The 144179-nt window shown below is 36.4% G+C and overlaps 1 protein-coding gene and 1 non-coding gene across 3 annotated transcripts; one reads left to right on the plus strand and one right to left on the minus strand.

Moving 5' to 3' along the window:
• Positions 1–473: 473 nt before the first annotated feature.
• On the minus strand, positions 474–120771 carry ARFGEF2 (ADP ribosylation factor guanine nucleotide exchange factor 2). 2 transcript variants are annotated; one of them, XM_007475772.3, is made up of 39 exons: positions 120420–120771; positions 97937–97967; positions 97056–97179; positions 87557–87703; positions 85633–85812; positions 83495–83726; positions 80769–80849; positions 79875–80023; positions 75271–75401; positions 74472–74706; positions 74160–74259; positions 68760–68899; positions 59546–59654; positions 59055–59253; positions 57344–57455; positions 56641–56846; positions 55274–55358; positions 55014–55185; positions 54287–54438; positions 48713–48841; positions 42527–42685; positions 40937–41084; positions 39489–39588; positions 37456–37496; positions 37182–37351; positions 25480–25631; positions 24120–24292; positions 19964–20124; positions 16305–16435; positions 16046–16175; positions 14971–15106; positions 13037–13175; positions 12867–12921; positions 11731–11845; positions 10536–10666; positions 9424–9592; positions 7788–7926; positions 5254–5371; positions 474–4711 (listed from the first exon to the last, which is right to left on the minus strand). In XM_007475772.3, the coding sequence occupies exons 1-39, from the start codon at positions 120538–120540 to the stop codon at positions 4535–4537; spliced, it is 5379 nt and encodes a 1792-aa protein (XP_007475834.1). In that variant the 5' UTR covers positions 120541–120771; the 3' UTR covers positions 474–4534. The 2 variants fall into 2 exon arrangements, with proteins under 2 accessions (XP_007475834.1, XP_007475835.1); XM_007475773.3 differs by having other exon boundaries at positions 83495–83663; positions 120420–120753.
• Positions 83231–83370, plus strand: LOC130456801 (U4 spliceosomal RNA). Its single transcript, XR_008915830.1, has one exon. It is a non-coding gene; the product is annotated as a U4 spliceosomal RNA (small nuclear RNA).
• Positions 120772–144179: the final 23408 nt, after the last annotated feature.

Genomic DNA, 144179 nt, shown 5'->3' on the forward strand with positions numbered 1-144179 from the left:
TTTAAGATGGAAGGCAAGGGTTTAAAAATATATGTCTATATAATATATACAAAGAAGGAGAGAATTTCAGAAGGAAGGAAAGAAATGCAAGACAGATCTGAAAGTAACATATTAAATTAATTTAAATTTTTAAAAAAAGCAAGTTATATGAAATAAGAGATCTGTAGTGTCATATAATCTTTTTACACTTGACTTTGTATATGGAAATACCGATTTTGTTTAAGTTAAAAAAATGTAAAATGCAATTATCATTCATATTCAATAGTTAAAAGGTATGACTGTAATCACTAGAGTATATGATTAGTAATAAAGCAGTATTACTAGTTTTTGTTTTCTCAGTGATAAGTTACTTGCAGTTTATTAAACATTTTTTTATGTCCAGTTTTCCTTTATCCCTTCAGGGAAAATAAAAAATCAAGACTCACAATTTGTAATTACTTTTAATAAAAACAGATTCTCTCACAAACAAGGCATTTAGCAACTTAAAACTTTAATTTATTAATCTTTTTAAAAGAGCTCAGAGGAACCTGAGATCAACTAGCTCAACCTCCTTATTTTTATAGGATAACATGGGGTACAGAGAAGGAAAGTGATCTGCTTAGGATATTGGTAGCCAGGAGCAGCAGTGGCACAAGGTTGATTTTGGGAAAGAAGCGTTGATTCACAAACAAAAAACCAATAGCTAATGTGCTTTAATTACTACATTAAAAAACAACTTCATTTTTAAAACTTTATTGATTTATCACCTGATTAAAGCATGGGATATTTTAACAGTATTATACATAATATTTTTACATAGAAAACTTTACATAGCATTTCATATTATATAATTCTGCTCATTCTTTCAAAAATGTTTACAACCATTGGATAAGGAATGCTTTTCATTAAATTACCAACATTAAATGCACTTAATTATAGCATGTAGATTAAACCAAAGTAGCTATTTAACTAATTTTAAGTAGGTAAAACATACATTTTTGCACATGAAATATATTTGATGCAATATGCAGAGAAAAAAATTTAAAAATCAGAACATTGAGAAAATAATCTTTGATCAGTATTTTACTTTTTTTTTGATCAAGGATATCTAGCCATAGTCATTCTTTAAATGCTCAACTTTTCTGTTTAAACTTCAAAGTTTCTGATGGAAAAACAGATCCGAATTTAAACAACAGCTATCTTAAAACATCAATGGAAAAAATAGCTATTTAGGACCCAGGTTAAATTGAGAACAAATATCCACTTGCATTATAACAATAAACACTAGAAATGAATGAGGTGGACACTCTTGGGATGAAATTTGTCAGAAAGCAATGTTAGCACTTTTCCAGATCATTTTGGAGGCATCATCAAAAGAAATTTTTAAAAATGTTTAGATTATTTTCATTGTGTGCAAATGTAACCTTTCCCCTAAATGTTTTGACCTTTTTTCACCTCTAGAATATAGAATTCATAGTGCATATTCTTTGGTTATGTTAGAGTGCAAGGACAGGAAAGGGAAGATAAAATAGGACATTTTAGCAGAATTAAAAAAATCTGTCTAGAAATATCCAACTTCCCTTCCTAGGTTTGTCAGCATGATGCCTATGGCTACATATTTTCCCACTGCACAGTGAAGAAAAACAGAAGTGGTAAAGAAAGCTTGGCATTTTAAAGAATATCACTGTCTAGAGACACAATCAACATTGAAGTGCTGTGAAAAAGAAAGCTGTGAGCTCTTCATTTTCCTACTCTACAGTTTTACTGAATAGCAATCTTCACCAAAACCAGACACACAAATATCAATTTCATCAAGTTTTGAACAACAGAGGTTATAAAGTCAACTTGTAATGAAGTAATAATCTAAGGAGAAGGATGACTTTACTCCAGACTCAGGCTGTGTTTAATAGTTTACTTACTACTAGAGGCAAAGTGCTCTCTATGGCACTCTTCCAACCCAGCATACTGGAAACTGCTCTAGATGACTTTACACCAAGCTTATCAGAGGTGCACTGCCAGCAAAACAAAAATGTTATGTTCAAAAAAAGGCTTTTTCTTAAAAGGATCTGAAAAAATAAATTCAAGTTTGAATGTTCAAAGGGATAGCCCTGCCACTGCTGTCAAAGACTTCAGAAAAGAAAAATCTTGTATTATTCATGAGTAGGTTTTAAAAAGTAACAAAGGCATAGCTTACAGAATGATGTCCTGGTTCAGCATCATATGACAACAGCAACAGTACTACATTATAAGCAAAGCCCACCTAACATCAGGAATCCCTGGTTGCTGTGGGGTTGACTGCCCATTTATAACCTGGCTTCCATGGAACTAACCGCCTCCTACGCAAGGTAATTTTGCTTAATATTGTGTTTTTCAAGGAATAAACTGAAGGCAATGGAAGCATGTAAGTAATCTGACTGAAAATTCTTCTGGTTCACATTGGGTAGAAACAATGGCACACGAAAAACACACACATAAGAGTCTCCACACAAAGGGGACAGCCACTATGAAGACCAGACTGTACATGGATAGAGATGCTTGGTTTTCCTGGCTATACTAAGTAGAAACAAGTATCAACAGAAATCAATGACATTATATATGTAAGAACCTACAGCACCAGGGAATGAATCTTTGTACTAAATTTGATGTTGCTAGGTAAAGAAGCAATGACTTCAAACATAAATAGGTTAGAGGCTACCTTTAAAAAAATATTTGAATCATGGTAAAATATATTTATTTATTCCTTTCTACTGAATTCAACTTTCTTATGTGCATTTAATAACTTAAAGGCCTCAAACTCCTATTATTTCTTTGGTAATAAAATTAAACTCTTTTTAGGGGACAGGGAGAAAAAAGCCAATATAGAATTCTGCTGGCCAAAACCTGTTGGTCAAGGCTGTAAAAAACATTAGTGAGAACTTTTATTAACAAAAGCACCAGGAATCTTACTCAAAAAAGAACCCTAAATCCATGGGATCTACAAACTGGTTTCCCAAGATATCAACCTCTAAGGCCCCATAAGTTTATATTAACCAAAACTCAACTTAAAGGATCATTGGGTATAGTTAGAAACAGAAATATTTTAATAATTTTGAGTAATACTTTAAAAACAATTCTCAGTGCTGCTAGATGCAGCTCATGAAAGGGCTCAGATTGCACAGAGTAAGGAATTTATTTTCCTTGCCTATAATGCATTAAGCTTGTGACCTTCCCACTATGCAATATGCCAATTATGAGCTTTCAGTCACATTTCTGCAGGCAGACAACTGTTTTAAAACATTAAAAAATTTGCATTTATAGTTCAGGTATACTGCAGTTTACATTATTGCACTGTAAGCAGTGGGATGAGAATTCTAGAAAGCATTCCTTAATGTGTCAACAGGGGTGATGTAACTGCAATGCTCCATATTATGTCTGTTTTCTGGCTGCTTCCACTGATCTCAGGTAGGCTGTCCTACCATCCCGACACCATTTGCTCACTTCAGTTTAAGCACACTGACTTTAGGCAGGAGAAGTCCTAGTATATGCCTGAGGCCTTTCTCCACCAAAGTCATGACTAACAAGCCCTGCAAAGCTGTTATATTAACAATAGGACACACTCTCAGTTCTATAATAAAGATAAAAATGTCTTGATTTTTATTGTTCAAATATAAATTAACTCTGGCTAAATAGACATCTTCACTATTACTTAATATATTATATTTAAGAGGGAATAGATTGGACAATGAATTCTGGAAATGTTTTTTAACTTTCCATATTATACTCTCACTTCAGTTTAAGCAATTTCTTTAAGATGTTTGCCTTCTCTGATGGCTTAGCTCTAAGGTACTTAATAATACACAGGTAGATAGGAGGCATTCACCATAGTCATTGTTATCACCCAACCTTAAATATAGCATGTTGACACTTTTGATAAAAGCTATTGATGAAATACTTGTAAAAATTCTTGGATGGCAAGAGATAAGCTTCCTTTCCCCCTACTTTCTTCAAACTGGGCTAGTAGCTCATCCAAAACTAACACACACCCAATCTGTTCTACCTTAGTGTGCACTCAAAGAACAAAAAAAAATCCAGCCTAGTTTTTAGGTGGCAGTGAGCCATTACAATATATTTTTATTAACATACTCTCTAAACAGCATAAACCTATACAACTATATTCAGTATTTTCAAAGATAGAAATTCTCTTGATAAATCATTTACAACCAATTATGTGAATTAGATAGAAAATGACAGCATCTTTCATTGACAGATTTGACAGACTCCAATCAGCGAATAGGAATAGAATGACAGGGATGAAACAAACAGACTTCAATCTGACAGCATTAACTCAGTATGCAACAATTTAAATAAAATAGTACCAACTCTTAGTTAAGCTACTTTTATGAGATGCTTTTTGTTGGCCAGAGTAGGATGGTTACTTTTCCAAACCACAGTGTGAAATGCAAAATGCTGCTTCCTTGGTTTTCACAGTAAAGCACCAATGAGCATTTCTCCCCTTGTGAACAGAGTTGTTACCAAAGCTTGGCAGAGGGTCAGCAATGACTAATCTTGCTGGGAGCTACCAGGCTGGTACCTGTGTCCCTGTTAGCTGTAATGGCTCTTTTGGAATCCATATTTTGTACACGGCACCTATACGAAGAAAAAACTTCCGCAGAACAGCTCGAAGCTCAGGGATCAAGTCAAACTGCATAATTTCACACAGATATGGGTAATACATGGAAGCATGTGCTTTAAACTGGAAAGGAAAAAACACTTGTGACTCACACAAAACTAGATGAGGAACTCATCATTTACAGTTACAGATACTATCATTTTCTTTTCCTAGCATTCATTGATAATGTTTTCAGTAAGTATTTGATGATATAATCATTCACTAGAATCTGCATTCAACTTGAGATCTAATTCTTCATAAATATGTCAGACAACTTTATCTTCATGGAGAAACTGCTTTTATTATTGGTATTTTTTTGCAGGCCATTCTAATTTTCTTTTTAAAAAACCCAACAAATTATTTTAAAAGGAATTCAAACATTTCTTGGCCTATAATACTCAAGTATTTCAACAGTTTTAGTGTTGGATTCTAGTGTCCTTTTATAGAATATAAGTTAAAAAAAAATCAAACCAATTTTATAGCTTATATTCTTCCCAAGTCAATGGGTATTGTTTAAGTTGTAATTAAAACCCAACTCCAAATTTTAAATATTCAGGTATGGGGTAAGGTAAGTAAAACACAATGCTCAGACTTAACGACAAAATAAAATACATAGGAATATTTACCTTTTCATCACTTATTTTGAGCGTTTTGGTTAGGAGTAACAATAACAGGCTTGTCCAAGCCTCTCGATGGCTTTCTGAATTCACGGTAATAAAATAACCCAAAGCTTCACTACAAACACTAAGGGGAAAAATCAGAGAGGAAGACACTTATATACAAATTCATTCATTCAATAAACAGTAATCAAATGTTTACTAATATCAGTCAACTGTTCTGTTCTCTCTCAAATACATTTCCTACATTCTGACTTGGTTTGCACATTATTCCCTAAGTTTAGATCCTTTCTTCCTTTGATCCCACCTGCTAATATATCTCCTTTAAGACAGAATTCAAATATCTCCTTTTCGAAAGAAAACTTTTTTTCAGATCTTCCTTATTTTGCACCTATTTCTTAGAACTTTGTCCCCTTCTTACATATATCTCAGAGGTAATTTGAATTACAGACACTGGGATATATGTTATTTTCTCCTCTGGAAGAAGAAACTCCTGGAGTGCAGGACCTATATGTTATCTGTCTCTAAAGACCCTGCATAGTGTACAATACTGATACTCTGTAGTATACTATCGATTGAATGATGGGAATATGAAAATATAAATAAATAAAATAACTATTCTTGCCCTCAGGGAGCCTGAGATCCAGTATGGGACATAAGACATAAAACATAGATAAGTGATATATAAAATAGAATGTGATGATAAATAACTCACATATATGTCGTATTTTAAGGTTTACAAAGCACTTTCCTTACAACTGCCTTGATACATTTTTAGGGCAGGGATTCCCTATTTTGTGGAAGATGAAATAGACACAAAAAAATTATTCCCCACCCCCCAAAGTTACTGTTTTAGAAAGTTTCAGAGATTAGATCTGAACCCCAATCTCACATGGTTAAGTGTTCTGAGAAAAAATGAAGTTATTGCTTGTCTATGGTTACAGGACACTGTTCATTCATGCAACAAGCATTTAATGAGTATTTCCAGTACTATGGTAGCAAAGGAGCATAACACACAATGGCCCCTGGAAAGACAAGATCTCTACATATAAAACAGAGAGGGGAAAACTAACTGCAAGATAACATTTAAATGTACAGTGTACATAGTACACACAACAAATAACCATATAAAACAACTACACAAATTGGAAAAAGAATTATATAGAAAACCCACTTTTCCAGGTGAGTTTATTATCTACAATTTCCCCCACCACTGCTTTTCTTTCTTTAGTCTTACACTTCTTTTGTTTTCTGTCACAGAAAATGCTTTAATACCTTCTTTTTTTAAAAAAATCCTTACCTTCTGTCTTAGAATCAACCCAAAGTATTGGTTCCAAAGGAGAAAAGTAAAGTATAAGCAATTGGGATTAATAACTTGCCCAGGGTCCCACAACTAGGCATTATCTAAGGCTGCATTGAACACCAGACAACCTATCTCCAGGCCTAGCTCTCTTGTCCACTGAGCCACCTAAGCTGCCCCTGGGTTTTAATATCTTCTTAAGAGAGGCTATTAAATTTCCTTCTTTGGAGATTTCTTCAAAATAACCACCTTTCAAGTACATTTTAATATCTGAAGCACAAGTCTGATATTTTAAGATCCTTTTTTAGGCCCTAAGTCTAATAAAAAGGCTTTATAAATAATAAAAAAAATCAAGCAAGACTTGAGAATATTTTAGTATAAAATAATTGTAGAAAAAACACTATACGTGAGTCAAAAGGTCTAGTGATGTCTCACCCCTTACCTTTACCTGTAAGACCTTGAAAAATATACTGAACATCTGAAGCTCAGTTTCCCATTCTGTAAAATGGGGATAATCATGCTTGTTATTGTTACTCTGTTTCACAGGGCTGTTTCAAAAAAATCTCTATAAATTTTAAAATGCTACAAAAACATACATAGGCATTATTATATCAGAAAATGCCACATAATGGTAGACAAAATAATTTCACATCCGTAAAGTCCTTTTTGAAAATTCTTAAGTTTTCAAATTTTTATCCACATTATTTCTTCTTACAACCACCTGGTGAGGCAGGTAGGGCAAGTCCTAACATGGAACTTTCTAAGACCTAGAAGGTATCCTAAGTTTAAAGTCCTCAATCTCCTGAAATGAGATGCTAAAGAGGTCTATGCCAAGGACACAGAATTAGTAGGTTGTGGAACAAACAATTCTAGGCGCAAATTCCCCCCCTCCCCCCCAAGCATGTGATACTATGTCTCTACTTTATAACCCTTTATAACCATTATCATCCCCATTTTACTGATTAGTAAAATGACTCAAAAGTTTAGGGACTAGGCAAGATTAAATGGCAAGCTAATATGTAGCCATATATTGATTATAGAAAGACCAGGGCATTTCCCCCATATTAGACTTTCTTCCAATTTTAATTCCATTTTGTAACATATAATTAATATTAATTACCCAAAAATTTCTTTAATAAATACTTTCCAATTTCCATCCCCATTAGATAAGGGAAGTCTACATTACCTTCATTTTGTTTGGGGGAAAAAACAAAACAAAACAAAATGAAACAAGCCATCATACCTTAAAAGTCGATGCTGTATCTCCTCCCAAGAATCTTTGCGGTTTTCATCAATGTACATTCGGAAGAGAATTCTTAAACAACATGCCAAACTGCTGGTTTCTTGTTTTAAAAGATTGGGCTTAGATTTGCCTTTAAATCCTAAAAGTAATTAACCCAAGATCAATACTTTTGGAATAATTCTTAAAAACAGTTTGGAAGAAACATCAGAAAGTTTGGAAGAAACATCAGAACTTTGGCACAGTAATTTCTTTTGGAAGTGATAAAAATGCTTATACAGGGTATAGCTAGATGGCTCAGTGGATTGAGCGTGAGGCCTAGATAGAAGGTTCCGGGTTCAAATTTGACCACAGACATTTCCTAGCTGTGTGACCCTGGGCAAGTTACTTAATCCCCAATGCTTAGCCCTTACACTTCTGCCTTGGAACTATCTCTGGTGTTCCACCAAGAAACTCTTATGCCAGGGATCTGCTGGAGGAGGCATGTGTAAAAGTCAGATTAGGGCCCCTTTTCTATCTCTGTCTCTCATTTTCTACCTATCCAAGTAATACTAATACATTTTATTAAAATCTAAGAACCAGACTCCTATTTTAATCTAAGAGAACCAATACATAATATTGGTTCTAAGATTGGAAGGTAAGGGTTAAAAAAAAAAAGCCTATACATTTTCCTACATTCATGTTTAAAGCACACTTGAGATAATTCCATTTAGTGCCAAAATAAGAAAAAATGTCTCATAGCATGAGAGGAATCACTTATTTTCTTCTTAAATATAACTCTTTATGATCCTACTGCAGATTTATATTTTAGAGGATTTTTTAGTTTTTATCTGTGATTTCATTGGTATTGGGAATTTTTGCTAATAATACAGATTGGCAGCTCACCATCTTGGAAAGCTGCCCAGAACTCTGAGAGAAGTCACTTGCCCAGGGTCACAGAGTCATTGGGTGCCAGAAGCAGGGCTTGGGCCCGAGTCATCCTGACACTGGCCACTTTCCTGCAATGCCTGGTACACAGTCCTCTATAAGAAAATTAATTTAATGAAGCAACCAAAATGTGTGAATGTTTAGGAAGCTTCATGACAAATTAAAGGGACTAACCAGATGAAACGTACAGCTGAACTATGCAAACTATTGACACCAATATTTTCAGTCATGGTTTACTTTATATGATTAGAAGATGAAAATTTGGGGGAATTTAAAAAATGGGGAAGGGTTTCTGAAAAAAAAGGAAATATGGGAGAAACTTAAATATAAGATACTTTTAAAAGTATCTTTTGATACTTGATAGAAATGAATTTGCTTTGTTAGTAAGAATAGAGAACTGAAAAAAACCAAACCCATAAAATTCAGATACCTCCTGCTATATTCACACAATTTTCTAATTTGTGAGGAGAAAAAACAAAAATTTTCAATTTTTCCTTGGCCCTTCACATATCCTCACATGCAACCCTTTTTCACAGAACAATTTTAAATTGATATTATTTGAATTTGACTTCCATCCTCTAAAGCATTTTTTCAAGTATGAAATCATATTTTTCTGGCTATAGTACAAAATATAAAATACTTTCTCCTTAATACCTTAGGTGACTGCTCAAATTGTCTCATTCTGACTTGGTAAAATTCTATTTGTACTTACCTGCTCTCCAAAGGACTGTTCGCTGTTCATAATTTGAGTTAAAGGCCTTTGAGAATGAATGAGACTCTTGCAAACAGTCTAGTAATTTAAAAAGATGTTGTGAAGACATGTATTTATACATTCCTTGATCCTCTGTGTCTATATGAATATCGGCATCCAGTGTATCTCTCTAGGAAGGAAGAATAGGCAAAATTGAAGGAAATCATAGGCAGGAAGACAATTTAGATCAAGTAGTTTTTGCTTATTAACAAGTAAGGAGGCTATGATGTGATCCTAGAGGGAATATACCTGGCACTATGGAAAGTACTGCCTTTTGGTGGGGAGGAATCTGGATCCTCAGTGACATATCTGCAGTCAACTACTTGTTGTTTAAACACAGTGAAATATAATACCTGGCATTCATATGATACTTAATGGCTTACAGAGTGCTTGAGAATATGTCATTTTATTTGATTTTTCAGAGGTCTCTGACTATTGTATGAATTACTTATATGTTAAAGGCAACAAAACCTGGTTCAAGAAAGCAAAGTGATTTTCTCAACTACACAGTCAGACCATGAATCCAGGTCTTCCGACAATGTTTGTTACATTCTATAGCTGGCCTCCATTTTCCCCTATTTTAAGGCTTCTGGTTGAGAATGTTGCTTAGTAATTTCCTCAGATGGCCCCCATCCTTAATTTTTCATATTAGTTTTCTCTGACTGTACTGCAATCTCATGCCTTAGCTCTGCCTGTTCTTTATAATGCTCTGAGTCTTCCTTTCTTCAAATGCTCAATTCCCACCTGTCCCCTTTCCAAGTCTAATTCAGTACCACTTCCTCTAGGAAGACTTTCTAGTTACACCGACTTTCCCTTCATAACTAATGCAGTCCTCTTTTTGCTCTAATGCACTTAGGGAGGAGGGTGTATTCTAAACACCTGGGTTGGACTCATTCTCCTATTAGAACAAATTCCCTGAAAGCAGGGTTAATTTCTTATGTAAATCTTATAGGCTTTCAATGATAAGCAAAGTACACTGCACCATAGAGAGCTCTACTAAATGTTATATTACCAACAAAATTAGGGGGGATTTGGGTGGACAGGATGCACTGCCCCAAACAGAAGACCTTTACCTGAGCTGCCACCATGTGCTCTGCATCCTCTTTTTTGCTAGTTGCTGGATAGAACACTATGTTGTCAATGGTCTGAATCAATTCCAGCTGAACCACACACTTGATCAGGAGGCTAGCAAACAGCTTCTGGTCTATGTGGACAAAGCAAATTAAAAGCCAAAATAAACCCAGGGAGTTATAGCAGTGATAAAGATGATGAAATGTTAACTAAATCTAGGCACACTACATTGGAAATGACAATGAAAATGCAGATTTAGAAGTTAAATGAATTTCAAAACTGGTGTAAAGGTGACTGGATTCTCACCAAAAGAAGCTAGTCAGCATGGAATCAGAAAAGCTTACTTGTGAAAAAATGAGAAGCCAAGGAAATTAGTAGAAAGTGACTCCTACTCATGGTTTTGATCATCTTATTCATTACATTTAAGGACTCCAAGATTGCCATAAGTACTCCAGTTACAAGTAAGCTGCCTATCACCTAGCTCACACTCATTCAGAAGGCTCTGTGAAGAGCAACCTACTCATAAGCCATCTCATCTGTCAAAGCCTTTCTGATCTTTCCCCAGCCTCTCTTAATCTATTCTCTGCACATGGCACAATCTAATTTACAGAATAACTATCTACTACCTATCATTCCTGAAATGAACTATACAGTATTTAAAAGCCGGAACCCTGTCCGTTGTAATCTCTGATTCTCTACCACTTATGATTTGAACATATGTGTGATTTCAAAAGCTAGGGAAAAATTCTTAAAGAAATAATTCTGATTTTAAAAATTAGCTGTCCTGTGCTTTAAGAAAAATTAAAGGCATATGCCTGGCTCCTATCAAAAGAGGAAAAATCCCTGTCTTCAAAAGATATCCCATCTTGTATCTTCATTTATACTGAAATGTTCTAATACCAGGTCTCTTCTATGGTCCCATTCTTCAAGTTCAAATGAGAAGCTTTCTGTGAAACTGATTCCTCCTTTATCTGATCATAAAATATTGTCTTCCACCTATGCAATGGTTTTATTCTGTTTATATTATATTTATCTCATTTTTCTGCTCAAGAAATCGTATCATTGTATCTTTTCCCCAAGTATTTAGCATATGGTACAAAACACTTAAATACTTTAAAATTAATCAATCCTAAAAGGTCTGAGAATAATTTTTGATGATGATGATGATGACAAAAATATCAAAAAAACTAGTCTTACTTGTATATGGTCTACCTTTCCAGCTGTCATCAGTTGGGTTAGAAATCTGGCTCTGACCTCTCTCAGAGGGATTTTTATCTATACTGCTTAAAGACTGGCGGTCCAGATCGAGATCCTACAAAGTTTTTCAGAAAATAAAGAGTACTTACTAAGTATTTTCTTTAAAAAAAATTTTCCCCAATCACATGTAAAAACAATTTTTAACATTCATTTACAAAATTTTGAGTTCCAAATTTCCTCCTCCTTCTCCCTCTTCCCTGAGAAGATAAGCAATTTAATATAGTTTATAAGCACTTTATTTTTGAAGTAATATTTTATTTACATAATACACAAAGGTCATTTCACAACATTAATTTGGCACAGCTTGCATTTAGTTTTCCCACTAGTTTCAATAATCAACCCTGCTTACTCACTGCAGTGATCTTAAAAGACATTATGTTTGAGAGGTGAAGAGTTTGAATTATTTTTGCTTGTACTAAAATTTCAATGCATTGTATAGCCTAATTTTTCTTTGTGAATAAAAAACATTTAATTGAGACTGTTTAATTCTTCTTTGCCTCTTGTTTTTGGCACTAGTCATTTCTTATGCACTCCCCATCTGCAGCACTGATTCCATTCTAACAAATGAAAACAGTTAAATAATATTTCCCACCTCATCATTGATAGGAAAGGATCAAGATTTGTTCCTCAGAGTTCAGCTTTCTTTCTTTCATTCTTTTAATTTACATTATTATGGTCCTTGTGTATATTATTTTTGTTGAGCTTAATCCACTGTTCATTAATTCCCACAAATCTTCCCATGTTTCTATGTAGACCTCTGATTTGTTATTTCTTACAGCATGATGTTATTCAATAAAACCTATATACTACATTTAGCCAACCCCTCAATCTATGGGCAGGCATCCCCTTGGTTTTGAGATGGAATTTGAACCTAGGTCTTTTATATCCAAATCCTGTACTTTTCCTATTACATTATTCTTTCCTTCACTTATAATCATTTGAAATAGCAATACTGCAACTTATAACCTATTTGTAACCCACAGATTAGAGACTTAAAAACTCTGTGGGCAGACAACTTTAAAAAAGACATAGGGCCACCCTACAACCTGCAAAAAGCAAAAACTAAATAACATTACCAAGTGTTTTTCTGATGTATCGTCCTCCATTCCAGCAGGCTTCCAAGTCAGCAAACTAAAGCAAGGGAAGAGATGAGGGAGAGAAATATTTAAATGGAAAAAGCAGCCAGAACAACTAAGAGGATTGAATGATGGGTAAAGTGCACATTAATCACTGCATTAAAACTTACATGTGTGGAATAGTTGTTTTGAAAATGTCCAGCATACAATTACAAGTTTCATCCCAAACATCAGGGCTGAATTTCTCACCATTTGATATTACCAAATTTTCTAAACAATTTGTTCCAGATCGGGCCAGCTGCTCATTATCTATAAAATGAGATAACATCTGTCAACAGACCTTTCCAACTTTACTATGCCAGTTCTGTTGTTCTTGTGCCACAACGTGGGAATAAGAACATGCAATTGGTAGATGTGCTCCCTGCAAACCTTCAAATAAGCAGTGCTGTCATATAGATGGTCTAACATTCCCAGTTAAGTAAGGGAAGAGCTAAGAAGAGTCAGTTACTTGAGTCACCCAGAGGTACTTTGCCAACTGTATAAGCTCAACTTCCTCCATGGAGTGTTCTCTCATCTGAGAAGATGAAAATTATGTTTTCACATAGGTTTCATATTCTTCTTCTTCCCTCACTATTCTTGTTTATGTGGTAGAGAGAGTCAAATATCTTACCATTATTCACCATTGTGGATGGTTACTTAGATATTTGAGGAATGTTAAAATGCAGATGAAAGATAAACATTAGGGAAAATTCAGGCAATGTTTTAATATTATATAAAATCATTACAACTGAATTCTAGTTATTTAAAATACTGGAGATAAAAAGTTAGGGTAGAATTTGTATTATCATCACTGTTGAATCTGTTACCTTCTATATTAGGATGGATATTAGCAGAAGAATGGTATGGGCGAGGCAATGAGGGTTAAGTGATTTGCCCAAGGTCAAACAGCTAAGTGTATTAAATTTGAACCCAGGTTCTCCCATTTCAAGGCCTACTTCTTTATCCATGGATCCACCTAGCTGTCCTATTTCGTATTATTGATAAATTCTGAATACAATAGCCCACCTCAGCTATTCCTGGCTCTTTAAATTTTTGTTAGCTTTTTCAAAATTCTTTTGCTATTCATGAGTCTTCAATGCATATTATCAAGCCATATTATCACAGTGTTACGAGGAAGCTAGGTACCAGGAATGTGTCAACATGTTTGATATGCCATTATGGGATTGGGACAAAAACAGTTAAGCACCAAAGCTTTTCAAGAATAGTACAGGGACAGCTAGGTAGCACAGCGGATAGAGTGCCAGGCCAGGAGTTGGGTGGACCTGGGTTCAAATCTGGCCTCAGACTTCTCTGTTGTGTGACCTGGACAAGTCACGGAACCTGGTTTGCCTAGCCCTTGCCCTTCTACCTTAGAATTGTTACTAAGACAGGAGGAAACGGTTAAAAGAACAACAACAGTGTCAAAAAAGCACCTTCTTATATTTCCCAGGAATTCAGAGCTGCCAAGTGAGAAGCCAATAGTGAAAGCAGAGAGAAGTCAAGGTCACATATAAGAGCGGCTCCAATTTAGGACTCTTTTGCATGGTGACCTTATGTTTCTTAAGCACAGGGTGAGTCATTTATGAGGGGTTGGATGTATAGAGGCACAGCACACCTATAAGTGGGATGGAAGGGACTTTATAGGTCAAAAAAACCTAGGGTCTCTCTGCAAATCTTTCTAATGCTTCCAAGGAGAGGTCAGAAAAAACACTTCCAATGACCAAGAAATCACATACATTTCTAAGGCAACCTGTTTCACTGTCAGTGAGCTAAAATTGCAAGAAAGTATTCTCTACTTCAAGACCCAGAAGAATAAGTCTAATTCCTCTTTCACATGAACTCCTTTTAGCAGTGACTGTGTTGACATACATATTAAGTCCTTGTAACAAAATAAGAAATACCTTTTTGGGAAGGAGAAAGATTCTATTTTTGCAGTCCATACAATTAAATATACTATGCTGGCTATTAAGGTCTTTAAAAAAAAAACACACCAAGACATTTTTAGCATCTATCTATCAACCAGTGACATACCCAGAAAAACACTGCATATAAATTTGAAGAGTACCTTGTTTTACACACCAGTGTAACTGTGCAAATACATCAGAAAGCAGGACTTCATTTAAAGCTTCATAAAACTGTGTGAACACATCACAGATAGCATAAAGTGCATGATTGCAAGTTGTGGTCATCCATTCTGATTTCTGGAAGAAACACAGAAATTAAACAGCTTCCTAACCATTTCCATTTAAAAAATCTTCAGTAATCAAACAATATTAGGCCCACAGCAATAAATGAAGCATTAAAAGCCCCCTTTTAAAACACAGATTAAAACACTACAGAGGAAGCTATTATGGTTGGGGATAGCATATAAAAACATTTCTAGGTGCCAGATCAGTAGCAAATAGAGAATCTAATAGAGCATATCAATAATGATTGTAGAGGAGACAATATGATATGAAAAAATGCATAAGATTTGGTATTGGAAATTAGCTCAAGTTTTGATATTACCCCTTACTAAGCACTTCTATGAACATGGATATATAACTTACCAACTTTGGGCTTCAGTATCCTACTCTCTACAAGGGGTATCATAACTGTACTGTCCTTTTCATAGGGATGCCGCAAAGATGAAATAAGATAACCTAAGCAAAATGCTGTGTAAAACACTAAGAGCTACTAGACTATACATTCATATAGGTGTTATGGAATGGGATTGTGGCTTACCTAAATGCTCTTGCCTTCCCCAAAGAACAGTGCTCCATATATCAAGCTGAAGTGTAATAAATATTTCTGTTGAATTAAATGTCAGCTATTATCTCACTATTCAACTTTCTGTGTGGTCATGTTTATATACCAGAACATGATGGTCATAATGAACAGCATCTTTTCTGAGTTAACTGTATTTTTGATGTGGAGCCAAATGATCAAAGTGATTTTAATTTTTTCTGGAAGGATAGGGAGATCTTCTAGATTTTGACTAACTTACACTGGTTAAACCTTAAAAGAACTTTGTAAATTTGACTTCTTATTAAAGAGTAATTCTTAGCATCTCAAAGTATTATTGAAATAGAACATTTTGTTAGGATTCAAAGTATCAAGTAAATAAGACTAAAAAAAAGTTCTTTAAGCACTCAACTTACCTCTGACTGCTGCTCAGGGAGTTTCATGTTGTCAAAAATTCTAAACACAATTCTGAATAGATCTTGCCACCAATGCTTTTCAAAAGTGTGACCATAGCTCTTCATTATCTCAAACATTACTGTTAGTCCTCTGCAAAGAACAAAGGTAGAGAGTAGAATGCAGTGTGAAAAAGGGAAGATTTGTCAGCTTTAGCAGCTGATAAAAATATAAGTTCAGTTAACAGAATGCAACAATTGAATGCATCTTTCATATAATTACCTTGTCCGAACATCTAACTTGCACCTATTAATAATGCAAGAGAGTTCAAACAGGATAGGGAACCAGCCTCGAACCCAGACTCTGTCTCCAGGAGCTACATTCATATCATCACTTGTGTATTCTTGAAGCACCTAAAATAAAAACCAAACCTAAGATATTGAGACCTACTATATAACAAAATGTGTGTTGGAAAAGAGATAATATCACTATACATTTTTCTCTCTTCAAACACCTGGTAATTCTTTCTACCTTCTTCTGGCCCAGATAACCTCTTTCCACATGGAGCAAGCATATAGATAACTGCCAACTCACAATTCAGTGCCGTGTCACACCAGTCAGTTCCTATGGGCTAATTTTTAAAATGTAGTGGGAAACCTGGGAATGGGAGCAGATCACTAAAGCCCCTTGAATGGTTAAAGTTGGAAAATCAGATTTTCCCATGAATTTAGAAACACAGTAGAGGTAATAGCATTTTGGAATACATGAATGGATAGTACAAGTGCACATGCATTTCAAGAAGACAGCAACATCAAACTTCACTTGAGCTAACAAAAGGCTTCTTTCTCTAACCAATTCAGTTAAATGCCTCTTCATACCTCACTAGGTCCTCAAATTGCATCACCTCCAAGAACCTCAAATGATCAATCCCAATCTCTGACCACAACTTGGCCACCTATCCTAGCCTACTGTTTGCCCTCACCTTGAACACTGATCTCTGGATCCCTCCTCCAGTTCACCTCCCTCCCTGACATCATCTGCATCCTTTCTGCAGTTACATTGGTATGTAAAACAAGCAACTCTTCAAATTTATATGCAGTGCTTTTCTGGGTAGGTCACTGGTTGATAGGTAGATGCCAACAATGACTGAGCATAATTTTTTTTTTCTTTTCTAAAACCTTACTCTCCGTCTTAGTATTGATTCTAAGGCAGAAGAGTGGTAAGGGCAAGGCAATGGGGATCATTTGACTTGCCCACGGTCACGCAGCTAGGAAATGTCTGAGGCCAAATTTGAACCCAGGACCTCCCATCTCTGGGCCTGGCTCTCAATCCACTGAGTGACCCAGCTGCCCCCGAGTGTAATTTTTTAGACCTAAATTCCATCATATCTTGTCTATCTGAACTCTTCATAACAAACATTCTAGTCTTGTCCAGATGACAACTTATCTCCTCTCGAATGAAGAATCTCATTTCTCTACCTTTACCACATCTCCCTATCTAATTATAAATAAGATCACGTTTCCTTAATATTAAACAAGCTTTTCACTGCCCTACTGCTTCTATTACTGCATTATTTCACCTTTCTTTCTCCCCTTCAAGGCTTAACTTGAAAAAAAAGTCTCCATCTAATTTTTACGTCCTCATCACCCACTCTTTCCCCAAATTCTTGAAATCTAACTTTCCTTCTCATCATCTTACTGAAAATTACCCTCTTAAACATCCCGGCTGATTTTCTAATAAATTCAATTGTCTTTTTTCATCCTTTATTCTTCTCTACATTCAGAAGTATTTTACTATATTGGTTATTCCCTTCTCTTTCCATGGCATCAGATAAACCAATCCAAGTCCTTATTAAATGCCTCATTTTATGAAAGGTATGGTGCTAGACCCTGAGGACATAAGAACAAAATGAAGACCAGCATAATTTCTAGTAGCTTACATTATGTTGGGGGAGAGAAGGGAGACAACATATAAATGCCTAAGTATATATAAGCTAATTTAAGACAGAAGGAGAAAGCACTAATAGCTAAGAAAATCAGGAAAGGCTTCCTGTAGAAAAGTGCCTATGAGTTGAACTTTAACTAAAATGAGGGATTCTTTTCTCCTATTTTAACAACTTCTTTTCTTCACTGGCTCCTCATTTTCTTACCTGGAAAGGTGACTGTACTATTCTTGGCCCTCTTCTCATTTTATCCTTTGGATATTGCATTTGTTGCCAAGAGGAAATATGGCATAATGGGGAGAATGCTGGTCTTCAGAGTCAAGATGATCTGTGTTCCAATCCTGTCTCAAGCATTTATTAGCTCTGGGACTAAAGGTAAATTAACTTCACTGCTCTTGGCTATAGTTTATTTTTAACTTATCTCTAAAAAGAGGGAGTAGGATTTGATGATCTCTAAGGTGTCTTCTAGCTCTAAATCTATGTATGATGCTTTGACTAAAATAAACACTTATATACAGATGACCCCTAAATTAAAAAAAAAATTATAAAAAAGAACATCACTGATTCATTTCTATTTTAAAATGATAGATTCCTCACTCCTTTGCAGAAAAGTACATAGGAAGATATTCCATGGGCATGTAATATTGAATATAATAAGTAGACTTTTTTGATATGTTGATTGGTTTTGTGGAATATCCCCCCCCCCCACCCCGTAAAATTCTTTGTTATAAGAAATGGCTCTTTGAGGGATGAAGGGGAGAGAAAAGGAAGTATATACAGGGAAGTTTAGGAAATGTAAAAACAAAAGAAATCAACAAAAATATTTTTTAAAAAGATAATTAAGGTAAAATGCAAATTGATACGTGTATTGTTAGAGCTGGGAAGGATCTTGGAAAATCTAATTCAAAAACTTCATTTTCTAGGTGAGGAAACTGAAGCCCACAGAAGTTAAGTGACTTGACACAAGAATGGTTCTCAAATCTATCTCTTCCCCACACTCTCTGATCCACATCCCTAACTGCCCTAGCTATTGACATTCTTCCTTTTCTTCAAGGTTTGATTCAGGTGGCCCTTTTCTTTTATGAAATAATCTCTATACCCCTAGATCTGAAAGTAATTTCTTCCTTAACGTTTTTTTAGCATTTCATTTTGAACTCTTGCTTGTCCTTTATTTAAAAGATTTAATCTTTTATTAATAATTGGCCTACATGTCTTATTACCTACTAGACTGTGTAAGCTCCTTGAGGGTGAAGGTATTGCCACTTTTACCTTTTTATCCCAAATGTCTAGGCAGTAGGAGGTTAATACATATTTTGAATTAATTTTGCATATTATTATATGGAAAAAATCAGGCTTTCCTTTCCTCTTCTGATGCAAGACAATTATGTACTCCTGTACAAGCCATACTTTCCCCTGCCCTAGGCACCACTCTAAGATTTCATAGAAGGATCTGATCTGCACAGAGAGTATTTTCTAGTTTGTAATTTGCTTTCTAATTAATTAGAGAACAAATCTTTAATGCTAATAAAAAGTGGGCATTTTTAGATTTATTAGCCATAGAATTTTGGTTGTTTTGATTTTATCTACATTTAGTGCCACAGCACTTCCTGAATGGGTGGCTTACTTCTATCTGAAGTGGATATAGTATCTGCATAATTTATTTCCAAATAAACACCTAAGGGGCAGTTAGATGGCACAGTAGATAATAGGGTGCCAAGCCTGGAGGAGGGAGGGTCTGGGTGCAAATCTAACCCCAGAGAGTTCCTACCTGTGTGATCCTGGACAAGTTACTTAACCCCAACTGCCTTGCCCTTGCTCCTAGAGTTGTTACTAGGACAGAAGGTAAGGGTTTATTAAAAAACAACAACAAAAAACCTAGTTCAGAGTGAAAAACAGATATCCAAACTACAACAGATACAGCAGTTGACAATAATTATTTTTCCTAATTAAGTAACATCCCCTCCTCAACCACTACTTAACTAAGGGAAAACAAACCTACCCGGGGCCTTTCAGAAACATATTTCCCACAGTAGCGAATCAGTCGAATTGCTTCCATGCTGGTGTCAGGAAAGGAAGCATTGCAGGCAAACTCAGATAAGCACTTCACAGCATCTTGAAAGGAGTCTATTGCAGCAGGAAAATGGTGCTGAAAGATAGTTGCTGGGGAAACATGAATTATATCATCATTTTAAAGTGTTTGTTAGGAGGATAAGACAGTAAAAGTATTACCAAATTTAAGAGAAACATGCCAGTGATTTTCTCCAGAACATTTGCTTTTATAAATAAAGTGATTCCTGAATAAATTACACCTCAGAATAAATTGGTTCAAATTACTTCCAAGAATATCGTAAAGGCACAAATAGTCAAGGATGACAACACTACTCGAATATACATGAATTATACATGAAGTTAAGCCAGTTTAGAATACAGGGAAAATGAGTGAATTATAGAACTAGAAAATTGAATATCTAAATGATATTACTTCCCAGTGTAGTTTATTGGAAAGTAAAACAAAAAATTCCAAAAAATTGGAAAGTTCTATTTAGAACTGAGTTCTAAATGCTGGGTCTGTCACTTAGAACATTTAGAGTTCACTAAGAGAGTCCAATCCTCTTCACTTTAAAAAAGAGAAAAATGAGATTCAATGAAAGAGGAATTAAGGGAAAGATTCAAATCCAGGTCTTTGACTCCAAATACAATACTCCAGCACACTAGTGTGAAGATTGGATTTAGCTATCTCCTGATTGTAACAATGAAGATACTTAGCTCTTTCTTTATTGTGAAGATTAAATTGTAGTCCCTTGATTGTAACAATAAAGGTATTTAGCTCTTCCTTTATTGGGAAGACTGAATTGTAATTCACAATCCATTTTTAGATTTTAATCTACAAAAAGGTGGTAACTCAGTATTTTAAGCAGATCTACCCATTTTAAATCTCTCTCTCTCTCCTTTTCTCTTTTCCTTAACATCTTCCCTCTATTGTAAATAAACTACCATAAATTCCATTTACTTAGTAATTCATTTTGGGATTTAGAAATTAAATCCCTGGCGACCACTACTTTAAATATTCATTGTCCAACCACAATTAAATTTAACACTATCATATACACACTCACTAGCTATATGAACATGGGCAAGACCATTAACTTCTCAGTTAGCTTGCTGAAGGCTCACCTGTAAATGGGGATAATACCTACAAAACCTATCTCTCAGGCTTGGTAAGAGATTCAAATAAGATAATGTGTTGAAGTTCTTTGTGAACTTTGAAATGTTAGATGCCAGTTAACAGAATTACAAATTACCTGCTTTCTCTAAGTCTCAGTTTCCTCATCTGTAAAATAGAGATAATATAGCTAATTAACTTCCTTCACTTTAAAGGACTCTAAAATGATAGATAGGCAGGAAACTGCTTCATAAACTGTCAAGCTCTACACCAATCTAGCAAGCAAAGCTTTAAGCACCTACAGAGAATTAGGCACAATGCAAGACACTTCGGATATAAATACAAAGATGAAATAGTCCTTGCCCTCAAAAAGCTTACGTTCTTAATAGGGAGACTCAAAATGTTCAAAGTTAATTAAATCTAAAATATATACAAAATAAAGACACAGTGATTTGTCAAAGCATCAAAAAGAGGGAGAATCAAGGGACTTCTAGAAGGATATGATACCAACTGAACTCTGAAGAGAGCTAGGCTCTAAAACAGGCTGTGTAAGAGTAGAGAGTTGAAAAATAGAACTATGATAGCAAGTAGGAAAAATGGAACTATGATAGCAAGTAGGAGATTTTATGTGAGAGTAAACAATGGATAGATTATGGCCAAATTGTAAAGAACTTTTAGATGAGTCTATCATTTTTCCATAGACAATAGTCATGGACATTTCTATGTAAACATGAGCCATTATAAGAAAAATAGTTCTACTTCTCCACCTAATTTCAACTCCACAGAACAAGATACTCCCTGGTGTCCCTGCTGACTCCCCTACTCCCACTTTCCTGCCCCCTTTTAGGTGTTGTCTCCCCCTTTAGACTGTAAGCTCCCTAGATGGCAAGCACTGTTTTTCTTTGATTAATCGTGTTCGTAGCTCTCACCACAATGTCTGGCACATTATAGGTAAAAAATGTTTATGGAATTGAATTGAAAATAAATGATATCTTTTTTGTAAGTAAATGATGTAAAAATGTCTATTTCACCCATATGTAATGACAATCATTCCAAATTTGCTATGTCAAAGGGGGATAAAGAAAAGGCTTTTGTTTTTTTAATTTTCCAAATACCACAAATTCTAAGAGAAATCTCTCCAAGTTAAGATGGTTGACACTTTCACAAATTCTAGTACAATTTTGGGCCTTCTAGTGACTCAGATAAGGAGGTTAAAATACAGTGAGATGGGGAAGATAGGTGGCTCAGTTGATTGAGAGTCAGGCCTAGAGATGGGAAGTCTTTGGTTCAAATCTGGCCTCAGTTACTTCCTAGCTGTGTGACCCTGCGCAAGTCACTTAACCTGTACTGCATAGCCCTTACTGTTCTTCGGCCTTGGAACTAAAACACAGTATTGATTCTAAGATGTGTGATTTTAAATTTCCTCCATCTTGCTTGGTCTAGTACCCAAAAATGTCCACACCCACACTACATGATCATGTGCTAGTTAATGACAAATCAGAAATAACTAACTGCCCCCCTGGGTTGTCGTAAGCCAAGCTTGAGCCATCATTGGCACGTGTGAGGCACAGGAAGTGAGGTAGAGAACAGCCTCTGGAGTTCGCTCACTTCCTGTGGACAGGGCTAGATGCCAGTTGGATTCTGGAGCTCAGGCTGGGTGGAGGCCTGCAGACAGCTTCCTTCAAATTGGTCACGTGAGTGAAAAGGACTGACTCCCTTCCTTGCCTTGGCCCTCCAAGGCCTAAAACTCCCTCTGGCTCTGCCAGGAGGTTGAGTTAACCTCTTCCTTCTCTCCCTCTTATAATTTCTTACTCCCGTTGTAATTAAATTACCATAAAACTCCATACTGACTTGAGTGTTTCATTTTAGGAATTTCATTAGTGAATTCCTTGGTGACCTTAAATTAATATATATCAGTCTTTAAAAGTGATTTCCATATCACAGATGGAAGGTAACAGTTTTTTAAAAAAATGCAATATGAGTTGTAAATGATAAAATAAAAATCCCTTTACCAACAACAAGAAATTAACAGAATTCAATTTCTAGTTAAATAGGATATAAAATATTAGTCTCATCTGCTTCCACAGTCACCACTCCAAGTTATGCCAGTATATATGCCCTAAAGTCATCAGCCAGTATACTGGGCCCTGCAATGGGGCTGCTGAAGAAGAGGAAGAGAGACCAAAGAAACATAAGAGAAAATTTAAGGAGGAGGAGGAGGAGAGGAAAGAGGGGGAAGGCCACAGATATGATCCTGTTCTCAGCACCAGAGCATGGCAGACTGGTCGCTCATTTTCATCAAGAGCCCTCAGTCTCCTATTCTCTTGCCCCACTTGCCAGCATGCACAATATCTCCCAACATTTGTTAAACAGCACTGAACGATATTAGTGTGGGGAAAAAGGTCAGAGTAGCATTCAGGTTGCTAACTCTTTATATGACTTTAAGTAGATCATGTACTCATTTAGACTCATTTTTTTTCATATATACAGCTGACCCAAAGTTAAAAGACTAAATAAATAAATAATCTTAATAAGTCCAGCTTTAACAGTCTAGAAAGTCGGATTGGAAGTCAACTTCTACTTTTACATATCTTAAAAGCAATTGCATTTTTATAGAGCTTTGAGGTTTATGAAATGTTTTCCTTAGAACTATTTCATGAGGTATTATGAAGGTGTCTTAAGTATTAATATCCCATTTTAGAGATGAAGAAATTGAGACTCAAGATTTAAACACAGTTCTCCTGATTCCACATCCACATGGTTCTTTTACTAAAATGTGTTGTCTTTCCACTTCTCAAAAACAAAAATCCCACCCCAACTTTTGAACTAAAAGCATCTAATGAATAAGGACACCTTAAGAATTGAAACCATCCTTTGTAATTTAACTCTAAATGGATTTCTCTGGGCATGAATTTTATAAAGCAAATGGATTTTGTGAAAGCATTATATAAAATGTTACATGTCATATTTGTGAAATTTAATTACTACTTACTGACTATATGGCCTGTTGTTTGGAACGCCAGTTCCACAATATTCCCATCATGATCTGAAGCTGCCTGGTGGAACACGGCAAAGATATTCTTCCAACCTGAGCGAATGTTAGCAGCTTGGGAGTTTACCATCTGAGTTATGCAGCGGATGACCATGTCTCGAATAGTAGGTGATCTTAAGAAAAAGGGATAGCTATATCATCTGTTCTTCAGTATATAGGAAAGAGAATTTAACATACCTAGTAACTTAGAATGAATATTCCTTAGAGTTACCTTAAAGTCATTAAAGCACAGTATGTCCCAACTTCATTTCTTTCCATGTACTTTACTTATCAAGCTCAACTGGACTACTGTTTATTCCTACTACTCCCTCAAACATGAACTGTCCTCTTCCCTGTTTGCTATGCCCAAAATGTCTTTATATTTTCATCTGTTGAATTCCCTGTCTGCCCTTTAAACCCCGATTCTGTTACCTCATCAGTTCGTGTCCATATTCCTCCTATACTTGTAACCTTTGTGAAAGTAAGGGGCCATATTTTAGATAACTTTTTATCTCCTCTAGTATCTATAAGTAACATTTTAAAAACTTACATTTAAATATTAAATGTCTACATAGGAGGCATTTAGAAAATCCCTGGAAATATACCAAATCCTCTAAAGCTCTGTTCCCCATCCAAATCATCCCAGTTCTATTCCAAATCCTGTGTAAGATCAGGTGGCCTCAAGTCCCAAAGCATGTGTGCTGACGACATTCAATTATAGTCAACAGAACTACTGACAATAATAAGAAGAAACCTTGGTTTATGTGTCTTAAAAAAATCTGCTTTGAATAAATTGGTTAACGAACATATCACAGTATTCATCGGAGTCAATCTCCCTGTTTTTGCAATGGTTATTTATACATCTGAGAAAGGGGGTAGGGATACAGGGGCTGTCTGGCAGGATGGAAGGGACCAGCTTCTGTCCTTAATTCACAATGACCTAGGTATTGTTGTAGATAATTAGTGATTAGTAGAAAATGTATGTTTGTCTCTGGTATCACTTTAGCATTGGAATAGAATGAATTTGTAGGTAGGGACTCTATCTAAACTTGATTTGGCCAGTCTATTCTTTATTTGTCACAATGTAGGGGGTTAGCTTAGGAGGAGGGTGGCATAGTGGATTCAGTAGACCTGGAAGTCCCAGCTCTGCCACTATCACATGAAATAATCCTCAGTAAATTATGTCCCATCTCTGGGCCTCAGTTTCCTCTTCTGTGAAATGAGGGAATGGACAGGACAATCTTTTATATTTCATGCCACTCTAACAATCAAAATATTGTGGTTTGATAGTAGTGCTTTGTTGTGGGAAGGAATCACACACCTGTTTTTCTTCATAATGTGCTCAAAAGGTCTCAGAAAATCCTTCTGGAATCGGAAATTGGCTAACTCTCCCTTCTCAAGAAACTTCATGGACAGCTGCCTCAGTGAATCAACAGCAAAAATGGCCACATCTTCATTAGGGTTACATCCAACCTAATAATGAAGAGAAGGTGTGGGGAAAATATATAAAGCTTGTAAGAGTAAAAATATCAGCTAACATTAATATGAAGATTCCCTAAGGTCCTTTCCAGCTCTGAAAGTCTACAAATCTTTCAGAGACTAGAGGGCCCTAAGATTTAAAGATTTGTTTTCAAATTTGCCCACATGATAGGCAAGATCTAACTTTTATAACTGAGCACCAGCAACTCAAAGAAATATAATACACACTGTATATCTTGCTTGTCATACTGTTAAGACATTTATTTTGGCCATAGCTCAATTTGGTTTTTGGTTTGAGCTCACAGACCAACTACATTTTTCTAGATTATATTAAAGCATTAAAATGTATACTATAGCAATTTAACTATAGTGAAATGCATAACATAATGATAATTAGCATTTATAAAGTAATTTAGGATTATAAATCCCTTAATCCATAAATTGTTTCATTTGATCCTCACAATAACCTATGGTAGGTACTATTACTATCCCTACTTTATAGAGGAGGAAACTGAGGAAAATGAGACTGAGAGAAATTAAGTGACATGGTCACATAGCAAATAAGTGTCTGAGGTAGGATGCAAACTCAGGTCTTCCTGAGTCCAAGTCCAACATTCTATCTACCGTACCACCAAGCTACCTCCAATAATGCATATTTGGTGCTTAAATATGCAGGAAAATGTGGATTACTGTAAATGAGTGTTAAAGCTATAGAAACAGGGAAATTATCTACGGCGATTAATTAGTTCATCAACAAATAAAACATCGAGTATAAGAGTGTTAGTTCTATACAAACAATGGTATAACATAGTTGGGCAATAATATGGTAAATGAAGTTAAAGCAGACCTTCTGTGATATTAGGCAAGGACTGGCCTGCTCTAATTCACAAAGTACGGAAACTGATTTCCACAAATTGCCAGGTTAAATGAAGGCCCTCGATGTAAACAATCAAGTTTTCCATAGCATTTTGCTTAAGAGCATTGATTAGGTGGAACTGGGAGTTCAAAATTAAGATGACAGGGATGACAAGCTCACATTATACATTCTAGTCTGACTTTTAAGCTTATTGTTAAGGGCCACATGGATAAATGTAGATCAGTCATCTACCACGTAAAGTAACTGAAGAAGAAAGAAAATGCAACAGATAATAAAAAAAATGGAGAACTAGACAAATAATGTGAATATATTGTGAAAAAAAATGATTAGAATGATTTATGGTTTCCAGTTACAAGAAATTATGAATACTTTTTTTTAGAATAAAATTTTATGGATAGTGCTTATTCTCTTATAGCAAGCATGTCTTACAACAAAGAATAAAATGGACAAGTTTAGCAAAACTCAGCAATATAACAGAGAGACATATGTCTTTACCTGCAGTGTACCACTGTACCACCTGCAGCCACAGGAAGCTCTCTGCAAAAAAGGGAGGGAGTTGTCTCCTGACAGTTACTCTATGGGGTCAGGGTTGACTATTGAATTTCATGGCATTAAGGGTTTTTTTGGGCTATTGTTGCACTTCTAATACAAATGCAAAGGCACCATGAATACTGTTTTCCTGGTTATGAGGCTTTTTGGGGGTACTATGATTTTTTTTTTTTAGATGTTCGATGTAGGAATGTAGCTTGACTGAATTTTATTTTTTTGAAAATTTTATTTAATTAGATGATTTAGAATATTTTTCATGGTTACAAGACTCATGTTCTTTCCCTCTCTTTCTTCCACCCCTTTCCTGTATGTGACATGCAATTCCATTGGGTTTAACATGTGTCATTGATCAAGATCTATTTCTATATTATTGATATTTGCACTAGGATGTTCATTTAGAGTCTACATCACCAGTCATATCCCCATCAACCCATGTGATTAAGTAGTTGTTTTTCTTCTGTGCTTTTTTTACCCATAGTTCTTCCTCTAGATGTGGATAGTATTCTTTCTCATAAGTCTTTAAGAATTGTCCTGGATCACTGCATTGATGCTAATGGAAAAGTCCATTACATCTGACTGTGCCACAGGGTATCAGTCTCTGTGTACACTGTTCTCCTGGTTCTGTTCCTCTCACTCTGCATCAATTCCTGGAGGTCTTTCAAGTTCCCATGGAATTCCTCCAGTTTATTATTCCATTGAGCACAGTAGTGTTCTATCACCAACATGTACCACAACTTGTTCAGCCATTCTCCAATTGAAGGGCATCCCTTCATTTTCCAATTTTTTTTTTGCCACCACAAAGAGCGCAGCTAGGAATATTCTTGTACAAGTTTTTTTTCCTTATTATCTCTTTTGGGTACAAACCCAGCAGTGCTATGGCTGGATCAAAGGGCAGAGAATCTTTTCATGCCCTTTAGGCATAGTTCCAGGTATTGTAACTTCTTAACAGTGTCTATCACCTAATAAGTGCTTAATAAATGCTTGCTGATTATTAGATTTATTCTAGATCAGTTCATGTCATTTGATGCTTCTCTGTAACTATCATATCTGTTTCTTTTTCCTTTTTTAAATGTACTCTCTGTTTTAGAATGGATATTGAATATTCGCAACAAGGAAGAAGAGAGATAAAGGCTAGGCAATTGGGGTTAAATGACAGGCCCAAGATCACACAGCTAGGAAGAATTTGAGGCCACATTTGAACCCAGGACTTCCTATCTCTAGGCATTACTCTCTATCTAGCCACCTAGCTGCCTCATCATATTTGATTCTTATAGAAGAGTAATAATCAATTACGTTCACGTGCTACAACTCGGTTAGCTGTCCCTCCATCAATAAGCAAGCACTTCTGGTTTTTAGTTCTTTGCTATGAGAAAAGTGCTATTATAAACATGTTGGGATATGTTAAGTTGTTCTTTTTAATTACTGAATTCCTTAACATATATTCTTAGCAGTGGAATCTCTTCAACAAAGGATACAAACACTTTTGGGTAACTTTCCCCTATAATTCCAAATTGTTTTCCAACATGGCCAAGCTGATTCTCAGTGACACCAGGTTCATTTAGTGACCTTGTCTTTTTATCACTAATTCTATTTTTTGGCATCTGTGGATATGAGGTCGAACATCAGAGTTGTTTTTGACTTGCATTATCTTATTATTAGGGGCATGGAACATTTTTTTTCTCTTTAATATTTTGCTATTCTTTAAGAACTGTTTTGATCACATCCTTTAACAAATTAGATTAACTTTTAGGGAAGAAATGGAAGGATGGTTTGTTTCTTTCTTCCTTACCTGAAACCTTAAAAAAAAAACAAAAAAAACACACCCCTCTCATCTAAGGGCAGCTAAGGTAGCACAGTGGATAGAACACTAGACCTGTAATTTGGAGGACCTGGGTTCAAATCTAGCCTCAGATACTTTTCAGCTATGTGACTCTGGGCAAGTCACTTAATCCCATTTGTTTAACCCTGTGGTGGTGAACCTATTGCATGCATGTTGTAAAATTGAGATTTGAACTCTGGACTTCAATCCCCACAAGCCCTTGCTCCACTTCCCCAAAATGCTTTGTAATCTCACGGAATTCTGAGGTGGGAGAGATCGAGAAGGTACTTAAGCTGATTGCAAAGGCTTTTGAAGGTCTCTTTTTGGACTTCTGTATCGAAGCAGAGGCGTCTCTTCCATGATGTGAGATTACCTTGTCTAGGCCACTCTGGCCTAGGCACGTGTTTCTTATCCTGTCTTTTCTTTAATCCTTAATCTTCAATAACCCTCTAAAAATATAATACTCCTTGCAGAGAGAAACTGATTTATACCTGCCTCAGTCTCCCCTAAATTTTAATCTTTACAATGTCTGGGGGGGGAAGGGGTTTTGTGGGATTGCAGGGGGGCACTTGGAGCCATCTGTGGGTACATGTACACAGAGTTCAACACAGTTAATTACTAGAAAGCCAGAAGGACATGCGGCCAGGCTGCTCCCCTACCCCTCTCCACACAGGCCTCAGGACATTTTCACATAAGCTACCCCTCTAAAAGGTTTATCATCACTGATATAACCCTTACCCTTCTATGTTAGAATTGTTACTAAGGCAGAAAGAATTAAGAAAAAATCCAAAAACCATAACAGAGTTAATTTGGAAGAACAAAGGATCAAGGATATCCAGGGAAATAATGAAAAAAAATACAAAGGAAGGGGGCCTTGCAGTCCCAGATCTCAAACTATATTATAAAGCAGGGGTCATCAAAATGATTTGGTACTGGTTAAGAGACAGAAAGGAGGATCAGTGGAACAGACTTGGGGTAAGTGACCTCAGCAAGACAGTCTATGACAAATCCAAAGACCCCAGCTATTGGGACAAAAATCCACTATTTGATAAAAACTGCTAGGAAAATTGGAAGACAGTGTGGGAGAGATTAGATTTACACCAAGATAAACTCAGAATGGGTGAATGACTTGGACATAAAGAAGGAAACTATAATTAGGTGAACACAGAATAGTATACATGTCAGACCTTTGGGAAAGGAAAGATTTTAAAACCAAGCAAGACTTAGAAAGAGTCACAAAATGTAAAATCAATAATTTTGATGACATCAAATTAAAAAGTTTTTGTACAAACAAAACCAATGTAACCAAAATTAGAAGGGAAGCAATTGGAAAACAATCTTCATAACAAAAACCTCTGACAAAGGTCTAACTACTCAAATTCATAAAGAGCTAAATCAATTGTACCAAAAAATCAAGCCATTCTCCAATTGATAAATGGGCAAGGGACATAAATAGGCAGTTTTCAGTCAAAGAAATCAAAACTATTAATAAGCACATGAAAAAGTGTTCCAAATCTCTCATAATCAGAGAGATGCAAATCAAAACAACTCTGAGGTATCACCTCACACCTAGCAGATTGGCTAACATGACAGCAAAGGAAAGTAATGAATGTTGGAGGGGATGTGGCAAAGTTGGGACATTAATTCATTGCTGGTGGAGTTGTGAATTGTTCCAACCATTCTGGAGGGCAATTTGGAACTATGCCCAAAGGGCGATAAAAGACTGACTACCCTTTGACCCAGCCATAGCACTGCTGGGTTTGTATCCCAAAAAGATAATAAGGAAGAAGACTTGTACAAGAATATTCATAGCTGCGCTCTTAGTGGTGGCCAAAAATTGGGAAATGAGGGGATGCCCTTCGATTGGGGAATGGCTGAACAAATTGTGGTATATGTTGGGGATGGAATACTATTGTGCTAAAAGGAATAATAAAGTGGAGGAATTCCATGGAGACTGGAACAACCTCCAGGAAGTGATGCAGAGCAAAAGGAGCAGAACCAGGAGAACATTGTACACAGAGACTGATACACTGTGGTACAATCGAATGTAATGGACTTTTCCATTAGTGTCAATGCAATGTCCCTAAATAATCTGCAAGGATCAAGGAGAAAAAACACTACTCACAAGCAGAGGACAAACGGTGGGAGTAAAAACACCAAGGAAAGGCAACAGCTTGACTACAGTGGTGGAGGGGATATGATTGAGGAGAGACTCTAAATCAGAGGTTCTCAACCTCTCAATTTGTAGCAATGAGAATACATGATGCATATATGGTATTTACATTCCGAATCATAACTGTAGCAAAATTACAGTTTTGAAGTAGCCACCAAAATAATTTTTTGTTTTGGGGTCACTGCAACATGAGGAACTGTATTGCGGGGTCACGGCATTAGAAAGGTTGAGAATCACTGCTCTAAATGAACACCCTAATGCAAATACCAATAACATGGAAATGAGTTCGGATCAAGGACACATGTGATACCCAGAGGAATCACGCATTGCCAATGGAAGGGGTGGGGGGGTGGGGGGTGGGGGGAGGAAAAGAAAATGAACTTTGTTTCTAATGAATAATGTTTGAAAATTACTAAATAAAATAATGTTTAAAAGGAAACAAAAAAGAAAAAGAAAAACTTCAAAACAACTTTTACCTATAACCTTTAAAACACTTGGTACCAATTTTCTAACAGAAGAAAAACAAGGGCTAGGTGATCAGAGTTAAGTGACTTGCCCAAGGTCCCCCAACTCTGAAGTATTAGAGGACATATTTGAACTCAGCTCCGCCAAATTCCAGGCCTGGTGCTCTATCCACTGTGCTACCTAGCTGCCCTGAGGATAGTTTCAAAGACTCAGCAAAGAGTCAACCTTGATATTCCATGAAGAAAAAAAGGCTGCAACAGCAAATGAACTGATGGGACCAGTCAATCTTTTTGGTTCTGTAGATCTGTAGATTTGGATCTGTAGATCTGTAGATATGCCATTGCATATTAGTCAAACAACTGAAATATTTCTTTCTTCTAGATAAGGAATGAATCATCTGGCCTCAACAATGTCTGATAAACAACTGTCTTGGCAGACTATATAATTATTGCCTGTGTTAGATGGCTTTTAATGAAAAATATTAGGTAGCTTTCTCATTGCACGTTAAAGTTTGCAACCTGTTTTATAGATGTAATCTCATTTGATCTTCATAACAACCCTGGGAGGGAGGTGCTATGATTATCTTCATTCTTAAAGATGAGAATCAGGCTGCAAAAGGCAATGTCTTGCATGGTCACACAGCTAGTCTGAGGCAGAATTTGAATTTAGTTCTTGATTTCTAGTCTGAGAGCCAATTATTCCCTTTGGGGAAGATGTTATTTGAATAATTGGGTCTTTATTCCAATTAAGATAATATACACTTCAGATATGAATTCCAATCTAAAGAATCATTTCTCAAATATTCTCCCCTCCTCCACATTATTTATATTGTTTCCATAGCTGCCAGAGAAAAGATGGAAACACTGAATGATTGCAATTACACTTTAAAAATAAAAAATATGTTTGTATCTTTATGAATTGCACTCCCCTCAAACATAAACACTTATATAGAAAACCATTTCAAGCACCCAGATGGAAAGATTGGTTTTAACAAAAGACTTGAAATTATCAGTTTATTTTTAAGCCAGAAAGTAGACAACCAAATATTTTTATATAGGACAGGGCACATGTATGGAAAAATTGATGAAGTTATGGATATTCTCTATCCCACTGAAGCACTTAACATATGTAGAAATTTAATGATTTTTTAAGAGCAACAAAGAATGGCCTTTTTGTTTTTGAGTTAAAGAACTACTTCTTTCCAAATTAAAATACTGAATAAAAAAATCTTCAGTTTAAATGTCTTTTTGAGTCTTGCCCTCTTTCTAATCTTTTTAAATTTTGAATTTGATTGTTTTTGTTGTTGTTGTTTTTAAATCCTTAATTTCTGTCCTAGTAAATAGCTCTAAGACAGAAGGGCAAGGGATAGACAAACAGGGTTAAGTGGCTTGCCCAGGATCACACAACTAGGAAAGTGTATTTGACCAGATTTGAATCCAGGACATTCCAATTTCAAGTCTGGCACTCTATCCACTATGCCACCTAGCTGCTCCCAACCCCTTAATATGCTTCCTTTTCAAGACTCTAATCCTTAAGTATAGCAAATAATACTATACAATAATCTGACCTATCAGATATGAGCTTGGAAGGTTTATAAAACTGGTAAAGGAAACACTTTCTAAAAATGAGCCCATACCAATTACTCTTATTTCCCTCACTACATTTCTTTTGTGAGGCCAGCTCTTTTTCAAGTAATGCCATATAGCTCTGGACCAATTATCTTTCAAGTTCTTGACTCTATTCAACAAGTATGTAACTCTTCACTATTAATTTTTTGCCTATTTGGTTCTAAAGCATACATTTCCAGGCTCTTGGTTCATTTGGACCTTGTTCTAGTTTGTTTTTTGACTATTCCAGTTCACCAATCATTTTAAGGAAAAATACGTTGAATGTTTGGTACCCCACCATTGTTGGACTCTCTTAGGCAACTCAACTAACTTGAGGTAGAAGACACTTGAGCAATAACCTCTTTCATTTCCTATTCCTTGGTTGCCAGTCTCATCACATGATTATTTTCTCTTTGATGGAAACTTGCTATTGTTGTTTAGTTCTTCTTCAGACTCTCAGGTCAGTCATCTCATTAGTGTTTAAGTCTATCTTCTTGTTCTCCAAAGGTTACATGTAGGCTTCATGCTGCTTTCACTTTAAGATAAATTATCTCTACCATAACTTTGGATTTTGATTCACTCAGGTGAGCTTTTTTTGGCAAGAGTGATTTCATCCATCATTTTGCTGTTTCTAGACCAAAACACTGTTTGTCATCAGTTTGTTAGATAGACTGAGATGCCCATTTCCCTCAACAACTGAATGACACATTATTTATATATATATGGGTTAGGGTGATTTCACTAATCCAACTATGCTTTTGGGCCTCTAGGCCCTCCTATGGCTCCTTCTCCCACCACAGTGTAAAGGTTCTCCTTTTTATTTGTAGGTTTCACTACTATAAAATGAAGCTGGAGGAAGAAATTCTCTTAGACAATTAATCATTCAATCAATTAATTATTCATTCATTTATTTATTTTTAGTGCAAAGCAGTGTGGGACAAAGAAAAAAATACTGACTTTGGAGTCAAATATCACTTCTGATGCCTATTACTACTTGTGTGACCTCAAAAAGGTCACATAAACTTGCTAGGCTTCAGTTTCCTCAACTATAAACTGAGGGAAATAGACTCTGAGGTCTCTTTCAGCTTTAGACTATGTTTCTTATGCTTCTCTAAGATTCTGACACTATGATTATAGCATAGGTTCAGAAAGTCTGAAGTAACAAGAAAGGATTATTAGTAAGAAAGACATTAACAATGATACATCAGAGTGAAAGGAGCAGAACCAGGAGAACATTGTAAACAGAGACTGAAACATTGTGAGACGATCATATGTAACTGACTTTGCTACTGATAGCAATGCAATGACCCAGGACTTATGAGAGAGAATGCTATCCACATTAAGAAAAAGAACTGTGGGAGTAGGAACAGAGAAGGAAAACACGATTTTTCACTTGTTTATATGGATATAGGATGTGAGATTTTGGTTTTTAAAAGATTATTACAAAAATGAATAATATGGAAAGAGGTATTGAGTGATAATACATGTATAATCCAGTGGAATTGCTTATCAGCTCTGGGGGAGGGGGGGGGAGAAGGAGGAAATAACATGAATCATGTAACCATGGAAAAATATATAAAGAAAGAAAAATTTAAAAACAAAACACCCAAAGACACAGGTAATGATACCTCAATTTCAGGTGCAAAATTCTAAATAGAAAAGACAATAGTTACTTCTAATAAAACATTACTTATAGTAATCTTATAATGTATGTTTGATTCATTAAAATCTCCAAAATTTCCTTCATGGGAATTGATTCTAATCATGCCTCCCTCCTCTTTTAGATGAGAAGGGATTTTTTTTTTTGAACCTAAGCATAACACTTTACATTTATTCCTATAAAATTTTGTCTCTACACAAGTAAAACCCAGTGGAATTGCTCATTGACCACAGGAGGGGGATGGAAGGAGGGGAGGGAAAGAACATGAATCATGTAATCATGGAAAAATATTCTAAATTAATTAAATCAATAAACTTAAAATTTTGTCTCTAAAGAATTAAAAATGGTTATTACCTAGAGGACAATCAATTGAGAGGCACAGGGTATGTAAAAGCAGATTGCAATTTCAATAACAAACCAAAAAGAAGAACCTTAGGAAAGGATATCATCAATGAAATGCATTTTCAATAAAGATAGGCTGATGATATGGTAAGAGGGAGGGATGACTGATGGACAGCTAATTTGCCATACTGGCACCATTGCGGTATAATGAGAAAATAAGAAAGCTCCTTCTTCCTCCTCTCCCCCCATTATGCCAGGTAGTCCTACTGTATTAAACAGTTTTAAAATGTAGACAAGACCGACTCAGGATAGACAATTTTGGATGAATTATAAACTATAACCTAGAAAGAAACATCTATAACTATTAGTTGTTTGGGTTCCAGTTTAAAAAAGATGTATCTAAATAAATATAATATTGTGTTGGCTTACTAGTCAACAGAGTGAGTTTTGAATCCTTTTTTATTCAATATGTTATTTTTTCCAGAGCTATCTTAATGTGGATTCCTGGGAAACTCACTTTATATACTTCCTATAAAGACAGATGGCTGCCAATCTCTACTGTTTCCTCATCTCAGAGCCAGGGTTCTAAAACCTTTCTCTCCATCTAACTCTTTGGCAGTGGTTCCAAAGAACCACTAAACTCTCTGATCTGGGTGGCACAATAGAAGTCCTAGATCTAGAACTTTTTTGTTTTTTTTAAACCTTTACCTTCTCATCTAGTAAGAATTCCAAGACTGAAATAAAAGAACCAGGTAAACAGGGCTAAATGACTTGTCCAGGGTCATAGAAATAGGAAGTGGCTAAGATCAAATTTGAACCCAGATCCTCCAGACTTCAGGCTTGGTGCTTTATCCACTGTACTACTCAGTTGCCCAGTAAGTGTTTTATATATCGTCATATGTGTACATATTGTTTTCTCTATTAGAATGTGAATTGCTCAAAGGCAGATATTTTCACATTTCATTCATATCCTCACTGCTTAGCATACCACCTCACATATAGGAAGCACTGAATAAATGCTTGTTGATTCACTAAGTTGACTACTTAATCCCAGGAGCAGACCCAGAAGCAATAGAGGGAAGCTGGAGAGGGACAGATTATAGGTAAACATAACAAAAATTAACCAAAAATAGACCATGCTGCTTTTGTGGGGAGTAAGCTTCCCCCAAACTGAAGGTCTTTGAGCAGTAGGTCAAGGACACTGAAGAGAGAATTTTTGTTCAGAATAGATATTCTCAGATACTATGATTCTGAGAAAAAAGAAACAAAGACACAGGTTTTAAAGGGGAATTGCCACCAAATTAACCTAATAACAGATACAGGATGACCTGGAGGTAGTGTAATCATTTATCTGATAAATGAATTGCTTCAAAGAAGTTGGAAGGAGTGGATATATTTAACAAAGGAAGTAGTGACAGGACTTAGTGATGGATGGAGATCAAGGAGATCAAGGGGAATCAAAGATTTCAAAATCAGGACAAACTGGGGAAAACTGGCAGTACCATAGGCCCAGCCATTATTATGAACATCAATATATAACATAAACTAAAAGAGAAGTAGCATCGTATTGTAAATAGAAAGCCAGTCTTAGAGGGAGAAAAATCTGGGTTCCAGTCTTATTCCAAACACAAATTGGTTGTGTAACCATGGACAGATGATCTAACCTCTCAGTGCCTCAGGTAACTTTCTCAAATTAAGTAAAATGTGAACTGCTAATCTACTCAGAAAAGGAAGTATCCATTCAAGAATTTCCTACATATAAAATGGTAGCTCTGCCCCTACTGCACCCCCCCCCCCCCGATTAATATATCATATCCAGTGCTTGCTCTCTCTTGTGCTCTCTCACTTGGATTCCAGATTTAAAAGAAAAAGTTTCTTGTAATATTTTTGACACAACTTGAAACAAAGTTATTCAAATGAATGGGTTATTATTGCTAGGAACCTGCTAATTAATAACTGTACAAAAATGTGTATTAAATATGCCTAAAAGACATTGGTATTCAAAATGGTATTCAAGATAGTCAGGGGGTATTTTTAGGTTAGAAAATTTACCTTATTAAAGTGGTCTCCAATCACTTGCCATATCCGTGACCATTGCAATCTAATTCTATTCATATTGTAGTATGAAATTTCTACAATCTTCTGCAAGCTGAACATGCGTGGATGATGTGGTGAAGCCAGTTCATCCATAGAAACAGCACAGAGCCAGCGGACAAAATCAACTATATGCAAATATTATCCAGAAATAAATAATCAAGTTAGCACTTTTCAGCTATTTTGAAACTCAAAGCAACTGCAAATTTCCAAAGAAGTTAAACATACATACCTATTGCATTTCCATCCAGTCTAGTAGATCCAGTAAATATTCTGTGGAGCCAATGAAACATAAAATAAAATTTTATTTTTATAACTTAAGGTGTTTTTAAAAAATACAATTTGGAAAGAACGGGCTTAGAATTGCTCAAGTTTATAACTACCCTAACAATGAAATCATAATGTACGACAGATATAAAGTAGAAAGATGATTAAGTAAGCTAGAAGTAGGTATGCTTATAGCAGAAATAACAGCAAACTATTTAGGAGAAAGGGAAAAAGGCAGGCAAAGTGAGAAATGAAAGATTCTAATCTCCTTGCCTGTAAATGAAAGGAGAAAATCAAAACTCTAGAAGAAGAATAAATAGTACTAAGAATAATAGGGGGCTAAAAAAAACAACAAAATAAAATATAATAAAAGGGAAAAAGAGTTTCAAAAGATAACTTGTAATTAATATTAATTAGGCTTTGGCATTCAATATAGAATAGTGGATAAGATCAAGACAATCAAAGAAAGCCAATGAAGAGTAGAATACTTGGTGGCATTCTAAAATCAATACCGAATCTACTCTACAAGTACACGCTAGGAAATTTACCAAGTGGGTATATGGTACTTCTGATTTATCTATTTTTTGCATGTCAACTCTTGAGGATAATAGAAAGAAGGATGGATTTAGAGTCAGATGGCCTGGGTTCAAATCCTACCTCCATTACTTATTACCTTTAAGAACTTGGGGGAGTCAATTACCCATTTAAGGCCTCAGTTTCCACATTTGTAAAATTATGAGGTTAGAGTAAATCATCTTTAAAGATCTTTCAAGCTTTAAATGCGAAATCCCTATAAGTCAAATTATCAGAATTATCAGATTTTAGACTTAGCTTTGACAAAGGACCTTAGAATTAATTTAGTTCAAGAATTCTTAACTTTTTGTTATGTTACATACCTCTTTTGGCAAAAGGGAATCCTTCCTGGAATAATATTTTAAATGCATAAGATGTGTGTATAAATATATGTATTTATGTATAAACACATATGTATACATACATATATACACATACATACATATACACCCACCCAAAAGAGAACAAAAGTGAATGAAAGTGAAGATGTAATTTTTTTCTCATCAAAGTCTATAGACTCCCTGAAATCTACACCCAGATTAAGAACTTAAATCAAAAATCCTTATTTTAAAAATGAGGAAACAAAATAAATATTTTTAGTTTGGAAGAAAAAATAAGAAACTCATTTTGACACTATCATCTCCTGATCATCCATCCATCTAGTTGGGTATGCCTTAGGTACCTGTCCTTATCAATTGAAAATAGATTGTTCAGGTGATGTGTGAGGTAATATTAGATGAATTGTAAGTGGCTTTCTGATGCTGATGCTGTACACTCAAGAAGGTACAGCAGAAAGACCACTGGCCATGGGAGTCAGAAGATCTGGGCACAAATCAGAGCCATAGAGAACTTTGGGACCACAAACAAAAGAGAAACATTGGGAAAGAGAGCTTGTAAAGTGAAAAGAGTCACAGGAATAGAGTGTTACTATATGTTTGTGCTAAGGAAATATGAACTAGTTTTATTAGTAGCTTAAGAAATACAGGTTAGCAGAGGCAATGTGGAATAGTGAGAAGAATACTGAGACTTTGGAGTCTGGGTAGAACTGAGTTTGAATTCTGCCTGTGATCTATACTTTGTGAGGACCAGAAAGTCCCTAAATCTCTCTGAAAATCAAATCTAAGATGGAGAAAGTATACTTGTAGAATGTACTTTACAAAATTATCATGAAGTTAAAAAGAAATACTGTATGTGAAGCATAGATAGTATTATTATTAAATCAACTTTTAAAGAGTCAATATATTTCAAGAACAAATGTAGAATTTGAGGGTCATCCATTGAATATGTTTTAATTTCCAGATCTTGGAATATAGCTACTTGGAACTCTTTCCCAAAAGAGCCTCGAAAACATTCTTCCTTGGGGGATTTTCATAGAAAAAAATCCTAAATTATCTTTCAGACCTCACCAGAAAATGAAACTATTACCTGTCCACAGCCACGACCACACTCTGAGAGCTTGTCTCACCAACTGATTCCTGAATGCTGGCCATCTGCCTTTTATCCACTCCACCACCAACTAAGTTACCTAAAACACGAGATATATATATCTATATATCTATTATATATTGTACATATATGTATATATATATGTATAAACATTTTATGTGAGATAAGTTACTATCTTCATGATTTTGTGCTAAGGATTATGTAAACTTATTTTAATAACAATCAGAGAAAATTATCATTTGGCTAGGGAAAAACTGCAAACTCCATCCCCCAAATCAATGCATTTCATAGGCAATGTAGAGAATTTTAAAATAGATCATTGTTTTAATTCAAAAGGGAAGCAACATGGAAAAGTGGATAAAGAGATGGCCTCAGAGCCTGGAAAACCTGGGGTTGAATTCCATTTCTGAGCATGCTTGCTCTGTAACCCAGGTGAAGTCACCTAGCCACTAGGTTACTCCCTAAGAATTAGAGAAGGTGTCAACCTGCCTTGGTAGAAGGAGTTTCCTTAATAGGACAGAACAGGTTCAGGCCCTATCTCCTTAGTTCAAAATACATGAATCTTTAGAATAGGAGACTCCTGTTGCTCTAATCTCAGAGCCTAGAAATATGTGCTAACATCAATTTGGGGATCATCATCATCATTAGTGATGGGTTCTTCTGAACAGTCCTTCTACCCTTTTTCATGCTATTCAATTCTGGTCTATTGCATTTGATGATTCTGATTCCTCTGGGGGTGGGGTGGGGGAGTATCTCAGGTATGCTATAGGTTATCTCCTTAAGAATGAAAAGATGGGAGTGTAGTGCATACTCTATGATCCTCCCTTTCACTCTGATCAGTTCACCTCATTCTCTGATTATGCACATCCCTGATCATGTCTTCATGAAAAAGTAGAGGGGGCTTGTTATAATAATTGGTTATCATTAAAAGTTCTAACTTCCTAGTCTATGTACTCTACTTCACACACAAAAAAGCTAAACTCCTTCCTTTATTCTAATTGCAGAAGTACTAACTGCCAAAAAAGACAATTGGACTTAACCAATACAAATCTTCAAATTACCAAAGCAAAAAGACAAATAGTTAAGAACTCACAAATCAAAGTATCAATAAATATGAATCATTATTAGAAAAACATGCCATCTTTGGCCCTTCTCAGGTAAAAATTTAAAGGATTTCTAACACCCAATGCTACACATTTTGAGTCATGAAGAAAACAGTTTTTCCCAATTTAACTGACAGCACAAAATACCTTAGTCTGCTGATTACTAAAGGATAAACATTTGCTCAACAGTTAACCATGATCAAAAAAGCTGAAGCAGCACTTTCTTTTCTACTGGTAAACAATATGACAACACTGGAATGAAAATGTTTTGTTTTGATATGTTGAAAAGCCACCCACATAAGTTGTCACACTCATTCATGTTACCTAATCCCAGGCCCATGAACTCTTCTCCTGCAGAAGTGTAGCCCTTCAGGTTACTTTCTTTTTCACGCCCAGATCCAGACAAGTATCGAGTCTTTACCCCAGTTCCTATCAGCTGGGCAAGTTCCAGTTGGCTAATACATTTCAAGATCTACACAAAATAAGGAAACAGATGAGAGTTAAGAGTTGTAATTCTAAAGTTTGAAAAGAAGTCCTTTTATTCTTCAATGAAGTCTTTAAACCATTTTCTAATTTCCCTTTTCAGATAGAAATAAATCTAATTTCTTGGGACCATTTACCTAAAGGATAGAATGACCTGAAGATAGTTATCCAAACAATGTTACCAGAATGATGAGGCAGCAGTGGTGCAGGGTAAAGGGACGGAAATTGAAGTTGAAGATCTACACTGGAATTCTGTCTCCAACATTAACTGTCTATGTATCTGTGGACAAACCATTTAATTTCTCTGTGCCATAGTTACATGTTCTAAAAGGAGAAATAATAATTCCACTAACCCTAAAGCAGTATATTAACAAATGTTTACTTTGTGTCAGCTACATGCCAGTCTGTGTTTGGACACAGGGGTATAAAGACAAAACTCACAGTATCTTTAATTTTACTGGGGGGCAGTTAGGGGAGGGAGGGTATTATTAAGAGTAGCAATCAACAACAGCTCACATTTACATAGCATCATTTAGTTATAAGGCAATTAAGTACATCGGGTGAATCTTAAAAAATCTTGAGGGAGGTAGAATACATTTTCATTATTCTTCTTTTACAGGTGAAGGTCCAGAGACTTGCCTAACATTCTCCAGAGCTAGTAAGTGCCTGAGCCTCAAGCTTGGATCCTTTCATTCAAATGCTGACTTAGATATAATGCAATTACAATAGTACAGTAAAGGACTATGCCAATGGAGCTTTAGAACAGGCTCTGCCATTTGTAGACAGTAGAGAAGCTTCAGGGAGTTCAGAGACAAATTTAAAAGTAGTTCATGCTAGGTGGTATGATGAGTTCCTGGTCTGAGGTCAGGAAGACTCATCTTCCCTGAATTCAAATTTGTCCTCAGACACTTATTAGCTATGTGACACTGGACAAGTCACTTAAACGCATTGGCCACAGTTTCCTCATCTGTTAAATGACCTAGAGAAGCAAATGGCAAACAACTCTAGTATTTTTGCGAGGAAAACTCTAAAAGGGGTCATGAAGTCAGACACGATTGAAATGACTCTACAACAGGTCCATGCAATAAATTAAGGCAATGAAATCAACTCACTATATAGAAAATATCAGATAACCTGATGCCCACCAGGTCACATGCCTGTGACATTTAAAAGACCAGCATGCAAGTTTCTAGTTCACTTCTTCAAGGAAAAGTTCAGAAAAGGGCACCTATACTCAACACATTCAGGATTTCATGAGAGACTACAAATTAGCTTGGGAAATGGTACTTTTAAAGTATCGACATGAAGGTACTCAGTATTCCTAAAAACAAAACAAAAAAAAAATAGACCAAAAATAGTTTTAAGTCTATTGAAATACTTGGAAATGTCAGAAGGTATTCTATAATGCCAAATGGATTTGAAGAGCCTCACCTCATGCCAAGAGTTTCCAAGGTAGTTGCCATCAGTATGAGCCACTGTAATCAGTGTCTTTATGGTATCAATGTTTTTCTGTTTCATCTCTGTAATACTGGAACTAGCAGTCAAGAGGGAGAACCGAGCAAGAGCTTGTACATAGGCATCTCGTTCCAGCTAAAATGGAGAAAAGGGAAAAGATAATCAACCCTCAATCACTCAGTAAATCAACAAATATTTAAGCACTGACCAAGTTCTAAACTCTGGAGATACTAAGAGGTAAGACAATCCCTTCCCTCAAGGAGCTCATATTCTAATAAGGAAAATAAAATGCAAATATATACATATAAGATATATACAGTGTAAACACAAGTTAAACTCAGAGGAAAGGCAATAGCTGGGGGGTGGGGAGTGGATAAAGGCTCCTGATGAAGGTGGGACTGGAGCTGAGTCTTGGAGAAAACCAGGGAAGCTGAAGCCAGAGATGAGGAAGAATATTCCAGGAAAGGCAGTCAGCCAGCCTGCACAAATACACAATTAAGATATGGAGTGATGTGTGAAGAGCTTCAAGTAGGCCCATCTCACTGGATAGTAAAGTATAGGAAAGGACGTAAAATGTAGGAAAACTGGAAAGTTAGGAACAAGCCAGGTTATAAAATGTCAAATAAATGACTTTGTATTTGATCTTGGAGGCAAAAAAAGAGCCACTGGAATGTTGTTGTTGTTGTTGTAGTAGTAGTAGTAGTAGTAGTAGTAGTAGTAGTAGTAGTAGTAGTAGTAGTAGTAGTAGTAGTAGTAGTGTCGTTGTCGTCTCTCGGTAATCGAGGATGACGATTGTCTTTGTGTGCTTTCATCTGTGATACAGATGAATGTGCACAAAAACACTTGTGCGTGAAGGAGATTTAAGTGGAAAAGTCGATGCACAGAGACAGTCCCACTCTCTCAGCATTGGAAGCCTGGGTCCATTGGCACAAAAAATTGTTACACCTGGAGACTTCCTCAGCTGCATTAGATGGCTGTGTTGTCTTTTGTGCTCCAACACGCCCTAAGCACTCCACAGTGCTTTGCTGCGTCGCCATCTCAGCCATTGAACCTTCTTATTGGTTTCTTCCGTCTGTTCGTACAAAGCAGTCTTCACATGCTGGGTGAGCAAAGCCTTAGTTCACCAGGGGTCGACGACCCGATGGCTACCCTCACAAGGTTTAGCCGGCCTGTCGAAGCCTTTGCCCGGGGTGTGGCGCTGCCGCATGCCAGCAGCTACTGGGAGCCACAAGTGAGAGCTGGGTGTCAGGTGAGGGTCAGAGTTTGGTTTGTATTTCTAGTACTGAACTGTTACTGATCATTCCCTCATTACACAAATATTAAGGGCGGAGGTCCAGAGAGGCAAGGCTACACAGGTGATAAGGGAAGAGCCAGAATTCAAATCTGTTTTATGTCTCCAAGTTCAGAGCTCTTTTCATTGTATGATGCCTCATCTCTTCCAGTTTGTCAGTATCTTGGCAAAAAATGGTAAATGGACGGTAGTCACACATCACCTTGTGTTGTTAGTTATCTTCTTAAGTGTATGAGGAATTTGAGAATTGAATGCTGTCCTGGAATTTGTAATTCAGAGAGACAAGCATTCCCTCACTCGCCTTAAAGTGGTTTGGAATATCATGATCTGTGAGTCAGAGGCAACATGAGACAGGTCAGGAGTTTTGTACAGTGACCTAGGCAGATTGTGAGAAATCAGACTAAGAGGACACAAAACTGAATAAGCCAAGAAAGAAACAGTGGCACAGGTAAAGGAGAAACAAAAAGAATAGCTTCACCATGACAGAAAAAGATGAGATCAAGGTGGGTTATCAAGTCTCTATAGGCATTCCAAAACAGAGGGTTTGAACTAAATCTAGGGTTGTATTAACTTCTTCAAGAACTGAAGAGAAGTTTCCAAATGGCTTACTGTCCCCTCAATGCTCCTTCATAGCTTGTCCAGTAAAAGGCACTGTATTATACTTGACTGATTAATTTTTTTTTCTTACACATTCCCTGTCTTCTTGTTCATTCATTTTTCAATTGTGTCCCACTCTTTGTATCCCCATTTTGAGTTTTCTTGATAAAGATACTGGAGTGGTTTGCCACTTTCTTCTCCAGCTCATTTTAAAGATGAGGAAACTGAAGTAACCAGGGTTAAATGACTTATCTAGGGTCATAGCTTGGAAGTGTCTTGAGTCCAGATTTGAACCCAGAACTTTCTGTCTTTTGACTTGACTCTGTTCAGTCAACCATGTAGTTGCTCCTCTTTTTTTTTCCAAATGAATTTTCCTATCATTTTATCAAGTACTATAAAGTATCTACTTGGTAATTTGATTAGTATAACATAAAACTATAAATTAACTTTGGAAGTATTATAATTTTTATTAAGTTGGTGTGATCTAGCCATGAACACTGAATATTCAGTTATCAGCTATGTAAGTTGTTCTTTATTTCTTTAAGGAACATCTCATAATTGAATCTATACATGTCATGTTCTTGAGTCGGTCGATTTTCAGATATTTTATATATTTTCATGTTGATTCACTTAGATTCCCCAAGCATAACATCATATTGTTAGCAAATAGCAATAGTTTCATTTCCTCTTTATTTATCTTTGTCTTCCTTCCTTCCTTTCACCTTATTGCTGTTGATAGTGTTTCTAGAACCATATCAAATAATGATAGGAAGAATACTTCCATCTTGTATTTATTAGAAAAAGTTCTAGTATATCCCCATTGCTTATGATGCTTGCTTTTGGTTTTAGATAGATGCTCTCTAGATGCTCTCCCCAATATATAGCCCCTCCATGCCTAAATTCTATAAGATTTAAATTTTTTTTTAAATTTGATTAATTTATAGCATTTTTCCAGGATTACAAAAATCATGTTCTTTCCCATCCCTTCCCCCAACCCCCTCCTATAGCCGACACACAATTCCACTGGGTTTTACATGTGTCTTTGGTCAAGACCTATTCCATATTATTGATATTTGCACTAGGGTGATCATTTAGGGTTTATCACCCCAATCATATCCCCATAGACATATGTGATCAAGCAGTTGTTTTTCTTCTGTGTTTCTACTCCCACAGATTTTCCTCTGAATGTAGATAGTGTTTATAGGATTTTTTAAACATAACAGATTGCTAAACTTTGTCAAGGTTTTTCCATATCTATTGAGATGATCATTTTGAGGGGGAATGTTTTTGTTTTTAATATAATTATGTTGATTGTTTTCCTAGTGTTGAATCATTCTTAGATCCCTGGTATAAATTCCACTTGGTCATAATGAATGATTACTTGGATAAATTGCTGAAGTCTGAAAGAATTTAAAAAAAAATTTTTTTTTGTGTTAGAATTCATTAATGATAGTGGCTTTCCTTCTGTGTTTCATATTTCCCTGGTTTAGGCATTAGGATTATATTTGTCTCATAAAAGTTCTAGTTGGGTTTTTCTTTCTCACTTTCTGAGAAAAATCAGCAAAATATTGATATTGACTGTTCTTTAAAAATTTGATAGAATTAATCCATTAAGACAAGAATATTTTGCTTTGGCAGTTTTCTTTACAGCTGATTCTGTTTCTTTTTCTGAGATTGGGTTATTTAAGATCTTGTTTTGACTTTCTTTTATATATATACATATACATATACATACATACATATATATATACATATACACATATATATATACACACACACACACACACACACACACACACACATATATATATATACACATACATACATACATACATACATACCCTTACCTTCCATCTTAGAATCAATACTGTGTATTGGTTCTAAGGCAGAAGAGTGGTAAGGGCTAGGCAATGGGGGTCAAGTGACTTGCCCAGGGTCACACAGCTAGGAAGTGTCTGAGGCCAGATTTGAACCCAGGACCTCCCATCTCTGAGCCTGGCTCTCAATCCACTGAGGCACCCAGCTGCCCCCTTGTTTGGGCTTTCTGATAGTTTTGACATTTTATATTTTTGAAGGCATTATAGGGAAACCACATGGTCAGACTTGAGGCAGGCAGACCAAGCTATGGGTTACTGAATAAGTTGAGGCAAGAAGTGACAAGGGCTATGGTATATGAGGCTGGTAGCTGTACATGAGTGGGGAGAAGGAAACGTATATGAGAGATGAAGTGAAGGAACAAAGACAAGATCTCCCAACAACCCGTATAACTAGGTATGAATGAGAGTAAAGAGAGGAGGATGACACTGAGAGTAAAAGCCTGGGGGACTGGGAAGAAGGTGGTACTCTTGTATATTGAAATATTAGGGAAAATGAAGGATTTTAGGGAAAAGTTTATGAGTTTGGAATTGAAGGGGCTAGGTCTGAATAATGGATGGACTAGTCATTTTCCTGTGTGATCTTGGATAATATCTGAACCTCAGGAAAAAGCACTAGGTAAACCTATAATCCTCTTCCAGTTCTAATTACTATTGAGTCTAAAATTGATTTCTTATGTAGGAGCATAATGGTGTTTTATATTGCATTATAAATCATCAATACAGAAATGGGAAAAACAATAAGTCAATTAGCTATATCTCCTTATTTTACAGATGAGGAAATGAAGGCTCCCAGAAACTAAGTGACACGGTCATAGTAATAAAGGGATTGAATGGCAAGTTGAGATTCTTCTGACTTCAAAAATAATTCTCTTTTATCAGCACCAAAAGACCTCCTTATTCTGTGCCTTCCATCCAAGGCAAAGAATTATAAGCAGAAAGCAAATAAAGGTACATGACTTGGGGGGAAAGTAGGGGAGGAAGAGAAGGGAAGAATCAATTTCAGAACTTGAAATGGGAAGGGATTTTATAGATCATCTAAATCCAGCTGCATCATTATAGAAGTGAAGTTACCGAGTCTAGTTATTTGTTTTTTTTCTTTCTTTGTTTTTAAATCCTTATCTTTTGTCTTAGAATGCAGAAGGGTCACACAGGTAGATATAAGGTCAATTTTGAAACGAGGTCCTCCCGACTCCAGGTCTGGTGCTCTGTCTGCTAAGTCACCTAGCTGCCCCAGGCCAGGATATCTAAAGTGCCTTGTACAAGGTCAGAAGAAGTGCCAGTATCTTAACTCACAGTCCAGTGCTCTCTAGCCAGGTGGCACCATAGTGGACAGAGCTCTGGGTAGCTTTGAGCTCAGTCCCAGGGATTCTTATTCTTGCTTGTGTCCTGAATCCCTTTGGCGGCCTAGTGGAACCTAGGGATCTTTCTCAGAATTGTTTTTAAATGCATCAAGCAAAATACAAAGGATTATTAAAGAAACCAATGATATTATAAAAAAAAATTTTTTTTAATTCACATGGTCTCGGGTTAAGAACCATTATTCTGGTAGAAGATAACCTCAGTTTTTTCAATAGTAAAATGGGGATAATAGCACTTAGATGCCAAAGTTGCTGTAAGGATAGAGTAAGAGAACTATAAAATCCTTTGCAATCCTTAAAGTGCAATATAAATGTTAGTTATTATTATTACTGCTACTACAAAACCAAACTTGTTAATGTGTTATTCTGGGTTGGTCATTTTTTCTTGATTATCAACTGAGTCCAAAGTACTCACATTTTCTACATGAAGAAATGGAACCTCAAAGAGGTTAAGTGAGTTGAGCAGGTTACACAGCATTTTTAGTGACAGAATTAGGCACTGAAACAGACTTTCTGGTCCTAAGTTGGTATCTATATTCTAGTAGGAGATTTTGGAAGTTGCCATTTTTTAAGCCTAAAGGTGTAAGTCTGTAACAGTCCAATTTTAGCCATCGTGGCAAGCTAGCAGAGGATGGGAACATTTTCAAACTATACCATACCAATAATAAGCCAAATTCCTGTCATTCAATATTATTGATTTCTTTTGTAATCCTCTGTATTTTACTTGATGCATTTAAAAACATTATTGTCAGAAAGATCTCTAGGCTCCACAGACCACTACAGGTGTTTACAACATAAGCAAGGATAAAAATCTTTGCACTAGAGTATAGTTAGCTATGAAATTACTGCATAATTATGTATGAGTCAATTACAACTGTGAACACATAAAAACAGGACAGTCTATGACTCTCAAGGGTCACTGCTAAAATTGCTAAGGTAATGAGATCATTACAAAAGTTATTTTACAAAATTTCTAAGATTGCAAGTTCCCAGATATGAAGTCCAGAGTCTCTCAAGCCTCTGAGACAGACACACTTACCTGCATTCCAAAGATACAGGCTATCCGGATGGCACATCTTATCCCTTCCAAGCACAGAGAAGCCACTTCAGTCTCATCACAGTTTTGAAGCCCAATGCTGTAAGCGGCCAACAGAGGGGTCCACACCAGCTGGCAAAAAGAAAAAGGTTAACTTTTAAAATAATTTCAACCACTTAACACTAGAAATTACCCACCTCTTTTTTTTTAAATAATAAAGGAAAACAATTAAGTAAAAACATTTTACACCAAGACCATTCTGATGTTGAATAAAATATATTGCCCTAGTAGATTCCTATCCCTTTGCTGGGAGGAAGATTATATTTCATTATATATTCTCGAGGTCCACTAATGTTTTTTTAAAATTACTTCAATTTTGCTTCCTTTTAGTGACACCCCCCCCCTTCCCCCCGCCATTACATTGTTTGTAGTCCCTGTGTGTACTGTTCCTTTGGTTTGGGAGACTTCTTCCTTGCCCTCTCTATTATGACATGGAGTAATATCATCAGCTCCCATGAATTCAATAATAATGATCAATTACTCAAATATTATGTTGGTGATTCTCAGATCTGCTTGTCAAACTCTACTCATATCTGACCTCTAGTCTTACATTTTAAACCTGATTGTCCCAGAGACATGATGTCTAAAACCTTCTCCTCTGATACGGACATCACTCTGACTCCATCACTTCATTTCTCATTTCTGGCCTATTGCAATAGCCTTTGGATTAGGAATAGTGTCTCAGCTCTTTCTCTACCCCTGTCAACTGTCAAATTAATCTTCCTCAAGCACAGATTTGATCATGTCATGTCCCTATTCAATAAACTCCAGTAACTTCCTATTACTTTTATTTTTTTTTAAATGTTTTTAATTCAGTGTTATTTCATTTTGAATTTCAAATTCTCCTATCTCCCGACCATCCCTATCCATTGAGAAGACAAGGAAAACAAAACCCATTACAAATATGTGTGGCTATGCAAAATGAATTCCTGCATTAGCCAAGTTTAAAAAAAAAAAGTTAAAGAGAAAAATATATGCCTTGACGTGCAACCTTGGTTCTTTGGAATTTTAGAGGGTGACTGTTTTGACAATTATTAAGACTTGCACAGCTGATTATCTTTATAATATTGCTATTATTGTATAACTTGTTTTCCTGGGTCCATTCATTTCACTTTCCTTCAGTTCATATAAGCTTTCCTAGGTTTTTCTGAAATCATCCCCTTGATCATTTCTTATAACACACTAGTATTTAATCACATTTATATACCACAATTTGTTCATTTTCCAATTAATGGGCATCCCCTCAGTTTTCCATTTCTTGACACCACAAGAAGAGCTTCTATAAATATTTTGATACTTATGAGTGTTTTTCCTTTTTATTTGATCTTTTATGCAGTGCTTTTTTTAGCATCATTCCAATACTGCATTAGTATGCCTATTTTCCTATGCCATTTTTATTTGTCATTTTTCTTTGCTGTCATCTCAGCCAATTTGAGGTATGTGAAGTAGTAACTCAAGAATTGTTTTACTTTGAATTTTTCTGATTTTATTAGTGACTCGAAGAACTTTTTCTTCTGTTGATGGGTGGGATTTCTTTGTTTTCTCTAGAACTTCCTGTTCATATAACTTGAGCATTTATCAGTTAAGGAATAGCTCTTATTCTTATAAGTTTGGCTCAGTTCTCAATTTACAGTCATCCCTTGCTATGTCACGGTTCACTTATTGCAGCTTCACTGTATCACTGTATTTTAAAAAAATCTAATTCTGTATCATGTAATTTTCACTATATCACTGGATGTTGCAGATGAATACCATACTGTAAACAATGGGAAACAATGGGAAGTCACTAACACTTGCTCAAGTTTGCCAATGTGGCACACTGTGTACTGGCTGATGGAAATAAAAGGTGACCAACCTCAGAGCTGTGTTCTGTATCCTGGGTGCTGATTGACTCAGTGACTATATTTCGGAGATTTTCACCTATCACAGGGGTCTCTGGAACATAACTCCTGTGATAGGTGAGGGATCACTGTATTTGCAATATGAAGTTTTTATCAAAGAAACTTGAGGCAGATCCCCACCCCCTTCATATCTTTTATTTTGGCTGCAATGGTTTTGTTTATACAAAACCCAATAATTTTATATAATCAAAATAATCCATCTTACCTCCCATGAATTTATCTTGTTTGGTTATAAACATTTTCCCTATACAAAGATGAGACTGACTCCTTTAGTACTCCACTAACCTGCTTACAACATCACCCTTGATGTCTATCATGCGTCCTATTTTAAGCTTGTCTTGTAACACAGGGTGGGATGGCAGGTTAGTTTCTGACCTATGCCTCTACTTATGCTTTCAATTTTTTTCTTTTCTTATTACAATAATTAGCATCTCTAGTACAATATAGAATAATAATGATGATAATGGACAGCCTTCTTTTCTTCTTATTCCCATTACATATAATGCTTTTTTAATTTTTTGGTAGTAGATATATATTAATTAGAATTTTAAGAAAAGATCCATTTATAATGTTTAGTATTTAAAAAAATTAAAAATTGCATTTTGTCAAGTTTTTTTGCAATCTACTGAAATAATTATGATTTTAATTTTTGTTAATATGATTAATTATGATTGTGATTTCCTAATATTGAACCAGTTCTGTAGTATTCCTGTTAAAATTCCAACCTGATCAGAATGTATGATTTTTGTGATATATTGGTGTAATTTCTTTGTTGCTGGTATTTTATTTAAAATTAGGGAAACTGGTCTATAGTTTTCCTTCTGTTTTGGCTCTACGGTTTAGGTATAAAGATCTTATTTATGTCATGGAAGGACACCCAAGATTTCTTCTTTATTTTTTCAAACCATTTATATAGCATTGGAATGAATTGTTTTTTAAATGTGGGTAGAATTTACTTGTAAATCTACCTGGTCCTGGGTTTTTAATCTTTGGAAGTTCATATGGCTTTTTCAATTTCTTTTTCTAAGCCAGGATTATTTAAGAATTCTATTTTCTCTTCAATTAGTCTGGGTAATTTTTATTTTTTAAAATTCTTAACCATTTCTTTTAGATAAGTGACATTAAACTCAAAACAGAAACAGATACTTTTGGACCACATATTGACTCAGAAAAACACAATGAGCATTATCTATGATGTACTCTTTTTATTTGTTTTGTTAAAACTGTTCCTAATTACATTTTCATCTGGTTCACACTGGGTATTTGATACTTCTGCTTTAGATCATGAATTTTAATGGCATATAGTTGGGCAAAATTGCCTAACAATGCTTTTATTTTTCTTGCTTTGTGGTAAAATGCCCTTTTTTCCAGGCAGTTTGGTGTTTTATTTTTGAGGTCAAAATAGTCAATGGCTTGTTTATTTAATTTTTAAAAACCAGATCCTATTTTTATTAATATAATGGTTTACTTCTGAATTTGTTAATCTCCCTCCTTTGATTATCAAGGATTTCTATTTTGGTATTTAATTGGGGTTTTTTAATTTGTTAGGTTTTCTAGTTATTTTAGTCACGTGTCTAATTCATAGGTCTGCTCTTTCTCTCATACTAATATACTTGTTTAAAGAAAAGTTTTTCCTTAAGTATTGCTTTGGCTACGTATAATGAATTTGGTATGTTGTCTCATTGTTATTATCTTTAAAAAATTACTGATTAAAAAAAATGATTTGTTCTTCAACCCTCTTTAGGATTAAGTCATTTAGTTTCCAATTAAATTTTGATCTATGCTTCAAAGGCACTTTACTGCTTAATAGAGAGCCTTGTGCATACCAGGTGCTTAATAAATATCTATTGATGGAACATCATTTTTATTGCACCATGGTTAGAAAAAGAAGCATTTAATGTTTCTGTTTTTCTTCATTTGTTTGCAAGGTTATTTTCATTTTATTTAATTGATTAATTTAGAGCATTTTCCCAGGATTACAAAAATCATGTTCTTTCCCTCCCCTCCCCCCAACCTGCTCCCATATCCAATGCATAATTCCACTGGGTTTTACATATGTCTTTGGTCAAGATCTATTTCCATGTTATTGATATTTGCAAGGTTTTTATGATCTAATCTATAATCAATTTTGTTGAATATACTATACACTGTTGAGGAAACAGATACACATACCCTTCTATTCCTACTTAATATTTCCCAGTCTGTCTATATCTACTTTTGTAAAATTCTAATCACAGTTATATTTCCAGAATTTGTCTCTGTGGTCAACTCAAAACCACTCCTGTATACACTGGATCTACAACCTAGAAAAAAGTTAACAGGCAACACAGCTCTTAGATAGCACCTGTTCCTGATCCCAACACCTGTTCAGAGGTTCTCTGGAATCTCTTTCTGCCCTGGTGCATCCTGCCCTGATGTTCTTAGTGTCCATTCTGTCCCCGGGCACTAGAATGCTCCCTATCTCTGCCATGTCATGCAAAGCTACTGGCTAGGCTCCATCACAACTGTCAGCAAATCTCTTTATCTGTTTTCTAAGACACCCTAGGCTAAAAAAACCTGATTTGTAGTGACTTTCCCTTGGTTTTCCTGATCAGAATTTGGTCTGGTGCCTTTTTAGGTTGTTTTGACAAAGGTGTACTAAGTGAGCAGAGCAAAATTTCTTCCTCTTATTCTACCATCTTGATTCTATCCATTTCCTATTACTTTTAGAATCAAATATAAAATCTTCTCTTTGTCATTTAAAGACTTTTTTCCTACTTTTCCAGTTTTCCTACACTTTACTCCCCCCTCCATTGATTTGACAATCCAGAGACATAATTCTTGCTTTTTCCTGAATTAAGACTTTTCTTCTTTCAATTCTGAGAATTTCTAGTGGCTGGCCTCCATGACTAAAACCATCTCCCTTCTCATTTCAGTATTAATTGACTTCTTCAAATTTCAGCTAAAGTATTACTTTCTACAACCCTTTTCTAGTCATCTTTAAATCACTGTCTTTCCCACTTGAGATTACCTCCAATTTATCCTATATTTTGTTTGTATTTACTTGATGGCAAGTTGCATCCCCACCTAGACTATGAGCTCCCTGAGAACAACTGAATGTGTTTAAAAATTAACCCTCATTGCCTAACCTTTACCAATCTTTCTGCTGCCTTGGAACCAATACTTAGTACTGATCTAAGACAAGATGTAAGAGCTTTAAAAGAAAAAAAAGAACCCAATGTCTAATACAACAGAAATGAAGAAGGATGAGGAATGAGAAAAGGTCCTAGCTTTTGGCAATTAAGAAGCCAGAGATAACTGGGGAAAGAGAGTTTCAGTTATGTGATAAGGTTGAAAGCCAGACTGCCAAAGACTAAAGAGAGGAGAGGAAGTGGAGGCAATGAATAGATAGCTAGCAGCAGATAAAAAAGCAGTCAATAAAAAATCACTGAATATAAAAGAATTGAAATAAATCAAACCATTTCAGGTACTACATAGAGAAAATTAGAGAGCCTTTTAAGCCTTTCCTCTTTAAGGATCATCATCTTTTTTGTCAATTTTGCCTCTCGCATATCTTTGCTTCTCAATTCCTACATGACATTTGTTCTTTCCTCATTTACCTTCCTAAGGGACTTACCTTGAACATGGGCCTAACATGGTCCAAGTGTGTGGCACTTGTGAAAGGTGCTTTGGCATGACTTACAGCTTCCATCAGAGCTTTAGCAGTTTTAGCCATTTGCTCCATTTCCAAATTGTAAAGTAATCTCCTCTGCTTTTCACTGGCTACATCTGTAAAGATATATAGCAATATGAGATCAATGTGTTCTCCAACTGAAAAATTATCAAAGAATATAAATGGTCAGTTTTCAAAAGAAGAAATTGAAGCTATTAACAAATATGAAAAAACCTGTCCCAATCATTAATATTGTAAAGCGACTTTGAGGTTGTAGTTCAGTTTTCCTCATATAAAATGACACAAAGAAAAGATTTTTTAGAAAATATGGATGTTAATGCACTGTTAGTGGAGTCAGCTATTTGTCCAGGAACAAGAGGTAATAACATGGAACTATTCCCAGACAGTCCCCAAACTGGATACCCTTTAGCCCAGCAATATAACTGCTAGGCATATGCCTCAACAACATGCATATGTTAAAAAAAAATCTAAAGTAGCTCTTTTATAAGCGGAAAAGAAGGGGTTGTTCATCAATTAAGGAAGGACCCAAAAAATTATGGCATATTAATGTAATAGAATATCATTGCAATCTAAGAAATGACAAATGGAAAAATCTACAAGCAGGCATCTATTCATGCATTCTGGCAAAAATCAAAGCTGAATGTGACAAAAAGCTGCTGTTGGGCCTTACTCTGCTTATTGGATTTAGTAGCAATTGTGTGTTCTTTTGTTTCTTTCATAGCAATTTTTTTTCCTTCTATCTCTTCATAAATGGTGGAGAGATATTCCTCTGGCAGATCTTTACTGTCATTGATGCCTCGATTCATTTTAATATATTGTTCTTTTGTCATCTTATTCTTTACCTGCAAAGTTTTAAAAATTACTTAAAAAATTTAACAGTCTAAGAAAAATCATACTCTACAAGATGAAAAAGTTTATCAACTACTTTACCTGAGGACTGTGTAAATCTGTTGTGAGCATAATAATAGAATATGCCAAGACATAAGCAGTGTCAGCACTAGCAAACATGGTTTGCCTAGAAGAAAAGATTAGAGATTTTAATAACAATCATTCATAGCTCTGTGGTTAGGAAGCTATAAACTTCAAACTGGCAGATACTCGCGAGAAATCAGGTTGATTGCTCCATCTAATAGCAAATTAGTCAGAAACTTTAATCTCTCTCCAACATTTTTAACATTTATTAAAGATGCCTGTTCTGTAAGGTGTTGATTAAGTATAAGTATCAAAGACTGGATTTCTTTTTCTGAATAAAACAGTTTATAATTAAACTCCTTAGACTTCCTAATGAATTAAACTATCACACAATCACACTATTCAACAATAAGAATGCAAGGGTAAAATTGAGCTTATTTGAATTAAAAATGCTAACAAAATTCAACTTTCTTACTTGGTTTGAGTCAAGTTCTTTGGAAATAGCAGATGCTATGTATATAAAGTAGAAGGAGAGCAAGAGAGTATGATTTGACATAATTAAGAAAAGTTTTGGTATCTAAAATACTGAGTTTTCAAAGCACCAAATTGATTAGTAAAAGGATCTATTGTATAATTTTAAGTTTGAACAGGCCACAAATTTGCTGATTAAGGTAGGATCTTTCTACCCATATGGGATATGTACTAAAAATGCAGACACATAAACTCTTTGAAGCAAATCAAGATTTCCACTACGTTCAAATGACCAGACTGCTGACTTTGCTGACTAGCCATTTCACAAGAATGGCATTTCCAAATAATCAGCAGGTGATGGTAGCTTAAAATGAAAAAAATTATGTATTTGGCATTATGATGGAAAGAAGCTATCAGAATGTTTCCACTATGCTTTTTCCACAGACTTTACACACATACAGACATTCATGAGACTGTAATACATATCATATACTTAATCTTCCAGGAAATTTGTGGTGAAAAATCATTTTCAAAGTATCCTTGCCTCAGGAATGAATGCCAATGCCCTTTACAACATCATGAAAAATAATCATCTTGTTTCTACTTGAATAGCAATGTTGATGAAGAGATCACTACCTCCCCTAAGGTAGACCTTTCCACTTTTGGAAGGTACTAGTTACTACAAAGTCCTTATGCTGAGCCAAGATCTGTTTCTCATTACTTGCCAATCAGTACATAAAAAGAAAAATAAAAAGTCAAGAGTTACCCAGATAATAATCATGGAGGTAAAAATTTCTCTATTAATACCCATTTCTCCAAATCATTATCCTTTGGAACATATCTAGAAATACTAAATCTATTTCCCCATCAAAACGAAAAATTGCCGCAGAAAGTAGGTAAGTGTTGTTTGTTACCCTTGGTTGCATTCAAGATATCTTGCTGCAAACTTCTCCATTAACCTATCAATCTTCTGAGCTTCACCAGGTAAGCGGAAACCTTCAAGAAATATTCGTAAAGCTGAGACAAAATCCTTTCCACAGAAATCAAGCTGGTCCACGTAGGCATACATCACCTCCTTGTTGAGTCTGGTGCTTTCTCCCAGAAAATCTCCTACCTGGGTCTGAAACAAACATCCCACCAATGGGGACTCAGGAGTGAAATTTCCTTTACCCAAAGGAGAGGATAATTATTGAAAGGTATGCAGTACAGTTGTGAAGTTAGTGCTGACATTCACAACTCCTACTCACACTCAATGTTTGAGGGTCTGGTGTAATAAGTGAGGGACTGAGGTTAGAAAGGGCAATAATAACAGTCAAAGAGGAAGAGTTGATTCAACAGAAAGGAAATACTGATCCAAGAAAATCCAGAATAAAAACTTTGCAGCACAGACTAATTCTAGTTTCTCACAACATGCTCTCATTTTAATAATTCCTCTTCTGTTTGACTCCCACCCCAGGATGGCACCCTCAACAACTGCTCTCATCAGAGAGCTTGTGCTACAAAAGGCATGTATGTACATGGCAATGTTTTAAGCAGGTCTTTGCTGGGCCATTAATATTCTCTGAGCTTTCAGAAATCTCTTTTGTGAGTTTACAAACAGGAAACGTGCAATCTTACAGAATCCAGGCGTTCTTCTTGGTGCAGAAACTGTGCAATATCTTCCACTGGAGTTCCAAGCATGCCCTGCTCCTGTAGGTACTGGATGCCCCGTTTTGGTTTTTTGTTGAACCTATTCATAGAATAAGGTAGCATCAGATGAATTCTGGATCAGGTTGCTTGTTTCTGAGATGTCTGAGAGATGGAAAAGGCAATACCCACTTAGTAGCAAACTGGAAAGTGTGATGGATCAGTTGTCACAAATTGGATATCCCAGACTATGGATAAAAGTCACAGCATCCAGTGTGCTTTTTTTCTGGACTTAAGTTCCTGCCTCTCTTCCTATCGTGCTTCTAATCCCACTAAGAGCAATTTTTCATCTATAATCAAAGTCAAGTTAATTGTGACCTGCCATGCCTCCTTTTATTTTGGTACTTATTGATCTTTCTGGAGGTATCACACCTAAACCTTTATTGTCTAATACCCTCCCACATCTCACAATAGGCAAGGAGGTAGTCTTTGTCAGAGGACAGAATCATATCACTTTAGTCAGCAATAGTCCTGTCTAAGCCACAAAAGAGAGATCATATCTTGTTCAAGAGATGAATACTTTCCAGAGCAAGCAAAAGCTGTTGTGGTTGGGATAATCTAAAGATCTATTTTAATAGACTAGAAATAAAATAAAACACTGGTGTCTAAATTCCTGTAACATACATACAATTCAGGAGAAAAGCTTGTGGGGAAGGGAAAAGTGACACAAAGTTGTGTCAGTAATAGTCAGTATGTGAATAGGCTTTTATGGTGGTATCTAATTTCTAAGAGCTACAATGATAATTACAAATTTCTTATGCCATAAGTATGATTTGAAAGGTATACTGAGTAAAGGTTTTTCCAAGGATGAGTTTGATGGGAGGGAAAAGAATTTAGTCTAAATAAGCTAAATTAAGTGTCTTGGTAGCCTGGATCTTAAAGTACACATTCATACAGACACAAACATAGAATGTCCAAGAAGAATTATAGATCCATTAGGTCCAGAATAGCTTCTCCCCATTTCCATCTCTCAAGATTCTGCTCATTCTTCAGAACCCAGCTCAAATGTCATCTACTCCATGAATCTTTCCCAGAATCCCTGCTAGAACTCGGGAATATCTAAATTCCCCAGGTTCTGTTTCTTTCAGTACTCAGCATATTTTGCCTTATGTCAAACTACTTTCTGCATAGCTTAAGTTTTCCTATTAGAATAGATGATCTCTTCAGGCAGGGATTATGCCTATATTCATTTTTGTATCCTCATCAACACAAAAATGCTTAGAAGATTGTTATTCATATAATAGGAATACACAAAAAATTGCTAAAAAAAATGAACAGTGTGAAATCAGTTTGGAAAATTGGAATATATAAGTTTCAAAATTAGTTCTAGGGGCAGCGAGGAGACCGTAGATAGAGCACCAGGACTGGAGTCAGAAGACCTATGGTCATATATGGCCTCAGATACTTTCTAGCTAGGTGACCCTAGGCAAGTCACTTAACCCCATTTGCCTAGCTCTTGCCTTTTTGTCTTATTCAAGGTCTTAGGACAGGACATAAGGGTTTTTAAAAAAAGGATTTTGCCTTAACTCTTTATATTTTTCACTTCTTTAAGTGTACAACACACATAAGGACTGCTACACTTTTAGACAACAGCAACTTGATGAACCCAAAGGAAGCAAGCATGTCAGGCAGCCATACTCACAGTTCTATTCCATGTTCAATGATTTCCTTTTGTTGCTTGATAACCTCAAACTGCTCAGGATCATCTGGGACAGAGGTCTGGGTAGCAACACTTCCTATCCCAGAGGACACAGTAGAGTCCATAGAGCTTACACTACTCCTCCTCCCAATGTCAAGACCTTTGGGCTCCACCAGGTCCTGATCTGTTGTTCGTTCCTGGCCTGCAAATGAAGAAAAGGGCACAGGCAATGTAAGGGACTAAAAGGATATAAAAAACAATGAAGCAAAGAATGGAGATTTCATTTTTATTTTACTCATTTCCTTCATATTCTACCACATACAATTTGCCAAATTTCAATTATGTTTGAAGCAGAATCTTTTTTAAAACAGCAGAGAGGAGCAATAAACTAAGGTTTCTAATAATTCTATAACTTGTCACAAAAAAAAGTTTCTAGTTCAACTTAAATATTTTATGATGGGCAGTAGAAAGAGAAGCAAAACCAAGATTCTCACCCAGACTTGTTTGATGATTGGGGTTGACATACAGGTCTTTACTCCATTCCACCATGCATTTGAGTATAGATACTAAACATTCGAGACCTTTCTTTCTGAGACTTAATTCCTAAGAGAGAAAAGAGATATAGGATTCATATCCAGGATAAAACCAAGTCAGAAAACGTTATAGAGGTATATAAAGAAATAAAGAGGTCTGCTAATCCAAATGCCTCAGTTTACACAGAAAGAAATGGAGCTCTAGGAAAGATAAATGATGCTGAAGCAGATACTGTTTGGAAAATCTAAGATGACACTGGATATGAATACTTCTATATTCCAAAAAAAGATAAAAAAACAAGGGAAATATTAACTAATGGTATTAGTATTGTGGATTTTTTAAGGAGGAAAGAGCTAAAACTCTTGTAAAGTACTTATTACAAACATCTTAGCAGAAGAATCCTAGAAAGAACTGTAGAAGCTAAAATAATCATCTTGATGGTTTAAAAGTTTCTTGTGGGACACATGTAATACCCAGTGGAATTGAGTGTGGGCTATGGGAACGGTGGAGGTAGGGGAGGGAGGGATAGAATACGATTCTCATAACTAAAGAATAATGTTCTAAATTGACTAAATAAAATTTAAAAAAAAAAGAAAGAAAAAAAGTTTCTTGTGGGGGCAGTTAGGTGGCTCAGTGGATTGATATCCAGGCCCAGAGATGGGAGGTCCTGGATTCAAATCTGGCCTCAGACACTTCCTTGCTGTGTGACCCTTTGCCTAGCCATTACCACTCTTCTACCTTGGAATCAATACATAGTATTGATTCGAAGACTAAAGGTAAGGGTTTAAAAAAAAAAAAGAAGTTTCTTGTGACATATACCACATGTTGGCCTAGGTCAGTGATGGTGAACCTATGGCATATGTGCCAAAGATGGCATGCCCCCCCACCCCCCGTTTGTTACTAGAAAGGCAAAGGGAACTTGGGCAGAGATGCTCCCCTCCCCCTCTCCAAAGTGCCTGAGATTGTTCACATCCCCTGCCCCTCTGATTAGCGGCCAATTTGAGCACACAAAGTGTAAGGTGTACAGTTCACAGGAAACAGAGCTGGAAGGGAGAGGAGCACTTTGGCCACTCCCCTCCTCCTCTCTATATTTGCTGAGAACATTCTTAACTTCACGCCTCCCACCCACCCAGCAGCCCAACGGAAGCTCTTTCTCCCACCCCTGTGTGGGGTAAGAGGAAAGGGGGAACAGCACAAGGTGGCTAAAAGGTTAGCCATCATTGGCCTGGGTTATACTCGTAGGCTTTAAATACCCACAAATATAGTTAAATAGAACTTGTATCATTCTACATTTTTTTTATAAAGAAAAACCAGGAATATTTCCTACAGAAATGAATATTGAATAAGGAGAATTAATCCATGAGGACTGTTTAATAATACATGCCACTAATCCCTACAAGAAGCAATTATGGCAAGATGGCAGCTTAGAGAAAGCTAAAGTTCAGATCTCTGGAAACCCTTCCGACCAAACTCAAACTATATGCTCCTAAGGCACCGAAATTCAAAACAAACAATAGCATAGACCCCGGTAATCCTCCTCCTGGACCTGGACCTGGATCAAAAGGTACGCCGCCCCCCCCCCCCAAGCCAGAACACGAGATCACTCGGACCTAAGGGGTAGGCAGAAGGAAGGTCCCAGGACCCATCCCCCCAACCCAGAGCCCTGAGTCCGAGGCAGCAGAGGGAACCTCAGAGCCTCAGGGCCGGCTATCCTGAAGGCCTCTTCCTGAAAACAACTTGACCCAGTCGAGGGGACACCCAGACAGCAGGGAAACAGAGAGACTGGGGAGCCTGTAACCCACTGACCAGATCCTTCCATCTGAATCTCACCTAAGGTCCCTGCCTCAGGGCATACTCAGTCCGAGGTTAATCCTATCAGGAGCCCTCCCAGCTCCAGGAAGCCACTCCCCCCCCCCCCCCCCCCCGCAGGGTCCTCTGAAACAACAGTAACCCTCAGGACTGGCAAAAGGGCCTCGGGAGCCGGCTATTCTGAAGGCCCCAAAATTCCAAGAAAAACAAGAAGAACGGGGCGACTCTGGACACATTTTATGGAGCAGAGATACAAAATAAAGAGGAGATAGAAGAGGAAACACAAGCAAATGCTCCGAAACCTTCCAAAGGAAATGGAAACTCTCCACAAACCCATGAAGAATTTGAATCTGAAAGGATAAAAAAGATGGAAAACTTCTGGGAGGAAAAGTGGGAAATAATGCAAAAGAAATTCACACATCTACAAAACCAGTTTGACCAAACTGAAAAGGAAAACCAGGCTTTAAAGGTCAGAATTAGGCAACTCGAAGACAAAGAGCAGGTAAAAGAGCAAGAATCAATAAAGCAAAGCCAAAATATCAAGAAATTAGAAGAGAACATAAAATATCTCACTGACAAGGTGACAGACTTGGAAAATAGAGGAAGAAGAGATAATTTAAGAATAATTGGACTTCCAGAAAATCCAGAAATAAACAGCAAACGCGACATCTTAATACAAGATATAATCGAAGAAAATTGCCCAGAGATTCTAGAACAAGGGGGCAATACAGCCACTGACAGAGCTCACAGAACACCCTCTACACTAAATCCCCAAAAGACAACTCCCAGGAATGTAATTGCCAAATTCCAAAGCTCTCAAACAAAAGAAAAAAATCCTACAAGAAGCCAGAAAAATACAATTTAGACATAAAGGAATACCAATCAGGGTCACACAAGACCTTGCAAGTTCCACTCTGAATGATCGTAAGGCATGGAACACGATTTTCAGAAAGGCAAGAGAGCTGGGCCTTCAACCAAGAATCAGCTATCCAGCAAAACTGACTATATACTTCCAAGGGAAAGTATGGAAATTCAACAAAATAGAAGATTTCCAAGTTTTTGCAAAGAAAAGACCAGAACTCTGTGGAAAGTTCAATATCGAAAAACAAAGAGCATGGAATACCTGAAAAGGTAAATATGAAGGAAAGGGAAAAGGAGAAAAATGTTATCTTTTTCTTTTACCCAAACTCTCTTCTATAAGGACTACATTTATATCAATCTATGTATACTAACATGTGGGGAAAATGTAATGTGTAAATAGGGGGAAAAGAAAGACCAAATAGAATAATCTTTCTCACACACAGATTCACACGGGAAGGGGAGGGGAAGAAAACTCCTATAAGAAGGAGAGGAAGAGAGTTTTTACTTAAACCTTACTCTCAGGGAAATCAACCCTGAGAGGGAAGAACATCCAGATCCATTAGGATCGTGAATTCTATCTTACCCAACAAGGGAAGGGAGAAGGAAAAACCAAGGGGCATGGGGGAGGGGGAACACAAAAAAGGGAGGGAAGAAGAGAGGGGAGGGGGAGGGAACAAAAAAGGAGGGACTAGAAAGGGAAACATATCAAGGGAGGGGACAAGGGGGACTGATTTAAAGTAAATCACTGGATTAAAAGGTAGAGCTGAAGAAGAAAGGTTAGAATTAGGGAAGGATATCAAAATGACAGGGAGTCCACCAGTGACAGTCATAACTTTGAACGTGAATGGGATGAACTCACCCATAAAACGTAGATGAATAGCAGAATGGATTAGAATCCAAAACCCTACCATATGTTGTCTTCAAGAAACACACATGAGGCGGGTAGACACACACAAGGTCAGAATTAAAGGTTGGAGTAAGACCTTTTGGGCCTCAACTGACAGAAAGAAGGCAGGAGTTGCAATCATGATATCTGATAAAGCCAAAGCAAAAATAGACCTGATCAAAAGGGATAGGGAAGGTAATTATATTTTGTTAAAAAGGACTTTAGATAATGAGGAAATATCACTAATCAACATGTATGCACCAAATAATATAGCACCCAAATTTTTAATGGAGAAACTAGGAAAATTGAAGGAAGAAACAGACAGTAAAACCATATTAGTGGGAGACTTAAACCAACCATTATCAAATTTAGATAAATCAAATCAAAAAATAAATAAGAAAGAGGTAAAAGAAGTGAATGAAATCTTAGAAAAATCAGAATTAATAGACATATGGAGAAAAATAAATAGGGATAAAAAGGAATACACCTTCTTCTCAGCACCACATGGCACATTCACAAAGATTGACCATACATTAGGTCACAGAAACATGGCACACAAATGCAGAAAAGCAGAAATAATAAATGCAGCCTTTTCAGATCACAAGGCAATAAAAATAATGATCAGTAATGGTACATGGAAACCAAATCAAAAACTAATTGGAAATTAAACAATATGATACTCAAAAATTGTTTAGTTAGAGAAGAAATCATAGAAACAATAATTTCACCGAGGAAAATGACAATGGTGAGACATCCTTTAAAACCTTTTGGGATGCAGCCAAAGCGGTAATCAGAGGTAAATTCATATCCTTGAGTGTATATATTAACAAACTAGGGAGAGCACAGATCAATCAATTGGAAATGCAAATAAAAAACCTCGAAAGCGATCAAATTAAAACCCCCCAGCAGAAAACCAAACTAGAAATCCTAAAAATTAAGGGAGAAATTAATAAAATCGAAAGTGATAGAACTATTGATTTAATAAATAAGACAAGAAGCTGGTACTTTGAAAAAACAAACAAAATAGACAAAGTACTGGTCAATCTAATTAAAAAAAAGAAAGAAGAAAAGCAAATTAACAGCATCAAAGACGAAAAGGGGGACATCACCTCCAATGAAGAGGAAATTAAGGCAATCACTAAAAATTACTTTTCCTAATTATATGGCAATAAATACACCAATTTAGGTGATATGGATGAATATATACAAAAATACAAACTGTCTAGACTAAGAGAAGAAGAAATAGAATTCTAAAATAATCCCATATCAGAAAATGAAATTCAACAGGCCATCAAAGAACTTCCTAAGAAAAAATCCCCAGGGCCTGATGGATTCACCAGTGAATCCTATCAAACATTCAGAGAACAGTTAATCCCAATACTATACAAACTATTTGACATAATAAGCAAAGAGGGAGTTCTACCAAACTCCTTTTATGACACAAACATGGTACTGATTCCAAAACCAGGCAGGTCAAAAACAGAGAAAGAAAACTATAGACCAATCTCCCTAATGAATATAGATGCAAAAATCTTAAATAGGATACTAGCAAAAAGACTCTAGCAAGTGATCAGAAGGGTCATCCACCATGATCAAGTAGGATTTATACCAGGGATGCAGGGCTGGTTCAATATTAAGAAAACCATCCACATAATTGACCACATCAACAAGCAAACCAACAAGAACCACATGATTATCTCTATAGACGCAGAAAAAGCCTTTTATAAAATACAACACCCATTCCTATTAAAAACACTAGAAAGCATAGGAATAGAAGGGTCGTTCCTAAAAATAATAAACATTATATATCTAAAACCATCAGCTAATATCATCTGCAATGGGGATAAACTAGATGCATTCCCAATAAGATCTGGAGTGAAACAAGGATGCCCATTATCACCTCTACTATTTGACATTGTACTAGAAACACTAGCAGTAGCAATTAGAGGAGAAAAAGAAATTGAAGGCATCAAAATAGGCAAGGAGGAGACCAAGTTATCGCTCTTTGCAGATGACATGATGGTCTACTTAAAGAATCCCAGAGATTCAACCAAAAAGCTAATCGAAATAATCAACAACTTTAGCAAAGTTGCAGGATACAAAATAAACCCACATAAGTCATCAGCATTTCTATATATCTCCAACACAGCTCAGCAGCAAAAACTAGAAAGAGAAATCCCATTCAAAATCACCTTAGATAAAATAAAATACCTAGGAATCTATCTCCTGAGACAAACACAGGAACTATATGAACACAACTACAAAACACTCGCCACACAACTAAAATTAGACTTGAGCAATTGGAAAAACATTAACTGCTCATGGATAGGACAAGCCAATATAATAAAAATGACCATCCTACCCAAACTTATTTATCTATTTAGTGCCATACCCATGGAACTCCCAAAATATTTCTTTACTGATTTAGAAAAAACCATAACAAAGTTCATTTGGAATAACAAAAGATCAAGGATATCCAGGGAAATAATGAAAAAAAAACACAAATGATGGGGGCCTTGCAGTCCCACACCTTAAACTATATTACAAAGCAGCAGTCATCAAAACAATTTGGTACTGGGTAAGAGACAGAAAGGAGGATCAGTGGAATAGACTGGGGGCAAGAGACCTCAGCAAGACAGTATACGATAAACCCAAAGATCCCCGCTTTTGGGACAAAAATCCACTATTCGATAAAAACTGCTGGGAAAATTGGAATACAGTGTGGGAGAGATTAGGAATTGATCAACACTTCATACCCTACACCAAGATAAATTCAAAATGGGTGAATGACTTAAACATAAAGAAGGAAACCATAAGTAAATTGGGTAAACACAGAATAGTATACATGTCAGACCTTTGGGAGGGGAAAGACTTTAAAACCAAGCAAGACATAGAAAAAATCACAAAATGTAAAATAAATAATTTTGACTACATCAAATTAAAAAGCTTTTGTACAAACAAAACCAATGTAACTAAAATCAGAAGGGAAACAACAAATTGGGAAAAAAATCTTCATAAAAACCTCTGACAAAGGTTTAATTACTCAAATTTATAAAGAGCTGAATCTATTGTACAAAAATCCAAGCCATTCTCCAATTGATAAATGGGCAAGGGACATGGATAGGCAGTTTTCAGATAAAGAAATCAAAACTATTAACAAGCACATGAAGAACTGTTCTAAATCTCTTATAATCAGAGAGATGCAAATCAAAACAACTCTGAGGTATCACCTCACACCTAGCAGATTGGCTAACATGATAGCAAAGGAAAGTAATGAATGCTGGAGGGGAAGTGGCAAAGTAGGGATATTAATTCATTGCTGGTGGAGTTGTGAACTGATCCAACCATTCTGGAGGGCAATTTGGAAGTATGCCCAAAGGACGATAAAAGAATATCTACCCTTTGATCCAGCCATTGCACTGCTGGGTTTGTACCCCAAAGAGACAATGGACAAAAAGACGTGTACAAAAATATTCATAGCTGCGCTCTTTATGGTGGCCAAAAATTGTAAAATGAGGGGATGCCCTTCAATTGGGGAATGGCTGAACAAATTATGGCATATGTTGGTGATGGAATACTATTATGCAAAAAGGAATAATAAAGTAGAGGAATTCCATGGAGACTGGAACGACCTCCAGGAAGTGATGCAGAGTGAGAGGAACAGAACCAGGAGAACATTGTACACAGAGAATAATATACTGTGGTATAATCGAACATAATGGACTTCTCCATTAGTAGCGGTGTAATATCCCTGAACAATCTGCAGGGATCTAGGAGAAAAAACACTATTCATAAGCAGAGGACAAACTGTGGGAGTAAAAACACCGAGGAAAAGCAACTGCCCAACTACAGCGGTTGAGGGGACATGACAGAGGAGAGACTCTAAACGAACACTCTAATGCAAATACTAACAATATGACAATGGGTTCGAATCAAGAACACGTGTGATACCCAGTGGAATCGCGTCAGCTATGGGGGCTGGGGGGGAGGAAAAGAAAATGATCTTTGTCTTTAATGAATAATGCTTGGAAATTATCAAATAAAATATTAAAAAAAATAAAAATAAAATAAAGTTATAATTAATTTTTAAAAAAGAAGCAATTATGACAGTAAAAATTATAACTGATAAGACTCTGAAAATTGTTTGGTGAGGGATACTAAACTGATGGCCAAAGTACTACACGGTTACATACAAAATGTTAAAATAACTAAAAAAAACCCTCCTTTCTTCCATCTCCTACCACCATGAACTGGGTAGATCAATTATGGAGAGATTATGTAAATACAAGGGCAAAAATTATACATGATATGAAGACATGGATAAATTATGATCTATGACTGGGGAACTGACCACATCAATGAGATCATGGATACCTTTAAATTTGACTAAGTATTTTACTTGATGATAAAAAAGATAGTGTGCATTTCAAGGGCATTCTGCATATATCAAATAAAGTCATTAGGCTGGTTTGAAGCAGTAAACCATCAAACAGTCTGTGATGGACCCATCTTCACTAGCATCTAACAAGGTACACTGTACATAACAGGTTCTAAATGCATGTTTCCTGAGTAAATGATTATACAAGACATCCCAACTGTTATATTCAAATGGAAAACACTGTGAGAGCCCAGACCAAGTGCAGAAAAGAAAAAAAAATGAAGGCATCTTTATTTTAGATGCAAAATTTTGACTATGAGAAATTCATGATCATTATAGCACCTGAATGAGAATGTCCAGCAAAAGTATTCTGAATTCAAAAGTCAACAAAAGGCCAAATTCTGCTAGAGTGCATAAGAAAAAGTGACAAGTGTAAAGTAGTAGGGCTAGGCAATGGGGGTTAAATGACTTGTCCAGGGTCACACAGCTGGGAAGTGGCTAAGGCCAGATTTGAACCTAGGACCTCCCGTCTCTAGGCCTGACTCTCAATCCACTGAGCCACCCAGCTGCCCCCAGAAAGATTTTTTTTTTAATGAAATAGGACTGTCATTATTAAAATAAAAAAACTAACAGGCTAGCAATTTAATTGATGAAGTAGTCAAGGTGCTGATTCCAGTTCTTCTCTCTTGTGAGTACATCCTTTTTCTTATTTTTTGAACTTTTACATGCGAGAGTATGGAAGTAGACAATGACAAACCAGTGTGCCATTAAAAAACAATCAGTTCCCTGGCATTTTTGTCAATTTGTTATAATATGCAAGTTCTTGATGTAAGAGGAAATTTTACAACATATTCAATTTGCATTCAATGGAAGGAATTAAATGCCCAGAAATACATGAAGAAGGATAATAAATTATTTATTATAACAATAAAGATTTTAAATAATAAAAATAAATTAAATGACAATAGTTTAAGTAATAAAGTTCTTTATATTACTGGTTTCTTTTCTTAAAAATAAATTGTTACTGATATATTTTGCTTTTACACTCCTCCAGTTTTCCTTTGAATCCTTCTGCCTCCCCTCTCTAAGAGAACAAACTTCTAATCTAACCTCTCAAACTATCCTGTATGTGTCATGTATTTTAATAATTATGTAAATCTGTGTGCTGTTTAGACTAGAAATGGGGATTTAGAATTTTGTACTATATACTAAATAAGGTAACTCAAAGAAGAGTAATTACCTGCAGAGGTGTCATTCCCAATTCATGTCCACTTCTTCCCTGAGCAATTTTTGACAAATCATTTACGAGGCGTTCAAAAATATTAGCAGCATTCAAATCACAGTCATAGTTGACATAGATATCCACAACACACTGGGCATCTTAAAGGATAAGACATAAAGATTAGGGTTTCTTTTTCCACCCGTTCTCACAATTGGTTTATTTTACTTTCTTCAAATAAATCTGATCTGAATTGGTTCTTGGTGAACCCTTCTTCTTCTTCTTCTTCTTCTACTTTGTTAAAAACCCTTACCTTCTATCTTGGAATCAATATTGTGTATTGGTTCCAAGGCAGAAGAGTGGTATGGGCTAGGCTATGGAAGTTAAGTGACTTGCCCAGAGTCACACGGCTGGGAAGTGTCTGAGGCTGGATTTGAACCTAGGACTCCTGTCTCTAGGCCTGGCTCTCAATCCATTGAGCTATCCAGCTGCCTCCTGAGCCCTTCTTTAGATGACAAAAAAACCCCAAACCACAAGCCAAGGGAGTAAATATTAAACTATTGGTCATGAGAAGAATTCTAGTTTCAATCAGTAAGCATTTCTTTTTTTTCCCGTCAAATTTGTTATTTTTTATTTAACATTTTTCTTTTTAGTTTTGAGTTTCAAATCCTCTCCCTCCCTCTCACACTTACTGAGAGGCAATCAATATGTTATCAATTATATATTTGAAATCATACAAAACAAATTTCCATAATAGCCATGGGGGGAAAAAGGCAAGAATAAAGCGAGAAAGTTGTAATTTGATTTGTACTCTGAGTTCAATAGTTCTCTTTCTTGATATGGATAGCATTTTTTCAGCAGGAAAACTTTGGAATTGTCTGAGATCCTGTATTGATTAGAGTAGCCAAATCTTTCACAATTGTTCGGCATTTTTTGCATATATTGCTGATACTAAACACATATCTCAGTTTTTCTCACTTTACTTTGCATCAGTTGATGTAAGTTTTTTCATTTTTTTCTGAAACCATTCTCACCCCTAGACATTTCCCTATCACAATAGTATTCCATTGCAAATATATACCACAACTTGTTCAGCCATTCCTCAACTTATGAGCATTACCTTGATTTCCAGTTCTTTGTCACCACAAAAATAAATGCTATACTTTTGTACATGTACATCCTTTCCCTTTTTCTTTGAAATCTTTAGGATAAGATCTAGTAATGGTATTGCTGGGTCAAAGTGTATATGCAATTTTAGAGCCCTTTAGGCATAATTCCAAATTGTTTTCCATTATGGTTGGACTAGTTCTCTATTCCACAGTTTATTAGTACATCTATTTTCTCCCTCATCTCCTCCAGCATTTGTCATTTCTAATGGTGTGAGGTAGCACCTCAGAGTTGTTTTAATGTACTTTCCTCTAATCAAGTGATACGGAGAAGTTTTTCGTATGACTATAGATAGCTTTGATTTCTTCTGTAAACTGCCGGTTCATATCCTTTGACAATTTATCAATTGGGAAATGGTTATTTTTTATAATTTTGAATATGTTCTATATTTGTATATTACATAAAGTAGGTCTTTATCAAGAGAAACTTGCTATAAAAATTTTTGATTATTAATCCTTCCTTTTTTACTTTAGCTCAAGCATATTAGATTCTATTCCAGCCCTTTTAACTCTTGAGTATCTGTTTCAAGTGTGTCTCTTTTTAAACAAAATATTGTTGGATTCCAGTTTCTAAATCATTCTGCTATTTGCTTTCATTTTATTTGGGAGTACATCAAATTCACTTTCACAGTTATGATTATAATGTTTTCCCCTCCATCTCATTATCTTCTGTTTCTTCCTTTCTCTCCCTGTTTAATCCTGTTCCTATTCAAATTTTGCTTCTATACACTGCCTTCCTTCACCTGCTCCCTTCTTTATTATTACTCTCCCTTTTCCCTTTCTTATTTCCCTACTGCATAAGTTACATTTCTATATACAAATGAGTGTGCGTGTATAGATAGATAGATAGATAGATAGTCTTCTTTCTTTGAACAAATTCTGAGGAGAGTGAAATTCAATAATTGTATACCACTTCCTTCTCCTTTCCCCTCCATTGTAGAAGCTCTTCCTGGCTTGCTTCTTTTATGTGAGAAATATTTCCCCTTTTTACCTCTCCCAATGTGTTCCTTTTTTGCACCCCTTCATTTTTTGGGGAGACCATTCCAATATAACCAACTCACATGCCTGCCCTCTATCTATATTTGAACTGCTCTAATAATGATAAAAGTTCTTTGGAGCTACATAATCATCTTCCCATATAGGGATGTAAACAGTTTAACTTTACTGAGTCCCTTGATTTACTGTTGCATGTTTATCTATGCTCAAGTCTTGTTTTTGAATGTCAAATTTTCTATTTAGTTCTGGTGCTTTCATGAGGAATATCTTCTCTTTTATTAAATATAACTTTAACACCCTGAAGCATTATACTTAGTGTTGCTGGGTAGATGATTCATGGTTATAATCCTAGCTTCTTTGCCTTCTGGACTATCATAGAACCTTCTGCTCCTTTAACATGGAAGCTACTAAATCTTGTGTGATCCCGACAGTGGGTTCATTATATTGGAATATTTTTTTAATGGCTGTTTTAAATTATTTTCTTCTTGATCGAGGCGCTCTGGAATTTAGCTATAACATTCTTGGGCGTTTTCATTTTGAGATTGTTCAGGAGGTGATGGGTAAATTCTTTCAATTTCTATATTGACTTCTTTATTAAGTTATCAGGACTGTTTTCCTTGATAAATTCTTGAAATGAGATGTCTAGGCTTTTCTTTGATTATGGTTTTCAGATAGTCCAATAATTCTCAAATTATCTCTCCTTGTTCTATTTTCCAAGTCAGTTGTTGTTCAGATGAAATATTTCATATTTTCTTCTATTTTTTCATTCTTTTGACTTTATTGTTTCTTGATGTCCATTTCTAATTTTTAAGAAATTATCTTTAGTGAGATTTTGTACCTCTTTCCATTTAGTCAATTCTTTTTAAGGAGTTCTTTTCTTCAGTGAATGTGTACCTCTTTTACTCTTTCCATTTTCTAAAGCTATTATTTTCTTTAGTATTTTTTGTGTGATTCTTTTAATAAGCTATTAATTCTTTTCCTAATTTTCTTGCATCATTCCCTTTTCTTTTCCCAATTTTTCTTCTATCTCTTTAACTCTTCCAGGAATTCTTGTTGGGTTTTGGTGCAATTAGTATTTTTCTTTGAGGCTTTGATACCTGTTTTCACATTACTGTCTTCTTCTGACTTCATATCTTGATTTTCCCTCTCATCTCAGTATCTTTTTTATGATCAAATTTTTGTGTTTTTTTGCTCATTTTCCCAGCCTGTTTCTTGACTTTGAACATTATGATCAAGTTGAGCTCTACTCACCTCAGGGTGAGGATTCACTGTCTCAAGCTTCAGACTTTTTTTATACCACTGATTTCAAAGCTAATTCTGGGGAAGTCTGAAAGTTTTTGATGCTTCTAAGTTGATGTGATCATTGCTTTCCTGGTCTGCACTCTGGTCTTTACCCCAGGAGGGGGGCTCTTGTTTCTCTGCAACCATATATGCTGGTGATCCTCTCTACTTTGTTGCTGTAACTAGGATCCTTGCTCCCTTGTGATAGACCCCATTGCTCCTCACTGCCTACAACTGAGATTCAGAACTATCTGTGGGCAAAAGCTATGATCAGTATCAACAGCACCAAGTGCTAAAGAAGTGTCTTTTGTCATTTCTTTCTGAGCAGTTGTCTGAAATCTTTACCATTTCTGTGGTGAGAATTCCCAAAGCTGCTGCTGCAGCCATCACATGTGTAGATTCCAGATAGACCTCCACCCTGGTGTTATAGACTTCTCCTATCTACTTTTTAAAGTTTTCAGAAGCCAGAAAAATATCTTACCCAAACTTTTTGTTGACTCAGCTGCTCCAATATTTGATTTGAGACATTATTTTAAAGTTGTTGAGAGGGGATTTCAGAAATTTCAGCTGGATGTCTGCCCCTAAATCCACCATCCTGGCCCAGTCCCTTCAAGAAGCTTTCTAAGTGCCTCTGATATTCCAGGCACTAAACCAGGCACTTGGAATACAAAGACAAAAGCAAAACAAATCCCTGTCTTTAAGGAGCTAACATTCTAAAAGTCAAAACACCAAGGGTATATACTTAAATACAATGTACATATAAAAACAGACAAGAGATAAACTTGAAGACCCTAGCTGCAGTGAGGCCCAGGTTAGGGCTCATACAGAAGATGTTTTAATTTGAGCAAATTCTTGATAGAAATAGGGATTTCAAGAGGAGGAGGAGGAAGGAATTAATCCCAAGGGGAAGAATATTTTTGGTTTATAGGGGATAGATAGTATAAAAGCATATATACATGGAAAGCCATACATGAGAAGCAGGCCAGTATGGCTAGAAGGTAGTATTGTGTGTAGGAAAGTAATGTAAAGGAAAATTAGAAAAAGCAGATTAGGAGGAAAAGGTTGTGAAGAGCTTCAAATGCCAGAGGCATTTAAATTAGACTCTTCTAGTATTAGGGAGTTACCATCATTTGCTAAGTAGGGAGGCAATATATTAGAGACTTGGACTTTAGGAAAAATCATTTTGGTAGCTATGTAGAAAATGTATAATAGTGGGGAGAGAACTGAGGTAATTAGACCAATTAAGAGGCTAATGCAGCAGCCTGGGAAAGGTGACCAAGGACTGAACTAGGATGTTGGCTGTGAGAATAGAGTGAAGGGGATACATGAAACTAGGTGTAGTTATCAAAGCACAAAAAGATTTGGTAATTGACTAGCTAGGTGGAATGAGTGAGAGTGAGGATTCAATTTGGCTCAGAGGTGTATCTGGTGATTGGAATGGAATGATGGTGTTCAATTTGACAGAAATATGAAAGTGCTACTATCTGAATCACAACCTCAATGATTTTAGGCAACTCCTTTAATCTACATAAGCCCCACTTTGCTTATTCATAAAATGGATGAGGAGAAACTGCTTTATTATATCCTTCTGAAAGTGGTGGTTTTAATGAGGTTTTCTTTGTGAAAACTGTTTTATCAAGCCAAGGTGAGTATCTTCCTTAAAACAGAATAAACGTGACACAAATTTAACATAATACAACTCAAAGTTATTTTTGCACTCAAAAAAGCAAGTTCACTTAGAACAAACATTTCCTCAGTTCTCCAACTACACTTTGGACCTCACTAAATCCACCTTACTCTTGATCCACAGTAGCTGAACTGCAGAGTTAAAGATGTGTCATATTTTGCCTCTGCCAAACTGTGATCTCCATAAAGGCAGTGAGCTTTACTGTTCAGTGTAACCCCAGGTCTTAGTACAGAATTCATAGTATTACCAACACAAGATATTTGATAAATGATAGCTGAATGAATGAAATACCTGCACAAATCCTAGTCAGGGTTTGAATAACCATCCATTTGTGCTCAAAAGAACTTGTTGATGTTTCTAAAATGTTCAAGAAAATCTCTTTGAAAAAGACCTGTATGAATGAAAACAAGATGAAAAGCATTTAACAGAGAGATAATATAGTCCAATACTTTGTGTAATTCTACCCCCGAAAAGAATCTTTCTTCTTCTGCAAATGCAAAGCTACTTCCAAGTAGTTCTGATTTTTAAAGCTCTAGTTTTTAATGGTGACATGAGCAATTCAAATGCCATCAACTAATTAAACACAAAATTCAGTGACTGTACCTCAATCTGCATTTTCAAATGTGTCTTAAAGTTTGAAAGAAGAGTGAGAAAAATGGCAAGAGACAGCTCAAAAACATCAGGCACTGAAGAAACTCCGTTTTTGGATAATGCCACACAGAGGTATTGCTTGATTGCATTGATGAACATTTCATGGGTCCTGAAGACAGGACCAGCATTTTGCAACACTGAGAGAAGCAGCTGAAGGGAAACAACTTTTGAACGTAGCTCATGAGATCTGAAGGGGAAAAAAACCCAATATGTCACTTAAAAAAAAATCATTCCTTCTTAATTCCTACTAACAAAAATACTCATCTGCCTACTATATCCCAAGGATATCTTTTTCTGCAACAGCCAGGAGGTCATGTATTGGGCTCTGTCCCTGACTTACAGTGTAACCTTCAAGCATAACCTTCAAGTTAAAGTAGAACTAGACTCGGGTCTAGTTGCCTTCCTATCTACCAGCTAGAAAAATTTAAACGTTTTCTTCCTAATCAGCACAATCAACTTTGCTAAGCACCAGAGGAACCATGGATTAAACATTGCTATGGGAGTTTTCTTTAAAAACTTTTGAGAAAGTTTAGTCTTACTGGCTATAGAAAAGGTTTAGTCTGAGAGTTTAAATATGAAGCCAAAAGGAGATCAATACAATAATTATAAAAAAGTCTATAATATGAGGATTTGGTGCTAAAATTTCTTGCTGTGCAAAATAGAACGATTGTAGCTTAAGAATTTTCCATGTAGATGATGATATATTTTTTCTGAAGAGTGGTAGGGAAGGTATATTCTAATATATTCTTACTTGGGATCTGGGGGTCCTTCACCAAGTGGTTTCATAGAGAGCTTGCAGAGGGATCGGAACACTAGAAAGGCATCTTTCTGCAGAATATGAGAAAACTTAGCGGCCACTTGAGGTCCATGCACATCTGATTCCTAATATTAAAGCCAAAGAAAAAAACAAAAACAATCAAAATGATGGTTTTATGAAAATTATAAAATTAGTAAAAACAAAAAATTTAAAAAGCTGAATATATTACAGACTTTATTTTTTAAAATTTTTATTTATTTTTATGTAATTGATTAATTTTGGAGTATTTTTACAGGATTCCAAAATTCATGTTCTTTCCCTCCTCTCCCTCTACCCCCTCCCATAACCGATGCACAATTCCACTGGGTTTTACATGTATCATTGGTCAAGACCTATTTCTTTATTATTGATATTTGCACTAGGGTGATCCTTTAGAGTCTACATCCCCAATCATATCCCCATTGACCCCTGTGATCAAGTAGGTATTTTTTTTCTTTGTTTCTACTCCCACAGTTCTTTCTCTGGATGTGGATAGTGTTCTTTCTCAAAAGACCCTCAGAATTGCCCTGGATCAATGCACTACTGCTAGTAGAGAAGTCTATTACATTCAATTATACCACAGTCTATCAGTCTCTGTATACAATGTTCTCCTGGTTCTGCTCCTTTCACTCTGCATCAATTACTAGAGGTTGTTCCAGTTCACATGGAATTGCTCCAGTTTATTATTCCTTTGAGCACAATAGTATTCTATCACCAACATTTATCACCAACAACTTATTAAGTCATTCCCCAATCAGAATCAGCCCCTCATTTTCCAATTTTTTACATCCACAAAGAGCACAGCTATGAATATTCTTGTACAAGTCTTTTTCCTTATTATCTCTTTGGGGTACAAATCCAGCATTGCTATGCCTGGATCAAAGGGCAGGCAGTCTTTTAGAGCCTTTTGGGCACAGTTCCAAATTGTTGGATCAATTCACAACTTCACTAGCAATGCATTATTTATTACTTTCCTTTGCTATCATGTTAGCCAATCTGCTAGGTGTGAGGTGGTATCTCAGAGTTGTTTTGATTTGCATTTCTTTTATTATAAGAGATTTAGAACACTTTTTCATGTGTTTATTGATAGTTTTGATTTCTTTATCTGGAAAATTGCCTACTCATGTTCCTTGCCCATTTATCATTTGGGGAATGGCTTGATTTTTTTGTACAATTGATTTAGCTCTTTATAAATTTGAGTAATTAGACCTTTATCAGAGTTTTTCATTATGAAGATTTTCCCTCAATTTGTTGTTTCCCTTCTAATTTTGGTTGCACTGGTTTTGTTTGTACAAGAATTTTTAATTTAATGTAATCAAAATTATTTATTTTACATTTTGTAATTTTTTCTAACTCTTGCTTGGTCTTAAAATCTTTCCTTTCCCAAAGATCTGACAAGTATACTATTCCGTATTCACCTAATTTACTTACAGTTTCCTTCTTTATATTCAAGTCATTCAGCCATTCTGAGTTTATCTCGGTGTAGAGTATGAGATGCTGATCTAAACCTAATCTCGCCCATACTGTTTTCCAATTTTCCCAGCAGTTTTTGTCAAAGAGTGGATTTTTTCCCCAAAAGCTAAGAATATTTGGGTTTATCATTGGTTTGAGATCTGGTACTGCTAGGCCACCTTCCTTCACATTTTTTTTCAATATTTCCCTTGATATTCTTGATTTTTTGTTCTTCCAAATGAACTTTGTTATAATTTTTTCTAATTCAGTAAAAAAGTTTCTTGGTAATTTAATGGGTACGGCACTAAATAAATAAATTAGTTTGAGTAGGATGGTCATTTTTATTGTTAGATGGTCCCACCCATGAGCAATTAATGTTTTTCCAATTATTTAGATCTAGTTTTAATTGTGTGGAAAATGTTTTGTAGTTGTGTTTGAATAGTTTCTGTGTTTGTCTTGGCAGATAGATTCCTAAGTATTTTATATTGTTTAGGGTGATTTTAAATGGAATTTCTCTTTCAAACTCTTGCTGCTGAGATGTGTTGGAAATATATAGAATATAGAGCTGATGACTCATGTGGGTTTATTTTGTAACCTGTAACTTTGCTAAAGTTGTTGATAATTTCCACTAGCTTTTTGGTGGATTCTCTAGGATTCTTTAAGTAGACCATCATATCATCTTCAAAGAGTAATAGCTTAGTCTCCTCATTACCTATTTTAATACCTTTAATTTCTTTTTCTTCTCTAATTGCTACTGCTAGTGTTTCTAGTACAATGTTAAATAATAGAGGTTGGGCATCCTTGTTTTACTCCTGATCTTATTGGGAATGCTTCTAATTTATCCCTATTGCAGATGATACTTGCTGATGGTTTTTAGATATATACTGTTTATTATTCTTAAAAAAGGCCCTTCTATTCCTATATTTTCTAGTGTTTTCAATAGGAATGAGTGTTGTATTTTGTCAAATGCTTTTCCTGCATCTATTGAGTTAATCATGTGATTTTTGTTGGTTTACTTATTGACAGGGTGGATTATGTGGATGGTTTTCCTAATATTAAACCATCCTTGCATTCTTGGTATAAATCCCACCCAATCATAATAACTCTTGTGATAACTTGCTAGAGTCTTTTTGCTAGTATTCTATTTAAATTTTTTGTATCTATGTTCATTAAGGAGATTGGTCTATAGTTTTCTTTCTCTGTTTTTGACCTGCCTGGCTTTGGAATCAGTATCATATTTAAAGACTTTAATTATGCCCATGAACTTGGACTTAAAGAGTGGGAGCAGACAGTAAAAACTATGTTTGATTCAAACACATGAATAGGACTAAATTTATTTGATAAATACCAGCATGATTAATTCAGAAATCAGGCAAGATAAAGCAACACTCCAATGATGTCAGATGTTAGATCCAATGACTGTGTTTTTCAGGCCTTATCTTTCCCTCTTCAACTTTTGACACCATTGACCTTGTCCTTCTTTCTGGATATTTTCTCCTCCCTTGCTTTGTGCTTTTTATTCCCATGTAGCTGACCACTCCTTTCCCTGAGTAATCATTCTCAGAAGCATACAGTTTTCCCCAAGAAACTTTCATGGAATATTTTCTTTCTCACACATTTTCTCCTCTTGTGTTCTCACTGATTTCCATTTATCAATGACCCTCTCCATGCAGTTAACTTTCAAATCCATATAGCCAGCTCAAATCTCTTTCCTGACAATCAATCCCATATCATCTGGCCGGTTGGCCATCCTCACCTGGATAATCCTTGAATATCTCAAATTCAATATGTACAAAACAGAATCATCTTCTCCTTAAAACTGCTTCTCCTTTAAACTTGTCTATTTCTGTTGAGAGCATCCACATTCTTTTGGACATCCAAATTCACAATCTCAGTCATTCTTGAATCTTTCCCCTACCTCACCTTCCACATACTATCTAGCAATTATCAAATCTTACAGATATACTGCCATAATCCCTCTCAAAATCATCCCCTTTTCTCTACTCACACAGCCACTATTCTAGGGTCAAGTCCTCCTCTCTTTCATGTGTACTACTGCAAGAAACTTCTAATGTGTATCTGCTTCTTTTCCATGGCATCACCAATTCAATCTCCTCAGAGGTGTCAAAGGTCACTCTTCTGCTCAAAAATACTTAGTGGCTCTCTGCTGTCTCTAGAATAAAGTACAAATTCCTCAGGGGTCTGGAATTTAAAGGCATTAACAATCTGGTACAGTCTTTCTAAACTTATTTTATATTTTCACTTTCATATATTCTGTTCCCCAAAAAGTTGGTCTACCAGGTATTACCTGAACTTTGCCTTCTACTTTCATACCTTTAAACAGGCTATTTCACACCTGAAATGAGCTCCATCACCTCTGTCTGAGAAAACATAACTCCTGTTAGAGTTAGGTTTAAGCTTAGATGTCACCTCCTAGATAAAACCTACCCTCAAATTCTCAGCAGTTATTATTCTCACCCTCCTCAATTTATTCGGTCTTGACTTATTGCTGCAGGTGTTGTCTACTCCAGTGGTATGTAAAGTCTTTTCTGCAAAGACTTTTCTTTTTTGTTTCCTGGACACTTGGCAACAAAATGTCTTATACAGAGTAGAGACTCTCTCTAGGACCTTAAAAAACAAACTAAATAGGCATTATCTAACTGAAATCCAAAAGGAGCTCAATGTTTACTAACTTCTTTTGATTTCAAATTTTTCTGTACAAAAAAAACCTCACTTGAGTACTTTAAGGATTTCTGTGGCCAATGAAGATACTGCCTTCACCAAGCCAGGATATAATCTCTCCCAGTCTTAAAAGGCTGTTGTTGTGAACAGCTTAAGCTAAAAAACAAAAAAAAATTATCACCTGTTGGTCAAGCAGTTCAACAGGTCTTTAAATTAAAGACATACAGCATTTCTCAGGCCTGCTCTTAATAGTCTTTTCAACTTGATAGGAGCTGTCAAAATTAATCAGTGAAATCTTCAAGATCCTCCTCTTGCAATGTCATGTCAGACAAGGACTTCAAAGGAAGTGGCATTAAAAAGGAAATGCTCAAAAAAATTAAACTTGGCTACACAAAGTAGTTATCACCATATCAATAATCACATACCAGATTATCAGCTGATGATAATGACTGCCTATCATCTGCAATTCCATTGGTTTGGGAGTTTTCATCAATTCCACTAGAAGAAAGGTCCTTGGTCTCCAATTCTCCTAAGACTCTCTCAGGATCCAATATACCATGTTTTCCTGTGGCTTCTTAAAATATGAATACATATCACCATAAAATCAGTACTTTCAATTAAAAAAATTTTTTATCTAAAAAAGGTTTGCTACATAGAATTATTTTAAAGTTAAAAGAAACCAAAAGAAAATTGTCTAGGCTTCTTAATTTACTGGCAAGGAAATCAAATTCTAGAGTACAGTGAATGAGTGACTTACTTCAGATTACATAACAGTAAATTTAGTAATCTAGCTGGGACTAAAGAGCTCCTTTTTCCATAATCTTCTGACTAAATCCACTCCCCACACATATCATTATCAGTGACTAGTACCAGAAAACAGTAAGAACTCTAGAAATGCTGAGATTACAAAGGCACTATACTGTCAGAAATGAAAAGCCTTCTCACAAAAATGACATCTTTTGATATTATTAAAATAAGTGGCGGGGGAGGGGGGGAGGGGAGGAGAGGAAAAGAAAACGATCTTTGTTTCCAGTGAATAATGTATGAAAACGACCAAATAAAATAATATTAAAATTAAAAAAAAAAAAAAATAAGTGGTTGCTAGAAGCCTTATCATATATGTGGTCCTGTCTCAAATGTTAGTGAGAACAAAGTTAATGAATAACAAGTTCACAATTTCAGCTTCTAAGAAAAAGATTATGTAACAAGTGAAAAAAAAAAACAAAACAAAAAATCAATTAAAAACCCACCCACACTAATTTTTAAATATATAGATATATCACGTCTCTATGAGACATTAATTTACTTTTTTTTTTTACCTTTAACAGCAGATGTTACAACATCTTCCAAGATGCCCTTCACCACTTCATGGGCTCCTTCACTTGGAATTTCCTCAGAACCTACATGCCCAAACATTTCCAAGAAAGATACAAGGGGGTGAAAAGGTAAAAAAGATGTTACTGATCCTTTTAAAGAAACTTCTTAGAAGATAAAATGAACAAAGTGCTGCTACAGAGAATACCACTTAAAGAGATGAGAGATTATGAGAAATACCATGGAAGTAGAATCAACTGGACATGGAAATGGACTGGATATAGATAAGGACTCATTTTGGGTGAGAGTGGAGGAATAATATTTCTTTCAACAGAAATAAGGAAGCTTAGAGGAAAGGCAAGTTTAAATGGAAACATGAGGAATTACTTTAGACATGTTGGGTCTGATATGGTAGTAGGAAATCTAAATAAACATGCTATATATATAAGAGCCTATTTCAGGTCCCAGCTGCTATATCATCTCATAGCTGCAAGATACTCCAATAAATAAGGAGCACTTAACAAAAAGTCCTGTTCACTGTATTCCTAGCATAATCTGTTCACTACATTCATAGTATGCTATAGTCTAGAGAATGACTCAAGAGCTAAAATCAGAAACTCAGGCTACAAACTAACTTGTGACACCTGTGTTCTCTTTTAGGGTATGATCATGTTTAGGGTATGATCCATGGAATTTGGGAATGTGTCCCTAATTCAGTCAAAGTCTTGAAGAACTAGCCCACATCTGAGAACATTCCCAAAATCAGCCAAAAGATAAGTCAAACTCATTTCCCCTCTTCCCTTTTTCCCTCCTTCACATCCCATCCATCAAGGACAATGGTCAAAGAATCTAAAGGATGTGGAATTGAAGGTTATTCTTTGTAACCAGGTGAGGAGTCAGAAGGACTGGAGACAAGTAGGAGTTAGGATGGTGAAAAGAAAAGAGTATATCTGTGACTATTTAGTAAGAAATACTAAGGGAAAGAAGGGACAGCTGGGTAGCTCAGTGGATAGGGAGGCAGGCCTAGAAATGGAAGGTCCTAGGTTCAAATCCAACCTCAGACACTTCCTAGCTGTGGGCCCCAGAGTAAGTCACTTAAGCTTCATTGCCTAGCCCTTACTGCTCTTCTTGGAACTGATATTTAGTATCAATTCTAAAATAGCAGGTAAGAGTTTATTTTGTTAAAAATAAATCAACAAAAGAGACTAAAAAAGAACAGGCAGGTAGGAGAATTAGGAGAGAATGTGTTGGGAACAAAAAAACACAACAGGAAGAGGAAGGGGTTAGCAGTATGAGGAATTGCAAAGGAAAGAAGATATATAAGAGGCTGCTTTTCATGTCTTTGAGTTTCTATAAATCATTTCCCTACAAGGCCTCAGGATCCAGGAAATCCAGTACACATTAAATATGAGGATTCTTATACAAAAATGGGGAAACTGGGAAGTCATTTATAAGTAAGCTACTATCTACCCCAACTCCCTAATCCAATTTACAAAAGGCCTTTGTGGACTATAAAAAAAAAAACAAAAAAAAACTATCCATCAATAAATTTCATTTGTATGCCAAAGTTTTGTATGAGTTTTCTTTTTCCCTCCTTAGCATGGATGCTATTTATCACAGAATCACCCCTCTGGAAAGATGCTTGTTACCAAACGTAGGAATTAAAATGGACAGGAGAACTTGATCAATTATTCTATTCACTTTAAGGGAAAAAATCCCATGAACTTGAGAAATACCACTGCTTCAAACTGGTGCCAAGAAAGATAATTCAGATGCCTACTCGGCCACTAGAGATTTGGGATTATAACTCATAAAAGAAATGAGGGTTGTATATATAAAATAAATTTCAAAATCATTAATGCAGAGTCATGGTAGCTAATGATATGATTCAAAGAGAAAAGACCAAGACAGAGAAAAGAGCCAAGGGGATACATATACTTAGGGGGCAGGAGATAAGATGCCTATCCAGCAAAGAAAACTGAGAAGGAAGACCCAGATTGCTAAGAGAATGAGAAGTGAACAGTATCACAAAAGCCAAGGAAACAAGAAGGAGGCATTCAATAGTACTGTAGAGAGATCAGGAAGGAAAGCTAAGAAAAAGTCATTAGATTCAGCATTTAAGAAATCACTATAAACCTTTGAGAATGTCATTTCAGTAGGGAAATTGGAATTGAGAAATAACTACAAGGTTCAATTCAGTCATTCTCTCTATAAAAATCACAGATTCAGCTAAAAAATAATACATTTACCCTCAAATTTGTATAAGCCCTGTGTATTATAATTATTTCTGTATGATATTTATCCTTCCCACTATTAAGAGTATAAGATTCTTAATAAGGATTGTGTCACTCATCTGCACTTGGCATACTAACTCACATATTACAGGTGTTTTATAAATGTTTGCTAAATCAACTGTTTAGGATTTCTCTAACATTTTATGTTCCATAATATTTCCTTATTCCCTTATAGTTTTATGCAGTGGAAGTATCCTAGCCAATGAGATTTATACGAGGTATGATTATTGCTAATTGAAAACACAATATTCCCTTATGCCTCTAATATTCTCTGAAAAAAAGGAAGGATGTTGAGAACAAGGTCCAAAAAGAAAGAGCAATAGTGATAATTCATTTGAATATCAAGGTGTTTTACCCATAATTGTGATATCTTATTTTACCTTCAAATACAAAGTTTCTTATCAACATAATCAGAAAGTAGATAATGTGGGATATACCTGACAAAGAAGGGCCCCCCTCTAGCTGGGCTTCTCCATTTTCCATTCTATCTTCATGAGAGCCTCTCCGCTGGTGTTCCCCATTTAAGTCAGTTTTTTCAGGAGTTGATGATTTGCTTGGTAGTTGGTTATGCTTCAGCCGATTAAACTTTGGAGATCCTGCCACAGCCTGAAGCACAGGAGACTGGGGTTTGGGATGCATTGCTTTTTCTAATTCTCTGGCCTCCTGTAACTAAAAGCCAGTAAGAGCAAAACTCAATCCAGATAATCCCCCACTTCAAAAACCAGTTCAGATGTTATTATGTTAGTAATTTTGGGGGACTCTCACTCCTTAGATGGAGAAATAAGGGTTGAAGGCAGTAAGGAAAGGGTTGATGAAAATGGTTTCCCTCACTACTCCCTCCCAGAGTCCCTGAATTACTTGAGGGAGACAAAATGGAGATCTCCCCTCAGCGAAGGCTTGCCCCTTGGTGGCCATGCTGGCCCTCAAGGGCGGCGTGGAAGTCTTCTCTACAGGGAGAGGAATGTGGGACCTCAATCTGGACATGCGTTGCTTTGGGGCATTCACAAGCCTCCCCCTCGTGTCTTCTTGAAAACTGGCAACAAGATGGAGTCTGCCAATGGCTTACTCCCTACATGTAAATAAACAAGATTGAATTTGCTATCTGATTGCTTATTTGATTTAATTGTTGACTGGGGCAAAGGGTAGAGGTTAGAGGGGTTGTGGGTTGCCCTAAATTGCTTTCTAAATAAAACTAATTACTGAAGTACAGTAATTAAATCAAATAAGCAGTCAGATAGCAAATGCAATCTTGTTTATTTACATCTAGAGAGTAAGCCATTGGCAGACTCCATCTTGTTGCTAGTTTTTAAGAAGACATGAGGGGGAGACTTATGAATGCCCCAAAGCAGCGCATGTCCGGATTGACGTACCACCTACATTCCTCTCCTTGTAGAGACTTCCATGCCACCAAAGGGCAAGCCTTCACTGAAGGGAGATCTCCATTTTGTCACCCTCAAGAAATTCAGGGACTCTGGGAGGGAGTAGTGAGGGAAGCCATTTTCATCAATCCTTTCCTCACTGCCTTCAACCCTTATTTCTCCATCTAAGGAGTGAGAGTCCCCCCAAATTACATGTTATATCATCCTCTCTGAAACCTACACTGACTGACCCACACATGTAGCTTGAAGTACTTTCTTCCTCATCTGAAATCACTATTCTCTATTCTTCTGCATTCATTATAATTTGCATTCCACTGATAGCATGGTTCATAGGAAGATAGTAGGTACTTATATTCAAAAAGAATTAAAGAATTCATGCATGAAATAATGAGAAAAATAGGAAAAGTACATACTTATTAATAATAACAACAAAATGTAAGAGAAAATAAACCTTCCTCAACAGTTCACAGATTTACATTCCTCCAAATAAAATGCACCTGTATTCAAGATTGTGTTCCCAAAGAAAAGCTAGCTAAGAGGAACCTTGGACTCAAATCCAGCCAGAAGATCCCAAACCTTAATTCCACCACTTACTTCATCTTGGAACTTCTCTTATCCTCAGTAAAATGGGGATAACAACTCAGACCCTACTTCTTCACCAAAAAAATTGCAAAGAAAATACTTTGTAAATGTGAATTTACTATTACTAGGACATTAGGGACACACGTTCAAGCCTAAGCTAAAGTCTCTTTTGACTGGTTTCAGCAAAATCAAGAGTTTTACAGAAAGCCTATAAAGGAAGATACTCTCCTCCTATCCAGCCCCCTGTTAAGGTAGGATTTGGGGTAAAGGAAAAACAAGAGGAAAGATTGACAGTAGCATGTGACCAAGGGTCACATGAGCCTGGGGATCTGGGAAGATTCTATGCCCAACAGTTTTGCAAATTGCAAACCTTTTAATCCTTTAACACACCCCTCAACCCTTATATCAGCCCTTATATTTTCCTCACTCCTCATAAAATCTTTGTAATGATAACAGAGATGAGCAAAACAAATCAACACATTAGCCATGTCCAGAAATGTATGGCTAATTCTCCAACTATGTTTTGCCAGGAAAAAGGTACCACTAGAATATACACATGCATGTGCATACCCTACCTATTAGCCCTCAATTATGTAACTGAAATGAAAACATACCGCTTGGTTCTCCATTCGGGTAAAAATGACATTCAACATCTGAGTGAGAGTGGCCTTGGCAGTTGTCTGATTAATGAGATTTTTACTAGCCAGATAAATGTTATAACATGTCCTAACTGTCTGAAGTATTGTTCCTTCATGAATTTCAATGTGTGGAGAAGTCACTGCTGTAAGAAGTGCCTAAAATGGAAAAGAATATTACACACATTTTCTTTTAATTTATACTTTGTGCCATGTACTCAGAGTCTCCCAAAGGTAAAACCATTTTTTTACTATTTTTAATTGTTTAAAGAAAAGCTTAAGAAAAAGATGGTTAAGCAAACTTTAAAAGTACAATATACCAAGAACTATTTTCAATAATATGATCTATTCAGTGATAACATTAAGCCTGCACTCATTAAATCCATTATGCAAAATTCATTTAGAAATATAAATTATATTTTAATTGAACTTAAAAAGATAGCTGAATTTCTGAGTGTTGACATTTATTAACTATATACAACATTAAGTATTAGATAGATCCTCCATCCAGAAGTCCTACACAAATAGGATAGCCTATATCAATAATAAATTAGGTACATTCCAGAGGAAGTTCATTCCCCACTTTTCCACAATTGTTCTTTAGTTTCTTGTTTAAGCTTTAGAGCAGCAGTTTTTAACTATTTGTGGGGGAGGGACTTCTTTGGTAATCTGGGGGAATTTATGTACTCCTCAGAATAATTTTAAATACACAAAATACAAAGGAAACTATACTGAAATGCAATTTTCAAAATATTTTTTAAAAAATTGAAGGTCTGTAAGCTGAGAATACCTGCTTTAAAGGAAACATAACAATTATGGTCTGGTACTAGACCTTTCTTAGAGAACAAAAATTTTCAAGACTTGAAGATATGGAAGCCTAGCATACCAATCCCAGGTCTATCAGTAGTCAACCAAAAGCAGTAAATGTTGCATAAAAAACCATTCTAGCAATAAAAACGGAGGGCAGGAAATTATTGTAAGTGCTCCTTGAGAAACAGTAGTTGAAAAGTCTCTCAAAAAAGTTGGAGTCTATCAAAAGAAAAAGCCAAGAGAAGTTGTCACATAATCCTAAATTCATAGGCCAATTCTAACTTGTACTAGTTGTACTAACTAGAACTAGTGTACTAATAATAAACTATTAAGTTTAAAACAAAACAAGAATTCCCAGATCCACTGTTCTCATTTAAATAAATTACCTTACCATTTGAGTATTTTCCAGTATTTTGCTTTATATTTACCTTTATAACTTAATATTGTACATTATAATTATTCCCATACATATATCTTCCATATATAAGTTCCATGAAGGCTAACATGTTTTATGTACTTTATATCTACTAGTCTAGTTTATTATTCTGCATATAATAGATGTTTAATAAACTTTGTAAATAATGACACATGTAAAACCCAGTAGAACTAATCCGTGGCTACGATATGGAGGTTGGAGGAAGGAAGGGAAAAGAATGTTTCATGTAACCATGGCAAAACATTCTAAATTAACTAATTAAATAAATGAAGGGTTCTGATCAAGGACACAAGTAATACCCAATGAAACTGCGCGTCCACTGTGGGAAGGGTGGGTGGAGGGGAGGGAGAGAAATAATGTGATTATTGTAACCAAGGAATAATGTTCTAAATAAATAAATTCAAATCAAAAAAAATAAATGAAGGAATTAAAAAAAGTGAATAATCAACCTGAATTAAATAAGACACTAAGAAATTGTAATGTTTAACAATTTAATGGGGGCAGTGGTTTAAGTAATACTGAATGCTTCTATTTCAGTTCAGCACCTGATTTACTAACTTTCTTCTAACTAAGCCAACTAAATGGTAAATTAAAAATTCTCTCTCAAAGAAAACAGCATGTTCATTTAAAAAAGTCATACCAAACAAAAAGAAATACCTTAATTATTTGTAATTGTACTCCTTCATCAGTCTGAGGGCCCTGGAAGCAATTGCAAACGGTTTCAACTATCCGGTCAATCAGGCGCTTCCCAGGGGCTCCACTGTCTGGAGCATTACCAGTAATGTGTCCATATGCAATGAGTTTCTAAATGTAAAGAGAATATAATACATAGATATAAATATATATTAAAGAAGTTTCTGCTTTTTTTTTTTAAAGATGCAGTGAAACACAGGAAAGCCAATATTGAAGGTCTTTAAATTTCACTTCTCATAAATCTCCTAAGGAACAAGATTAAAGTCATTACTCCATGAAATTTGGCACCTCAGAGAAGATCAAGTCTGCCCTACTTTTATCTGGATGAGTAGAATCTATTGCCTTGATTGCCAAGGTAATAATGCAGTATATAAACTCATTAAGAAAAATGCTGAAGTTTACATCAGGAAATTATTTGTATAGAAGATGATGTCTTTCAGAAATTGAGTGCTTCTATGTATTGTGAATCTTAAAAACTACTCAGACTGTACCTTAGAAGATTTGGTTAAGCTATTCCCCTATTATAACAGTGGAGATACTTGATCAGGAATGTATTGGGAACTTTTAAAATTACTCCACCCTACTCAGACATTGCCTTAGGGAAAGATAAAGTTGTAAAGTCCTGATTGAACAACGAAAGTCCCCAACTCATACCTTATAGTAAAGCAAGAACCTTAAGCTAGGTGTATTTTTAGATCTAATACAAAAAGGTGTTAAGTACCTGTAAAGGTTAAATTAATCACAAAAAGGTCAAGTAACTTACAAAAGGCAAGCTTAACAAAAAGGTGTGAAGTACTCAGAAGATATAATCTAACCAGAGAAAGTGAGAACCAAAGAAGATGAGAACTAAGAACGGGCAGTCCTGGAAAAAGCATCTACTGTGATTGGTAGAACTGAAAATTTAGGGGAGGGGACATCTCTCTGTCTCTGTCTCTGTCTGTCTCTGTCTCTCTTTCTCTCTTTCCCTTAATTTCTTCTCTCTTTATTAATTAAAATCTCCATAAATCCCCAGCTGACTTGGGTATTTTCATATTTGGGAATTTCCCATGGCAACCACTTATTACTTATTTTAGATTTTAACTAATTATCCTTACAGTTTTGGCATTTACAGTTTAATACTATAATGGCCTAAATTTCTCAATGAAGAACTGGGGAAAAAAAGTCTACTTACTAAGTACCCATTCATGCCTGTAACACTTTTCCATTCCCGATCTGATGAAGGTAAATTTATAACTCTATACAGCACAAGACTGAAGCACCAAATCCAGATATTCAACTACAAAGTACTGACATTTCTTCTTTATGCCCTACCTTTTAAAATAAATATAATTTATTATTTAAATTAATAAATAATAATACATTATTTATAACAATAAATAATTTATTTATAATTTATTAAATTATATATTATATATAAATTATAATAAATCGATAATAATAAATAAAATTTTAATAAATAAAAATACTACCATTTAAGAAACTTCTAGAAAAGATAATAGATTATAAGAAGGGGAAAACAGTAAAAAATAAAACTGCTGGAATAAGCAGTATCTGAGTAAGAGAGGATTCAAACAACATGCTAATCAATAACAAACCACTAGGATTACCACTCCCCCAAAGTACCCATATTTGTTTGTTTTTGGTTTTGTTTTCATAAAGAGAGGGATGATTTTCTAACTCTCTCTGGAGAACAGATTTCTGTTATTGGAGCTTTAGAAAATGAAACTGCACCCTGGGCTTCATTAATAATAACAGTATCCAGAACAAGGAAGGTGATGCCACATCCAACAGTATTATTTGGTTCTGGTCATTGTCTTTTAGAAAGGGAATTTACTAGCTGGAATATATGTAGAAGAAGGTAAAGATGTGTTGGAGCCAAGAAACAATGCTATCCCAAAATCAAAGGATTTGGAGGTGATTAACTTAGTGAAGAGAATATTTAGAAAAGGATATGATAATTATGTCAATATGATTCATTAGACTTGCTTCTAGAAGGCAAGACCAGGACCATAGAGAAGAACTTACAAAGAGGCATGAAAAGGCACTCTTTTCTAGTGAAAAAATGAGAACAAGCCCAAAATGGAATTAACTGCCAGTGGATTGACTCCAGAACATCTGTCACATACAATACACCTCCTTCTTTCTACTCACTCTCATGCTGAGTAGCTCACTGCTGAGTTTTCCAGCAGAGGCTTCATTCTGAATACTTGCCTGACTACTCCCTCATCAGATCCTCACTTATATCCCACTCTTTAATTTTGGGTGTTCCCCTAAGGCTTCCTTGGAACATTTCTATTTCTTTATCTTCACTCTTTCAATTCCCAAGGGTCTAATTAATTATCATCTCTAGAAGGGTCTCATATCTGAGAACTGATTCAAATTTGTGAGACTAAGAATCACTCCTCAATAGTCAAATGAAGAAATAATTTCAAAGGGAGAATGCAAGCCTATCAACCACATGAAAACATATTCTAACTCACTAATAGAAAAATGAAAAATTAAAATGACCACTTCCATGTCTATACTCCAAAGAGATTGAAAAGAAAAAGGACCCATATGTACAAAAATATTTAGAGTGGCTCTTTTAATTTCTTTTTGTAGTGAATAACTGTGAATTTCTTTTTGTAGTGAATAACTGAAAACTTAAGGGAAAGTATGTATTGGTGAATGGTTAAACAAACAGTACTATATGAATGGGATGGAATACACATTTATTGTGCCATAAGATGTGATTAAATGGATAATTTTAGAGGAAACTTGGAAGATCTCTATGATTAATAATTTACACAATGACAAAATCATTGAGAAAAACAACTTGGAAGACTGTAGATGATGATTAATGCAATCATAAACTATGGAGTCCAAAAGACTGAAAATAAATTTTGCAACAAACCTCTGTCAGAAGTGATAGACTTAAAATTCAGAATGAGACATTCATTTCTGAACATAGCCAAAGTGGGAATGTATTTATTGAAACTATGAATGTTACTTGTGAAGAGAAATAAAGATAATAAATGTTTATAAAATTAGAGAAAGAAAAATTTTAAATCATCTCTATATTGATATGAACCTAGTTGCAGTCTCTATTAAATCTCTAAGTCTGATATCATTTATTAACTTTGTATTGGATAGTCTGAACTGAACATCCCATAAGTACATCAAATTTAATATGTGCAAAACAGAATTTCTTTTCTTCAAGTCCTTCTCTCTTCAGAACTTACCTATTTTGGGGGATGGGTGCCTCATTCTACCTTTATTTTTCACAGAACCTGGCTATGATGAGAGGTCTGAGTTTTCTCAGACAAGATCAGCTTTTATAAAGACCAAGCTCCAACCAATTGAAAACATTAACAAATATTGTTGGTGGTAACTTGTCTTCCCACAGTTCTGAGACTAGATTCATTTCCACAGATAGCAAGGTTGTAATAACCCAAAGATTTTCAGAGACAGTATCTCTGTCCTCTGAGCCACAAATACCTTGTCCTCTGAGTGTTATAATTGTGCTGACTTTTTTTACCTCTCCATTCCTGGAGATGAGAGGTTTATAGGTGTTTATAGGTATAGGAATATATTCCACATATATTCCAAATGCATCATCTATCAGCTGTGCTACCTTTTTTCACCTCCCTCACATGCCACCAAGCAGGATTGGTTAGGTAAAGGAGGAGGGTGAAGAAGGGGAAGGGTAGGGAAGAGGGAGAAAAGGGAGGGGTAATCAGGGGCAGGTATACCCTAACTGCCAGTGGCTCCCCTCTTCTGACTCTGGGAAACAGAGAACTCACCTCTTCTCCTCCATCTCTGCCAGAGTCAGGGAAGACTCACCCTGGAGAGAGACAGGAAGGAGAAGGAACAATGACATCACCTAGATCTTACCTAGTTCTGTTGAAAACAGCCTCATTTTTCCAGTCACCCAGGTTCACAACTTTGGTGTAACCCTCAATTCCTTATTCTCATTGACCATACATATCCATTTAATGCTGTCTTCAGAAATGCCAGTTGACTGACTGACTCCAGAACATCTCTCACCTACATCCCCTTCTTTCTAACCCTACTATAAAGCTCTCATTCATTGCCTGGAAAAATGCAATAGGCTCCTAATATATGTCTAATTTCCCCAAATATCCTTTCTCTCCAATGAATCCTCTACACAGCTGCCAAAATGATTTTCCTAAAGCATAGGTGTGACAATATTAAACCTTCCCCTTCGACCAATACCCTTCAGTGGTTCCTAATAACTCCAAAGAGCAAATAAAAAATCCTGAATTCTGCATGTAGAACTGTTTCACAGTCTGACTTAAATCTACTTTTTCAGCCTTATTACAATACCATTACTACCCTTCATGTACACTTTCTGGTAAAAAAAAAAACAAAAAACAACTTCCTGTTCCATGTACACAATTCACCACATTCTGTCTCCATATCTTTGCATGAGTGGAATGCATTTCCTCCTTACCTCCACCTCTTACAATTCCTAGTTTCCATTCAAGGCATAACTGAAAGCCTTGTAAAAAAGCAGTGCTTGCTTCACAGCTAAATGGAGGTAGCCCTTTACACATACAACAGTTAAGATTTTGATCTTATGTCAGCTATATTATTGCAATAAAGTGAAGCATCAATTCCTGTACTTAATCTTCTGGCCCTTCTCTGCTGATACCAGAGAGCAATTGGATATAGGGAAGTGTGAATCTTAAAAACTACTCAGACTGTACCTTAGAAGAGATGGTCTAGCTATTCCCTTATTGTAACAATGGAGATACTTAGTCTAACAAAAATCAGGAATGGGAACTTTTAAAATTACTCCACCCTACTCAAGACAGAGCCTTAGGGAAAAATAAAGTTGTAAACTCCTGATTGAACAATGAAAGTCCCTAACTCATACCTTATAGTAAAGCTAGACCCTTAAGCTAGGTCTATTTTTAGATCTAATACAAAAAGGTGTTAAGTACCTGTAAAGGTTAAATTAATCACAAAAAGGTCAAGTAACTTACAAAAGGCAAGTTTAACAAAGAGGTGTGAAGTACTCAGAAGATATAATCAAACCAGAAAAGATGTGAACTAAAGAGTGGTGAAAACTAAGAATGGGCAGTCCTGGAAAATGTGTCTACTGTGATTGGTGGACGTGAAAGTTTAGGGGAGGTGACATAAGAGAAAATTTTCTTTAAAAGGAAGGGTAAAAAGTCAGTTCAGGCTAATTCAGTTCGGTGTGGAGTTGGATTCTGAACTCAGTTCAGGAAATGATTTTTAGTGGAGGACTGGAGCCCAGCTTGGAGACGGTCTCATGGTGAGTTATAAGACTAACTCCTCTCTCCCTTAGGCTCAGGGAGGCCTTTAACTACTGCTTGGCTCAGCCTGAGCCAGAGCAGTTTAAATTAATTATTAAATAATATATAATATTTAAATTAATAATTAATTCTCATTCTCTCTCTCTCTCTCTCTCTCTCTCTCTCTCTCTCTCTCTCTCTCCCTCCTTCCCTTAAGTCCTTCTCTCTTTATTAATTAAAATCTCCATAAATCCCAGCTGACTTGGGTATTTTCATATTTGGGAATTTCCTATGGCAACCATTTATTTAAAATTTAAGTCAAAATACTAAAAATTATCCTTACAGTTTTGGCGTTTACAGTAGGCAGCACACAGAAGATCTGGACATAAGCTAATTACAGCCATAAGAAGAATCTAAGTAAATCACACTAATAAGCATCTTTCATAAAATCAGTTATGCTAAGGCAAAAGCTGTGACAGCTTTCCAAAGCAAAAGAAGCTGCATCCTAAATCATTCCACCCACTGAAGAAAAGTACCAGTTTCACCATTCTGTTTCTTTGTCAATTCTTTGGAATTTAAATATTTGTAAAAATTAAATTAAGAAAAGGGAAAGAATGCTTCAACTAGGAACCCTACAGCTCAGACCAACCTTAAACCTGAGAATAATGTAACAAGAACTCTTCTTCCAAGTGTGGACTGAGGTAGTAGATTGTAATCTCTGAAGTTGCTTCCAACTCTGAATTTCTATGATTCTAAAAATAAGATGACCCATTCATGACCCAACCTTATGAAAGCATCTGGTAAAAAGGTAATGAAGTGTTTTGGGGAAGAAACTAAATCTTTCTTTTCTATTTCTAATATCATAACCCTAGCTCAGATCTTCATTATATCTAGACTACAGCTACAATGCCTTAATGGGTGTCCCAGCCTCTGAATCCTCCTCTAATCTTATACACGCTTCTTAGATTCATTTCCCTAATTCATAAATACAGTACATCATTCTAGGGCTCAAAAACCTCCAGTGGCTCCCTACTGTCTACTAAAATTGAAATACCCATATGCTGCTCAGTGCAATCAAGAAGTTAGTACTGGCAACCTTATCCCAATTATATTCCACTATTCATTACCATGTATATTATACTTCAGCTTTAGCAACTTCCCACCCTCCTGAACCTGAAACTTTGCTCCCATATTCACATGATAGAACAGAAAGGACACTGGACTAGAGAGTCTGGAGACCTAGGTTTGAATCTGGCTACAATAAGTATACAGACCATGGGCAAGTCAGTTAATTTCTTTAACTGCATTATTTTTAGTTCCTTAATGATTTATCTATTTTATGTTTACCTTGACTATTTTTTCCACCCATTTCTACTCAGGTCTGGTCTTTTTATCAGGAATGCTTGAAAGCACTTTAAAAATCCTTTTCCAACCCCCATGCCCTTATGTTGTTTTGCTATACAAACTATTCTTGATTATAATTTTATATCTGTTGTCTTCTGGATTTCTAACCTTTCTTCTCCTTTTGTAGTAGTGGCTACTAAATTTTGGGTGTTCCTGACTATAAGCTACTTAGTACTTGGATTTTTTCTGACTGCTTGCAGTATTTTTTCTTTGACTTGGGAGTTCTAGATTTTGACTATAATGTTCTTGGGAGTTTTAATTTTGAGATTTTAAGAGGTAACCAGTGGATTCTATTTTTACTTTGTCCTCTGATTTCAAGAGGTTTGGACAGTTTCCTTGAAATATGATATGAAACCTCTTTCATTAGTTATAGCTTTCAGGAATTCTAATGATTCTTAAATTATCTCTACCTGATATGCTTTCTTTCTTTAAACTCTTACTTTCTGTCTTAGAATCAATACTAAATATTGCTTCCAAAATAGAAGAGTGGTAAGGGGTAGGCAAATGGAGTTAAGTGACTTGCCCAGGGGCACACAGTTAGGAAGTGTCTGAGGTCACAGATAAAGCCAGGACATCTAGTCTCCAGGTCTGGCTATCTTATCCACTGAGCCACCTTGCTGCCCCTTGATATGTTTTCCATGTTAGCTATTTTTGAATTGTGATACTTTACTTTTTCTTAAATTTATTCAGTCTTTTACCATTATTTTAATATTTCTTGATGTCTCATTGAATTATTTCTTTTTGGTTCATTCTAAATACTTAAGGAGATTGTTAGTTAGGTAAGATTATATAACTTCTGTCCTAAGCTGTTAATTACTTTTAATAAGTCTTTCTTCCATAGATTTCATCTTTCCCAGTTCTTTTTTTCTAGTATTTTCATTTCATTTTTAAAGTCATTTTAAAATCCTTTCATACACTCTTGTTCCATTTCTTCCAGGAATTCTAGTTGAACTTGTACCCAAATTGTGTTTTTCTTTGAGGCTCCAAGGCAGAAGAGCGGTATGGGCTAGGCAATGGGGGTCAAGTGACTTGCCCAGGGTCACACAGCTGGGAAGTGTCTGAGGTCAGATTTGAACCTAGGACCTCCCATCTCTAGGCCTGGCTCTCACTCCACTGAGCAACCCAGCTGCCTCCTCTTTGAGGCTTTTCTTGAAGGATATTGTGGAGTCATCCTCTTCTTCTGGATTTGTGTCTCAGCTGTCCCCATCACCATAAGAGTCTTTATTGTGACTTTTTTTGGGGGGGTTACTTGTTCTTTCTAGCCTTTTTGCATTAGGAATAGGTGCTGTACAATTCTAGATGGAATGACTGGGTCATGCCTTTCTTGGATGCTGAATACTTTTTTCTCTGAGTATTTAGCAGTATGTTTGTTCTTCAAGGATCTCAGGGCCAAACAAACTTTTAGTGCCACTAAAGATGTCTGATTCAATGTAAAATCTGATCAAAACCCTTCTGATTTCAACTCCCCTCTGCACCTTGCACCCCCACCTGGTTTTAACCCAGTGCTTTACTGTCCTTTTAAAAAATGATTTTGGTTTAGAAACTGCTTGTGGTTAATTATTTCATTTTCTAATATTCAAAAACAACTTACTCACTATATAAATACCCATATCCTGGTCTAGACAAGGAAAGGAAGTCACAGCATAGGCAGCATGGAGTGAAATTCAGGCACTTTTATTACTGCTGGGGCTGGACACTGGCTCCCTTCCCCATGCCCCATACAGGCCACCAAGTCACTGTACCGTGCCCCTCATTTCCCTACAACAGAAAAAAACAATGGCATAGGCTCAAGGCCCCAATTCCCTATTGGTAATTCACTCTCTGCCTTCCATATAAAAATCATTTTTTTTTGCAACATTAACCCCCTGTCCAGAGTTTGCTGTTGACCAGTGGAGCTAACCAATTCATTAATCCTGACCTGGGTTTGAGTGTGAGCCACACAACTAGGACTAGGCCCTAGTTGAAGCTACAGTAAACTGCTTCTAAAACCAACCATGGTCAGCTAGCTCATAGAGTCACAGGATCAACATAACAGAACTCCAAATTTCCTCTTGATCTAAGCTCCTTAACCTGCTTTTTTTTTTGTAAGCTTGAAAATGGTTTGGAAGCTAGAACTGACATACTGCTTACTTGATAGGATTAGAGCATCACAGCTTCTGCTCTCTTCTGTTCCCATTCTTAGTCCATTATCAGGCCTACAATTAGGCCTGCAACTGCTTCTTGTCCTAGTCTGTCACCCCAGGTACAAGTCCCTTCCTTAGTCTATATTTGATCTGAGATTCCACTCTAGGGTATGAGCAATAGTTTCCAACTGGCATCTCTTTTTTCCTCTGGCAATAGTATCAGGCTCTTCTATGCTAATCCAGGGTCTCTTCTTGCCTAAAATGTACATCCCCAGACCTCTGTTCAGTTCTTGCACTGGAAGGCTCTTAGAAGTGTCCTTCCAAATAGACTCAGTGTCCACAAACCTTTCTGTCTCCATATGCTGAACATATCTGGAACAAAATGACTTGGTGTGATTTTTCCTTGGATTTCTCTAACAAGATTTGGTCTGCTGTATTCCTAGGGTTCTATGGAGTAGCTGTGGGGGAGAGCTGGGCTATACGGCTTCTTCCTATTTAATCATCTTAGCTGGTTTCCCGATTACATCCATACCACCCTTAGCAAAGAGGAAAAAAAATTCACTTCTTTACTTCTGAAATTATTCTGGATACTCAAAATGTTCTTATGCAACACCTAATCACTGGCTCTGAAGAGGCCTTAAAACTTCATGGCAGTGTTAAATTTAAACACATTACCTGCAAGCAGTCTAGTGATGTACTGACCACCCGTGGAGATTTTGATTGACAGGCTAGTTCAAATGGAAGGAAATACTTGTCAGCCTCAATGAAATTTGCTTTTGGTGGTGCAGCAGCCCCAGGTCTGGTTTAACAAAAGAAAGGGGAAAGAGTTAAGGGAAAAAAGTTGTTAACACATATTTAGTTTGGAAGGATTATCACAGTACTTTCAGCTTTCGCTTCTTAGTAAGCTACAATCTTGGCTCTACCCCTTTAGCACAAATTTAGAACTACCTTTTCTGTTTGCAGTTTTCAAATTATATGTGACTACAAACGAGAATCTACGAGCTAGATAATTAAAAATTTAAACCTAAACATTAGGGAATAGACAAGCACCACAAGCAGCAGGATCTTTTTTCAGCTTTTTTCAGGACCTTTTTCAGCTGATCTATTTCCTAGCATTAATTATACTTGGATTGCTAGAAAGAGATCAACTATCACCACTATTAAGGACTTGAACAGATATAAGCTTTTTACATGCTTATGGCAACATAACTGACAAAAAAGATTTTGATCCTATTGTCAAAAAAAAGCTAAAACATTAGCATTAAAATTATCTTGATTGTCCCCATGAGCCCAGTAATATAATATCCCATTATTTATATATTAATTACTACCCACCAAGTATTATGAAAAAAGTATAAAGATTATTGCAAGCTCCTCATTCTATTTTCCATATATATATGAGAGACAGCCTGATATAATGGGGAAAGCATGGGAGTGGGAGGCTGGGAATCATGGAATTTATTTCTAGCTCTAGGACTAATGCTGTACAACTCTTGAACAATTCACTTCTCCAATATGCTTAACAAAAGATAACAGTAGCCAGCTCCATAGCTTACCTTTGCTTTTCTAGCTCTGCTTTAATTTCATCTAAAAAGAAAGACAAAAAAAAAGGTACATTAGATACATGTAACAATTATGTTTAACTTTTTTTTGGACTCAACAACTTTTATTATAATATGGGTTACACAGAAGACAAAATAGTGGTTACAGAAAGAGAAGCAAAATGTTATGTTAAAATAGGGATTAAGCAGTCGGATGGTTGATACTTTGTTTCAAGAAATAATAAGGTTTAAGAAAACAATATCAGTGGGTTTTATTAATCCACTACCAAAATATATAGGATATTTTTTCCCCTTTAGAAAAATGTAATCCTAGAGCTTAGGTTCTTTACACTTAAATAGTAAATTGCAGTACATCATATCTCTGTATCATATATGGAGATAATGTATGGCATCAGGGGCAGTTAGGTGGCACAGTGAATAGAGAGCCAGGTCTGGAGTTGGGAGGATTTGCCTGAATTGAAATCTGGACACGGATAATTCCTAACTATGTGACCCTGGGGAAATCACTTAACCTTGTTTGCATAGCCCTGGTCTTTCTGTCTTAAGAGTTGTTACTAAGAGAGAAAGCTAGGTTTTTTTTAAAAAAGATAATGTAGCAGATCACTCATTCTAAAACAAACAAACAAAAACCTTTAAGCCATTAGTGATTTAGATTTACATATCAACATTTCCCCTTACATGGTGTCTTTTGATAGTGGGGATTTTGTGAAATTTTGTTCTTAGCAGTTCCATGACATTCAGTTCTGAAAGTTTAGGATTCTTTTTTGCTGGCAAACTGTCCATGACTTTACCTCAGAACTCTACAGAAAAATTACACTTACATTAAAATGCAGATTGCTAATTTTTTACTTGTTTACATACAGGCCAATTATACCCACACCATCCATAAAAGAGCTGAAGAAATATCTATACACACAACCAACATCTCTGCAAACTGAAAGGAAATAGATAATCTGAAGTCACAGCCTTACAGGAACAAGAGTACAGGTACATAAGGAACATAGCATTTAGATGAGATCCAGCTTTGCCTCTCTTCCCTAGTTATCTTGGTAAAAGAGGAGACATGAATTTGTAGGAATGATCAATGAGCTCTGATACCATGAGAAGGATAAATAAGCTTTCAGAAATCAATGTTCACAAAGTCAAGGCCATTTGGATAATGAGCTCATGTCACAGAGCAACATTAGTACCTAATCTGATGAAAGCTAATCATAGTGAGGTTTCTCTCTAGTTTTTGCATTTATTGGTATTAAGTAAGGTTGGGTTTGCTAAGGATTCCCTGATCGGAAAGAAGAAAAAAGTTGCTTTCTGCAAACTTCTCCAACTTCAAACCTCAAAGTAAAGATATTTTGTGATGTGTCCACTGTTACTATTTCTTCTTTATCCACAAATGGTCCAGAAAAATCTAGTTTTTTAAACTTCTACCCAAAGGAAACTTTTGGTAGAAGTCTCTCTATATATTTTTTTAGCGTATCACATATTTCCCATCATTGGAATTCCTTCATGAAAATAAGAGTTGAGCTGGATTCAACCCGGAATCTATAAATTAAAACAGGAAACCAGTACAAAGTAAAAGCCTCATGAAATAACATCATAAGAATTCTAGAACATGGAGCTACCATTCAGTACTCCTACACCCAATCTATATACCTAGAACAGTTTGTGAACAAAGGCAAATTCACAAACCATCTTAGGGTTCGATATAAGGACTCTGATCCCCGGCCCAACCCAATAGACGATAAACATTCATTCTGCCCAGGAACATAAAGGAAAGGGAGAAGAATAAAAGATTCAAGCAGGACAAAAGTATCAACAATGAGCATCACAGCCTGGAGGGAATAAGTATAAATTTTGGAAAAAAAAAAAAGGTGACAGAATCCTAGCTGAAGCTGGTCTTTTTCTACCAATCAAGTCAACTAGAATATTTCCCAAAGAAATGAAGCTTTAAGGAGGAAGGATCAAAGTGTGAAGAGGATTCTCAGATGCAAGTGATGGGAAATACCAGCTTAAAAAAAAAATCAAAAGACCAAGAACAAAGGCATAAAATAAATAAAATAAAAACAACACAAAGATAAACCAAAAGTGAAGATAAAAGGGAGAATAAGTAAAACCTTGAGAGAGACCAAAGCACTTTGAGCAAGTATTATAATATGAAGAAAAATCATTTAATATTACCCAACAAAATAAATCCTGCTGCCTTCTCAGAAACAACATAAAACAAAAAGCTCCAGAATGGTTCAAAAGAAAATCAAAATGCTTTAAACTTTAGCTTTTTTTGGTGTGGCTCTGGTGAAGTTGGAACTCCATCTCATTTTTTAAATGGATAAAATGTTTTAAAATAGGTCAAATTAAATACATAATGAAATACTGGTTTACAAAGTAAACCAACAAAACAATTATGATGGTAATAATTATAACTAGCATTCATATAGCACTTTAAGGTTTGCAAAGCACTTTATGTCACATGATCCATATAACCATATGATCCATACCTCTATGAGGTACTATTATTTAGTTTTAGAGAGCATGAAATCTAAAAAACTGAAATACCTTTAAAGTGTACACATAGAGTATATTGACAATACCAAAAAATTATTCAAAGAAAATTAAAAATGTTGTTAATAAAAAGCAAATTGTTCAAAAAAGCATATTTAAGATATCAAAAGGACTGCTTACACCATATGAAGTTGTATACAGAATTGTTAAGTATAAAAACTTCAACCAGTAATCAAGCAAATAAATATATATCAATCCCTTCTTTGGATGATCAGGCATTCTGTCAAGTGCTGGGGATACAAAGAAAAAACCTCTGTCCCAAAGGAGCTTATATTCTTTGAAGCCATTTCCAAACCATACCACTCTGTCTGAGTACCCTTGCCATGCCTTCCTCCCTTCCCCATCTTTTAATTCCCCTCAAAGTTGTTTTCTCCTATTAGAATGCATGATTCTTGAGCTAAGGGGTTATAGTATCCCCAGAGCATAGTACAATACCAGGCATATAATAAGCACTTAAATTCATGACCATTTTTCACTTAAAAAAAATAATACCTTTGCAGGGGGTTCTCAGTAAAGATTTTTCTCCATCAATGTGGAATGGTACATTTTCAACAACTTATATAGTCTTTGAGAGTTGGTACATTTTCAACAACTTATATAGTCTTTGAGAGTTGACTGGAGCAAGAAGAAGGTGCTTTTCCCAGGTTCATAAAGACTATCAATCAATCAAGTATTTATTAACTAGATAGACTGGGAGGACTATGTATTAGGGAAATTCAAAACTCCTCCTGAGGGTTTGGGGAGGTGTTCTATTCTGGACAGGTAGAGTTTGAGATGCCCATGCAACAAATAATTAAAAATATCTAACAGGTAGTTTGGTGATGGAAGAGAGGAGGCTGCAAACACAGATAAGTGAATTATTTGTACAGAGATAACTATTAAGAGAAAGGCTGATGTTACCTTCGGCTAATGACTTGGTCACCAAGCAAGAAACTGAATTGCTTTCATTTGAATTGTCTTAGGAAGATTCTGAAGGCCCTCAGGAAAGATAGTACAGACACTTGGGTCCTTTCTCAAGGTGAACTGCCAAGAATTCAAACTCTATTACAGAGAATAACTCCAATGGGCTGGCCATGTAACACAAATAATAAATGTACGTTTACCTAAAAGACTCTTTTACCGAGAACTCACACAAGGCAAGTGGAGGTCTAATGAAGGGATTCAAGGATATTCTAATAGTTTCACTAAAGAACTTAGGTACTGATGTGCAACATGGGAGACACTGACACAGGACTGTCCAACATGATATGTCCACATCAAAGAAGGTGCTCTGCTTTATGAGCAAAGCAGAATTGCAGTGGGTCAAAATAAACATGAGATCTGCAAACTTAGAGAAATCTTCAACCCAAACAATCATACCAGCTATTTGTACATGATCTGTGGTAGAGCCTTCCAAGCTCATATTGGTTTGATCAGTCATAGTGTATACTGTACACTGATTCCAAACATAGTGATATCATTTTAGTCCTCTTTGGGTAGGAACTAAAATACAGAGGGGTTGGGAGTGAGAATATCATAAGCCTGTGAGGCCCAAGATGAAATATGTACAGAGAATAGTAACACACTATTTTTATTCCTTTTGGAACAAAGTATACATAAAGGGAAGTAATTTGTACATTAGTACAGAAAAATATGTTGGAACTGCACTGTCTTAAAACACTTAAAGGGCTTTAGATGGCAAAACAACTTTATATAATCTAGAGTCATATATGGAAAGATTAATTATGGTTAGAAAGAGGAATTTCAGATTTCAAGTTTATGGAGGTGAATAATGACTGCCTTACAGGAGCTCTACACAGAGTACCATTTCTTATTTTTATGGCCAATTGAACAAGTTTTTTCTTCACTAACAGGGTCCATTTGCAAATTCTTCTTCCTGCTATATAAATGAGCTATCCTCTTTTCTTCTCTGACATGCCCTTGATGGTGACTTTAATACAACTACTTCCATACATCATTGGTAATATGCAGTAGCCTATGTATCTACACTATGTAGCTTTCCATTTCCTAAGCAGAGGACTAGATTTAGAGTAAGAAGAAAACCTGCCTCAGTCTTTAGCTGCGTGACTGAGAAAGTGACCTAACCTCTCTTACCTCAGCTGTCTTATCTATAAAATGAAGGAAATAATAGCATCTGTTTCACAGAATTGCTTTAAAGATCAAATGAAATAATACAAACCTTAAAGCACTATATGTTAGTTATTCCTTTTGTGTCACCTGCAATTATGTTTCCTCTTATCCTGTGATTTCCATCATACAGAGTCATATAGCATCACCAGAATACTGTTATATTAGAAAAATGGGCTTTTGAAGCAACTAGCAATTAGAGATAATTATAACTGTAATTTCCCAAATTAGACAAAATCCAGTTTCTCTCTCCTATTCAATTCTGAGTTACACCTATTCCTTCTTTGGTATCTGGCCAAAGTAAGTTATATAGTAACATGCTTTCTAATATTCAAACTGCTATGAATTTCACTGAGGAAATTACATTCAAAGAATACAATGCATTTTGCAAAAAATGGAAGAAACTCTCCAGAAAGAATCTTTTATATGGATCCTTCAAAGGGCATAATCCAAAGAAGTGCGTAATCTATGTCTAGCATTTTCTATTTCATTTGAAGTCAATACCAATATAGATAATTACCCTAGATTCTCTGATAGGTAGAAGTGTGACACACTTTGCTGAGAGAACCCTCTACATCAAGAAAGCAGACTTGGGTAGTGAAAAGGTACTTGATTTGAAAATCAAGATATGGTTTCAAATCCCACCTCTGATGGGATTTTGATCTCTCTGAGCCTCACTTTCCTCCTATGTAAAATAGAGATAATCATACCAGTAGAATGTATCTCACAAAGTTATTGTAGGGATCAAATAAGATTATAAAACAATGTGAGCCAGACCGAAAATCAGAGAATTCTGACTGGATTCAAATTCCATCTCTGATCCTTACTGCCTGAGAAGCACTTAAACCTTCCTGGGTCTCAGTTTCCACACCTTTAAAATAAAGTTGTTGGACTAGATGGCCTCTGAGGTTTCTCCCTAGAGTGGCAAAGATAATGGATGTAAAACATTCTGTAAACTTTATAGCATTCTATCAATATCAGTTACTACTATACTTTGCCAAATGCCTTTAAAAAACAATCAATGTGGCCTCAGACACTTTCTAGCTCTGTGACGCTGGGCAAGTCAATTAACCCATACTGCCTACCCTTTACCCATCTTCTGCCTTGGATCAATATAGACAGAAGGTAAATATTAAAAACAAACAAGCCAATAAATGATAGTGAAGAAAAGTAGCTTTAGCAGAACCAATTTCAAACTATATTACATGAAAACAATCTGGTATTCACTAAGAAACAGTATGGTAGATAAGTGGAATAGGTTAGGTACACAATATACAGCTTTTAATGACTATAGTAATGTAGTATAAGATCCAAGCTTTGGGGACGAGAATTCACCATTTAACAAAAACTGCTGAGAAAACTGCAAAGCCATTTGGAAGAAACTAAGCAAAGACCAACATCTCATACCATATATAAGACAAGGTCAAAACAAAGAAATGATTTAGATATAAAGAGTGATGTCAGACTGATGGAAAAGAGTTAATGATCAAACAAGAGTTAGAGAACCATAGGAAGTAAAATGAATAATTTTAATTTCATGGAATTATAACGGCTTGGCATAAATGAAACCAATGCAGCCAAAATTAGCAGAAAACTGGGGTGGGGGGTGAAAGTGTAATTTCACAGCAAGCTTCCCCAGCTAAAGGTCTCACTTCTAAAATACATAGGGAACTGAGCCAAATTTATAAAAGTACAAGTCATTCCCTAATTGATAAATGGTCAAAGGATATAAACAGGCAACTTTCTGAAGAAATCAAGTTATCAAAAGTAACATGAAAAAATGCTCTAAATAACTGTTTAGAGAAATGCAAATTAAAACAACTCTTGACCACCTCACAATTATCAGATTGGTTAATATGATAGAAAAGGAAAATGAAAAACACTGAAGGGGAAGTGGAAAAAATGGAAAATTAGTACTTTGGCAGAGTTGTGTACTGGTCCAGCCATTCTAGAGAACAATTTAGAGCTATGCCAAAAGAACCATAAAATTGTGCATACCTTTTAATCCAGCAATATCTGTACTCGGGGTGTATGGGGTGCTCAGAGAGTAGTATCTCTGGTATGGAGGGCTTGTCGTGCCCTCCTAGGGCAGCTCTCCAGCCTCTGACCCTCACCTGACATCCAGCTCTCACTTGTGGCTCCTAGTAGCTGCTAGCATGTGGCAGCGCCACACCCTGGGCAACGGCTTCGACAGGCCAGCTAATAAACCTTGTGAGGGTAGCCATCGGGTCGCCGTCGACCCCTGGTGAACCAGGGCTTTGCTCACCCAGCATGTGAAGACTGCTTCAGCCGAACAGATGGAAGAAACCAATAAGAAGGTTCAACGGCTGAGAGGGCGACGCAGCAAAGCACTGTGGAGTGCTTAGGGCGTGTTGGAGCACAAAGGACAACACGGCCATCCAATGCAGCTGAGGAAGTCTCCAGGTGTCTCCAGGCACGACTTTTCGTGCCAATGGACCCAGGCTTCCAATGCTGAGAGAGTGGGACTGTCTCTGTGCATCGACTTTTCCACTTAAATCTCCTTCACGCACAAGTGTTTTTGTGCACACTCATCTACATCACAGATGAAAGCGCACAAAGACAATCGTCATCCTCGGTTACCGAGAGACTACTACTAGACTAGACTATCTGTACTCCAATGAAATTAAAGAAAAGACATACAAAAACTTTTAAAGCAGCTTTTTTTGTAGTAACAAAGAATTGGAAATTGAAGAAATACCCATTAATTGGAAAATGACCAAACAAGTTGTGATAAAAACACTTTTGTGTTATAAGAAATGATAAGCAGGATGTTTTCTGAAAAAACTAGGTAGTTTTAAATGAACTGATTCAAAGTGAAGTGAGCAAATCCAGTTGAACATTGTATACAGCTAACAGCATCCTTGAATTCTAGTCAGTATGGCAGTGTGAGTAGAGTGCTGCCCTCAGAGTCAGGTGTTTCAAATCACACTTGAGACATTTAGGTATTATGGGACAAATCACTTAACTCCAGTAAGCCCCAGTACCCTATTTTATAAAATAAGGACAAGGGATTCATATTTAATTCACAGGCCTATAGTGAAATTCAAATTAAATAACAAATGTAAAGCACTTTGCAAACTCTAATGCCCTATATAAATGTTAGTTTTTACTATCAGGTACTTAATTAATTTAAACTAGGCTGAAATAAAAGTCTCTGATTATCTCTGAAACAATGTCCCCTTTGGCACGGATGTCTATCTATCTGGTTAAGTCCAAACCACTATGCTATCAAAAATTATCATCAGAAAAATTATAGCTATTAAGAACCTCCTTAATAATTCAAATATATTTTGGGATGTAGTGGGGGATGGGGAAATCTTTCAGGAGAAAATTAGCAAATATCTTAACCATTAAGCATAGCCATATATGCCAGCTAAATTTGCTTGTATCATTTACTCAAAAAATATTTACTACATTAGACTTAAGAAATTTCAATGGGCACACAATGGGAACAAAAATTATATCTCCTTAATTTTAAGAATAAAAGCAAAGAAAATATAGAAGGAATAACATAACCAGAAAAAAGTATAATAATAAGGAAAAAGATGCTATTCTCTTAAATTAGGGGGAATAAACTTAGCTTTGAGTGTTGCAACTGGCCTAAGTATTAAGGACGGGAGTAGAAAAAAAGAAACAACAATGTAGTAGCTAGGCCTGAGTAGGAAAGAACACCAGTACTAGAATCAAGAAACCTGATTTCAAAGACTGCCTATCTTCTGATCCAGCCATAGCACTACTGGATTTATACCCAAAAGAGATAAGGAAAAAAACTTGTACGAAAATATTCATAGCTGTGTTCTTTGTGGTGGCAAAAATTTGGAAAATGAGGCGATGCCCTTTGATTGGGGAATGGATGAACAAAAATATGGTATCTGTTGGTGATGGAATACTATTGTACTCAAAGGAATAATGAACTGGAGGAATTCCATGTGAACTGGAACAACCTCCAGGAATTGATGCAGAGTGAAAGGAGCAGAACCAGGAGAACATTATACACAGAGACTGACACACTATGGTATAAATTTTTTCAAAAGCAAAAAACAATCTGATTTCAAATTCTGGCTTCAGAATTTACTAGTGTGAATATGGGCAATTTTAATACACAATCTCGCTGAGACTCTACTTTCTCATCTAAAATGTGGATCAATATTTTTATACTCTCTAGTCCACCAGGTTTTCATACAGAAAGTTACTATACCACCTTTTAGAGAAAAAGAAAAAAAGATTATAGAGTAGGAAAAAAGAAAGAGAAAGGAGTGAAAAAAAATAGGGTCTTATAATTAAGAAATTACATATGAGGAATTTAGTGTGCTAAACAAGAGAAATATGAAGATTTATGTGAACAGTTGCAGAGCCAAACCAGGACAACACAGATTACAAAGAACAAACATACCTTGTTTTAATGAGCTTCACTTTGTTGTGCTTTGCAGATACTGTGGTTTTTACAAATTGAGGGTTGAGGCAACCCTGCAAGCAAGTCTACCGGCACTATTTTTCTAATAGTATGTGTTCACATTATACAACTGTGTCACATTTTGGCAATTCTTGAATATTTCAAAGTTTTTCATTATTATTACACATGTTACGGTGATCTGTGACCAGTGGTCATTGATGTTACTATTGTAATTGTTTGAAGGCACCACATACCTTGTCCAAATAAGACATAGAACTTAACTGATAAATGATGCATGTATTCTGACTGTTCCATAGACTGGTTATCACCTATCTCAGTTCTTCCTATTCCCTGAGGCACAACATATTGAAACTAGGCCAATTAATAGTCTTACAATGGATTCTTAAGTGTTTAAGAGTCAATCGATGCAACAAACGTCATTGTTGTCTTATATTATGAAATTTCCACAAAACTGGGACACTAATACACTGATACACTGCTTGTGGAGTTGTGAATTGATCCAATCATTCTGGAATGCAATTTGGAATTGTGCCCAAAGGACTTTAAAAGACTGCCTGCCCTTTGACCCAGATATACCATTGCTGAGTTTGTACCCCAAAGAGACAATAGGGAAAAATACATGCACAAAAATATTTATAGCTATGCTCTTTGTGATGGCAAAAAATTGGAAAACGAGGGGCTGCCCTTCAATTGGAGAATGGCTAAACAAATTGTGGTATCTGATGGTGATAGAATACTATTGTGCCGAAAGGATTAAATAATTGGAGGATTTCTATGTGACCTGGAAATTTCTCCAGGAACTGATGCAGAGCAAAAGGAGCAGAACCAGAACACTGTACACAGAGACTGATACATTGTGGCACAATTGAATGTAATTGACTTTTCTACTAGCAGCAATGCAATGACAGGACAATCTGGAGGAACTTAAGAGAAAGAACGCTATCCACATCCAGAGAAAGAACTGTGGGGATTGGGATTTTGATTTTAAATTATCATTATTAATATTTCCATACTAGTATTATGGAAATAGGTTTTGAACAATGATACATGTATAACCCAGTGGAACTGCTTGTCAGCTCCAGGAGGGGGGAGGGAAGAGAGGAAGGAAAGGACATGAATCATATAACCATGGAAAAATATTCTCAATTAATTAATTAATTGGGAAAAAAAGAAATTGCCACAGCCCCACTAAGTTTCAGCACCTACCACTCTGATTGATTACCAGTTGCCAACATTAAGGCAAGAGTGCCCACTTGCAAAGATGATTGGTTATTAATTGCAAGATGATGGTTAGCATTTTTTAGCAATTAAATATTTTTAAACTAAGGTAAGCGAATCTTTAAAGACATAATGCTTACTACACATTTGACATACTACAGTATGGTGTAAACATAACTTTTATATGCACTGGGAAACCAAAATATTCATGTGACTTTTATTGTGAAATTCATTTTATTGCAGTGGTCTGGAATTGAATTGACAATATCTCCAAGGTAGTCTGTAAAATGAAAAGAACACTAAAACAAGACTGAATTCTGGACTGAAAAACAAATGATGGCCTCCAAAACAGATAATAAAATATACTTCCCTGCTCTTCACAGAGACATGGTGTCTATGAGGACAGAAGGCTGTATACAATGTGTCACTACACTTGTTGTTTTGTCTGGGACAGAGAGTGGGGAAAAAAGTCCAGAAATGACAAAATGCAAAAAACATCAATAAAAACATTTTTTAAAATAAAAAGTGCATTATGGTAGCATATGGTAATAACCAGCTCTTAAAAACCGTTAGTTTCCCTTCTACCAAAAGGGCAGATCTAATAATGGAAGCAAAAAATGAATAGTATGAGAAAGAGTGAGCTGGGTTGAGTACAAATGAAAAATGGTTGTTTTTAAAAAAAAAGTCCTCCACAAAATTCCTCCTGTGGCTCCCATTCCTGTTTAATCAAAGAAAGAAAAGATTACAATTATATCTGTAATGTCACACAGGTACAATTCAACCTTCTGTTTTCCAGTGCTAAGGAAGCTACATTCCCTGTCAACTCTAAGAAGAGCCTCAAGAAAGTGTCTGAGCCAAGTCAATATTCTTTAGCACAGTTAAGGCAAATTATCTTGTGTACCCAGGAATGAAATATCAAATATAAAAGCATTTCCCAAAAATATGCAGTTCAAATTTGAAAGCATAGAGGTAGTTATATCCCTCAAAGGACATTGGACTAGGACTCTGGGGACCTGGGCTCTAGTTTTAGTTCTAACACTACTTTACAAAGGAAGCTTGCAAAAATTTTTCCAACTCAGTCAAGCCATGTGTGGAAAAAGAATATTGGACCAGATGATCTCTAAGGTCCTATCCAGCACTGAAATCTATGATCTCTATGAACAGTTTATTGGAACTCCTCATTTACCCCATGAAACTGTACTTCATATTATATTTATTTGTGCATATTCTGCATCTCCAGTAAATCACAAATTCCTTGATGTCTAAAGCTGTCATTTTCACTTTTACATCACCATAACCTTTCCTGAATGCCTTGTACATGGTAGACCTCAATACATTTTTGTTCAGTTGATAATGGGATCAAAGAACTCAGAACTGCAAGGAACTTTAGAAAATACTAGCTCAACTGAGTCATTTTTAGATTAAAAAAAAAAAAGGATATAGAAACTTTAGACAACTTTCAGAAATTCACCCCTGTAGAAGAGCATGGATCTATATTTATGTCAGTTGTGAACAGTGAGACCTAAATAAAGTAATGAACTATTTCATTTTTAAGGCTACGTATTTACCAATTTATTAAAAATCTTCAAAAATTCACTGTTCTACAAAGAATGATCTTTCTAATTTTATTGACTCTCCTGTAGTTTAGGCACCCAGGACACTAGGTTCAAATATACCCAACATTTGGTTCATTAGTCAAGACATCTATTTGTATGGTTTTTTATAACCAATACTGGTAATTTTGTTTATTTTAGCAGGGATATTTAAATAAATTCTAATAATAATCCAACAAACAAATATAAATAGTTTATGCACTAATCATATTAGCAGTCCAATTACTAGCCAGGAGACCAGGCTTCTATTCTGACTTTCCTTAACTGCCTATTTGCCTAGAGACATCTACTGTCCCCTCTCTGAGTCAGTTTCCTCACCTGTGATTCCTTAGAGTCCCTTCCAATTGACATTCTATGGCATTATGTTGTATATGGAGTTTTTGCTAAGTTATTAATACTTTTAACAAAAAATAATGCATTTAATCTCAATGCCCATCTCGAATTCTTATCTTAAAAAAAAAAAAGGATACCTACCATTTTTTTTTAAACCCTACCCTTCTATCTTGGAATCAATAGTGTATATGGGTTCCATGGCAGAAGAGTGGTAAGGGCTAGGCAATGGGGGATAAGTGACTTGTCCAGGGTCACACAGCTAGGAAGTGTCCTGAGGCCAATTTTGAACCCAGGACCTCCAATCTCTGGGTCTGGCTCTCAATTTACTGAGCCACCTAGCTGCCCCTGAGGATCCCTACTATTAATGAAAACATCTGTATCTGCTTTATTCTGTAACATCACAATCCCTTACATTAACAATATTTATAAAATAGTAGCAGTATTTGTCAAACTTCATAAATTGGATGACTAACATTAAGAGCATTTTTTCAATTACACTAACATGAAAAGTAAAGCAGAATATTAAAAGAAATATAATTGTAATTAAAGAGACATAAACAAATGTGTAAACTTCAATAAGTCATTGCATTTTGGAGGGCTCCAAGTTCCTTATATATTAGGCTATATATTGCCCCTAAGGATTTTTACAACTATTAAGACATATCAACTAAAAGCTTTCATACACAAACACTGCTGCCTCTGCCACATCCTTAAAAAAATTTTAAAGCTCAGAATCACTTATTAAGTATTTTGGTAAGTTCATCAAAAATTGTTAATGCGACAAATTCTAAAATAATTCAGATTTTTGCTTCTGACTGAAAGAATAAAAAAAATTTTGTTTCACAAATCCATTTCACAAAAAATGAAGACAGTTATCCATTTTGCTGCTGGACAATATTCCCCTAAATTAGAAACATTTAATAATGAAAATGAAGTCTTTCTCGTTGAACAAATATTTATTAAGCATCTACTATTAGCACTGGGCTAGCTAGGAAGCAGAAATAACAAGGAAATAGTACCTGCTATCAGGGAGTTTATGTTCTACAAAATGTATATTCATAGAGCTCCATATTTTAATTATTTCTTACTCCCCACAAACTTTAAAGTCAGGACTGATAAAATACATAAGAGACAAAGAAGTTATCCAATTAGCATTACAGTAAAATATGATTACAGAGAATACCCACTATTTTACGTGTAACTTTTTAAACAGAGGTCATCAAATGACACTGCTCTCTCCTGGTTCTCCTGTCTCACCACCCCTCCATAGGTTCTCTTTGGTAACATCCATGCACTTACCTATAAGGAAATTGCCATTATATCCCTATTTTACAGATAAGGAAACTGAGACTAAAAGGGCTTCTATAACTTATCCAGGCTCACACAGCTAGTAAAAGTTAGACAGGATTTAAATTTAGGTCTTCCTGACTCAAAGTCTAGTGGGCCCAATATCCACTATGCGCCAGTCTATTGTGCCTGTCCCCAAAACATCTCAAACTCAATATATATAACACTATGCAACATTCGTACTATTTTCCTCCAAACTCTTCTAAACTTCCCTATTTCTGGCAAAGGTACCACTATCCTTCCAGTCTCCCAGATCTATAATCTCAACATTTTCTTGGATTCTTCATCATTCCACATTGCTAATTCTTGCCAATTCTAACTTCACCACATCTGACCCCTTCTCTCTAACTTACACAACTATCCCCTATTTAGACCACTTATTTAGTCTCTTAATTAGTCACCCTGCCTCAAGTCTTACTATTCTAGTCTATCCTACAATTGCTGCCAAAGTAGTTTTCCAGAAATGTAGATTTAACTATGTGACTCTCCTGTTCAATCAACTCTGGTTTGCTTCCTACTGCCTCTAGAATAATAAACTCATCTGTTAAAGATATTAAGTCCTACATAATCTGACCCTAACATACCTATCCAGTCTCACAAGACTCTCTCCCCTTTCATCTGCTATCTAGCCAAAATATCCTTCCTTTTTGTTCATCACACAAGGCATTCCATCACTGCCTGGTTTTATTCTTCCTTAACTTTAGTTTCTGAGAATCCCATCTTTCCTGTAATATACAACTTTATCACTGTCTTCTGCATGAAGCCTTTTCTGATCCCAACTGCCAATGTCTTCCCTTTCAAACTACTTTGTATTTATACTTATTAACTTTAATTTATGATGTATCTAGGTTTGGATGTATTTGTTTTCTCACCCTTAAAATGTAGTAAACTCCTTGAGATTAAGGATTGTTTCATTCTTTGTGCTTCTATCTCCAAAGCCTAGCCCAATGCATGGCACATGGTAGGCATAATATTAAGTAAATATTTGTTGACTGTTTAAATATCTGAGTACCTAGATCATCTATAATCCAAAAACCCTATAAGAAGGTCATTAAATAAATATTTGTTTGGTGTTTATGAGTACATATAGCACAAATCTCAGAGACACTTAGTTTGTTTCAAATACCTTTTATGCATTCACTTTACCATACATGAAGACAATGTCAAATTTCACAAGAAATAAAACTTTTTCTACTCTGCCTTTTATACTATTTCATTGCATGTGTGCATTTTGGATGAGCATTATGAGAACAGTTCAGCATAATCCTAATTCAGGTCCTCATTTCTTAATTTAATTTCAATCCCACAACATTTATTATGGGTCTACTTTGTGCTAGGTACTTGGAATACAAAGCCTGTAAATGTTAGTCATTGCCCTCAAAGAGCTTACTGTCTAATGTGTATTGGTGGGGGACTGGGATGGGGAAGGAAAGAATGACATTATATGTATCCAAATAAATATAATAAAGGAAGAATATTATAGGAACAAAGGAGATCCTAAGGAAAGTGCAGAAAATTTTATAAAGGTTAAGAGAACTATTAGAGGAGTGTGTGACCAGGGAAATTTTGTAGAAGTGGTAATTAGACTTTGAAAGGGAAGATCTTCAAGGCAGAAATAGGGGAAATAAGAAATCTTTTCTAAGCAAGAACTTTTAAACATTTTTTTTTTGTCACTGATTCTTTGTGACCCCAATGAAGGGTTTTCTTAGCAAAGATACTGGAGTGGTTTGCCATTTCCATCTTCAACTCATTTTAAAGATGAGGAAAGTGAGGCAAACAAGGTTAAGTGACTTGCCCAGGATCACACAGCTAGTAAGTGTCTAAGGCCAGATATGAACTCAGGTCTTTCTGTCTCCAGGACTTGTGCTGGGAGCACCTATTGCTCTACCTAACTATCTAAATTTCAGTTAAAAGCTATATTTTTTTCACAGACCCCCCTGAAATTTATTTGTGGACTCCAACTTAAGAATTCTGAATCCAAACATGAGAAATAGGGTGAATATAAGCATAAACATAGAAAAGAATATGAGAACAGAAAACTGAACAGTGTTCAAAGACAATAAGAGTTCCTAGGTGCAGTAAGAGTCAATGAATTAATTAAGCTAGGTCTTATTGCCAGTTAATTAGACACTCCATGGAAGTCTTTTGGGGCTCCTAAACTAGGGTTGGCAAGGGGCCCCAGAAATGTGGGAATTTGTTCATATTCTCCACATTTCTAGGGAACTACAAATATTTCATTTCTATATCAATGCTGTCAACAAAGTATGAAACTGATGAAACTGTAAGTGTCCTGACAGATCTTCCTGGCTTCTCAATTCCCTCTCTAAATCCATTCTTCATATTGCTTCCCAGAGTTTTCCTCATTAACTTCACTGCTCTGCTAAAAAACCCTTCAGAGCATCCCACTGCCCCTGAATAAGGTATTCCTAATCCTAAAAGCCAAGGCCCATCACAATCTGGCTCCAATTAAGTTTTTTGGTCTTATCTCATACATACTCTACATTCTGGCAAAACTGAATACTCTGCATTCCCTATTTTTGTCCTGTCCTTTATCTCTGTGCCTTGTTGACAATCATTCACAAGGAATTCCTTTATACTAGTTTTAAATTTATTCCTTAAATGCTCAAAATAGGTGCTACCTTTCATGAAGCTTTTGCTCATCATCCTCTTCAAGTCATTCTTTCTCCTCAAAACACCATACAATTTCTGAAATGTGATCCAGCCTAGCAAACCATAAACAATTTTTAAACCTTTACCTTTCATTTTAGAATGAATATTATGCATTGATTCCAAAGTAGAAAAGCAGTAAGGGCAAGGTAATGGGGGTTAAATGACTTGTTCAGCGCCTCACAGCCAGGAAGTGTCTAAAGCCATTTTTTAACCTTAGACCTCCTGTCTTCAGGCCTGGTTCTCTATCCACTGGGCCACCTAGTTACTCCAGTAAACATTTTTTTTAAAGTTTATTAAACTTGTCTACCCTTGGACCAGCAATAGCACTACTGGGTCTGTATCCCAAAGAGATCAGAGATAAGGGGAAAGTACCCACCTATACCAAAATATTTTTAGCAGCTTTTTGTAGTGGCAAAGAATTGAAAACAATGGGGGTGCCCATCACTTGGAGATGGATGAACAAGTTATGATATATGGTTGTAATAGAATACTATTTTAAAGAACAATGAACAAGATGAGTTTAGAAAAATCTGGAAAGACATAAGAACTGATGCAAAGTGAAGTAAGCAGAACCAAGAGAACAGAAATAGAATTATATAATGATCAACTGTGAAGGACTATACCATAATCAGCAAAGCAAGTCTCCAAGATAACCACAAGAAACTTATGAAGAAAATGCTATCCATAGCCAAAGAAGGAACAAATGGAATCTGAGGACAGATCAAAACATGACATCTTCCACATTATTTCCTTCAAGAGATTTCTATTGTATGTGTCTTTTATCATGTCATGAGCAATATGAAAATATTTATTACATGAAAGTATGGTTATATATAACCTACATCACACTATTCACTCCTGGGTGGGAGGGAAGCAGAAAATATAATTTTTAAAGTGCAAAAAAAACTATTGTCAAAAACTGTTTCAAGTGTAACTTAAAAAAATTTTTTAAAGTGTTAAACTGACATTTCTTTATAGAAAGTTGACAGATATTTCCCTAATCATTTTTAAAATCAATCAGTGAACTAACATTTATTAAATGCTTAACTCTCTGCCAGGCACTGTGCTAAGTACTAGGGATACAAAGAAAAGCAGAAAACAGTTCCTACTCTCTAGAAACTACAAGTCTAAAATACCTATCTAATGAGAGCTCCAAATGCCGTATATTTAAGGAAATGGAATGTAATTTAAAGAGAGGTCATGATTCCACTACTAGGAGTATCACCTCAAGATAAGAAAAAAGCCCTTATATATCTCAAAATATTTGCAGTGGCAAAGAACTGCAAACAAATCAGATGCTTGTCTTTGGGGAATGGCAAAACAAATTGTGATGCATGAATGCAATGGGATATTATTCTACATATTATGAATTTGATGAATACAAAGAAGCAGAGAAAGACTTCAATAAATTGATACAGAATGAAGTAATTAGAAATAGCAAACAATATACATAATGACTACAACAATTCAAATGGAAAGAACAACCACAAAACAACCAAAAGTGAATGGTGCAAAATTACAAAGAACAAGTATAGCCCCAAAAAAGAGATATAAACAGAAACAGGAGAGTGGTTTTATAAGTATGGAACACTGTATATATTTTCAAACTTTTTCAATTTGTTGATTTTCTAATTTTTTTCTCCTTTTTTTCTTTAAAAAACAAAACACAAAACATAATGTTACATAAGAATTAAGGAAATAAGCATTTATTATGTGTATACTACATGCCAGGCACAGTGATAAGTGCTTTATGATATTATCTCATATGATCCTCAGAATAATCCTGGAAGGTAAGTACGAGTATTATTCTCATTTTACAGGTGAGGTAACTAAGAAAAATAGAGGTTAAGTGACTTCCCCATGGACACAGAGCTAATAAGTGTCTGAGATCAATTTAAACTCCTGTTTTCATGGGGAAGCTAGATGGCTCAAGGATATTGTGTGATCCAGCACAAGCCATTTAACCCCAATTGCCTAGCCTTAACTGCTCTTCTGCCTTGGAACCAATACTCAGTATTTATTCTAAGACAGAGGGTAAAGGTTTTTTAAATAATAAATTCCAGTCTTCTTGATTCCCAGCCCAATACTCTAAACATTGTTACTACCTAGCTGGCACTCTTGGAGAAGGAAAGAAAGGAATACTGGGAGATATTTAGATGATGTAAATACAGTACAAAAGATATCAATACCAAACGAAAAAAAAAAGTTTTACAAGCAATCGCAGTGAAAATGACTTTTGAATAAGACTGTTATGAACTAGGTCTCATTATTATGATTAAGTTCAACAGTGCTAAAAGGTTGTAAGCATATATCATAGCCCAATTAACAGAGTAAGGACAAACAATATTTCAAATTGACAAACACCAGATCTCCAGCTAACAGAAACTGAGGAAAGACTCATATAAAAAGTAGGCAGAACTAGAAGTAGGCAGTCCCAGCCTGGCCTGAGCAATTAACATTAAAGTAAGGCAAATAACCAAGCTTGCTCTAAACCTGGGTGATCCTGTTTGTCACTCCTTTTACAAGACAAAATCCAGATCTCCACTTGGATAAGTAGGTTAATGTCCCAATAAACTGAGACTTCAAGTAATATAATCACATTCTGTTTTATGGCATCTATAAATCAAAGAGGACAGGAAGACAAACCAAAATATCAACCATTATAAATAATATGGAAAATGCTTATCTTCTGCAGCCTCTCTTTTCTGAAATAATTCTAACTATGTATTTCTAAAAAGTTGTTTCCCCTAATTGTGTTGTATTACTAAGAATTACAACTTTGAACAGTCAATTTACATTTGCTCTTATAAAAAAAATGTTGGGAGATAATCTACATGTTAAAAGTCTCTCATTTTCCAAATCTGGACAATCATCTTGAAGTAGACAGTAGCTTTAAAAAGAAAATTTGTATATTTGTCACCTAATTTTACACATGCTCCTTTACTACATTGGGTTAGGGAATAGCAAACAGGTGAGTCTGGTAATTGGAGTAACCTTAGGGGAAACAGCCACAAAATCAAGATTTCCAACTTGAGATATCTGCTACATTGCAACACCAGTCACACCCAATTTCATCCCATTCATTTTCTTTTTATTTCCACTTCCTCTACTTAGGCACGGCCTCTCTGGGTTCACTTTCAAGTTAATACTAAATGGACCTGAAGATCAACATTCAGATTGTTTCAGAGATTCTTTTTTTTTTCCATAGCAACATTTCAAGTATTCAGAGTTAGGAAAAAAATGCCAGAATGGCATCCTACAAAGAATCATCATTCATAAGGCATCAGGCACCTTGAGAAGTCTAGGCAGATTTAACTGATCATATTTCAGTATTCTTTCTGACTGCTAATTGGAAAAATGGGACGTTTCTTCTGTTCATTAGGCACTCAGGAGTCTGTTAAAAAATGTCATTTAAAACAATGCCTAGGGATTCACTGTTAAAGAAGCTCCTAGAACTAAGGTTATATTCATAGTAGATATCATGCTATTCAGTTAAGTTAATGATTCCCATGCTTATGGCTTAGTTAGATTAATCAAATTTGTCTATAGGGGCCCATAATTGCTAGTGTCAAGAAGGCTAAGATAGTCCCAAGATAACAGAGGAGTAGTCAGGGAAATTTCTGAGCAATACAGGGGATATTAAGCCAATTTTCCTATCCACAAATTTACATACACACACGGTTATATACACAATAAAGTGTAACAGGTTTGTGCATGTATGTATATTATGTAAAGATATTAAAGTGCATATATGTGTGTACATATATTTCATGCATGTATAAAAAAGAAAATTAGTATTTCATTACTCTAAACGCACAATATATACATTTATGCATAAATCTGGTATAGTGGAAAGAGTGCTTTATATGAAATCAAAACAATCTAAATTCCAATGCTAGTTCAACTTAATATGTGTGTGACCTTGGGCAAGTTACAACCTACTGGGTCACAATTTCCTCATCTGTAAAATAAGCAGGTAGGGTTAGCTGATCTTTAAAATCTTTTCCAGCTCTTAAATGATGAACTTCTATAACATCTATCATCATGGAGAAGAAAATATTACTAGCATCAAAAGTTTCTCATAGATAGTCTATTTACATCTAGGAATACCACAATTCCATAGGAAAAAATGTTTTAGTAAACAGTTAACTATAGTGAACTTATTACTCCATGTCTTAGAACTCACTTCTGGAGCATTATGACATATAACACCATGCTACCAATATACATCACAAAAACTCAAAATCTGGACAATTTATCAGAAAATATAAAGTAAAAAGATGGAATCCAATGAATACCATGAAAATCATATAAAAATGTTTAATAACAATTCAATTTTTTAAAAAACTTGTACCAAATATCTCTATTTTCTGAAACTTTTAAGCATTATCAATATAATAGAATTGCCTGAAATTTCAAAGAACATTATACCAGTTACTATTTTGAACAAAAGCACCTTGGTAACTTAACATTAAATTAGTTATATTACATTCTACACAACTAAAAAAGCTTTAAAGATCTTCAAAAATTACACATGAACTTCAACAAAATTTCTTTCACTAAACCTGCACTTTTTACTCAGACAAGTTACTAGTTTAAAACTACAATTTTCCCCTACACAAGCAACATTAGTTTCTATAAGAAAAAAAATGTAGGGATGATAACTTCAAATTGTAGCAAAACCAAAATCTCTTCCAATTTGTTTGGTCAATTAATAGAACATTGGCCATTTCCAAGGGGTTCTAAATTTTTTTAAAGAAATGAAGCTGGGGCAGCTACATGGCTCAGTGGTCAGAATGCCAGGCAAGGAATCGGGAGGATTTGGGTTCATATATGGCCTCAGACACATCCTAGCTATGTAACCCTGGGCAAGCCCTTAAATCCAATTGCCTAGCCCTTATTAATTCTAAAACAGAAGGTAAATGTCTTTTAAAAAAATGAAAAGAAGTTACAAGTGACAAATTAAATTATAAGTGGCAAGTGGCTATTATCTTCCAAACGACTTAAGTAGCAAAAGTTGAAGTTGGTGATGCCTTTTCCAGCCTCCATTCTGTGCATCTGGAATAAACATTCTTCACCTTATGACCTCTGCTATGATTTCCTATATGCCTCTGTTGAGGAAAGAATGTGGAAAATATGCAAAGGGGAAAAAAATTCCACATCAGGCACTTCCTGGGTGAGCCTTATTCCCACTCCAAGAACATAGTATGACCACTGCATTTTCTATCTATCTGCTCAGCGAAGGGAAACACATCTGGCCAGGAGGATCCAGAGAGCATGATGGAAGGAGAAACCAGGAAATAAAATAAGAAAATTCAGAGAAATGAGGGAAGTCACTTCTCTCTTAAGTCTCACTTTTCTCATTTGTTTAAAAAAAAAAAAGAGGGGAGGTAATTTCCTGCTCTAATATTCTATCCTAAGTCACTTCCAGTACCCAGGCCTCAGCTGCTCACCTTTAAAATGAGAGGGTCTGGACCAGATGCTCTCTAAGGTCTCTTGAAGCCTTATTTCTATGATTTCATTAATAATAGGTCGAAAGGGCACCTAGCAAGGAGGAGGATGGTAAGGAAGGGGGCCTAAGAGAGGAGGGGGGCGGGGCAGAATTGTTGACACTGGGACGGAAAGGAAAAAGTGAGGCCAGGTGAACCGTTCAGTTTAGCTGCTTAGTCTGAGGTAAGAAATAGGGAAGTGTCTGAGGACTTTATTTTAAGAATGATATAGTTAAGGGGACTGCCAATAAAGGGATGTATACAAAAGGGCAGTACGATATAGAAGGATATTGGCCTGGAGGTCTGGGACGTGGGGAATGGAGTGAGAGGGAAGGGCTGACACCGAGAAGGAAGGAATAAACCAGGAGGGTCCCAAAAGAAAGGAGAGGGGGAGGGGGAGATGATAGAGGTCCGGGAAAGGAGGTGTGATGGGAAAGAGGCGGCAGGTATGCGCTAGGGGGAGGATGGTGCTGCGGCGCCAAGGGGAAGAGTCCAGGAGGGGTACCCGGAAGCAAGGGGCTGAAGAGTGAGGCGAGGGCGCGGGTCCCAAGGGAAGGTGAAAGGGGAGGACGACGAGGAACACGGGAGGGGGAAGGGGCTCTACCCCGAAGAGGCGCGGGGCGAGAAGCGTGGGCGAGGGCAGAGGAGGCCGTAGGGACTAGCGAGCGGGTGAACGGGCTGCTGCTCACCGAGCGCCACCTGGCAGGCTCTGCGCAGCTGGGAGTGCTGGGGCCGCTTCGCCTCCTTGTCGGCCAGGATCTTCTCCAGAGCCCGGGACACGAACATGCTCTTGGTCTGGCTCTCCTGCATGGCCGGGGTCGGGGAGGGGCTCCGCCGGCTGAGGAGCAGGGTAGGAAGGAGATCTCGAGGCTCAGGGGCGGGCACAGGTTGCCACCACCGCCGCCGCCGCCCCCCCGTCAGGAAGCGACACCGCGGCCCCACGGCGCCGCCATGTTGGATCCCGTCACGTGACGACGACGCGTTGTCCTCTCGCCGCGTTCCTTCGGCCTCCTGGACGTCCTCAGCCCCGCCTCCCACCTCGGAGGGAGGAGAAAAGAGGGTCACGACTTTTTTAAATCTCGGAGGAATCTTTAAAATTTTTTAGTCCCCTCCTCCCACAATCTGGGATTTTAGAGGCCCTGTAGACCAACCCAATTCTTGTTTTACAGATGAGAGATTAAGTGACGGATCCAAGGTCACAGAGGTCACAAATTCATGATTTGAGACCAGGAGGGGACCTCAAAAGGTTATGTGGTCAGGTCAAGTCAACAAGCATTTATTAAACGCTTTACTATGTGCCTGGCACTTATTTAAGGGCTGGAAATATAAACACAAGTCAAAAGGAAGGGAAGGTCAGAATAGAGAGAAAAGTTACGAAAAGTACCTGAATTAGGAAATTCATCCATTTCATTTAGATTACCAATTTTATTGACATATTTAATTGTGCAAAATGAGGAAACAACCTAAAGGCTCACATAAGTCATAGGATCACAGATTTTGAACTGAAAGGGATTTTATAGGCCATTGAATACAATTTCCATATTGTTGTCCCTTTTTTTTTTTTTCGAAAAAAAATTAATGGCATCAAGGGCTGATGTCTTCAGTCTTTCATAAATTGAATTCAAGTTGTCAGCCTCTCTTCCAGAATCATCCAAGTTTTGTGGCAAGACAAAAGGACGACCTTGGGTACAGTAGATGACCTCGGCATTGTCGATGCCTGACCAAACTCTAAGCACTCTACAGAACCTGCTTCAGTTGCCTTTCTGGCAGCTGGAACAAATTGTTCTCATCTGCCCATTCCTTGCGATGGTGGTAGTGGTGGTGGGTCTTCCTAAGCCTGGGGTAGACATCCCCCTAACTCAGGAAGATAACTCAACTTGTTAACATTAACCTGGTTTAGCCCTTTGGCAGACAATTTTACTTGGATGGGGCCAACTTAGCATGCAATAGCTTCTTGGAGTCACAGGGGAGAGTTGGATGACAGATGGGCACCAAAAGTGGATGAGCAGCCCTGAAAAGGGCTGGGCAAGCCTTCTTATGAGTAGTGTTACTCCTCCCTGAACACTGCATACACCCATATATTTTTAATAGGTAACACAAAGAGATTGAAGAGATTGACTTATCTAGGGTCACACAGGAAGGATTTGAAGGATTTGAACTCAGATTTTTCTGTTTTACATAGGCTAGAGCTAGGATTCAAACTCAAGTCCTCCAACTCCAAATACAGTGGTCTACCTGCTATGTCAGTCAATAATCAAGTATTTATTAAGATCCTCTGAGCTAGGAAGTGTGCCCTTCAAAGACATAGAGAAAAGACATAGAAAGTCATGTATGAAAGAGAGTAAATGGGCGAATCTGGCTGGACCCTGGATTGCATGAAGGGTAATAATATGTAGTAAGTCTGGGAATAGTAGTAGGCTGCCTCACTGCCACACTGCCTCACTCAACAATGATCTTACTTCATTTTCACCACTATCCTGTGAGGTGAGTGAAACAGGGACTATTAAAATCCTTTTGTATAGATAAGGAAACTGAGGTCCTGAGAGGGAAAGGACTTTGGAACAGATTGAGTGAAAGAGATGGACAACCAGATTGGTGCTCTTTCCCCTGTTCTACACTCTCTGACTAAGAAAAAAGGAAGGAGAAGGTCTTTCCCCCCCTTTTTCCCTTACATCCCAAGTAGTGTGTTAGAGCCAGCCCATACCTACTCCCAAGAGCCAATTGTTAAATATTTAGGATGAACATTTATATTTCAGAGCTCCACAAATTCTATAAACCAAGCTTGATTTATTGTTTGTTGATTATCTAGACTTAAAGTGTTGGGGAAAATGTTAATGATGCAGATTAAACTTAAAAGTGTGTCGTGTGTATTATTTTTTTTGAGATTGCTGATTTGCTAGCACCTCATCTATACATTCATATGCACACTATGATGTCTAATCCATGAATGATATATCAACATATGATATCATATAAACTTTGATGATTCTCTTCTATCCTCTTGACCCTCAAAGACAAGCAAGCTCTCTGTTTGATTAAGTCATTTTAGGAAATAATGATATATAAGAATGGTATGTCAGAAAGTGATATTATGACTCTGGGAAGGTATGATATTCTGGGCTATACTTAACACTTAACTAATGGCAGATGTTATTAATATATCAGTGCAACAAGAGAAACAAACAAATAATGTATTTACATGGTGTTTGTACATTCATCATCTCATTTGATTCTCATTATAACCATGTGAGGTAGACAGACCAAGGATTACTTTTCATGTTTTATATATCTATTTAGTTCTCCCCACAATAGAATGAAAGCCCCAAGGACAGAGATATTCATTTTTGTTTTTGTGTCGTCAACTCTTAGCACTATGCTTACAGATGAGCTGTAGATCAGTTAGGGAAGTGTGGGAGAGAAGGTTAGAGATGATTTCCTAAAGGTCAGGGCTGATTAACAGAAAAGCCAAAATTCAAAGCCAGATTTTCTGACTTAGCCCAATACTTTCCCCCCATATCATAAATGCTGTCTTAAAGTGTAGACAGGTACACTTAAAATGTAGGTAGGGAAGGGAAAACTCTGATGAAATCCTACAGGATTGAATCTTCCCTCAGGATTTAATTGTGACTCTGATCAGGTACTTTCAGGAGTTGTGAGAATCTACTTTCACTCTCACTACATACCATCTATCTCCTTTCCTGTTATATACATTGTCTTGATGCTTCTTATATATCATGTATCTTCCCAGTCCATGGGTTATCAGCAATAATAACTCTTTGGAAATTATGATGTTCCAATTCTGAAGTACCACCTCATACCTATCAGATTGGCTAAAATGGAAAAAAAAGGAAATGATAAATGCTGCAGGGAGTATGGAAAAATTGGGACACTAATGCACTGTTGGTGGAGTTGTGAACTGGTCCAAGTATTTTGAAGAACAATTTGGAACTATGCCCAAAGGACTATAAAACTGTTCCTACCCTTTCACCCAACAATATTATTACTAGATCTGGATCCCAGCAAAATCAAAGAAAAAAGAAAAGGACCTATATATACAAATATATTTAGAGCAATTCTTTTTGTGTCAAAGGAATTGAAGTTAAAGGGATGTGCATCAACTGAGGAATAGCTGAACTAGTTGTAGTTTTTTTTTTATGATGATGAAACACTATTTAGTATAAGAAATGACAAGCAGGATGGCTTCATAAAAATGTAGGAATAAGTATATAGATTTGTAAGGGGAAGAATGTAAGGGTTAATATAAAAGGTTGGACTGAATTATTTAGGAGTAGGATCACCAGGAATTTAGTCAAATTACAAAGAGATTTATTTTAACAAGTTATTTATAAGATATAGAAAGAGTAAAAGTAAGAAAAAGACAGGATAGGGTAAGATATCTAACCTATACACTAAGTATTTTTTGCTCTGACCCCTGGATCAACCCAGGCAGAGCTAATTAGCCTTTAGCTGGAGGGGCCTCAGCCTTGAGCTGAGGACTTAGTAATGCAGGAAGCCTCTCTCAATAGGGAAGGTCTCTCCTGAGGCTGGTCCCTTCAGAAAATCCAGGAAAGGATTTGCTTATTCACTCACCCCACATGGTAGTTTTAAGGAAAGTAGAAGTAATCTGAGGTCCTCAGTCAGAGCTCCTCCAAAGTCAAGTTGAAGACAAAAGATTGAAAAGTCTCTTCACAGGAAGTTCTTAGCATTTTTAAAGATCATTCCTTTTTGTCACTTCCTGTGACTTCCTTCCATTTTAAATGTACCAATTACAGCTAAGGCTTTGTTTAGGACTGCCCAGGAGGCAGTCAGTCAATTTTGATTTGTCACCCACTACAGACCTCCCCCACTCAAGTATAAGTGGGGTGTATACACTTCTGGTAATTAAATCTAAAAATGGGCAGCAGAGAGTTAATTTAATCATCACAGATTGTTGCAAAGTGAAGTGAGCAGAACCAGAAGACTATAGAACACAGTAATAACCCTATTATAACAATGATCAACTGTGAAAGACTAAGCTGCTCTGACCAATACAATGTTCCAAAAAATTCTTCAAGAAAGAATGGATGAATTCTCGCTTATGGTTCTTCAACGTGGAAGTTGCCAGATCCATTGTAATTCTGACTGGAGCTCCATGATATTTGAATTGTTTCTTTCTGGTTGCTTGCAGTATTTTCTCCTTGGCCTAGGACCTCTTAAACTTAGCTATAACATTCCTGGAAGTTGTCATTTGGATTTATTTCAGGAGGTGATCTGTGGATTATTTCAATGCCTATTTTACCCTCTTGTTCAAAAATATCAGTGTAGTTGTCCTTGATAATTTCTTGTATGAGGGCGAGCCTTTTTTTTTTTTGGTCATGTTTCTCAAGTAGTCCAATAATTCTTATATTGTCTCTCTTGGATCTATTTTCAAGATCAGTTATTTTTTCAATGAGGTATATCATATTTTCTTTTTCTTTTTCATTCTTTTGGTTTTGTTTTATTGTTTCTTGATGTCTAATAAAGTCATTAGCTTCTACTTGCTCAATTCTAATTTTTAAAGACTGAATTTCTTCCATGACCTTTAGGTCATCCTTTTCCATTTGGTCCATGGAAAAGTTTCCATGGAACTCTTTTCTTCATTGAATTTTTTTGCCCTTTTTTCTAGTAGGTCATTTCTGTTTTTTTAAAAAACTATTTTTCATTGGATTTTTGTCCCTTTTTTTTCCAGTTGGCTAATTTTGCTTTTTAAGCTGTGATTTTCCTTTTGTATTACTTTTTTTCCTTTTCCCATTTTCTTCCCATTTTTTTCAACCTGACATTTAATTTTTGATTGAGTTCTTCCAGTATTTGAGACAAATTTCCATTTTTCTTTGAATTTTTGCATGTTGTTGCTTAGATCTCACCATCCTCCATTGACTCAGAGTTTCGCTTTTTGTCTCCATAAACATTTTCTAGGTTAAGTGTTTCTTTTGCTGTTTGCTCATTTTTCTAGTCTTTTTCTGCCTATAGAGTAGGAATTCTGAAAGCTGCTAGTTCCACCTCCTCTTCTGCTGGATTGTAGGGCTCTATACTGTGAGCTATTTTGCCAGCAGCTAGGTCTTTCTTCATCACAGTGCAGGCTTGAAAGGGCCAAGCACTATGGACTCCTGGGCCTCTTTGCAGGGTATTGCTAGGGCCTGGGACTTCAAGAGGTGGGTCAAGGGTCTGGAGTGCTCTGTTGAGTGCCAGGGTCCTGGGATCCCAAAGTTGGCCTATGACCAGGCACAGAACTTTGTGTAATGGGGGGAGAGGGGGAGGAATTGTTGACCAGCACTCTTCTATGTGCAGTTTTGCTTTCAGTTCCCTCTTATCCCATGAAAATTGGCTCTTTCTGCTTACCTTTCAAGTTGTATTCAGCAGGAGAGCCCCCTGACTTCATCTTGCTATTCGTTTTTGACTTTTGTCATTTTGAGATGCTTTTTAAGAATTAGTTTGGAAAGACTGGCAGAGCTATTTCAGCTTTTAACTGCTACTAAGCCACCATCTTGGCTTCACCCCAAACTGATGAATTCTGAATGACGTTTGAAGCATTCTTTTTAAACTTTCTTTATATTAAAAAAATTTTTTGTAACATGGCTCATAAGGAAATATGTTTTGTATGGTATAATGTTTGTATTGAGAGGATTATTGAATAGTTCTGTTGCAGAATCTTGTGTGATTTTTAATAACTAAAGGGAAGGTGTTTTTTTTTGAAGAGAACTTTTAAAATTGCTTTTTCTTTTATTGAGTCAAATGGTTTTGAAAAATTAAAAAAAAACACGAGAGATTTTATATTCTTAGCAACTATTAATTGGTTATTTGATGGAAGAGGTGGCTTCCTGTGAAAAAGAATCTAAGAAAGACTCTGCCTACTCTCAAGTTTTATTCAATATAGTGCAAGAGGCAGCTGGAAGGCTCAGTAGATAGAGACCCAGGCCTGGAGATGAGAAGTCCTAAATCTGGCCTCAGACATGTCCCAGCTGTGTGACCCTGGGCAAGTTATTTAATCCCCATTGCCTAGTGTAAGAATTTAAATTTAAGTTTTTATGCTAATATGAAAGTTCTAAAGTAATATTGTCATCATCAACTTTAAAAATTAATTCTTAAGTTACAAGTCTGTTAGCCGCTCTTAACAATTTAGTTTAATAGAGATACAGTAAAAGAGAGAATGTAGGAAGGAAGTAGAAAGTATTGCCTAGCTAGATACCCTATAATTTCTGTCCAAAAAAGTCTAGCTCACCACCCACCAAGGGCTCTCAAGTCTTGATCTCCATGTGGAGCCGTGGTAGTCTCTTAAACCAGGAGTTCCAGGGGTGTCCTCAGCAAGGGTTTTACCAATGCAGCCTGCTCCAGGAAAGGAAGGCCTCTCTGGAACCAGTCTCTCCAGAAGCCAAGAAAGGAAGGCCAGTTACTCACCCAGCAAGCCAACACAGGATTTAGGGAAAGAATATCCTCTTTTGGGTCAGCTCACCAACACAGAGTATCCAAAGACAAACTCCAAAGGAGAAAAAGTTCAAAGGAGAAGTCACTTAGACAGGAAGTTCAAGACTTTTTATAGTCCTTTCCCCATGTCACTTCCTGTCCCTTCCCCACTTTACGGGAACCAATCATAGTCTTTCAATTTCCCTAGCACTGCCCAGGGGTGAAGCAGTGGCCTCTAGAGTTTTCACCCACTCTTGCAAATGACTTGTGAACTCTCATACTTAGTGACTGGTAAGATACTAAGTAGGGGTACTTAAGTTTTGTTTGATTAACTTAAAAGTTGCTGATTGATATACAAAGAGAGTTTGATTCACTTTTCACACTAGGCCTTACTGCTCTTCTGCTTATTGGTTCTAAGATAGGAGGTAAGAGTTTTAAAAAAGTATACATAGACCATTCTCATCAAGATTTTATAGATATGACAAGGTAGGTCTATGTGTCTCTAGTTGCTCTTTTTTGAGCAGCAAAAGGAGAACCTAGCTCTGACCCTGAATTAGTCATTTAACCTATGACTGCCTCAATTTTCTTATCTTCAAAATAGGGAAAATAATAATACTTACTTCTCAAGACTGCTATAAGGATAAACAGAGATAATATCTATAAAATGCTTTCTGTGATTTTTAAAAAATTCTTTCCAAATCTTCCCTTCTTTGGAGTTTTTCTACTTCCACTACAATCTGCCTTTTTACCACTGGCAGGATAAATTTTCTTATACATAGGTTATAGCTCACTAAATCTCATTAATCTTTAATACCTCTCTGTTAGGCAGCTAGGTGGTGAAGTGGAGAGTGTGCCAGGCCTAGAGTCAAGAAGACTCATCTTTCTGGTTCAAATCTGACCTCAGATTTGTACTCAAAGAAGACCAAAATGACAACACTGTATTGGAGTCATTGTACAATGTGTTGGACCATAACTTATCAGACCAATATAAACTTAGAAGGCTCTACCACAGGTCAGGCAAAATAGCCTGTATGACATTTGGGATAGAGAACTCTCTAAATTTGCAGGTCTTGCATTTCTTGTGAGTTGCTGCAACTCTGCCTTGCTCATAGGACACAGTGCCTTCTTTGATGTGAGCATCCTATGCTAGACAGTCCTCTGACAGTGTTTCCTGTGTCTCACAATCAATACCACAGTTCTTCAGAGAGATCTTAAGAATGCCCTTGTATCATTTGTTCATACCTCTGTATAAGTATTTGCCTTGTGTGAACTCTCTATAAAATAGTCTTTTAGGCAAATGTATGTTTGGCATTTGAACATAGTCAGCCCACTGGAGTTGTATTCTCTGCAATGAACTTTGAATGCTTGGCAATTCAGTTGAAAAAAGGACTTCAGTGTTGAGTATTTCATCTTGTCAGATGATCTTCAGAATCTTCCTATGACAATTCAAATGGGAGCAATTCAGTTTCCTGGCATGGCACTGGTAGACTGTCCAGGTTTCACAGGCATATAACAATGAGGTCAACATGATGGCACTATAAACCTTCAGTTTGGGAAGCACTCTAATGCCTTTTCTGCCCTACACTTTCTTCAAAGCCTCCCAAACACAAAGCTAGCTCTGGCAATGCATGCATCAACCTCATCATCTATGTGTACATCCCTGGAAAGTATACTGCCAAGGTAAATGAACTTATCCATAGCATTCAAAATTGCTCCATTTGCTATAATCATTGATTACACAAATGAATGGTGCCGTGGTGACTGATGGAGAATTTCTATTCTCTTTGTAGCATCAGGCCAAAATTAGCATAAGCAGCAGAGCATCAAGCCAGGTTCTATTGTATCTCAGATGTACACTGAGTACACAGTCATCTGAAAACAAAGTCATACACTAACTGTCCTTCCACTTTAGTTTTGGCTTATACCCTTAATGAGTTAAATAATTTACACTCAGTGCAGTAGCTGACTTTGAGGCCATTTTCATCCTCACTGAAGGCATCCAAAATCATTACTGAAAACATCATGCTAAAAAAGTGTGGGAGTAAGTACACAGAACTGCTTCACTCCATTGGTGACTGGAAAAGTTGGAATCAGGGCAAGTGTACCATCATGCTTATAATTCTCATGAACTTCTCCAGTCAACCAGATTTTGTCATGATCTTCCACAAGCCCTCTGGACTTATAGAAATGATGGCCTACATCAGATAAATGAAATGTGTGTACAGGCCTCTATTCTGCCTGGCATTTCTTCAAGCGTTGTCAGGCAGCAAAACCATATCAATCATTCCTCAGCTCTTTCTGAAGCCACACTGGCATTCAGGTAGATGACCATCTTCTAGGCCCGTGTTGGCAAAGCTAAGACACATTGCCGGAAGGGGCTGCTCCCTTTCCCCTCTCCATAATGCCTGAGGACATTTGTCTCATCACTTGCCCCTCTGCCCAGCAGCCCAATAGGAGCATTTCCTCCCTCCCCTATCTGGGGTAAGATGGTGGCTAACATAGAGCATGAGTGGGCAGTTTGGGCACTCAGTCTCAAAAAGGTTCACCATAACCATAGGTAAAGGATTAGCCTAATAAGGAAGACTCTGGTGAAAATCTTGTCAGCAGTAACTAAAAGAGAGCCCCCAAACTGTGATTGTTACAGGACAACCTGTTTCCTTTTCCTTTATCCAGAAGGACAGTGGAAGCAACCTCAATCCCCTGAAAGATAACCTCCTCTTGCCATATAACATGAAAGATTTCAGTCAGATTTATATGAGCAATGAACCCCATGCATTGTAGATCCTTGCTGGAATGGAATCAGCACCAGGTGCTTTGCCACAGAAGAGGAGCCCCACGGCATTAAAAAACTTCTTCAATTGGAAGTTCAGCGGGAGAGAGATCAACTTCAATATCTGGTCAGTGGCTTTAGCATTGAATGATGATAGTTTGTTGAGAACACTACAGAAGTATTCAGCTTCACTCTCCAAAAGCATGTCCTTATCACTGATCAATGTGATCAGTTCCTTCAGGGCTGAATAGTTGAGAGATGCACTGTTGGTCTTTGGTTCATAAATAGCCTTCAGGTCATCACAGAAACACTTTGGGTTGTTACTATCTGCATAAAACTGAATTTCATCTGCCATCTTATTGAATCAAGAATCCCACATTTTCTAAGCTTTGTTAAGTGCAAATGTAAAACTGGCTAAGAGCTATGAGCAATTTAAGGAGGAAGAAATCACATTTAGCTTTGGAAATCAGGAAAAGCTTCATAGAAGTACAGCTTGAGTTAGACTTTGAAGGACAAGGATTTCAACAGGGACAGTTCAATCATTTAATCATCCAACGAGTATTTAATAAGCACCTTCTATGTGCTGGATTCTGAGAATATCAAGACAAAAATCAAATGGCCTTTGTCCTTAAGGAGCTTACATTCCTTAGATAAGAGATATACAAAATTAAGACAAGGAAGTTTTGGAGGGCCAGGGTTCTTATATAGAATGGAGTGCTTGAGCTGAGCTTTGTATAAGATGGGGGGAAAATATATTAAGACATGAGCAATCAACTACACAAATGCTTAGATGTGAGAAAAGTCAGGACAAGCTGAAGGAACAGTAAACAGTTTTGTCTGACTGGAACAAAGCAATGTGAATAAAGGCTGAATAGGAAAGCTCTTGAATACCAAGTTGAATCTATATGTTATCAGATAGGCAAAGGGGACCCATTAAAATTTTCTGACTAGGCAAGATGAAAAATATTATCTATCTACAGAGAAAGAACCAATGGAAAGGCAACTGGGTGGCTCAATGGATAGAGAGCCAGGCTTAGAGACAAGAGGTTCTGGGTTCAACTTTGGCCTCTGACACTACTTAGCTGTGTGACTCTGAGGGAGTCACTTGACCTCTATTGCTTTAACCCTTACCACTCTTCTGCCTTGGAACCAATTTTTAGTATCAATTCTAAGACAGAATCTAATAAGAGTTAAGAAAAAAGAGAGAGAAAAAGAAAAACCCAATGGAATCTGAATGCAGATAGAACCATATCATGTTTCATTTAATTTTCTTCATGATTTTTAAAAATATGGGTCTTTTCCACATGATAAATGTGGAATGGTTTTGTATGATAGCACATGTATAACCGATAACAAATTGCTTACTATCTCAGGGAAAGAGGAGGGAAAGGAAGGAGGGAAAGAATTTAGAACGCAAAATGTTAGAAAATGAATGCCCCAAACTGTTTTTACATGTAATTGGGAAAGAATAAAATATTACTGAAGGAAAAAAAGCAAACAAAAACTTTTCAGTAGGCCCACAATCACAAAGAACACTGATCAATCATATCATTAGATCAGACATTGGAGAATATCACTTTGGCAGCTGTTTAGAGGAGGTATTGGGGAGGGGAGAAGAGGCAGAGAAATCAATTAGGAAGCTATTACAATAGTTCAGGTTAAAGGTAATGAGTGTCTGAACTCTCATGATGGCATTGTGACTGCAGAGAATGGGCCAGGTACGAGAGATGTAAGGAGAACAGAGAGGCCCTTATCAACCGGTTTTCTGAGGGAGTGCTAAGAATAGGGAAGAGGCAAAGATGCCTCTCAGGTTTCAGCCTGAGTGGTTGGAAGGATGTAGGTACTATCAATAGAAACTGGGAAATTGGTAGGAGGGGTAGGTTTGTTTCTGTTATTTGCCTCCTTCCCCTAAAGTCTTTGTTTAGTGTTCTAGCAACCACTGGAAACAGCATTATGAAAAAAAAGATATAACTCTCTAGTACTCTATTTTTAAATCAAAATTTTATTTTTTTTAACTACATGTAAAAACAATTTTTTGACATTTGTTTTCTAAAATTTTGATTCCTGGTTCTTTCTCTCTCTCTCCCATCCCTCCTCCTTGGGAAGATGAGCAATTTGATATAGATCATACACGTGAAATACTGCAAAACATATTTTCCTATTAGTCAAACTCTAAAGTACTCTAAAGAAATTCTACTTTCTTTATAAAATAATTTTATTATTTATTTTAATTTTATTGATATTTTTTGTTTCTGAATGCATTTATTTTCACCCTCTATCCAGCAAGATATCTCTATTAATAAAAAGGAAAAAAGAGGAAAAAATTCAGCAAAATTAATCAGTTTTTAGACTTTGCAATATTTAGTATTTACAGTATTCCACATACATAAACCCAGTTGCTTTAAAGTAGCAAAAGAGTTGTCTTATTTCAACTCTTCTCTGGAGTAAATCTTCATTCCTCCTTTAAAAGAAGGAAAACAAGTTGGAAATTGAATGTAATAAGAGTGAAAAGACCTAGCTCAATTTGTGGCCCTTCTGTTTATTAGCCACTTGATTATGACCAAGTCACTTCTCTCTAGGACTCGGTTTCCCCATTCTTAAAATGAAGGGTTGTACTAGATGATCTCTAAAGTCCCTTTCAGCTCTAATATCCTCTGAATTAAGACTTTTTTCAACTGCTGAAATCCTGTTTTATATTGAATTCAAGAAATTCAGCAAGGCAATTTTGTAGGCTCTAGGGATGCAGACAAAACAAAATGATCTCTTCCCTCAAGAAATTTACATTCTTGTCTTGTAGTAAGACCCCTAATAGCCTTAACATTTCTACATTAGCATAATGTTCTAGACATCTTACATTATTAGAGAAAGAGGGCAGTTAGGTGGCTCAGTGGTTAAAGAGCTAGGCCTGGAAATGGGAGGTTCTGGGTTCAAATATGACCTCAGATACTTTCTAGTTGTGTGACTCTGGGGAAGTCATCCCATTGTCTACCCTTTACCACTATTGTGACTTGGAACCAATACTTAGTATTGATTCTAAGATAGATGGTAAAATTTTAAATAAAAAAAAGAAAGAAAGAAAGAAAGAAAGAAAGAAAGAAAGAAAGAGCCTTGGATTTATGACTTGGGTTTTAATCCTGGCTCTGCTACTTCCTATGTGGGTGAATTTGGTTAAAGCACTTAACCTCTTGGGATATCTCTTTCCTTTTCAGTAAATTGAGCAGGTTAGACCAGATGACTTCTAAAATCCCTTCCAGCTTTAAATTTATGATTCTATGCTCTCTATATTTCAGTTAGACTGACCTAGTTGCTGTTTCCTAAAGTCAATAATCATCCTTGAGTTCATATATGAACAAAATAGGGAGGGCAGAGGTCAATGAATTGTGCATACAACTCAAAAAACTTGAAAGGAACAAATGAAAAATCCCTAGATGAAAACTAAATTAGAGATCCTAAAAATTAAAGGAGAAATTAATAAAATCGAAAGTGAAAGAACTATCGAATTAATAAATAAGACTAGAAGCTGGTATTTTGAAAAAACAAATAGATAAAGTACTAATCAATCTAATAAAAAAAGGAAAGAAGAAAACCTAAAGTCAATAATCTGTTTCCCAAAGACTGTGCTTACCCTGCGACTTCCTGCCCTTGTGGACCCTAACCCCCAATAGACTCTCTTCCAAGATCTACTTTGTTTCCTTCACAGTGAATTGAGACTCAAATGAGTTCTCTGAATTATCTGAGCATTAGCATCTTTTAGTAGTTAGAAGGGGGTCTTTCCAGTCTCTGTAGTGCTCTCACCCTCCTCAAATTACTTAATACTTATCTTTTTACATGTTGTATCCCAATAGAATATCCCTCCTGGAGGAGAGGGCTTTTAAATTTTTTTCTTACTCTCTCTTTCTTTTCCTTCTTCCTCCCTCCCTTTCTTCTTCCCTCCTTCCCTCCCTCCATTTCTTCCTTCCTTCCTTCCTTCCTTCCTTCCTTCCTTCCTTCCTTCCTTCCTTCCTTCCTTCCTTCCTTCCTTCCTTCCTTCCTTCCTGCCTGCCTTCCTTCCTTCCTTCCTGCCTTCCTTCCTGCCTGCCTTCCTTCCTCTCTCTCTGTCTCTGTCTGTCTGTCTGTCTGTCTGTCTGTCTGTCTGTCTCTCTGTCTCTGTCTCTCTCTGTCTCTCTGTCTCTGTCTCCCTCTCTCTTCCCCCCAGGACCTAGCATGGTAGGTGAATGAATGAATGTCCCATTCTGACATTCTGGTTTCAAATAACCTAAGATTTAGTTCTGCTTTTTTGTCTTCTTAGCCCCACTCCAGCATATACCACTAGAGGACGCCAATGCTCAAATAATTTTGAGGAAACTACCATATGACCCTAGTGTTCTCTCTGGCTTGTCTCAGAGATCTCAGCTTGGAATAATTCTTATTAACTGCACCGAAACCAAAATAAAATCTGATCTGTGTAGCATGTGGAGGGAGGGCTTGGAACAGATTTATTTTACTGCTGCAACACTAATCAGACTTCCCTCCTGAATAATATTATTTTTCACATATGACTCCTTAATACATCCCACAGAATCTTGGGAAGAATGAATGGTGGCCAAGGTTAGGCCTAGCAAAACAATTGATTTTTAGTGTCTTTTTACCCCTTCTTCCAACACTCCAGACTGATTATCTAGACCTAGAAAATGAAGAGACATCTGGATTCAGAGTCAGAGGTTCAGGATTCAAATTCTGGCTCTGCTACTGAATACATATGTGCTAATGGTCTTGGACAAATAATTTACTCTCCCTGCGCCTATTTCTTCATCTACAAAATGGTAGTGCTCTTCCAGGTTTTTCCTCGTCTTCCTTGTTCCTTAGGGTCTAGGGGGTGGTGGGACCTAGGTTTGAAAACACTGAACAAAGTAGGACAGTTGTGCTATGTATCTGCCATTCCAAGGCTAGCTTCAGGAGCCACATTACTAAAAGGGCACTAGGGGATGAATTGTTTTTGACTGTAGCAACCCATAAAGACCATTTACCAAGGCATAGAAAGACTGACCACATCAGTGAAATCAAACTTCTTCTGAATCATTAAAAAAAAAAAAGGTGAACTTGGAAGACCAAAACTCTTTAAGATCCAAGGAACTGAATCTTTAATACCTTTGGCATTTAAAGTTCTTTACAACCTGGCCCCTTCTTATCTTCCCACTTCTGACCTGCTACCTTCCACAAATGCTGTGCTCCAGTGATACTGGGCTACTTGTTATTTGAACAGGACCCTCCATCTCCCATATCTTTGCCTTTGTATTGACCATTCATTATGCCTGGAATGCTCTCCTTCTGGAATTTCTTCTCTTAGAATCTCCAGTTTCCCTAAAGACTCAGTTCAATGGCCATCTCCTTTATTACTGTTTTTATTTTTTTTTAATCCTAATCTTCCATCTTGGAATCAATGCTGTGTATTGGTTCTAAGGCAGAATTGTGGTAAGGGCTAGGCAATGGGGTTAAGTGACTTGCCCAGGGTCATACAACTAGGAAGTGTCTGAGGCCACATTTGAACCCAGACTTCTTATCTCTAGACCTGGCTTCCTATCTACTGAGCCACTTATATGGCCCTAGCTCCCTGGCTTCTAGTTCTATTCTTACAAGACAGGGATTTTTGACCTTTTTTTCCTGTCATAGACTCCTTTGGCAATCTGGTGAAGCCTATGGACCACTTCTCAGAATAATGTTTTTAAATACATAAAACAAAATAGGTAGGATTACCAGGGAAACTAATATTGAAAGGATAAATTCATGGACCCTCTGAAATCTATCATGATCTAAGGGCCCCAGGATAAGAGCCTCAGTTCTAAAGTTAGTTTTCATCTACTCTGTATTCATCTCATATATTCTAACTTTTAAATATGTTGTCTCCCTTATTAGAATGAAAACTCCTTAGGGAAAAGATTGTTGTTGTCTTTTTCTTTGTTTCCCCAGGACTTACTGAAGTGGCTGACACATAATAAACACTTGATAAATGCTTATTAACAGATAATGGTGAAATTTCAGGCACTATTACATAACCAGTCCATGGGGAAAAATTTTTTTTGGGGGGGGACATTTGCAAAGTTCCCTCGAATCACAATCCCTTGAGTCCTTCCCTGTCTTCTTGGTAAGATTGGCTCTCATAAAAGCCTTCCTGTCCCTTTCCATCAGTGTGACTTAGTGAACCTGGGAGCTTTCTGACTTTATGAGAGCTGCTGATTTCCTTACAAACTTGCTTTGATCTCTGGGAATTTAGCATCTTGTTCAAAAGTCTGGATTGCATACTAAGTGATAGTTCCCAAAGGCCCTTGGGGCCAGGAAAGGGGGAAAAAAGGCTGAACCACACAATGAGCACACTGAGCTCCAAATGGAATAAATTATTTGGTAATAGAATCCCTGGAGGTATAGGGACTCCAGAAGATGTCAATGCTGCTTAGTTAAAAAAAAAAAAAGCTCACTAGGATTTGGGGATGAGTAGCCCATTAGAAAGACAATTTCTTTGTGAAAACACAACGTCCTTCAGCACCTTGCTTCAATTTCTTCTGTTCATCAACTTGATGGCTCTGTGTCCTTACAATAGTTAATTCTACAGAGCTTCTCTCTTGCCCATCCTTTAAGACTCTTGTCATTCACAAGGAGACCTGATGTAGTAGAAAGAGCCCTAAACGTAGAGTCAGAAGATTTGGTTCTGAATTCTGGTTCTAATACTTAATAGAGAGGTCTGCTATCAGGAGCTCCATCCTCTCTGTTCTCTCCCTCTTTGAAAACCATTTTTAAGAAGGACAAATGCATTCTCACTAATGCTACCAGTTTACTTTGTTCTTCCTCTGGGGATGACTTACATTTTAACTGTAGGAAATGATATATCTGGTTGTAAACAAAGAACATTGGGATTAAAATATTATGGGTTCAAGGGCCATTAGGTGGCAAAGTGGGTAGAGTGCTGGGTCTAGTGTCAAAAAGACTCATCTTCCTGAGTTCAAATTTGGCCTCAGACACTTACTAACTAGCTGTGTGATCCTGATCTAGTCACTTAATCCTATTTGTCTTAAAAAAACAAAACCAAAAAAATCATGGCTTCAAATCCTAGCTCTAAAACTTTAGCCATCTGTGTGACTTTGGGCCAGGCTCCTACACTCTTTAGCCTGTTATTCTTGAATATTTAAAAAGAGGGTGTTGGGTGGGACAGCTATGTGGGCTCAGAGAAATGAGAGTCAGGCAGGATTGAAGGTCCTGGGTTCAAATGTGACCTCAGACACTTCCTAGCTGTGTGATCCTGAGCAAATTCCATAACCCCCATTGCCTAGCCCTTTCTTCTTCTGTCTTGGAATCAATACAAAGTATTGATTCTAAGATGGAAGGAAGGAGGGGTTTTGTTGTTGTTTTTTTTTAAACCTTTACCTTCTGTCTTGGAGTGAATACTGTGTATTGGCTCCAAGGCAGAAGAGTGGTAAGGGCTAGGCAATGGGGGTCAAGTGACTTGCCCAGGGTCACCCAGCTAGGAAATATCTGAGGTCAAATTTGAAAACAGGACCTCCCATCTCTAGGCCTGGCTCTCAATCCACTGAGCCACTCAGCTGCCCCTGTTTTGTTTTTCAAAGAGAGTGTAAGACCAGAAGATATCCAACAATTCTTTCAACTTTTACAGGCTGGTTCGGGGTCTTTATGCATGTTGTGATCATGGAAATCTTTCAGTTCCATTTAAGAAGCATTTATTATGTGTAAGACACTTTGCTGGATGGCTGGGAAGAGAGAGACCAAAATGAAACAAATTCCTGCTCTCAGGGAGCTAAGATTTTCCTGGCGGTTGGAAAATCCAGTGTTCTTTCTTCGGCATTACATTTGTCATAATGTATATACTTCAAATTGTATTCCTTTCTAGGCACAGGCTGACCTTTCCACTGGGGAGCTTGCTTCCAGGAGAATCATAATAATGGATAAAGGAGACTGTGGAGCATTCTTAGAATGATTCTGGTCAACTAATCATATGGTAAAGAGGAAGCTCTGAGATTAGCTGTGGAACTATTAAAAAAAAAATACCCTTAGCTTCAGCTACTTTCTTTTTGTCTCATTCACTAATTTAGTTTCTTTTAGCTCCTTTGACTCCTTTACTCATGCTGTCTGGGGATAGACCATATGATGAGGGGAAGAGCCATAGGGCCTTCTCTCCCTTGGAGGCCATAGAGTCCCAGAAAAATTGGCCTCAGTCCTTGGTCTTTTGATTCATTCTTTTCTTTTCCAGGTCTAGGGAGTAGAGTCTCCAACTTCTGTAGAGAGAGCTAGTCCCAGGAATCTGGGAGTCTAAATCTAGTCTGAATTTTGCAGTCAGTGCAGAACCATGATCTGAGAAGCAAAAGGTAATCTTTGGGAGTGACCTTTAAGACCCCAGTGCTCACTCAGCTGTGAGGTTCCATCTGGACCTGAACTTACTATGGACTAGAGCCTCACAGATGTGGAGTCTGCTCCCAAGAGACACCTGCCCAGAGGGCAAATAGGGGAGAGTTGGCCCAAAAGGAATTGGGGAAGTCATGGTATGTTTATTCTTTCTATTTTTTTTAACACTTATCTTCCATCTTAGAATCATTACTAAGTATTGGTTCAAAAGCATAAGATGGAGAAGGGTTAGGCAATTGGGATTAAGTGACTTGCCCAGGTCACCCAGCTAAGAAATATCTGAGGCCAGAATTGAACCCAGGTCCTTCCATCTCCAGCTCTGGCTCTCTATCTACTGAGTCACCTCCTTGCCTCTTTATACTTATGCTTGCTGCATCTTTGAAGTAAACATCCCTTTCCAAAAATCATTTGATGTTAAGCAGTGAAATGGAAATGAGGTATGAATCACAAGCATCTAACCATAGGAGGGAACATGATAGGAAGAACTCAAGTTAATGGCAGGAAATAGAGAAGAGATACCCCCAAACCCTCAGGGTTACCCCCTGAAATCCTGAAGGACAGATCTACAACCTCTCTGGCCCTGAGAAAACTGGGCCAAAATGAAAAAGCTACACCATTTTGTGATCTTGGACATATAATTTATTCTTTGAATTTTTATTTCCCATTTGCAAAACTGAGATAGAAATTACAAAGTTCTTGTGAGGCCAATTAACATATTAATAAAAGAGTCTAGATCTGAAAAGATCTTGATAGACTAGAACACTGGATAGAATCTAACAAGAGGCAATGAAATGGGAATAAATATACAGTCTTACATATTGGATCTCCCAAAAGTCAACTTCACAAGTATGAGATGGGTCATGACTAAATAGCAGTTTCTTTGATAAAGATGTTATATTTTTAGTGGACAGAAAACAGTATTCTAGAAGAATCATAATAATAGATAAAGGAATTACAATGGAGAAGCTGTGGAACATTCTTAGAATGGTTCTGGTCAACAATATGATAGAAAGGAAGTTCTTAGATTAGCCGTAGAACTATTCAAAAAGTACCCTTAGTTTTAGCTACTTTCCTTTTTGTCTCATTCACTAATTTAGTTTCATTTGGCTCCTTTGACTCCTTTACTCATTCTATCTAGTGAGAGACTATGTGATAAGGGGAAAGAAGGGCTTTGAGGCCTTAGACTACTTTAAGAGACATAGTGATGGCAACTAGGTGGCTCAGTGGATTGAGAGCTAGAGATGGGAGGGTCCTTGATTCAAATTTTACCTCAGATACATCCTAGCTGTGTGACCCTGGGCCTAATCACTTGACCCCATTGCCTAGCCCTTACACCTCTTCTTCCTTGGAACTAATAATACTAAGTATTAATTCTAAGATAAAAGGTAAGGGTTTAAAAAGACAGAGAGAGAGAAGCAAAGTAAGTGACCAGACAAAGGATATGATGGTCCTACTGTACTCTACTTTGATCAGAATAAATCTGGATTACACTATTTTGTTCTTGAAATCCCTTTTTAGGGAAAAATTTGAGAAGCTAAAGAAGATTAAAAGGACAGTAAAAAAGATGTTAAAGGCTCTTAAGACTGTACCTCATGAAGATCTGTTAAAAGAATTGGGGAAAAATCACTTGGAGAAAACTATTTAAATTGAACATGGTCGTACTTGAAGTGATGTTGTATTGAAGAGAGATTAAACTTCTCCTGATTCTGGAGGTCAGAGGGATAGAGAATGAGTGGGGAAGAGTTAAGACTGATGTAAGAAAAAAATTTCCTAAGAGAACTGTCCAAAATGGTGAAGAGGCTTTTCACCAGAGGTGCTGTGATCTCTTTCTAGACTTTTGGAAAGGTAGAATGACTACTTGGAATTATAGAGGGAATCCATATTCAAATACAAGTTGGACTAGACAGCCTTTAGGGTCTCTTCCAACTCAAAGATCATGTGATCTTATATACCCATACTACATACTGTGTAGACCATGCTCCCTTACCCATAATGCATATCCTCTTCCCCTCTGTTTATTGAAAGCCTTCTCTTCCTTCAAGGTGAGGCTCAGGTGTCACCTCCTTCATGAAACTTTACCTTATCTTTCTGACTGAAAGAGAATAATCTCTCCTCAAATTTTCTTAAGACTATTTTATGTGATGCTATCTTTTGACATTATTCCACATACCATATTTATTTGTGTACATGTATCTCAGTATAAGCTTCTTGATTATATGTCCAGAGTCTTTTTTTTTCCATCTTTACAACCTTAGAGCCAAACATAGTGCCTTACATACAACCCCTCTCCCAGTTTGTCATCCTCAGTTCCTTATGGCATCCCTCCATTTCTCAGTTCTTTCCCAAGTGAGCATAGCTACACTGTTATACTTTTTTCCCCTCCATCGTCTTAACTCCTTGGAGAACCAGTTCAACTCTATACTGTCCTCTTTTCATTTGCTCCCTTTCCCTGTCACCAATCTTGCCCTGCTAAATATTGGTCTTGTATTAGTCATATCATCCACTGCCTTCGTTCTTACTCATATGTTGCTAAATGAAGCAAGAGAAAATCATGAAACCATGCTAACCAAGTCCACTACAAATTTACATTCCTGGAAATTTACCATAGGAAGGAAATCCTTTTGTCCCTTCCCCCCAGTCTATTCATTATCTCATCACAGCATCTTTTCCAAACCTTTTCATGCCTCCTCAATCATTCCGTGGCATTCCCTCTCTCTACCCTTTCAACTGAAAACCTTGCCTCACATTTCACTGAAAAAAATGGTCTCATTCACCAAGAGCTCTGTCTTCCCCTTCCTCATCTCACATTACCCAGGTGACTTCTGCCCTGATCTCCTCTGTTATCCCTTTCTCATGTGAAGAGGTGATCCTTCTTGCCTTTGGCTAAACCTCTACAGGTATGTGATCCTATTCTAGCTTGTCTTCTCCAGACCCCTCTGTCATCCCTATTCTTTCACTAATCTTCAATCCCTCTGGATCCATCCATCCTTATTAACTATCATCCTATATCTTTCCTCCTTTTTGCGTATGAACTCTAAGAAAAAGCCTACACTTAGTCCCTCTACTTTTTTTCCCTCTAACTTTCTTATTAAGTCTGTTGTCGCTTGTCAAACCTCATAATTCAACTGAACCTCCTTTTTCCAAAGTTATCAATGATCTCTTAAATGCCAAATCTAACAAATGGTCTTTTCTCAATTCTCTTTCTTGAACTCTCTATAGCCTTTGACACTGTTGAGCAGCCTCTTCTGTTGACTAATTAGAATGGGGGAGGATGATTCTGCTAATTCTCTACATCTATTCCATATATCTCCTTTTGATTCACAAGTTATTTCATGATAGCCAACAAGTTGTCTTGCTGAAATTCAGATATACTATACTGGTAACATTGGTCTGGCCTATCAGTCTAGCAGTCTTACCAAAAAATAAAATTAGGACTACATTGTGATACATGAATGTAATGGAATATTACTGTGTTGTAAGATTATAATTACTAATATTATGAACAGAGAGAAACATGGAAAGACTTACATGAATTGATGCTGAATAAAGTAAATGAAGCCCAAAAAACCAATATGCACAATGATTACAAGTGCCAAATAAAAGAACAACTATGTGACAATCAAAAGTGAAAAAAAGTATGACAAAAAAAGGCATAGTCTTAAAAAAGAGATATGAACTCTATCTTCCCTCCTCACCATTCCTTTGCAGAGGTATCAAGGCCCTAGATGTAAAACATTGCTCAAACTTTCCCCCCAGTGTATTGATTGTTTATTTTACTTTTTAAAATCTTCATTTTTCTTCTTTAAAAAATATTCTTTGTTTTATGATATGGCTCTTGAAGAATAGATAATGAGAGAAATTTACACAATATAAAAAGAAAAAATGTCAATAAACATTTTGTTTTTTTAAAAGGGAAATTAGACTAATTTAATCATATCTTATCCTTAATGAGCCCATGTTGGTTCCTAGTGACCATACTTACTTTTACAAAGTAGTCACAGACCATTTGTTTAATCATCTGCTTCAGAACTTTGCTGGAGAATTGATATCACTATTGAGTGGGCTCATAGCATAGCAGTAGCATGCAAATAGTAAGGGGAGAATGGCCAAGTCACTACCACAGATAAATAAATGTTACTATAGATTAGAAGTTGGTCAATTTGTCAAATTTGACAGCTGGGATCTTTGGATCTCTGAGTCTTATTCTTACCACAAGTCAACTTACTGTCTAAAATTTGATTTCTGCCTGTGTCTCAAGAGACAGGATATCCCCTGAGTATTTTTTTTAGTCTTTTTTTTTTCTGGGGTTTGCAAAACGAACTTTTGACAGATTATTTTAAGAGTCTGATCTCTTTATCAGCTAACTGTTGCCTCTGTCCTCTGGCAGGTCTTCAGCTATTGTGCAGCTAACTCCAGGACTTGTATTTCCTGAACTTCAGAAGCTTTCCCCTATCTTAAACAACTTTACTCCTTTCCCTGTCTCCCCCGCCCCAGTAACAGGACAGAAAGGTCAAATTCATCAATCTGTACTTTCTGTAATTTACCCCTTTGCCTGACTTTAGTCTTTTGGCACCACCATATTCTCCACAATACAGTGACACTCACCTCTTTGTTGTTCCTTGCACAAAATCCAGAATTTTCACTGGCTGTCCCTATGCATGGAATTCTCTCTTTCCCCATCTCTGGCTCCTAGCTTCTCTAGTTTCCTTCAAGTCTCAGCTAAAGTCCCAAATTTTGCAAGAAACTCTCCTTAGTCCTTCATAATCTTAGTGTTTTCCCTCTGAAACTAAGCTCAATTTACCCAGTTTGTACAAATTCTTTTAGTACTCTGGATAGAAGGTCATGTCACTAATAGCAAATGAAAAAAAAAACCAACAAAACAAAACATAGATTTGCAAGAATAGTCAGGAAGTATTAAGTCCATAATGAGCTAAGCTTCATAAAAAATACTAAGAACAGGGGCAGCTAGATGGTTCAGTGGATTAAAGCACCATGCCCAGAATCCAGTGGACCTGGGTTCAAATGCTTCAGACATTTTCTAGCTGTGTGACCCTAGGCAAATCACTGAACCCCTGAGACAGAAAGTAAGAGTTTAAAAAAATGCTATGTTTTGTAAAAAAAAAAAATGCTTTTTTTGTAGCTATGTTTATAGCAAGAAACAATCAGGAAGGAAAAGAAGTGTCTACTTCTTGGGGCAAATGGTGCAATGCTAACAGAAAAACAGAACTATCCAGCTCTTAGTTTCCTTTTGTCTTCTCTGTTCTCAAGAAGCTTACATTTCTATCATCGGAGTCAGCAGCAAATAACTTACATATATAGAAATATGCAGAAAAAATACACAGAATTACAAGATAGGAAAATATAAGAGAGGGAGGGAAGGAGTAGTAATTAGTAATTAGTGGGGTTCAGGAAAAGCTTCATAGAGAAGTGGTGCTTAAATTCTGTTCTGAAGAAAGAGGGGGAGGAGATGGAAATGAGAGAGATGGAATTCTTGGAAATGGAAATGAGGAAAGAATATATTCTAGCCATGAGGGAAAAGTCAGTGCAAAAGTCCAGAGCCAAGCTATGGAGTGCCACGTGTAAGAAACAGAGGGAAGGTGAATTGGATTGACATGTAGAATGTGAGAAGGAAGTAATGTATATATAATAAGGCTGGCAAGTTAGGTTGGGGCCAAGTTATGAAAGACTTTAAAAGCCAAACCAAGTAGTTTTTATTTGCTCCTAGAAGCTATAGAGAACCACTAGACTTTACTGAGTAGGTGAAAGCCCTGGTCAAATCTTTCTTTTAGGAATATTACTTTAGCAAAAGCAGAGATAATTAGAGAAGAGAGGCTTTAGGCAGAGGGAACAATTAGAAAGCCATTTCAATAAA

The sequence above is a fragment of the Monodelphis domestica genome, chromosome 1, assembly GCF_027887165.1.
Source record: "Monodelphis domestica isolate mMonDom1 chromosome 1, mMonDom1.pri, whole genome shotgun sequence".
NCBI lineage: Eukaryota > Metazoa > Chordata > Mammalia > Didelphimorphia > Didelphidae > Monodelphis > Monodelphis domestica.

Coding starts and splice junctions, on each gene's coding strand:
- ARFGEF2 (XM_007475772.3), bottom strand. CDS start 120,540: ATGCAGGAGAGCCAGACCAAGAGCATGTTCGTGTCCCGGGCTCTGGAG. Junction 55,186..55,273: donor CAGATTTACACAGTCCTCAG/GTAAAGTAGTTG, acceptor AAAACTTTGCAG/GTAAAGAATAAGATGACAAA. Junction 41,085..42,526: donor TTGGAAACTCTTGGCATGAG/GTGAGGCTCTTC, acceptor TATTTTGTGTAG/ATCTTGAAATGTATTAGCCA.